This window comes from Oncorhynchus mykiss, chromosome 20 (genome assembly GCF_013265735.2).
Source record: "Oncorhynchus mykiss isolate Arlee chromosome 20, USDA_OmykA_1.1, whole genome shotgun sequence".
Taxonomy (NCBI): domain Eukaryota; kingdom Metazoa; phylum Chordata; class Actinopteri; order Salmoniformes; family Salmonidae; genus Oncorhynchus; species Oncorhynchus mykiss.
The window spans coordinates 35,406,633-35,525,379 of NC_048584.1; the positions used below are offsets into that span (position 1 = coordinate 35,406,633).

Here is a 118,747-nt window from a genome sequence, read left to right on the forward strand (position 1 = left end):
TTCACCCATAAAGAGGTACAAGGATCATCCACAATATGTATGTCATGACTTCCGCCGAAGTCGGTACCTCTCCTTGTTCGGGTGGCGTTCGGCGGTCGACGTCACCGGTCTTCTAGCCATTGCCGATCCACCTTTCATTTTCCATTTGTTTTGTCTTGTTTTCCCACACACCTGGTTTACATTCCCTCATTACTTGTCGTGTATCTGTTCCCCCCATGTCTGTGTGTGGAATTGTTTGTTGTAAAGTGTTTTAAAGTGCACTTCTGACTGGTTCGTGACTGGTTATTTTGTACCCATATTTTGTTGTTCTGGGTGCCGTTGGTTTTGCTCACTAAACTGCTCCGGTTATTACCCAGTTCTGCTCTCCTGCGCTTGACATCCGTGCATCCAGACACGCACCCACACTCCCGGCCTCCTACCTGGTGGCGCCGGTAGTGTGGGAGCTGGACGCGGACATTGAGCAGGCGTTACGAGCAGAGCCCGCTCCCGTCCAGTGTCGCGCTGGGCATCTGTACGTTCCGTCTGCTGTCCGTGACCGGCTGATCTATTGGGCCCACACGTCACCCTCCTCTGGTCATCCAGGCATTGGTCGGACGGTGCGCTGTCTGAGCGGGAAGTACTGGTGGCCCACTTTGGCTAAGGACGTAAGGGTTTATGTTTCCTGCTGCTCGGTGTGCTCCCAGTGCAAGGCTCCTAGGCACCTGCCCAGAGGTAAGCTACACCGCTTACCCGTTCCACAACGACCTTGGTCGCACCTGTCGGTCGATTTCCTTACCGATCTTCCTCCCTCACAGAGTAACACCACGATCCTGGTCATTGTGGACCATTTTTCCAAGTCCTGCCATCTCCTCCCTCTGCCCGGTCTCCCTACGGCCCTACAGACTGTGGAGGCCTTGTTTTCACACGTCTTCCGGCACTACGGGGTGCCTGAGGATATAGTGTCGGATCGGGGTCCCCAGTTCACTTCGAGGGTCTGGAGGGCGTTCATGGAACATCTGGGGGTCTCGATCAGCCTTAACTCGGGTTTTCACTCCGAGAGTAACGGGCAGGTGGAGAGAGTTAACCAGGATGTGGGTAGGTTTCTGAGGTCTTATTGCCAGGACCGGCCCGGGGGAGTGGGCGGTGTTCGTGCCCTGGGCAGAGATGGCCCAGAACTCGCTCCGCCACTCCTCCACTAACCTCTCTCCCTTCCAGTGCATACTGGGGTATCAGCAGGTTTTGGCTCCTTGGCATCAGAGTCAGACCGAGGCTCCTGCGGTGGATGACTGGTTCCGGTGAGCGGAGGAGACATGGGACACCACCTATGCTCACCTTCAGCGTGCCGTGCTGCACCAGAAAGCCAGCACAGACCATCACCGCAGTGAGGCCCCGTTGTTCGCACCGGGGGACCAGGTCTGGCTCTTGACCCGAAACCTGCCCCTCCGCCTGCCCTGCCGGAAGCTGGGTCCGCAGTTTGTGGGGCCGTTTAAAGTCCTGAGGAGACTGAACGAGGTGTGTTACAGATTACAGCTTTCCCCCGATTACCGTATTAACCCCTCGCTCTATGTGTCTCTCTTCAGGCCGGTGGTGGTTGGTCTGCTCCAGGAGTCAGAGGTGCGGGAGGTTCCTCCGCCACCTCTGGACATCGAGGGGGCCCCGGCTTATGCCGTTTGCTCCATACTGGATTCGAGGCGTCGGGTGAGGGGCCTTCAGAACCTCGTGGAGTGGGAGGGGTACGGTCCGGAGAAGAGATGCTGGGTTCCGGTGGAGGATGTGTTGGACGCTTCAAGGGGGGGTTACTGTCACGACTTCCACTTGTTCAGGCGGCGTTCGTCGGTCAACGTCACCGGTCTTCTAGCCATTGCCAATCCACCTTTCATTTTCCATTTGTTTTGTCTTGTTTGCCCACACATCTGGTTTACATTCCCTCATTACTTGTCGTGTATATAACCCTTTGTTCCCCCCAGGTCTGTGTGTGGAATTGTTTGTTGTAAAGTGTTTGTGCACTCTGACTGGTTCGCCACGGGTTATTTTGTACCCATATTTTGTTGTTCTGGGTGCTGTTGGTTTTGCTTATTAAACTGCTCCGGTTATTACCCAGTTCTGCTCTCCTGCGCCTGACTTCCCTGCAGCCAGTCACGCACCTCTTACAACGTATCACTTTAACATCTTTATTGTCTCTCACGGAAATGAATGAAACTAGAAAGTTAACATTTTGAGGTATCTTTTTGCTTACTTTTATGACAGTTCACATCATTTACATACTGTATGTACAAACTTAACCACCTCAAAAATGTACGTCTTCAGTGGGGCAATTTCGTCACCAAGATGAGTTACATAGCAACAATGCTTTCAGATATACTTGATATTCTGATTCTACCATTACAGAACATAAATTAACAGGTTTTCAATGCAAGGTATGATGAAGTATGATGAAGAACCTCATAGATAAATACCCACCACACTCAAACTTAACACCTTGAGATGTGATTTTGCTTTGAGGACCATTTTGAAAATGCTTTTAGATTACAAATGATGAATTCTTTCAAAGACTCAGTATTCAAAGACCCTTCTTTTGTACTACAGTATGTCTACAAAAAATAAGATCCATAAATCTCAAATGGATGAAGACCTTAGTAACTCCAACGGTTTAAGACAGTGTTCAGAGAGTTTATTTCCTTGTTCATGTGTCTAATCAATCTAATCATTAATCAATTGTTCCATTTTTTTCCTCCGAATGTACAGTAGGTAGGACTTTGGATTCATAAGGAAGTGAAAGGGAAGCAGGGAGAAAAATATCCTCCCTTGACAAAATGTTTGCTCAGTATACAGTGACGCACTTCATGACCTTTATACAGTATCACAGATCATTCGTCACTTTGGCATAGAAGCCTAAATGTCCCTCTTGTCCAATCAGCAGAATTAGAAAGGGCATTATTATGTCTGTCATGCCCCACGGCTGATACACCAGGTCTAAATTATACTATTACAGTCAATCACAGCCATCTATTCAACTTGAACTTTGAAATGACACACTATTACATAACCACCGAGACCTCCGAACCCCAAGGTGACACTGCATGCGAATCACCATGTGAATAACCCCAAATAAAAGGTCAAGTGTATTATGTTCCTGTTCAGTGTGAAGAAATAACATTACAAAAGGTTTACTAGTCCAAGCCTATCCTTAGGTTTGTAGGCAATATTGGTCATCTTTTGCCCTATTGGCCATAACTCATATACTCAACTGTTTTAAATGCCATAGATTGGCTAATTAATATAATTTAATTGGATATGTTGGTTGGCGGTTGCATGGTTACCTGATATTTCTGTTTATTCCATAATCAATAAACCTACACAGGCACAGAGTAAACAAACATTTGAGTCAGCTCTTACTGCGTGCATTCATGTGCATGCGTGTGGAGAGAGAAAGAGAGCGAGGGAGAGAGTTTGGGCTAGGTTGGGCGAAGAGAATGATTTCCTCCACAGCTGTGTTGGGGAAGATGGGGGGGGGGGCTGGAAGTGGGCGGGGGGGAATGGTCTCATAACATTTGAGGAATGTTATACATTGCTAAAAAGGCTTGTTTTCGACGACCAGAAACATATAAGTTGGGTTCAGTGATCAGGAAAACCTCAAAGTTAATGTCTGTTGGAAAGTTCAGAACGATTACCTCTTGATTTAGTCAACTGATCAACTCAATAGTTTGGTAAGCTACAATTTTATCTGGATCCTTTTATGTCTCAATTTCTTCCCGTATTCACTAGCTCAGAAAGCATCTCTGCATGGAATATTTTCTGAATCCTGAATGTGTAGGATGTTACACCCAGATATTGCTTCGAACCATTCCTTTATGATCCAGCTCATCTCATTCTCCTCCCTCTTCCTTACGAAACACTTTAGCAGTCTCACCCACAGCCAAATGAAAGTAGACATTGTGTAAAACTTTTTTTCTATCTTCCTCCCACTCCCTCTGCTTTCTGTTAAGCCCCTAATGCATGTCCCATCCCCCAGTACTCTTCTCCATGCTCTCTCTTCTCTCATGTCGGAAAGTAGCTGGGGGTCGCAGAACAAAACCAGCGATGTCCTTTTTCGTAATTCAACTGTCTGACATTCAACATGAATAAACAAAATTAACCTGTAGTGCACGATGGCAACGTCCTAATCTGCTCTGTCTTTTCTTTCTACCTCGCTCAAAAGTGTTCATTTTCTTTAAATGTTTAAATGACAGATTCCATTCTAAGCACGTTTCTGTGGCCCTATCATACTCCCGCCCGCCCAACCATCCCCACACCCACCCGTCTCCCTCATGTAAATATCTCCCTCCAGTTGTGTAATATTAGTTCATCTACGCAGTTCAGGCAAGCCAGGTCTGTAACTATTTCACTACTTTCTATGCTATACATGTACAGTATCTATCTGTTAAATATGCTACAGTTCAATTATTTGTGAATTTGTAACAAACAGGTTAGGCTCTCTTATTAACAAAGCTTAGATTAGAATGTTTACATATGTCACAGACAGTAATCCATTTCAAATTCCATTTGAAAGTGATCATATTATCTATATCATAGGTTCTATGGTTCTCTGTGCAATTTCAGTGATGTTTTTTTGTTGATGTTGAACTGTTTGATGAATATTGCAGTTCCCTTCAGACGAATATAATACATGATATTATCTGACATTAGTTAGTTTTGAGTTATAGGTTCAGACCTAGTATTCAATCTCAACCTTATTAAATGTGTTTTCAAAACACTAAAAGCTTAGGCTATCTTGTTTTGATGAGGCATATAGCATCTGGCTGGCTACACCTTACAATCCGCGTATCAGTTTATGACTTATGATGGTTGTCACATGTAGGCAAGATGAGTTCTGGCGTTGTTTTCAGATGGTTCATTTGTTGCTAAGTTATTTTTGTGTTATGAATATCATGTCATTTTGAACTTTCACCCAGATTACACTCCCTATGATTGGGGCCTGGGCCTTTACAAAAAAAAATTAAATTCTGGTTGCTTTAGGTTTGCTTTGCAACTGTTCTAACACTGTTCTCACATAGTTTATAGAGTAATTAAAACCAAACAGGTTTATGTAAATTTATTTTCATCACAGCTGATCTGCTGTATTTTAAGGCCCTCTCCTGGTTCTCTGTCATGGTATTAACAATGTTGTTATGCCTACAGTTTGTTCACTATCCTTCAACAGATGATCATGGCGGACTGCAATAGCATCAAATAGTCCCCACGATATGCAACTGTTCAGGGAAGTCAGGAACCAATACATGCAGTCAGTCAGGAAAGCAAAGGCTAGCTTTTTCAAGCAGAAATTTGCATCCTAACTCCAAAAAGTTTTGGGACATTGTAAAGTCCTTGAAGAACAAAAGCACCTCCTCCCAGCTGCCCACTACGTTAAGCATTTCTCAACGGCTGGCCATGCCTTCCTCCTGGCTACTCCAACCCCGGCCGAGATCCCTAAAGATTGGAAAGGTGCCGCGGTCATCCCCCTCTTCAAAGGGGGTGACACCCTAGACCCAAACTGTTACAGACCTATATCCATCCTACCCTGCCTATCTAAAGTCGTCAAAAGCTAAGTTAATAAACAGATCACTGACCATTTTGAATCCCACCGTACCTTCTCCGTGACCGGCTTCCGAGCCGGTCACGGGTGCACCTCAGCCACGCTCAAGGTACTAAACGATATCATAACCGCCATCGATAAAAGACAGTACTGTGCAGCCGTCTTCATCGACCTGGCCAAGGCTTTCGACTCTGTCAATCACCGTATTCTTATCGGCAGACTCAATAGCCTTGGTTTTTCTAATGACTGCCTCGCCTGGTTCACCAACTACTTTGCAGACAGAGTTCAGTGTGTCAAATCGGAGGGCATTTTGTCCGGACCTCTGGCAGTCTCTATTGGGGTACCACAGGGTTCAATTCTCGGGCCGACTCTTTTCTCTGTATATACAATGATGTCGCTCTTGCTGCGGACGATTCCCTGATCCACCTCTACGCAGACGACACCATTCTGTATACTTCTGGCCCTTCCTTGGACACTGTGCTAACTAACCTCCAAACGAGCTTCAATGCCATACAACACTCCTTCCGTGGCCTCCAACTGCTCTTAAACGCTAGTAAATGCATGCTTTTCAACCATTCACTGTCCGCACCCACCCGACTAACATCACCACCCTGGACGGTTCCGACCTAGAATATGTGGACAACTATAAATACCTAGATGTCTGGCTAGACTGTAAACTCTCCTTCCAGACTCACATTAAACATCTCCAATCCAAAATCAAATCTAGAATCGTCTTTCTATTTCGCAGCAAAGACTCCTTCACTCACGCCGCTAAACTTACCCTAGTAAAACTGACTATCCTACCGATCCTCGACTTCGGCGATGTCATCTACAAAATAGCTTCCAACACTCTACTCAGCAAACTGGATGCAGTTTATCACAGTGCCATCCGTTTTGTTACCAAATCACCTTATACCACCCACCACTGCGACTTGTATGCTCTAGTCGGCTGGCCCTCGCTACATATTCATCGCCAGACCCACTGGCTTCTGGTCATCTATAGGTCTATGCTAGGTAAAGCTCCGCCTTGTCTCAGTTCACTTTTCACGATAACAACACCCACCCGTAGCACACGTTCCAGCAGGTATATCTCACTGATCATCCCCAAAGCCAACACCTCATTCGGCCGCCTTTCCTTCCAATTCTCTGCTGCCAGTGACTGGAACGAATTGCAAAAATCGCTGAAGTTGGAGACTTTTATTTCCATCACCAACTTTAAACATCAACTATCTGAGCAGCTAACCGATCGCTGCAGCTGTACATAGTCCATCTGTAAATAGCCCACCCAATCTATCTACCTCATCCCCATACTGTTTTTATTTTATTTACTTTTCTGCTCTTTTGCACACCAGTATCTCTACTTGCACATCATCATCTGCTCATTTATCACTCCAGTGTTAATCTGCTAAATTGTAACTATTCGCTCCCATGGCCTATTTATTGCCTACCTCCTCATGCCTTTTGCACACACTGTATATAGACTTTATTTTTTCTACTGTGTCATTGATTTGTTTATTGTGTTAATGGCTTGTTTATTGTTTAATCCATGTGTAACTCTGTGTTGTTGTCTGTGTCACACTGCTTTGCTTTATCTTGGCCAGGTCGCAGTTGCAAATGAGAACTTGTTCTCAACCTGCCTACCTGGTTAAATAAAGGTGACATAAAATAAATAAATGTCGATGAACATGGCGACCGACATCAGTCCAGCAGGGGGAGAAGGAGGGCCATATACCACTATGGTGGGAGGAAGTAAACCACTGCACCGCTTCATCAGAGGCGAGCCAAAGAGTACTGGGGTGAGACTGGAGAACAGAAAACTGATGTATTCATTGTTGCCAAATACTCCAAGGAGTCACTGCGGACAAACGCTGTGAACATTTTATTTTGTGTAAAATGTTTGTATTTATCATTCATTAATTTAGTGTTAGCACTTTACATTACAGCACAAAATAAAGTGGTAATAGCATGGTTATAGGTAACTTATGTCACGACAGTAATCATAATCAAAACATTATTTTACCAGATACCTCTTCATTTTTGTGTAAACATGATTATTTCGGTGTCTTTGTTCTATGTCCCTGGTTGGTTAGACTGCAATGCTGTTCTTTATTCTATGTCCCTGGTTGGTTCGACTGTAATGCTGTTCTTTATTCTATGTCCCTGGTTGGTTAGATTGTAATGATGTTCATGGGATCATCACTCTTCATCTTGGGGATTCCAATGAGGCTGGATACACTGATGTCCTCTGCTGAGACTTTCACCCCTTTTTGGCTAGGAATCCTGGTACGCCCTTCTTGTGTGTGTCTATATAAATCTATGATACTGACAATCCAAATGTCTTAACATGACATCATGCCTTTCAGTCCTAAAAACCCTTATTTCTTAATCTTCCATTCAATGATATCTTTCAGACCTTCTCCCATGACAGTTTGGGCATGTTGTTGAACTTATAAACCCCCTCCCTCTGCTTTGTGACAGTTCATCATCTCTGGGTTGTTATATGTGCTCACAGAGAAGAATCCTTCAAAACAACTGGTGAGTCCCATTAATTGGAATTCTGCGCAAAGGCATTATAAACGATTAGTCATGGCACATTAATGTTCATAACTATGGCAAACGATTTTCATTATATAAAAAATATAGTGTAGAAAACATTAGGAACACCCTCCTAGTATTGAGTTGCAGTCCCTTTTGCCCTCAGAACAGCCTCATTTCACCAGAGCATGGACTCTACAAGGTGTTGAAAGCGTTCCACAGGGATGCTGGCCCATGTTGAATCCAATGCTTCCAACAGTTGTGTCAAGTTGGCTGGATGTCCTTTGGTTGGTAGACCATTCTTGATACACACGGGAAACGGTTGAGCGTAAAAAAAACGAGCAGCTTTGCAGTTCTTGACACACTCAAACTGGTTTGTTCGATACCTACAACCATACCCCGTTCAAAGGCACTTAAATCATTTGCCTTACCCATTCACCCTCTGAATGGCACGTATACACAATCCATGTCTCAATTTTCTCAAGGATTAAAAATCTTTCTTGAACCTCTCTCCTCCCTTTCATCTACACTGATTGAAGTGGAATTAACAGGTCACATCAATAACGGATAATCGCTTTCACCTGGATTCACCTGGTCACCTATGTCATGGAAAGAGCAGGTGTTTGTAATGTTTGTATACTCAAGTGTATAGTGAGCGTTCATGTGTGCATTCCACAGAGAGATCTCTTTTTAGTAACTTTTATCAGATTAAGGAAAAAGGAAACCGCACACTGCTCTTGATAGTATCACTGATCTTTAATAAGCTTTACGTATCGGCCTCACGGCCTTCGTCAGAGCTTTTGTGAGTTTTTTTTTTAATTAGCACCTTTATGTAGACCTAGCCCCGCCCACATCCGCTCCACACATGGAAAGAGGTTGGAGGCGAAGGAAAAACAAATAAGTGCTACCAAATATAACAATATGCATGTCATAAATATTCAAGTAAAGTGTGTAAATAAGACGTATTAATCACGTCTGTAGCATAGCACGTCCTCATTGTGGTTTTACAGACGTGTTAAATACGTCTTATTTACACACTTTATTTGAATATTTATAAAATACATATTGTTATATTTGGTAGCACTTATTTGTTTTTCCTTCGCCTCCAACCCCATTCGATGTGTGGAACGGATGTGGGTGGGGCTAGGTCTACCGAGCAAGTTAATTCATTAATCATTGGGTACATCGTACGAAAAACATCAGAGTAATCTTAAATAGGGGCATAATTCCTGTTCAAATCACCCTCCAGACATTATTTCCTAAACGCCTATGTATGTTATGTTGTGAATTTGAACATGAGCAGTGTGCGGTTTCCTTTGTCCTTCATCTTGTTCAACTGTTACCATGCACCTGCAAAAAAGATTGCTCAGATGTGCGAGTGCCTTTTGAATTTAGTAACTTCTACCAAAGAAAAGTGCAAATGAATGTCAAACCACAGTTCCTCATCCCATTCTGTTTTTCTTATTAGTCATAGTAAAACCCACTGTGCAAAAGGTAAATAGTGTCCATTTTCAAGATGGCCATTCTTTAGGACTGTTCCCAGACCCTGACAACAGTTCATCACAATGTGATTGCCACTCTGTACTTCAGTCTGGAAGTGTCAAGCAAATAAATGCTTATTAAATGTTCTGTTAACCTCATGTTAAAGTGCCTTTAACCTCAGTTCTGTTAACCTCATGTTAAAGTGCCTTTAACCTCAGTTCTGTTAACCTCATGTTAAAGTGCCTTTAACCTCAGTTCTGTTAACCTCATGTTAAAGTGCCTTTAACCTCAGTTCTGTTAACCTCATGTTAAAGTGCCTTTAACCTCAGTTCTGTTAACCTCATGTTAAAGTGCCTTTAACCTCAGTTCTGTTAACCTCATGTTAAAGTGCCTTTAACCTCAGTTCTGTTAACCTCATGTTAAAGTGCCTTTAACCTCAGTTCTGTTAACCTCATGTTAAAGTGCCTTGAACCTCAGTTCTGTTAACCTCATGTTAAAGTGCCTTTAACCTCAGTTCTGTTAACCTCATGTTAAAGTGCCTTGAACCTCAGTTCTGTTAACCTCATGTTAAAGTGCCTTGAACCTCAGTTCTGTTAACCTCATGTTAAAGTGCCTTGAACCTCAGTTCTGTTAACCTCATGTTAAAGTGCCTTGAAAGAGGCTTTGTCACAAAGTGGTTGTAGTTCTTTCACCACTTTATTTGTTCTCACCCTGTAGGTGACAGCAAGCCTGGCCCTTAGTATCATCTCTATGTTGGGGGTCACAGTGGCTTTCTTTGAATTCCTTAAAGGCATCGTGCACATTCGGCAATCATATGACTACTATGATCATTACCACTATGACTACAACGCCACAGAATCTGGCAGAGTTGTAGTCCCCTGGCGTAAACAACATATGGTATGTTTTGTTGCTGTTGTTATTGTTGTGATTCCGGATCACTGTTATCTGGATCAATTATTATTAGAGCTTAGGAATTTGCTTCATCACAATCTCTTTTAAAATGTAATTAAGAAAGGATAAACATCTTATAACACATCTTTAAAACATCTGTAACCTTTCTCATTCTGTCTAAATGAAGATACCTTTCATTCTCTGCTCTCTCTCATCATTACAGCACCAGTTGATCAGCCTTGAGGCTGTATTTATGTACCAGAGCTTAGTAGGTATGGTGGTCCTAATTGTGATGACATCATTTGCCAGGGTTGCCCTGCATTCCAGCAAGACACAGGTAAAGTACTGTGACAGACTTTAAAAACGTAGCTACTATATGTATTGTGACCTGAGGCTTGTAGACTGTGGTCAGTATGCCAGTACAATTAATCAAATACATTTTGGTTTATAAGTGCCCTACAGAACCAGACATAATCTTATCTGCAACTAATGTTATTACAGTGTATGTTTATATACAGTACAGTGTATATAATGCTTTTTTGTGTGTCTATCTCATGCAGGAATGCCTAAGATAAACTCTGTTCTTTCTTCTTTACAGGCAGTTGTGGTAATGCAAGATCTACCATCACCAGACTGAATAAAGAAAACAAGGCTTTTCTGACTGTCTCTGCCGTGATGAATAGATAGAAAATTTGGACTTGCCCATTGATATGAAATAAATGTATTCACAAATATGTAGAACATTTCTTTAAATCCACATATATGGAATTGTCTTTGTATACACTCGTATTTCTATACACTTGTACTTTGTAATAAATATAACATACACCACCAGTCAAAAGTTTAGAACACCTACTCATTCAACGGGTTTTCTTTATTTGTTCTACTTTCTACATTGCAGAATAATAGTGAAAACATCAAAACTATGACATAACACATATGGAATTAGGTAGTAACCAAAAACAGTGTTAAAGAAATCAAAATATTTTAGATTTTAGATTCTTCAAAGTAGCCACCCTTTGACTTCATGACAGCTTTGCACACTTTTGGCATTCTCTCAACCAGCTTCACCTGGAATGCTTTTCCAACAGTCTTGAAGGCGTTCCCACATATGCTGAGCACTTGTTGGCTGCTTTTCCTTCACTCTGTGGTCCAACTCATCCAAAACCATCTCAATTGGGTTGAAGTTGGGTGGTTGTAGAGGCCAGGTCATCTGATGCAGCACTCAATCATTCTCCTTCTTGGTCAAATAGCCCTTACACAGCCTGGAGGTGTGCTGGGCTCCCAAGTGGTGCAGTATTCTAAGGCACTGCATCTCAGTGCTTGAGGCATCACTACAGACCCTGGTTCGATTCCAGGCTGTATCACAACTGGTTGTGACTGGGAGTCCCATAGGGACACAATTGGCACACAATTGGTCCACCGTCGTCCGGGTTAGGGTTTGGACGGGGTAGGTCATCATTGTAAATAAGAATTTGTTCTTAACTAACTTGACTAGTTAAATAAAGGTGTACACAATCCTATTGAAAACAGATGATGGTCCCACTAAGTGCAAACCAGATGAGATGGTGTATCGCTGCAGAATGCTGTGGTGGCCATGCTGGTTAAGTGTGCCTTGAATTCTAAATAAATCACTGACAGTGTCACCAGCAAAGCATCCCGACACCATCACACCTCCTCCTCCATGCTTCATGGTGGGAACCACACATATGGAGATCATCCGTTCACCTACACCACGTCTCACAAAGACACGGCGGTTGGAACCAAAAATCTTAAATTTGGACTCATCAGACCAAAGGACAGATTTCCACCTCTCTAATGTCCATTGCTCGTGTTTCTTGGCCCAATCAAGTATCTTCTTGTTATTGGTGTCCTTTAGTAGTGGTTTCTTTGCAGCAATTAAACCATGAAGGCCCGATTCACACAGTCTCTTCTGAACAGTTGATGTTGAGATGTGTCTGTTACTTGAACTCTGTGAAGCATTTATTTGGGCTGCAATTTCTGAGGCTGGTAACTCTAATGAACGTATCCTCTGCCGCAGGGGTAACTCTGGGTCTTCCTTTCCTGTGGTGGTCCTCATGAGAGCCAGTTTCATCATAGAGCTTCATGGTTTTTGCGACTGCACTTGAAGAAACTTTCAAAGTTCTTGACATTTTCCATATTGACTGACCTTCATGTCTTAAAGTAATGATGGACTGTCGTTTCTCTTTGCTTTTGAGCTGTTCTTGCCATAATATAGACTTTTACCAAATAGGGCTATCTTCTGTATACCACCCCTACCTTGTCATAACACAACTGATTGGCTCATATGCATTAAGAAGGAAAGAAATTCCACAAATGAACTTTTAACAAGGCACACCTGCTAATTGAAATGCATTCCAGGTGACTACCTCATGAAGCTGGTTGAGAGAATGCCAAGAGTGTGCAAAGCTGTCATCAAGGCAAACACTGTCTGTTTTGGTTACTACATGATTCCATATGTGTTATTCCATAGTTTTGATGTCTCCACAATTATTCTACAATGAAGAAAATAGTGTTTTTTTAATATGTAAAAAAACTGGAATGAGTTGGTGTTTCCAAACTTTTGACTGGTACTGTAAATTGCTCAATTAGGGCCTATGTATAAGAAAATATTCAAAAACACATCTTTGTATTTTCAAAATATACTTCACTTTCAAAATTAAACAACATCCATGTAGTGCAATAGAAAATGAACATGATCATTATAGAGGGGTTATTTGTTTAGCAAAAACACAGACGCATGAGCAGCTATGGGGCAAAACAGACGGGGTTGACTTAGATTGTTGACAACATGTAAGCTATATTTTACTCTCCAATGTTTATTGAAAACATAAATACATTTGCACAATGAGCACTTGCTGTCTCTCAAATCATTGTTACAGTTGTTGGTTAGCAAGCTAATGATGTTTAGCCATATTAGCATTGACATGAAATCGATGCCTCTCTTTGTTCAGGCAGTGCTCGGAGGTCGACGTCTCCGGTCTTCTAGCCATCTCCGATCCATTTTTCATTTTCCATTTGTCTTGTCTTGTTTTCCCACACACCTGGTTCTCATTTCCCTCATTATGTGTTGTGTATTTAACCCTCTGTTTACCCCATGTCTTTGTGTGGTATTGTTTATTCTGTTCCATGACTGTTGCGCTGGGTTATGTTAACCCATATTGTTATTTCGTGTTCACTTTGCCGTGTGCTTTTGGTTCACCTAAATAAAAGGCTCCGTTGGCTACCCAATATCTGCTCTCCTGCACCTGACTCCCTTACAGCCATTTACGCATACCTGACAGAATACCACACCCATTATGGAGTCAGCAGAAGCAGGTACCTATGGTAACGGAGTCGAGGAGCGCGTCCAGGAGCACACGGCGTTGATTCACCATCTCGGCACCGCCATGGACCACGTCTGTCAGACGATGGATTGCTGGGAGAGACAGGGAGGTCCTCCAGTACCTCCTCCAACACAACAGGGGTCCTCACTACCCGTCCCTCCTGTACCCGGTTCCAGTGGGATGCGTCTCACTCTTCCTGGAGAGTATGATGGGACGGCGGCACGATGCCAAGGCTTCCTACTACAGCTGGATCTCTAACTGGGCACTGTTTATCCAGCTCCTTCGGGAAGGGACAGGGTGCCCGCCCTCATCTCGTGCCTCGGGGAGAGCTCTGGAGTGGGCCAACGCCATGTGGGGAGAAGGAGATGCGGCGTTGGATGACTTCACGGAATTCACCCAGTCTTCGATCACCCGCCCGAGGGTAGAGCGGCTGTTCCACATGAGGCAGGGGACGAGGAGCGCCCAGGACATCGCACTGGAATTTCGGACCTTGGCCGCCGGAGCGGGATGGAGCGACAGGGCCCTCATCGACCACTACCATTGCAACCTGCGCGAGGATGTCCGTCGGGAGTTGGCCTGCAGGGATACCACTCTTACCTTTGACCAGCTTGTGGACATGTGCATTCGAATGGATAACCTGCTGGTCACCCGCAGACGTCCAGAGAGGGCTCTGTCGATTCCATTTCCCAGCATCGCCGCTCTGGTGCCTATGGAGCAGGGAGGTGCTGCGCACAGGGAGACCGGAGGAGGGGCTATCATGTGTACCATCTGTGGCCGTAGAGGTCACACTGCTGGTCGGTGCCACCTCTGCTGGTCGGTGCCGTGTTGGTTCCTCTAGGGTTCGAGGCAGCAGGCAGGGCACTCTGGCGTCACCCCAGGTGAGAAGGTACCATTCTCACCCAGAGCCCTCTGTTGCACACATGTTATTGTTTGTTACTTTTCCTGAGTTTTCCCCGCATTCCCAGCATAAGGCGCTCGTCGATTCAGGCGCAGCTGGGAATTTCATTGATAGATAATTTGCCCATAGTTTAGGGATCCCCATTGTTCCCGTGGATGTGCCCTTCCCCGTTCACGCCTTAGATAGTCGGCCATTAGGGTCAGGGTTGATTAGGGAGGTCACCGCTCCTTTGGGCATGGTGACATAGGGAGAGAATTAGTCTCTTTATTATTGACTCTCCTGCATTTCCCATGGTGTTTCCCATAACCACACTGTTCTTGGCCACAGAGGACTCTCACGGGGTGGACGCAGGAGTGCTCAGGTTTAGGGGTTTCCGTTGGTACCACTACCGTGGAGAGTCCAGACCAGGTCTCCACCTTGCGCATTCCCCCTGAATATGCCGATTTGGCTCTCGCATTCTCTGAAAAGAAGGTGACTCAATTACCACCTCCTAGCCGGGGCGATTGTGCGATAAATCTCCTGGTAGGCGCTGCACTTCCCAGGAGTCACATGTATCCCCTCTCACAGGCGGAGACGGAGGCTACGGGAACATATGTCTCCGAATCCCTGCGTCAGGGGTACATTCGGTCCTCCACTTCACCCGCCTCCTCGAGTTTAGTTTTTGTGAAGAAGAAGGAGGGAGGTCTGCGCCCTATTGACTCTCGGGGTCTGAATTTGATCACTGTGAGGTATAGTTACCCTCAACCGCTCATAGCCACAGCGATAGAGTCAATGCACTTGGCGCGCTTCTTCAACAAACTAGATCTCAGGAGCGCTTATAACCTGGTGCTTCTCCGGGAGGGAGATGAGTGGAAGACAGCTTTCAGGACCATCTCTGGGCACTATGAGTACCTCGTCATGCCGTACGGGTTGATGAATGCTCCATCAGTCTTCCAAGACTTTGTAGACAAGAATTTCAGGGACCTGCACGGGAAGGGTATAGTGGTATATATAGATGACATTCTGATATACTCCGCTACAAGCACCGAGCATGTGTCCATGGTGCGCAAGGTGCTTGGTCGACTGTTGGAGCATGACCTAGGGTATCGCATTTCCACCTCAGGGGTGACCGCATTGCAGCAGTGTGTAATTGGCCAACTCCCACCACGGTAAAGGAGGTGCAGCGGCTCTTAGGGTTTTCCAACTACTACCGGAGGTTTATCCAAGGTTTTGGTCAGGTAGCGGCTCCCATTACCTCACTGTTGAAGGGGGGCCCAGTGCGCCTGCAGTGGACAGCTGAGGTGGACAGGGCTTTTAGTCACCTGAGGGCTCTGTTTACCTCGGCTACCATGCTGGCTCACCCGGATCCCTCTTTGGCATTCATAGTGAAGATATACGCGTCCGAGGCTGGGATAGGAGCTGTGGTCTCTCAGCGCTCGGGTATGCCACCGAAACTATGACTTGGGGGACCGGGAGTTGTTGGCTGTCGTCAAGGCTTTGAAGGTGTGGAGACATTGGCCCTTTTCTCATCTGGACTGACCACCGCAATCTGGAGTACATCCGTGTGCGGCGAGGAGACTGAACTCTCACCAGGCAAGGTGGGCCATGTTTTTCACCCGTTTTGTTTTCAGCCTTTCTTACAGACCAGGTTCCCAGAACGTGGAGGCAGACGCACTGTCCCGGCTGTATGACACAGAGGAGCGGCCCATGGATCCCACTCTCATACTCCTGGCCTTCAACCTGGTGGCGCCGGTAGTGCGGGAGCTGTACACGGACATTGAGCGGGCGTTGCATACAGCGCCCGCTCCCGTCCAGTGTCGCGCTGGGCATCTGTACGTTCCGTCTGCTGTTCGTGACCGGCTGATCTATTGGGCCCACACGTCGGTTTATGGTAGAGAAATGAACATTCAATTCTCTGGCAACAGCTCTGATGGACATTCCTGCAGTCACCATGGCAATTGTGAGCTCCATCAAAAATGGAGACATCTGTGGCATTGTGTGGCGTGACAAACCTGCACATTTTAGTGGCCTTTTATTGTCCCCAGCACAAGGTGCGCCTGTGTGATCATGCTGTTTAATCAGCTTCTTAATATGCCACACCTGTTAGATGGATGGATTATCTTGGCAAAGGAGAAATGCTCAGGGGATGTAAAGAAATAAATAACATTTCTTTACCTCCGGGTAGCCTCAGAGAATAATGTAGATTTATACACTGATTTATACGCATCCCGTCCCAGTCCGCGTGATCAAAACAATCTTGAAGCGTGGATTCCGATTGGTCAGACCAGAGTTGAATAGTCCTTGTCACGGGTACATCCTGTTTGAGTTTCTGCCTATAGGAAGGGAGGAGCAAAATGGAGTCGTGGTCAGATTTGCCGAAAGGAGGGCGGGGGAGGGCCTTGTATGCATCGCGGAAGTTAGAGTAGCAGTGATGCAGTGTTTTGCCAGCACGGGTACTACAATCAATGTCCTTATAGAATTTAGGTATCCTTGTTCTCAAATTTGCTTTGTTAAAATCCCCAGCTACAATAAATGCAGCCTCAGGATATATGGTTTCCAGTTTGCATAGAGTCCAGTGAAGTTCCTTGAGGGCCGTCGTGCTATCGGCTTGAGGGGGGCTATACACAGCTAGAACAATAACTGATGAGAGTTCTCTCAGGAGATTATATGGTCAGTGTTACGGATACAGGTATCCTGTGTCTGTGTGTGTGTGTATCCTGTGTTCTTTTCTCGCCTTCTCCCCTCACAGGTGAAAATCATCACTCCCCAATCAGTCACCAATCCAATCATCAATCAGAAGACACACCTCCTCCTGTTTCCTACCCTATCACAGTTCCTTTCCCTTGGTTTAAAAACCCCATCAGTTGTTTGCTCTGGAGCTCATTCTCTCTGTAAATGCCATGTCTGTAGATCTCTGTGTTTCACGCTCTCTTTGTGTATTAACCTCTCTTTTGTTTGAGCCCCTCCATAGCACTTTGTCATCACCTGTGAGTATTGTTTTTGGTTATGGTGTTTGTGTTTGATTGCTGGTGGGAAAAGGGGAAACCAAGACAAGTCGCCCATGGGCATACACTACGCGTAGGTAGACTTTGTTAAATACACTAGTTAGAACTGGGCGGACCACCCACTGTATTTTTGGTTAGTTAGCTGTTGTTAAAATAGGCTAGTCTAGCTTAGGGGTGTTTTGGATGCTTATTGTTTCTTTCCTTGGGTCTAGCTCAGCCCCTTTTCCTGCTCCCCCCCCATTACCGTGTGTTTAGTAAGAAACCCTGAGTTTGACGGTAGATTTCAGTTGTCCTGGTTATTTCGTTCACACTTTTACTTTGTCACTATTATAATTTGCCTGAGTTATGTTACGGGTCTCATTACCATCCCCCTAGAATGTCGGGCCAAAAGGGATTCGTAACAGTCAGCATTTGATTGTGAGGAATTCTAGGTCAGGTGAACAAAAGGACTTGAGTTCCTGTATGTTGTTACAATTACACCATGAGTCGTTAATCATGAAACATACACCCTCGCCCTTCTTCTTCCCGGAGAGATGTTTATTTCTGTCGGCGCGGCGCACAAAATAATCCCAGTGTCTGTACCGACTGTGACACAATATATTGTATATATTGCATATTATAACGTTGCATTATGGTAACCAGTGGGCAAAACGGGTTGAAAAGACTTCAATATGATGTATTTTTTTGACGTCTTTTGACGTCTTATTCTGGTTGCAACTGGTTGAAAACGTTTTTTTTTTTTTTTTTTTTTTTTTTTTTTTACTGAATATGTGTCACACCCTGATTATAGAGAGCCCTTGGTTCTCTGTGGTATTGCAGGTCAAGGCGTGACTAGGGGGGTGTTCTAGTTTTTTCTATTTCTATGTTGGTGTGCTTGGTATGGTTCCCAATTAGAGGCAGCTGATTATCATTGTCTCTAATTGGGGGATCATATTTAAGTTCTCTATTGTTCCCACTTGGGTTGTGGGATATTGTTTGCGTTAGTGTGTTTGGGCACTACGACTTCACAGCCTTTGTAAGTGGTGTTGTTTTGTTTCTAGTTTCAATTTGTATTAAAAAGATGTGGAACTCAATGCACGCTGCGCCTTGGTCCGCTCATTTTGAAGAACATGACCATATGAGTTATTTTTCTGACTACCGTACAATCATTTGGTCATAATTGTGACCTCTATTTGACCAGCTGGCCATAATTACGACCACTATATTAAATGTTTTGCTAGATTAGGATTTTACTATTTGAAAATTATATTTGATCGATGTTATGATTGTAAATTGGTGTACAATTCAGTCTATGACTGCGAGTAACCAATAAAACCTACAATTACTACCACATAAATGTTTACGATAGCCAATTTTTACTTTGTGGCTGTGGTAATTAGTGACAACCGGAGAACATTGTTGGCTAGTTTACTCATAACTGAAAAATCACTTGATGCTCAAGACAATTTTTATGAGTAATCCAGTCAGTTCAGTGCATACAAATGTCCACTAGAAAAATGTTTTGATTATCTTGATGGTCTCAAATATCATTACTTTTCACTCATGTCAGGTGTATTCATGGATGCCAAGGGAAACCAGGCTTCCCCAAAAAATGTACCAAGATTTTCATTTATTTTTATAATTTATCTTTTGTCTCTCCTGTGCTTCATCATTTTCGTTCAATTTGCAAGAGGCTGAAGGAACGCATCCGAGCAAGCGAAACAGTGCCCCTCTGTCTCTGTATGTGTAGCCCATCTATCTGATGCCGTCTAGTTGAAAAGAGTGACATTCTTACATAGGTATTCCTCTTGTCCAGATGGGTTAGGGCAGTGTGCAGTGTGATTGTGTCTGTGGACTTATTGTAACGGTAAGCAAATTGGAGTGGGTCTAGGGTGTCAGGTAGGGTGGAGGTGATTTGATCCTTGACTAGTCTCTCAAAGCACTTCATGATGACAGATAGTCATTTAGCTCAGTTACCTTAGCTGTCTTGGGAAAAGGAACAATGGTGGCCCTCTTGAAGCATGTGGGCACAGCAGACTGGGATAAGGATTGATTGAATATGTCCGTAAACACACCAGCCAGCTCGTCTGCATATGTTCCGAGGACGCGGCTAGAGATGCCGTCTGGGCCGGCAGCCTTGTGAGGGTTAACACGTTTAAATGTTTTACTCACGTTGGCCATGGTGAAGGAGAGCACACATGTTTTGGAAGCTGGCCGTGTCAGTGGCACTGTATTGTCCTCAAAGTGAGCAAATAAGTTGTTTAATTTGTCTGGGAGCAGGACGTCTGTGTCCCTGGTTTTCTTTTTGTAATCTGTGATTTACTGTAGACCCTGCCACATACGTCTCGTGTTTGAGCCGTTGAATTGCGACTACTTTGTCTCTATACTGACGCTCAGCTTGTTTGATTGCCTTGGAGGGAATAGCTACATTGTTTGTATTCGGTCATGTTTCCAGTCGGCTTGCCATAATTAAAAGCAGTGGTTTGCACTTTCAGTTTTCCGCAAATACTGCCATCAATTCACGGTTTCTGGTTAGGGAAAGTTTTAATAGTCACCATGAGTACAACATCACCGATTGCTAATAAACTCACTCACTGAGTCAGCGTATACATCAATGTTGTTGTCTGAGGCTATCCGGAACATATCCCAGTCCATGTGATAAAGCAATCTTGAAGCGTGGAATCCAATTGGTCAGGCCAGCGTTGAACAGACCTGAGCACGAGCATTTCCTGTTTTAGTTTCTGTCTATAGGCTGGGATAAAAAAAATGGAGTCGTGGTCAGATTTGCCGAAAAGAGGACGGGGGACGGATTTGTATGCATCGCAGAAGTTAGAGTAGCAATGATCCAGAATGCTGCCAGCTAGAGTCGCGCATTCGATATGCTGATAAAATTTAGGGAGCTGTCACGACTTCCGCCGAAGTCGGTCCCTCTCTTCGTTCGGGCGGCGTTCGGCAGACGACGTCACCGGTCCTCTAGCCATCGCCGATCCACCTTTCATTTTCCAGTTTTGTCTTGTCTTTCCACACACCTGGTTTCAATTCCATCATTACATGTTGTGTATTTAACCCTCTGTTCCCTCCCATGTCCTTGTCCGGAATTGTTTATTGTAGTGCTTGTGCACGTTATGCTGGTGTGTAACGTGTTTTGTTTACCCATTGATTTATTGTTCTGTTTACGGTGCTTTTGTTTATTAAACAGTGCCGTTGTAAATCAGTTTTTGCTATCCTGTGCCTGACTTCTCTGCCGCCAGTACGCACCCCCTACAGGAGCCTTGTTTTCAGATTAGCTTTGATAAAATCCCCAGCTACAATAAATTTAGCCTCAGGATATATGGTTTCCAGTTTACATACTTACATACATACACAGTGAAGTTCTTTCAGGGCCGTCGAGGTGTCTGCTTGGAGTGGTGTATACACGGCTGTGATTATAATCGAAGAGAATTCTCTTGGTAGATAATGGGGTCGGCATTTGATTGTAAGGAATTCTAGGTCGGGTGAGCAAAAGGACTTGAGTTCCTGTATGTTGTTATGATTACACCACAAGTTGGTGATCATAAGGCATACACCCCCGCCCTTCTTCTTAACCGAGAGATGTTTGTTTCTTTCGGCACGATGCGTGAAGAAACCGGGTGGCTGTACCGACTCTGATAACATATCCCAAGTGAGACATGTTTCCGTGAAAAAGAGAATGTTACGATCTCTGATGTCTCTCTGGAAGGCAACCCTTGCTCGAATGTTGTAGTATACTTGGGAGCGGTGAGCGATGTGCCTGTCTACGGAGCCTGACCAGAAGAGCGCTCCGTCTGCCCCTTCTGCGGCGCCGTTGTTTTGGGTCGCCTACTGGGATCGGATCCATTGTCCTGGGTGGTGGTCTGAACAGAGGATCCACTTTGGGAAAGTCATATTCCTGGTCGTAATGTTGGTAAGTTATATCCAATAGTTCTTCCCGGCTGTATGTCATAAGACTTAAGATTTCCTGAGGTAACAATGTAAGAAATACAGTAATACATAAAAAAACAAAATACTGCATAGTTTCCTAAGAACGCGAAGTGAGGCAACCATCTCTGTCGGTGCCATCTTAACAGTGTGTACTGCATGACAGAGTTATAGACCGTTCCATCAACATGAAAGATAGGAGGATAGCATTGGTGTTTCTCTACAAGTAGGGTTAGTTTTCTACCCGCACGAACGCACACACACAGTTTTAAAATCACCATTGGCCTCATGGTGAAATTCCTGAGAGGTTTCCTTCCTCTCCGGTAACTGAGTTGGAAGGATGCCTGTATCTTTGTAGTGACTGGGTGTATTGATACACCATCCAAAGTATAATTAATAACTTCACCATTATCAAAGGGATATTCAATGCCTGCTTTTTTATTTGTACCCATATACCAATAGCTGCCCTTCTTTGCGAGTCTTTGGAAAACCTCCCTGGTCTTTGTGGTTGAATCTGTTTTTGAAATTCACTGCTCAACTGATTGACCTTAAAGATATTTGTATGTGTGAGGTACAGAGATGAGGTAGTCATTCAAAAGTCATGTTAAACAATGTTATTCCACAAAAAGTGAATGCATGTAACTTATTATGTGACTTGTTAAGCAAATGTTTACTCATGAACTTATTTAGGCTTGCCATAACAAAAGAGTTGAATGCTTATTAACTCAAGACATTTCAGCTTTTCATGTTTAATTTTTATAAACTTGAAAAACATCATTCCACTTTGACATTAGTAGGTTTTGTGTGTAGGCCAGTGACAAAAAAATCTAAATTTTATCCATTTTAAAATCAACACAACAAAATTTTGAAAAAGTCAAGGGGTGTGAATACTTTCTGAAGGCACTGTAGCTAGCAATGCTAATGTTAGCTGGCTAGAATGTCAGTGCTCTCCCCTCAATCTTAGCTAGCTACCTAAAGTTATACTGTATCTAAAGTCAATCTGAAGACATCACAATGATGACAAAGGTCTGCCCTGCTAATTATTTGCCTCCTTTTGAAATGTCATGTTTCCAAGCCAATGTAATGCACTTTAGACAAAATCTTTCTCAACACCCATTGAGACTGCATTGAGTAGAATGTTCAGCTGGGCATCTGATCTAAAACTAACGTTCAAAACAATATTGTGACGAAATGTGCAACCCATGAATATAAGGCCACTTGAAATAGGGTATAAGACAAATCCATCTTGATGATTCATTTTCACTTCATCAAATGACAAACTAATGCCAAAAGGTGCTTTCTCAAATTGTTTTTGAAGTGACAGAGAACATCTGAAAGCATTTCCTTTTCATCAAATGGCTGGTAGCACAGACTATCATACCAAAAGCGCTTTCCCAAAGGTTTTTGGATACAGTTCACAAGTGGCTTGAACCCTGATCAACTCTATCTCACAAACTGATCTTGATAGGGTTGAACAAGCCGTAGCCCTGACCTAATTCCAAAGTTGTGTAGGATTTTCAGCTGAAGCTCCATTGCTTTGATTGTTGTTGCCATCAGGTGGGGCCTGTCCTCTGAAGGTCCTCGCAGCCCCGTTGGTGGACACGCATGTGCTCAGTGACCCGGTACTGTCTGGAGAAGGTCATGGGACACTGGGGGCATGAGTAGGGCCTAACTCCCAGGTGGGAGCGCATGTGTCTGTTGAGGGAGCCTCGCTGGCTGAAGGCCCTATCACACATAGTGCACTGGTAAGGCTGGACAGAGGCAGATGCAGGCACACCCACACTCCCATTGGAGTCAGGGTACCCTGCCAAAGGATGTTTGGCTGAAATGTCCAGTAAAACAAAATCTGAGGTGCTGGCTTTGACATTTATGCCAAGGCCTCCTCGGAGGTCAGAGTTAGCCATGGCACTATACAGACCATCGTCGTCCGAGTCACTTGATTGTACAGGGTGATGTTTTTCCCTTGCAAGATAGTGATAGCGAACTTGTCCTTGATATGTTTCCATTTCGTTGGTGTTAGTGTTACTGCCCTTGATATCACATCTGCTCTCGTTTGAGGTTACCTCCTCAGATATTTTGGGGTTTAGTGTAGAGTAGCTCGTTGCCTCAGTCCATAGATTTAATCTAGAAGCACTCTGAAAGCATTTTGTTTCGTCGTCCTGGGGACAATATCCACTGGTGATCATTGAACTCCATAAATCCTTTAATTTACCCTTAGGGGTGTTTTCTATGGCATTATCAGGGATGTACTCATCAGCATCTGAAATATTTTCAAATTGCCGTGTGGGGTGGCATTTAGAACCTTTCTCTTTGTTTGACTCTAACTGATCTATTGTAGTTACCCCTTCGTTATCACTACATTTGGAAGTTGTATCTAAGTGAGGACAACTTTGAATCCTGGAGTAATGACTTGAAGTATTGAAGTGAGATGTAAATTCCTGATTTGTGTTTTTTTCAGTATCATCCTCCTCACCAATTTCTGAACATACAGCAGTATGTGTCAGGATGGCATTCCCAGAACTTTGTAATACAGATTTTTCATCCAACTCCCTTTGATGCCTTCCTGTGTAATATGCTGCATCCTCTGGGGCAGCCATGGGCAGATCCTGGACATTGGAGCATGCACTGCCAGATAAAATCTTGCTTTGTTTTGGTTGTGACTCATATAAAGCTGCCTCATAATTATCATCCGTTTGTAATCCATAGTGCTTTAAATTGTGTCCATGACCAAGTGTCACCTTTCGTTCACTGCCTCCTGCTTCCTTTATGGTCACGTCAGACTCACTGTTCAATTTTCTGCTTTCAGGTCTGGATTCTGACAATAGAGAAGGCTTTCCAGTTGTGCTGACATGGCATATGACGGGGACGACTTCACAACTTAGAGGGGTTGAGCTACACTGCGGTGGAGAATGTTCATTCTTCTTGTTTTGCTGCTGATCTGAGCATTTCCTCTTTAGATTGGGTTTTATATCTGCTGAAAGAATGAATATAGAAATTAGAAAGAATATATGATTTTAGAAATTAGAACACAATGTGATATTATTCTTATACAATTTAAATAATTAATAGATAGATTATTTGACCTGCAACAGTGCAGTCAGACTCAGATGATGTGTTCAGTGTGCTCCTTCTTATTAAAGCCTTCTGTAGTTCATCCATTTTCAGATAAGTAGCAGCAGAGAGAATAGATTCATCCTGATCTGGTGGGGGTAGTGTCCCAGTGTAGATAAATTCCAAAAGAGACCCCAGAATTTCAGTTGAAAGGGATGGAAACTGCAAGTCCAGCAGTGCACCTTTACTGGGGAGAAGGGAAGCCAAGACGGGACTAGAAGCTGACAGGACATTTTTGTGGGCCAGATAGAGTTTCACCGGGTTCAGATGTTGTCGAATCACACAGTCACAAAATTGCCCCTCCATTCTCTGAAAATTTAACTTCCTCAGTAGGGCCACAGCATGGGTGCTGACCCCTAAAGGATATGTTCCCACCTAGGTAACAGATTAGAGCAAGTCATTAAAACAAACTCTTCATGGTGTGGCGTGAGTCTTTTTGTTCAATATGTGTGAAGTTTGCACATACTGTATTGAGCATGTTGAGATCTATAGGCTAACTAGACCATTGCAAAAATTATGGGAATGTTATGACAATTTAAAATAGGCTATTGTTCTATGATTCTAGAGGCCTCCTGTCCCAATTCTATGGTGACAATAAAATACTTTTCAGATTTATAGAACTGTTGTTTCATGCACACAACAGGTTGATTTGGTTTTGCATTTATTACATACAAAATAATCTCACAATAAGAAACCAGACAGAATAACAAGAAAGTTTAGGCCTATCAATAACTTCATTATAGACCTATTATTCCAGCCTATTCTTACAAACTAGGATTTCTGTTGATTCACTCAACAAATCGACCATGAAAATAACAGTAATAGGGTTACTATGATAAAGTTGGCACTAGCTGCAATAAGTATGGAACACTGGATACAATTCTGAAACAATAACATTTTCATTCAGTATAGTTTTATATACTAATAAATTGCTTCTATAAAACAAGACAAAGGTATTGTGTTACTTACATTCATCGTGAACGCACTCTTCTTAAATAAGTGCATAGAATCCTTGCAAAAGTGAAAACTAAAGTATCCGTGTATATACTCCGCTGCCGGTGTCTACGTGCGCTTTCATTCGGAAAAGAATCACACGCTTTTGATACTACGAGGCTGACGACGTGACACTCTTCAACAGCTGCTTTTAGGGAGTCCCTGCCATGACGTCATAGTCTCCATGTCCGGCTATGGTGAGACCCAACCCACATTTCCCCTGCGGTGTCCTCACTTGTTCCACCCAATGATGTATACAAACATCATTGGTTAACAACCCTGCGCAAGCCCTCAGTGATGCTTTGTTGATAACTCCATAAATGCAGTCTCCTCCTGTCCCCTACCCCACGTGCTCGTCACATCCCCACTGTACACTTACTAAGGTTACACATATCATCGTAGTCCCGTGGGTATGTTTCTTGCGCAATGGAAATACCACCACAGATATAGGTTGCCACAGCCTCATTCGGAAACAGGGATGATGGTTAAATGTATTATGAAGTATAGGCACTATTTTAAATATAGTACTTAAATAGAACTTAAATAGAACACAACAACACAATAATATCCCCTGTTAAGAAATTACCAGAAACAATGGAGGCTGGTGTTGAGACTGTCTTTTTGGAGGACCCAGACTGCACACATTAGCAGCGTTTAGACAGGCAGCCCAATTCTGATCTTCTTGTACTAATTGGTCTTTTGACCAATCAGATCAGCTCTGAAAAATATCCGATGTGAAAATATCTGATGTGATTGGTCAAAAGATCAATTAGTGGTAAAAAAAAATATATATCAGAAATTGGCTGCCTGTTTAAACGCATCCATTGTACATAATCGTATTATGTTCCAGTGATATTTCAGCTATTTTATTTAATCTGAAACATGGAATATGCAGGAGGATGATGATGTTAATTATTGAGGATGAGTTTTGTTAATGGTCACAAAACTATGTAATTGTTATCGTTGTCAATATTATGATAGGGACCTTAAGGTCATACTCCAGTCTCCTTTTCACCTCATTTATCATCTGATTTATTTAACAAAAGGCACATCTCAATAGGTGGTCCAGGTGTCCTTATGACATGGACCTTCCTCTTTTGTTCTCTATAGCTCTTCTATTGTTCCCGCAAGCAAGAGAGGAGGATGCCGATGACATCAGAGGACACCACCAGGCCAAATACTTAAATGGTTTTCAGTTGTGTCTGAAAAACACTATTTTGGTCAAAACACATTTCTATACTTATATGTGGGATTTTGTTTTTCAACAGGAAAAGTTCAAAAATAGCTGGAGTGCTTCTTTAAGCAGTGGTGGAAAAAGTACCCAAATGTCATACTGTCGTACTTGAGTAAAAGTAAAGATACCTTAATAGGAAATAACTCAAAAGTAAAAGTAATCCAGTCAAATACTATTTGAGTAAAAGCCTAAAAGTATTTGGTTTTAAACATACTTAAGTATCAAAAGTAAATGTACAGTGCCTTGCGAAAGTATTCGGCCCCCTTGAACTTTGCGACCTTTTGCCACATTTCAGGCTTCAAACATAAAGATATAAAACTGTATTTTTTTGTGAAGAATCAACAACAAGTGGGACACAATCATGAAGTGGAACGACATTTATTGGATATTTCAAACTTTTTTAACAAATCATAAACAGAAAAATTGGGAGTGCAAAATTATTCAGCCCCCTTAAGTTAATACTTTGTAGCGCCACCTTTTGCTGCGATTACAGCTGTAAGTCGCTTGGGGTATGTCTCTATCAGTTTTGCACATCGAGAGACTGACATTTTTCCCATTCCTCCTTGCAAAACAGCTCGAGCTCAGTGAGGTTGGATGGAGAGCATTTGTGAACAGCAGTTTTCAGTTCTTTCCACAGATTCTCGATTGGATTCAGGTCTGGACTTTGACTTGGCCATTCTAACACCTGGATATGTTTATTTTGAACCATTCCATTGTAGATTTTGCTTTATGTTTTGGATCATTGTCTTGTTGGAAGACAAATCTCCGTCCCAGTCTCAGGTCTTTTGCAGACTCCATCAGGTTTTCTTCCAGAATGGTCCTGTATTTGGCTCCATCCATCTTCCCATCAATTTTAACCATCTTCCCTGTCCCTGCTGAAGAAAAGCAGGCCCAAACCATGATGCTGCCACCACCATGTTTGACAGTGGGGATGGTGTGTTCAGAGTGATGAGCTGTGTTGCTTTTACGCCAAACATAACGTTTTGCATTGAAACCAAAATTGAACTTTTTGGCAACATCTGACCAGAGCACCTTCTTCCACATGTTTGGTGTGTCTCCCAGGTGGCTTGTGACAAACTTTAAAATACACTTTTTATGGATATCTTTAAGAAATGGCTTTCTTCTTGCCACTCTTCCATAAAGGCCAGATGTGTGCAATATACGACTGATTGTTGTCCTATGGACAGAGTCTCCCACCTCAGCTGTAGATCTCTGCAGTTCATCCACAGTGATCATGGGCCTCATGGTTGCATCTCTGATCAGTCTTCTCCTTGTATGAGCTGAAAGTTTAGAGGGACGGCCAGGTCTTGGTAGATTTGCAGTGGTCTGATACTCCTTCCATTTCAATATTATCGCTTGCACAGTGCTCCTTGGGATGTTTAAAGCTTGGGAAATCTTTTTGTATCCAAATCCAGCTTTAAACGTCTTCACAACAGTATCTCGGACCTGCCTGGTGTGTTCCTTGTTCTTCATGATGCTCTCTGCGCTTTTAACGGACCTCTGAGACTATCACAGTGCAGGTGCATTTATACGGAGACTTGATTACACACAGGTGGATTGTATTTATCATCATTAGTCATTTAGGTCAACATTGGATCATTCAGAGATCCTCACTGAACTTCTGGAGAAAGTTTGCTGCACTGAAAGTAAAGGGGCATAATAATTTTGCACGCCCAATTTTTCAGTTTTTGAAATTGTTAAAAAAGTTTGAAATATCCAATAAATGTCGTTCCACTTCATGATTGTGTCCCACTTGTTGTTGATTCTTCACAAAAAAATACAGTTTTATATCTTTATGTTTGAAGCCTGAAATGTGGCAAAAGGTCGCAAAGTTCAAGGGGGCCGAATACTTTCGCAAGGCACTGTAATTGCTAAAATATACTTAAGCAAACCAGACGGCACCATTTTCTTGTTTTTTAAATCACGAATAGCCCGGGGTACACTCCAACACTCAGATATAATTTACAAATGAAGCATGTGTGTTTAGTGAGTCCGCCAGATCATAGGCAGCAGGGATAACCAGAGATGATCTCTTGATAAATACATGAATTGGACAATTGTTTTGTTCTGCTAAGCGTTCAAAATGTAACGAGTACTCGTGGGTGCCAGGGAAAATGTATGGAGTAAAAAGTACATTATTTTCTTTAGGAATGCAATGAAGTTAAAGTTGTCAAAACTATAAATAGTAAAGTACAGATACCCCAAAAAAACGACTTAAGTAGTACTTTAAAGTATTTTACTTAACACTACTATCTTTAAGCCAATGCCTCCTGGGTTGAGTCGCTGAACCCGGGCTCGAGTCCTGGTTGGGGCTCCCCCTGAATTTGCTGCTAGATGCAGGCAAGAGTGTGCAAAGCGGTATTGAATGTCACTGTCTTTCACCTCAAATGTGTCTCTCGACCTGTGTGCACCTACGTTGTAAACTCAGAGGATAGGTTGTAGTAACCTCGTGAGGGGTATAGGGTAAATTTGGTATCATGTAGTAGCCTAAACCTATCACTGTTACATTGAACTGGGTGAATGGAATATGAATAAGAGTCATTCAATATGCTGTAATAGAAATAAAGCCATGCTCATCAAAAAAAAATGTCCTCCCTCCTCTTAAACATCACTGACCACCACTGGTAGTGGCAGTAGTAGTAGTAGTAGTGGTAGTAGTAGCAGTAGTAGGTGTTAGTTGTAGCAGTAGTAGGTGGTAGTAGTAGCCGTAGTAGGTGTTAGTTGTAGCAGTAGTAGGTGGTAGTAGTAGCGGTAGTAGGTGTTAGTAGTAGCAGAAGTAAGTGTTAGTTGTAGCAGTAGTAGGTGGTAGTAGTAGCGGTAGTAGGTGTTAGTAGTAGCAGTAGTAAGTGTTAGTAGTAGGTGGTAGTAGTAGCAGTAGTAGGTGGTAGTAGGTGGTAGTAGTAGCGGTAGTAGGTGTTAGTAGTAGCAGAAGTAAGTGTTAGTTGTAGCAGTAGTAGGTGGTAGTAGTAGCGGTAGTAGGTGTTAGTAGTAGCAGTAGTAAGTGTTAGTAGTAGGTGGTAGTAGGTGGTAGTTGTAGCAGTAGTAGGTGGTAGTAGTAGCAGAAGTAAGTGTTAGTTGTAGCAGTAGTAGGTGGTAGTAGTAGCGGTAGTAGGTGTTAGTAGTAGCAGTAGTAAGTGTTAGTAGTAGGTGGTAGTAGGTGGTAGTAGTAGCGGTAGTAGGTCTTAGTAGTAGCGGTAGTAGGTCTTAGTAGTATCAGTAGTAAGTGTTAGTAGTAGCAGTAGTAGGCAGTAGTAGGTGGTGGTAGTAGTAGCAGGTGGTAGTAGTAGCAGTAGTAGGTGGTAGTAGTAGGTGGTAGTAGAGGTGGTAGTAGTAGCAGTAGTAGGTGGTAGTAGAGGTGGTAGTAGTAGCAGTATTAGGTGGTAGTAGTAGCAGTAGTAGGTGGTAGTAGTAGCAGTAGTAGGTGGTAGTAGTAGGTGGTAGTAGTAGCAGTAGTAGGTGGTAGTAGTATGCCTAGAAGGTGGTAGTAGTAGGTGGTGGTAGTAGTAGCAGTAGTAGGTGGTAGTAGTAGGTGGTAGTAGAGGTGGTAGTAGTAGCAGTAGTAGGTGGTAGTAGTAGCAGTAGTAGGTGGTAGTAGTAGGTGGTAGTAGAGGTGGTAGTAGTAGCAGTAGTAGGTGGTAGTAGTAGCAGTAGTAGGTGGTAGTAGTAGGTGGTAGTAGTAGCAGTATTAGGTGGTAGTAGTAGCAGTAGTAGGTGGTAGTAGTAGCAGTAGTAGGTGGTAGTAGTAGGTGGTAGTAGTAGCAGCAGTAGGTGGTAGTAGTAGCAGTAGTAGGTGGTAGTAGTAGGTGGTAGTAGTAGCAGTAGTAGGTGGTAGTAGTAGCAGTAGTAGGTGGTAGTAGTAGCAGTAGTAGGTGGTAGTAGTAGCAGTAGTAGGTGGTAGTAGTAGGTGGTAGTAGTAGCAGTAGTAGGTGGTAGTAGTAGCAGTAGTAGGTGGTAGTAGTAGCAGTAGTAGGTGGTAGTAGTAGGTGGTAGTAGTAGCAGTAGTAGGTGGTAGTAGTATGCCTAGAAGGTGGTAGTAGTCGTAGCATTAGTAGTGTAGGGCTGTATGCCTAATTATTATAATAGAAACTGCCTATTTTATTTGTAGCTTTTAAATAATGTTGCTGAAAATCATCCAAGGCTCAGAAAACCATCTGGATGTATGCCATGCCCATTGAGCTTGGGCTGCCTGCTCTGGCCGGTTATACCACTTTCAGGGGTGACATGGCAGGGGCTACGTGCGTTTCCATTCAATGGGCACTCCACGCCATACCTCACGTACAGATCAGAGGGAGTCCCCTTGTACAGTCTAATTCCAGAATAAACCAGCTGTTCACCTCGTGCCTCGTTGTTCTAAATTTATCCCAGCGCCAAGCAGCAGACACTGGTCAAGGCAATATTACACAACTGCCAAGAGCTATTCTTAATTTTTTTCATGACCTGGCCTATATATGTAGTACAATGTATTATAATATAATGGAAAGTTATGGACTATTTTAATCGCTTATTGTAATATATTTTGTTTCCCTTTTACATAGACAACCACACTGTTAGCCTAATATTATAGGGGAAAACATATTTTAATGTATATTTTTATGGTGTTTTATTATTATTATTATTATTATTATGTCTAATTACCCAGTAAGTATGTGTAACATATTGGAATATAGTTAGAACTCATGGCCCATTTGATGCAGACCTGGGTTCAAATATATGCATATTTTAGTGTTTGTAATACAAATACTTATTTTATATGTATTTGAGTATTTTCAAATAATGTGGCTCAATCCAACTACTTCTATTTGAAGTATTTTAAAATAATCTCCTATAAAAATAGCTACTGTTTGAAACTATTTTCAAACAGCCTACTTGTTTCCAAATACATTTCAAATACCCATAAGGCCAAACAGACCTGGGTACAAATGCATGTTAAAATACTTGTATTTGGGAAAAAAAAGTCTCGTCTTACTTCAAAAAGTAGGCTGTTTGAAATTAATTGAAATACTTAAGTTTTGAACCCAGATCTGATTTGATTAGCCATTTGCAACATATGTTCTCATATTTGACGTTTGCAGTCATTGAGTGCTTTATATCATAAAGAAAATATACATTTGTATTTTTCTGTATTTTTCTTTAGATCGGCTATCATGACCAACTGATTGGAATCGTGTCCATAATATCAGTGTGTTTCTCTGGTGTGGGCCCAGGTAAGCTAGAGAGACGGGCCAGCAGTTGCACGATTGCCAGATAGAATCATCCAACCGTGAGTGAGTGAACGAACTGGCAACTCTCTGTGCTCTGACAATAGTATTTGCGCAAAAAAATCCCAACACTAACCATCGCAACGCCAATCTGTTTTGACTCCTCTGGCTTTCCGTCATATCCCTAGAATTAGAACAAGTAGAATAAATATAGGTATATTGTGTACATAATTTTCATAAAACTATCATATGTCAGCACAGATTAGATGAACATTGTTATGAATGGAGTACAAACGCGCATAAAACAACTAAGAAGAAGACACACATATTTGTAAGCTAAAGAACCAACCTAAAGTTCCACATCACGGCGTCTAAATTGCTCTGTACTGACTTCCAATGAGAGGGCCGTTCTACCTACTCAATTTCTATGCTTGTTAAAGCTCTAGCGCAACACCACACAGTCGTGTCGTTCTTTCTGTACGCGTGCCGGTAGGGTTAGCCTGTGTCCACTCTAAGGGAAAACAACCGGGGAAGATGCCGTCAAAGATTATTTTTGAAACCGAAGACATCGGGATGGAAGGTGAAATGGACATTAGTGCGGGCAGTACGACACCCAAAGTAAGTAAAATGGAACACATAGCTGGTTGTTAACGCTCGCTAAATAGCCGAAACTGTACTATACCCGCTGGCTAGCCCCGCTATACGGCATGCTAGCTAGTTCTACATCCGCGTTGTAGCTAACGTTATATAATGTCGTCACAAATGTCATATTGTTCAAATTGTATTGCCATTATGCTAGAGATACGCTTTACGGGAAAATACAAGTAGAGGTTTAAACAACTGCCAGTCTTTGTAGAAAGTAGCTAGCCATCACCGCATGTTCATTGCTACTAGCGCGCAGCCTCGTGCCCATGACACGTGGTCAGCTGATCCGCAAAACAGAAGGATCAACTTTCCACCATGTACTCTTCTTCGATGAGGTTTAACGGCGGTTGGCATCCAATATGTTGCATTACCGCCACCTAATGCTTGAAAAATATACAAATACTCTACCATCAAACACTACACTCTCAAAATAACAAATGTAATTAAAATAACACCACAGTACTCCATGATTTAAATCTATTTAGTCCTACCTAATGCCAACAACCGAAACTTAACACACCCTGTAACATATATCCTAACATCACTTTGTCGGGCAAAGACTCAGCATCAAAACAAAAAAAAAAACAGACAATGACTCTTCTGTTTCACCACTCTCGCTGCTCTGTCTGCTTCACACTAAACGACAAGCATCACACACACCGGGAATCTTCCCCTTCAGTTGGACAACTTTAACATTTACTGCTACCCCAGTAATCACTCCTTTCAATGTGGCCCCCTCTTGAGAGCGAAACAATTCACATTTCTTGCCCCCATTCGTTTAACACTGAGCGCCTTCTCCCTCAGACCAGCAGAAACAAACAATTATCACAAGACCACTTCTGGTTACCCTCACAATTCCATAGTACCCAACTCTGTTTTCACCTACCCTGAAAGCACAAATGGATCAGCCAAAAGGCAAAGGTCCACTTTTTCAAAACTTCACTCCCACTGTTATACTCATCTTTATCCTGACCCTTGGTGCAAGCCTCTGGCTCTGAGAACTTCACCACACCTACCACCTCCGATACTTCGCCCTCATTCACTTCGTTCTCCTCCTGTCTTCAGCTCCTTCAGCTTTTACTTTCTACCATTCTTCTTTAACAAACCATCTCCCTTTTTTCTACAATTTTTAACTGACTCAAGCTCACCCTCTTCCTCCCTCCCTCTCTCTTTTAGACCTCCCCTGCCTCTCTTTTTCCCTTCATTCCTCCCCTGTATTCCAATTATATGCCTCCTTATGATAATACTGCACTTCTCCTGACATATATCTTGTTCTTGCTTTCTCAAGGGACGCCATATAACAGAATGTCAAAATACCGGATTAGTGATGTTTTCAGAGCTGGTCAAACCCGGCCTCTTGAGCTGCACTGTATTTACTGCAGCCCCTGTAGCCTACTGAGCTACGTTCGCACAGGCAGGAACCCTGACTCTCTGCGAGCCCACCATGTACTCGGGTACAGTCACAGCCTATCAATTTGTGCCACGTACAGCACTTGATGGATGACGTTGCTCGACATGATTCCATTGCTGTTCAGCAACCATTTATCCAATACAATATACATTTTTTAAAACCTTTATTTAACTAGGCAAGTCAGTTAAGAACAACGTCATCGTTTATAATGCCGGCCAAACCCGGACAACGCTGGGCCAATTGTGCGCCGCCCTATAGGACTCTCAATCATGGCTGGTTGTGATACAGCCTGGAATCGAACCAGGGCCTGTAGTGACGCCTCTAGCACTGACCTGCAGTGCCATAGACCGCTGTGCCACTCGGGGGCCAAATGTATCCATCTGTCTTTCTAGTTCACTAGATAACTCTTATAGAAGAAATATAGCTATACATTGATATAACTTGCAACTATTCTGTCCCCTTCAACTTAATGTCTGGTGCCCTGTGTTAATGTCTGGTGCCCTGTGTTAATGTCTGGTGCCCTGTGTTAATGTCTGGTGCCCTGTGTTAATGTCTGGTGCACTATGTTTGGTTGGTAGAAAATAAAGGAGAAGAAGACCAAGGAGGGAAAGAAAATCAAGAAACAGAAAACGGTTGTTGAAGAGGAACCTGACTGTGAACCTCCTGCTCCCAAGAAGAAGAAGAAGAAGAATAAGGAAAAAGAGGACAAAACTAACGGGGGCGCAGAAGTTGATGTTAACAGCAACGCAGAAGAATCGCCTTTGAAGGACAACACATCTCATTCCAATGAGGAGTCTGCAGACAATGACAAAGCAACTGAGGTTACCTATATTATATGTTGTTTTGATTAAACGTGGCTACACTCAGTACTGCATTACAACGGATGGGTATTGATTTGTTTTGACATCTGTTTTTCAAATACACATTGTTTATTTGAGCTAGTCTTCAGATGGGAATTTATATAATAATTTCATAATCAGACCTTTTGAAACTAGCTAGGCCAACAGAATAAATGTTAATCAGTAATCAACACGGCTTTTTACCATGTCCCATTCTGCCATTACCAACAGAAGAAGAAGAAGAAGAAGAAGAAAAAGGAAAAAAAGACAGATGAAAAGATCATCGTCAACGGAGTGTTGCCTGAGACTCCCACGCTGATTGCACAAACTAATGGGCATACCGCGGCGATAACTCCAGCACAATCAAGCGAGGACTCCGACAGTGGAAAAGAAACCGTGAGTCTTTCCAGTGATTTTCTGATTCATCAGTGAAGTGTTTTTTTGGAAAAGTACTTTAAAGGACTTTAAGAACATTGTCAGTCTGTTGATTTCTCTGTTTTCATGCATTTAGGAGACGCCAGAACAGAAAGAGGGAGCCTTCTCTAACTTCCGAATCTCCCCCAACACCATTAAACTACTTCAAGGTATTTTTGTTTGTTATGTCTATTTTCGTTCAACTAAAATGCTTTTTCAGTTGAGTTACCCATTTTTAAATGTGCAGTCTGTTACTTGATATTTGGGTCGCCTACATTTTAATCATCTCTTTTCCCTCTAGCAAGAGGCATATCTTACCTCTTTGACATCCAAACACAAACCTTCAATTCTGTGTACGAGGGAAAGGATGTGATTGGCCAGGCAAGAACAGGCACTGGGAAAACTTTAGCTTTTGCCATTCCGCTGATTGAGAAACTCCAAAATGACCCAGATGACAAGAAGAGGGGCAGAGCCCCAAAGGTAGGTCTGCTGCAGATACTGCCATCAGATATTCAGCATGTGCTGTTAGTGCTAAGATATTGTCAATTAGCTACATAATATAGTCTAAGAGAGCATGTATAATCTTTTGACCGAAATAACTAATTTATTTTCTTCCCATCATTAACCGTGTCCACTTCTATAGATTTTGTGCCTTGCGCCAACCAGAGAATTGGCTATTCAAGTATCCAAGGATTTCAAGGACATGACAAAGAAACTGTCTGTTACTTGTTTCTATGGTGGGAGCTCCTACAACCCCCAGCGTGAGTTTCACTCCCATTTCTTACTTTTTCAATTTAACATCCTCTAGTTGTGCACAATTTGGCTTCATTGCAAAGTGCCTGTTATTTATTTGTGAAAAGTGACGCTGTAGATTCCATATACGGTTAGGTTGATCATATTTGTGGAAAATAATTTTGATCTGTTTTCTCTCAGTTGATGCGATCCGCAGTGGCATCGATATCCTAGTGGGAACTCCAGGTCGTATCAAGGACCATCTACAGAATAACAAACTGGACCTGTCTCAATTGAAGCACGTTGTATTGGATGAAGTGGACCAAATGCTTGATATGGGCTTTGCAGAACAGGTCGAGGAGATACTGTCTGCGTCTTACCAAAAAGGTAATGAGACATTTTCATATGGGATTGATTGATTTAGGCCATAAATTGTAGATTTGCCTTGGGTTGGATGGGAGGCCAAAATAGTGTGTCATAACATTTAGTACGAAATAAATGCACAGAACTGATCCAGGGTTTCTTTGTGGGCAGACTCTGAGACCAACCCCCAGACCCTGCTCTTCTCTGCCACATGCCCATCATGGGTGTATGATGTGGCAAAGAGGTACATGAGACCAACCTATGAGCATGTGGACCTCATTGGCAAAAAGACCCAGAAAGCTGCCACCACAGTAGAGGTAAGAAGGAAAACTATTTTGTTATCCTTTCAGCAAGTGATGGTTCATTTTGTTTGACAAGTCCTCTCTGTCACTTTAGTTTAAAAATAAATAAATAGATGAATTCAGATTACATTTTTCACATTTTAAATGGTACATTTTAGAAACCAAATGTATAATTTATTAATACTTCTGTAGAGGAACATGAAGCCCATCTGGTTGGTATTAATATGTTTTTTCAGGTGACGAAAATGTCATAATAGTTTCATGGTTCTTAAGAAATGCACAACAAGTTTCTTAAACCTAATACTTGCTGAACCAGTTTCTTCTGACTTAAGCTACTTTAGCCTTTAACTCATATTTTTGTATCCCCGGACTCATACTATTGTAGTTTCTACTTGGCTGTAATCCAGCGATAAAGATCAAGTGTGTGTCTTACCTGGAAGCACTCTAGTGATCAAAAACAACAACATTATTTTAGCAACTTCAGCTGCTGACACACAAACCAGTTAACATATAGCATAGCTATTTAGCAGCTTTACCCATATTTAGCCCGCCCCATTTATAATAATTATACACGCCATTTATCAGATGCTTTTATCGAAAGCGACTTACTTATGTGTGCATACATTTTCTGTTCATGTCAAACTGGTAAAAGACCACGCAATACTGATTCTTAGCTGTCATTTCTAAATGTTTCTCATTTTGTAATGTGTGGTTCACTCAGGCCTACTAAACATAGTTGTTTTCACACCGATCAACACTTTTTGTTAAAAGTCCTCTCCGTCTCTTCCTCCCCACCCAGCACCTTGCCATAGCGTGTCACTGGTCCCAGAGGGCTGCAGTCATTGGGGATGTGGTGCAGGTTTACAGCGGGAGCCACGGCCGCACCATCGTCTTCTGTGAGACCAAGAAGGATGCCAACGAGCTGTCAATGAATGCCTCCATAAAACAGGTACCAGAAACCTGCCGTAGCTTTGTTGATTGTTAGTTTTAATTTTGCTACACAGTGCACGCTGAATTAGTGAGGTAGGACATTGATACAAGGATCAACCTGGAAAGTTTGACATGACAGATGTAAATGACATTGAAAGTCAAGTGAAGTAGTTGACTGTATTTCTAATGGGTTCATTGGCTTATTCATTCTCGGGTCTGATTGTGTTCAATGTTGCAGAGTTCCCAGTCACTTCATGGGGACATTCCTCAGAAGCAGAGGGAGATTACACTGAAAGGCTTCAGAAGTGGCACCTTCGAGGTCTTAGTGGCCACCAACGTTGCTGCCCGCGGGTTGGACATCCCAGAGGTAGACCTGGTCGTGCAGTGCTCACCCCCAAAGGTAGATTGTGATGTGATAACACCATGTTAGATTCTCTTTTCAATGTGTAGTAACACTGTAATTGATCTAGCAACAACAACAAGGTATTAACGTGAACGCTTCGTTGCCCCTTTACCAGGATGTAGAGTCCTACATTCACCGGTCAGGTCGAACTGGTCGGGCTGGCAGGACTGGCGTCTGCATCTGTTTCTACCAACGCAAAGAGGAAGACCAGCTCCGATATGTAGAACAGAAAGCAGGCATTACATTTAAGCGAGTTGGAGTGCCCACTGCCAATGACATCATCAAATCCTCCAGTAAAGACGCAGTGAGGTTTTTAGACTCTGTGCCTCCCCAAGCCATTGAGTATTTCCGCGTGTCTGCTACCAAACTGATTGAGGAGCGTGGGGCCGTGGAGGCCCTGTCTGCCGCCCTGGCACACATATCAGGAGCCACTGCCTTGGAGCAGAGGTCCCTCCTCAACTCTGACACGGTGAGTGTTTAGACCCTGCTACCTCAGTCTACATGTAGCAATTGAATAATGAAGGACATGTCAAAATGTGTAAATGCCCATAATGGTTTAAAATGCACCATGAAAGGTTCGAACTTGTATTTAATGTTTGTTATTCAATCCATCCAGGGCTACACCACAATGACAATGAACTGCTCCCAGGAGCTGCAAAACATTGGCTGCGCCTGGCGTGGTCTGAAGGAGCAACTGGGAGAGGAGATTGACAACATGATCCGGGGGATGACCTTCCTCAAGGGCAAAATGGTACATTTGTCATTCATTGTGCCTCCGGTCAGAAGGGGAATGGTGATGTCTCTGTTTTCACCTCATAAAACCACCCTCCTTCACTCTTTGTACTATAATAGCAATACTATTGAGGCTCTGTAATTTACTTGCCTGATGTTAAGCAAAAATGTGATCAGTGGGCTGTTTTTTTTTTTGCTCTGCAGGGAGTCTGTTTTGATGTCCCGGCTGACAAGGTAAAGGAGTACCAGGTAAGTCGAGAGCAGATACTTTCCCACTCAACTGTGACGAATTGGACACATGTAAAAGGCTTGGTTTAATGTTATTCAAAGTTGAGAAGAGCAATTATCCAAGACCATTTCTCAAACTGCATTTTCATTGTGAGGGCATTGTGAGTATTTCCCCAGCCTTACTGTCAAGCTCTGCCAGAGTGATGCTACTGCCTCAAATTTCACAACACACGCAATCCATCATTGCTTTTTTTTTTGTTAAAAACAAAGGCTTCGTTAATTAAGGCCACTGTAGATCATGTGGTTAGTAACAGAGTCCCGATTGTTCTTGCGGTGATCACTCCAATTGTCTTCTCCTCAGGATGCCTGGCAGGATGGTAGACGTTGGCAGCTGTCAATCGCCACAGAGCTTCCTGAGCTGGAGGAGAAACCGCGCATGGGTGGTGACCGTGGATATGGACGTTCCTTCGGAGGACAGGGAGGTGGCCGTGGCTTCAGAAACGGCGGCGGCAACTGGAGAGGTGGAGGCAATCATAAACGCAGCTTCAGCAGTGCGTTTGATTATTAACCGCTGACTTCCCAGTCGCTGGACTGTTGACATAGCTGTCTGTCTGTTTCCTGGTTTTTACTGGTGTTTGGTGGACTGACTGTTACCAGCGCGAAAGGAAATTCCGCAAAATATATGTATGACCTGATTGATTTGCAATTATGCATTCAACTATCTGTACTTGGAATAAGCCCATTCATTAAAGGTTGTCTGAGGAAATCAAATTCTAGGTCTTTTTTCACATACTGTTTTTTTTTATCCCCACCCCCCAATTCTTCCTTGGACAGTACCAGTCAAACATTTGGAAACACCTACTCATTCCAGGGGTTTTCTTTATTTTTACTATTTTCTACATTGTAGAATAATATTGAAGACATCAAAACTATGAAATAACACACATGGAATCATGTAGTAACCAAAAAAAGTGTTAAAACAAATCAGAATATATTTCATATTTGAGATTCTTTAAAGTAGCCACCCTTTGCCTTGACTGCTTTGCACACTATTGGCATTCTCTCAACCAGCTTCACAAGGAATGCTTTTTCAACATTCTTGGGAGTTCCCACATATGCTGAGCACTGTTGATGTTTTTCCTTCACTCTGGTCCAACTCATCCTAAGCCATCTCAATCTTGAAGGGTATTTCCTGAGATGCTATGCTAAAACTCTCAATTTAAGAAATTTAGTTATAACGTAAACCACATGTAGGCCTATTGTGTCAATTTTAAGTTCAATAAAAAGCAAACATTTAAAAGAACTCAGTCATTCTAATCTGAACAAGTAGACTGTCACTGTAATGTGAAGGTGTAGCACTTAATAGTTTTTAATGTACTGTATGTGTGCTCAGACCCTTGGTCGCCGTCTTGCAGTCCATCACAATACAGAATTTTAGAGAGCTTGTGCCAGCATGGCTTGGAATGTGGTATATCCTCCTTTTTCAGGGATTTTAGCTTGGCATTCTGTTGGATGCATGTTGCTCCCACTCGTCTTATAGAAATGGTATTTGCTGTGCACTGTAAGTGTAGCAGTCAGTCTCCATGGGATACCCCAAGTAATCCATGTCCTCACCTGTAGAGTGGAGGATAAACGTATTAAAAAGGATTTATCACCCAAAATGTGAACCATATCTGTGAGGAAATGACTTGAAAGTTGTCCGCTTGGGGAATGAAGAGAAAATAGTCGATTGCCAAATGCCTTACTTACAGTAACTGTCCACCCAGCTTCTGTTGTCATTAGACTGGCTCCAGTGCTCCAAGTGTTTTAGGTGATCAACTATCTGCAGGAGCACATCTCACTGGTTTGAAATTGTAGTTGCATGGAATGTTTATAATGTATGTTCATATTATACATAGTAACGAGTTTACGCAAATCCCCAATGAAATCATAGAACCTGCTAGTTTACCTTGAATACAGCGTCTGCTTGCTCATTAGCATCAGAGTTTTCTGTATAGGTACAAAGGCAAAATGTTATAATTTATAGAAAAAAACTACTTTTGTATGCATATTGACACTAGCTTTATAAAGTACCTTCAGAAACCTAAAGTACCTTATTCATACCCCTTGACTTATTCCACATTTTATGTTGAAGCCTGAATACACATAATACCCCATAATGAGAAAGTTAAAGTTTTTCTAAATGTATTAAATGGAATACAAAAATATCTAATTTAACAAAAGTATTCACACCCATGAGTTAATACATGTTAGAATCCCCTTTGGCAGTGATTACAGCTGTGATTCTTTCTGGGTAAGTCAAAGCTTTGCATACCTGGATTGTACAATATTTGCGCATTCTTTTTTTTAACTATTCAAGCTCTGTCGTATTTATTGTTGATCATTGTTAGACAGCCATTTTCAAGATGATTTTAAGTCAAAACTGTAACTAGGCCACTCTGGAACATTCAATGTCGTTTTGGTAAGCAACTTCAGTGTATATTTGGCCTTGTGTTCTAGGTTGACCTGCTGAAAGTTTAATTTGTCTCCCAGTGTCTGTTGGAAGCAGACGAACCAGGGTTTCCTCTAGGATTTTGCCTCTACTTAGCTCTATTCTGTTTCTTTTTATCCTAAAAAAAACTCCCTAGTCCTTCTCGATGACAAGCATACCCATAACATGATGCAGCCACCACGCTTGAAAATATGAAGAGTGGTACTCAGTGATGTTGTGTTGGATATCCCCCCCAAACCACACTTTGTATTCAGGACATAGTTAATTTCTCTAACTGTTTTAAAGTCACCATTGCCCTTATGTTGAAATACTTGAGCGGTTTCCTTCCTCTCTAACACCTGAGTTAGGAAAGACACCTGTCTATTTCTGGTGACTGGGTGTGTTGATAAACCATCCAAAGTGCAATATGCACCATGCTCCAAAGGGATGTTCAATCTCTGCTTTTATTTTTTACCCATCTACCAACAGGTGCCCTTCTTTGCGTGGCATTGGAATACCTCCCTGGTCTTTGTGAAATGCACTGCTCGTTTGGGCGTCCTTACAGATAATTGTATGCGTGGGGTACTTTTGCGTGAGTCTTTTAAATAAAAAAAAACAAAAACATGTTAAACACTATTGCACACAGTGTAAATATTTAAGCACATATTTACACCTGCCATAACAGGGGGTGAATATATTCACTCAAGACAGCTTTTCATTTTTTATTAATTTGTAAAAATGTGTAAAACATTATGGGGTGTTGTGTGCAGGCCAGTGACATAACATCTCAATATAATCCATTTCAAATTCAGGCTGTAACAACAAAATGTGGAAAAAGTCCAGGGGGATTGTGAATATTTTCTGAAGGTACTGTACATTGCAAGTTGGTGTTTGTCATAAGTCTTGCCCTGTAGGCAGAACTGAGCGATTTCTGCTAGATGGGCCAACTGCAAAGTCAAAATTGACTGTATTGTAAAAATTCATAAAAACAAAAAATGGCTTTTAGGTCTTAATTTAAGATTAGGGTTAGCAGTGTGGTTAGGGTAAAGGGTGTGGTTATGTTTGAAATCAGATCTTATAACTGGCTGTGCCAGCTAGTTCCCACCGTGCGGTACATGAATCATGTCAATAAATGCCAACCTGCATATGCAGCTCTTACTATGTGCTTCAGGTGTGAAGGAAGACTGCTGAGAGTATGGTTGTTCTGGTGATCTTTCCTCGTTGTTGGGAGGGTAGTTGTCCTCGACATGAAACATAGCAGGGTTGTGACTGGTCTGTCCACCTCTATACGTCAGGAAAACCTCTATGAAAACGGGGACGGGCTGATGCTTAAACACTAGTTGACATCAAGAGAACCCCAATGCACTAATCAAGAGAATGCAGGACAGTGACTTTCTGCCAATACTCTATAGTGAGTTGTCCCTACCTGCAAACCCATCCAGTGGAGCACAAGAACGTGCCTCATTTTCTGAGAGGGAGATCGGACTATGTTTTATATCGACGTCTGACTTCTGAGGTCCTAGACAGGAACAAAGACAGGGACAGGAAACAACACATGACTTATTATCAGTGAACTATATTCCATCACTGAGATGTATACTCTTGATCATTTAAATCAACTCAATATGATAAACAGCCCGTGTTGTGGAGCAGTGAACTATATTCCATCACTGAGATGTATACTCTTGATCATTTAAATCAACTCAATATGATAAACAGCCCGTGTTGTGGAGCAGTGAACTATATTCCATCACTGAGATGTATACTCTTGATCATTTAAATCAACTTAATATGATAAACAGCCCGTGTTGTGGAGCAGTGAACTATATTCCGTCACTGAGATGTATACTCTTGATCATTTAAATCAACTCAATATGATAAACAGCCCGTGTTGTGGAGCAGTGAACTATATTCCGTCACTGAGATGTATACTCTTGATCATTTAAATCAACTCAATATGATAAACAGCCCGTGTTGTGGAGCAGTGAACTATATTCCGTCACTGAGATGTATACTCTTGATCATTTAAATCAACTTAATATGATAAACAGCCCGTGTTGTGGAGCAGTGAACTACGTGTAGTTCGGTGGAGGCAGCTGTGGGGAGAATGACTCATTATAATATCTGGAATGGCGCAAATGGCAGTTAATGCATGGAAATCATGTGTTTGGTGTATGTGATACCATTCCACATATTCCGCTCCAGCTATTACCACGAGCCCATCCAAACAAATTAAGTTGCCACCAACCTCCTGTGATGTAGTTTAACTAGTAGTTGAACTACATTTTGCAGTAGCTTGGTGAAAGTTGAACTAAAGTCTAATCTAGGTAGTGTTTTCAGTAGTTAATTACTTGCTTTGGTGATCGTTGGCACCAACGATGTTCGGATGAAACAGTCAGAGGTCACCAAGCGCAACATAGCTTCAGCGTGTAAATCAGCTAGAAAGAGGTGTCGGCATCGAGTAATTGTCTCTGGCCCCTTCCCTGTTAGGGGGAGTGATGAGCTCTTCAGCAGAGTCTCACAACTCAATCGCTGGTTGAAAACTGTTTTCTGCCCCTCCCAAAAGATAGAATTTGTAGATAATTGGCCCTCATTCTGGGACTCACCCACAAACAGGACCAAGCCTGGCCTGTTGAGGAGTGATGGACTCCATCCTAGCTGGAGGGGTGCTCTCATCTTATCTACGAACATAGACATGGCTCTAACTCCACAATGAAATAGGGTGCAGGCCAGGCAGCAGGCTGTTAGCCAGCCAGCCTGCCAGCTTAGTGGAGTCTGCCACTAGCACAGTCAGTGTAGTCAGCTCAGCTATTCCCATTGAGACCGTGTCTGTGCCTCGACCTAGGTTGGGCAAAACTAAACATGGCGCTGTTCGCCTTAGCAATCTCACCAGAATAAAGACCTCCTCCATTCCTGCCATTATTGAAAGAGATCGTGATACCTCACATCTCAAAATAGGGCTACTTAATGTTAGATCCCTCACTTCAAAGGCAGTTATAGTCAATGAACTAATCACTGATCATAATCTTGATGTGATTGGCCTGACTGAAACATGGCTTAAACCTGATGAATTTACTGTATTAAATTAGGCCTCACCTTCTGGTTACACTAGTGACCATAACCCCCGCGCATCCCGCACAGGTGGAGGTGTTGCTAACATTTACGGTAGCAAATTTCAATTTACAAAAAAAACCATGTTTGTCTTTTGAGCTTCTAGTCATGAAATCTATGCAGCCTACTCAATCACTTTTTATAGCTACTGTTTACAGGCCCCCTGGGCCATATACAGCGTTCCTCATTGAGTTCCCTGAATTCCTATCGGACCTTGCAGTCATAGCAGATAATATTCAAATCTTTGGTGACTTTAATATTCACATGGAAAAGTCCACAGACCCACTCCAAAAGGCTTTCGGAGCCATCATCGACTCAGTGGGTTTTGTCCAACATGTTTCCGGACCTACTCACTGTCACAGTCATACTCTGGATCTAGTTTTGTCCCATGGAATAAATGTTGTGGACCTTAATGTTTTTCCTCATAATCCTGGACTATCGGACCACCATTTTATTACGTTTGCAATCGCAACAAATAATCTGCTCAGACACCAACCAAGGAGCATCAAAAGTCGTGCTATAAATTCACAGACAACACAAAGATTCCTTGATGCCCTTCCAGACTCCCTCTGCCTACCCAAGGACGTCAGAGGACAAAAATCAGTTAACCACCTAACTGAGGAACTCAATTTAACTTTCCGCACTACCCTAGATGCAGTTGCACCCCTAAAAACTAAAAACATTTGTCATAAGAAACTAGCTCCCTGGTATACAGAAAATACCGAGCTCTGAAGCAAGCTTCCAGAAAATTGGAAAGGAAATGGCGCCACACCAAACTGGAAGTCTTCCAACTAGCTTGGAAAGACAGTACCATGCTGTATCGAAGAGCCCTTACTGCTGCTCGATCATCCTATTTTTCCAACTTAATTGAGGAAAATAAGATCCTAAAAATGTTTGATACTGTTGCAAAGCTAACTAAAAAGCAGCATTCCCCAAGAGAGGATGGCTTTCACTTCAGCAGTAATAAATTCATGAATTTCGAGGAAAAGATCATGATCATTAGAAAGCAAATTACGGACTTAAATCTGCGTATTCCTCCAAAGCTCAGTTGTCCTGAGTCTGCCAGGACTTAGGATCAAGGGAGGCACTCAAGTGTTTTAGTACTATATCTCGACACAATGATGAAAATAATCATGGCCTCTAAACCTTCAAGCTGCATACTGGATCCTATTCCAACTAAACTACTGAAAGAGCTGCTTCCTGTGCTTGGCCCTCCTATGTTGAACATAATAAACGGCTCTCTATGCACCAAATGTGTACCAAACTCACTAAAAGTGGCAGTAATATAAAGCCTCTTGAAAAAGCCAAACCTTGACCCAGAAAATAAAAAACTAAATCGGCCTATATCGAATCTTCCATTCCTCTCAAAAATGTTAGAAAAAGCTGTTGCGCAGCAACTCACTGCCTTCCTGAATACAAACAATGTATACGAAATGCTTCAGTCTGGTTTTAGACCCCATCATAGCACTGAGACTGCACTTGTGAAGGTGGTAAATTACATTTTAATGGCGTCAGACCGAGGCTCTGCATCTGTCCTTTGAATTTGTTTGGCCCTGTCCGGGGGTATCATTGGATGGGGCCACAGTGTCTCCTGACCCCTCCTGTCTCAGCCTCCAGTATTTATACTGCAGTAGTTTGTATCATGGGGCTAGGGTCAGTCTGTTACATCTGGAGTATTTCTCCTGCCTTATCCGGTGTCTTGTGTGAATTTAAGTACGCTCTCTCTAATTCTCTCTTTCTCTCTCTGAGGACCTGAGCCCTAGGACCATGCCTCAGGACTACCTGGCATGATGACTCCTTGTTGTCCACCTGGCCGTGCTGCTGCTCCAGTTTCAACTGTTCTGGCTGCGGCTATGGAACCCTGACCTGTTCACTGTGATTACTATTATTTGACCATGCTGGTCATTTATGAACAGCTGACCATCTTGGCCATGTTCTGTTATAATCTCCACCCGGCACAGCCAGAAGAGGACTGGCCACCCCTCATAGCCTGGTTCCTCTCTAGGTTTATTCCTAGGTTTTGGCCTTTTAGGGAGTTTTTCCTAGCCACTGTGCTTCTACACCTGCATTGCTTGCTGTTTGGGGTTTTAGGCTGGGTTTCTGTACAGCACTTTGATACAGTGCCGTGCGAAAGTATTCGGCCCCCTTGAACTTTGCGACCTTTTGCCACATTTCAGGCTTCAAACATAAAGATATAAAACTGTATTTTTTTGTGAAGAATCAACAACAAGTGGGACACAATCATGAAGTGGAACGACATTTATTGGATGTTTCAAACTTTTTTAACAAATCAAAAACTGAAAAATTGGGCGTGCAAAATTATTCAGCCCCTTTACTTTCAGTGCAGCAAACTCTCTCCAGAAGTTCAGTGAGGATCTCTGAATGATCCAATGTTGACCTAAATGACTAATGATGATAAATACAATTCACCTGTGTGTAATCAAGTCTCTGTATAAATGCACCTGCACTGTGATAGTCTCAGAGGTCCGTTAAAAGCGCAGAGAGCATCATGAAGAACAAGGAACAAACCAGGCAGGTCCGAGATACTGTTGTGAAGAAGTTTAAAGCCGGATTTGGATACAAAAAGATTTCCCAAGCTTTAAACATCCCAAGGAGCACTGTGCAAGCGATAATATTGAAATGGAAGGAGTATCAGACCACTGCAAATCTACCAAGACCTGGCCGTCCCTCTACACTTTCAACTCATACAAGGAGAAGACTGATCAGAGATGCAGCCAAGAGGCCCATGATCACTCTGGATGAACTGCAGAGATCTACAGCTGAGGTGGGAGACTCTGTCCATAGGACAACAATCAGTCGTATATTGCACAAATCTGGCCTTTATGGAAGAGTGGCAAGAAGAAAGCCATTTCTTAAAGATATCCATAAAAAGTGTTGTTTAAAGTTTGCCACAAGCCACCTGGGAGACACACCAAACATGTGGAAGAAGGTGTTCTGGTCAGATGAAACCAAAATTGAACTTTTGGGCAACAATGCAAAATGTTATGTTTGGCGTAAAAGCAACACAGCTGAACACACCATCCCCACTGTCAAATATGGTGGTGGCAGCATCATGGTTTGGGCCTGCTTTTCTTCAGCAGGGACAGGGAAGATGGTTAAAATTGATGGGAAGATGGATGGAGCCAAATACAGGACCATTCTGGAAGAAAACCTGATGGAGTCTGCAAAAGACCTGAGACTGGGATGGAGATTTGTCTTCCCACAAGACAATGATCCAAAACATAAAGCAAAATCTACAATGGACTGGTTCAAAAATAAACATATCCAGGTGTTAGAATGGCTAAGTCAAAGTCCAGACCTGAATCCAATCGAGAATCTGTGGAAAGAACTGAAAACTGCTGTTCACAAATGCTCTCCATCCAACCTCACTGAGCTCGAGCTGTTTTGCAAGGAGGAATGGGGAAAAATTTCAGTCTCTCGATGTGCAAAACTGATAGAGACATACCCCAAGCGACTTACAGCTGTAATCGCAGCAAAAGGTGGCGCTACAAAGTATTAACTTAAGGGGGCCGAATACTTTCGCAAGGCACTGTATATCAGCTGATGTAAGAAGGGCTATATAAATAAATACATTTTGCCATGTAGCCGTGCAGCTAACTACCGGAACTGCAAACAACTTCATCAGATGAAGAATTTCATCAGACCTGCCTAATTCTCACTTGAAACATTGTTTTTGGGTTAAATAAGCGGAATTAAACATGCTGTTAACCTATGGCCCCAAACTGATATGTTCTTGCAATTTGTATTCTGTGACATATCCGATTTACATATGTAGTTTTTTACGAAGTAGTTTGGATGTAGTGAACTACTTTTTCAAAGTAACTCCAGTAAACTTTTTTAAGGGTAGCTTTAGTGTAGTTTAACTTCTTCCAGTGTGAAGTTATTGGTAGCTTAGTAAACTATATTTTCAGAGTAACTTCCCCAACATGGTAAACAACTTAAAGCATGCATTCTAAAGCTACTCACCTTTTCTTCGTTCGTTACGGTTAACAACAGGCAGCATCATGTAAACCCTGGAGGCATTACTGCCCTTCTTGATGCTCTTGCCCTGTAGCTCTTTCACATCGGGTAGAGTGTTCAGGGCACATCGGAAGTTGGCTTTCCAGGTCTTAGGATCAGGTTCGTCTTTCCCAGGTTTGTATCTGCCTTGAAACGAGGGTCATTTTTACATACAAGCCAGGATGAGGTAGTAGTGTTTTACTTGAGTTTATTTAGTAAATATTTTTGAACTACATTGTTGGTTAAGGGGTTGTAAGTATGCGGTAAGGTGTGTTACTCGTTGTATTCGGCGCATGTGACAAATTACATTTGATTTGATTTGATTCCAAGTACTGACTTTGAAAACGCACGCTCAAATTGGTCAATTTGTTGCCCATGTCTGTACCGGAAAATATAGTAACAATTGATAAAACTATTCATATCCACAACAATTGATTTGCATTTGACCATCCATAGATGTGAACAGTGTTGTTTAGTAGTGAACTACATGTAGTTCAACTAGTAATTGAAGTGCATTTTGCAGTAGCTGGGTGGTAGTTGAACTGAATTCTAACCTATGTAGTATTTTCAGTAGATAGTTATATTCTCACCATGTAGCGGTGTAGCTAACTACTGGAACTACACACTACTTTTTTCTGCGAAAATAAAATATGGGTGAAGTAAGCAAGAATTTCCTTTCTTTTTCAGCATCAGGACTGCCTAATTCTCACTTAAAACATAGTATTTTGTGTTGAATTGGCTAAATTAAACATTCTGTTAACGTATGACCTGAAGTAATTTGCTCTTGCAAATTATAATCTATGACATTTCAGTTTACATATGATAATTTTTCACAAAGGATTTTGGATGTAGTGAACAACTTTTCCTAAGTAACTTCAGTAAACTCTTTTTCTTAAGGCTAGCTTTAGTGTAGCTTAACTTCTTCCAGTGTGAAGTTATTGGTAGGTTGGTAAACTATATTTTCAGAGTAGCGTCACAAAAATGTGGTTTGGCTTGTGTGGCAACGGTGTTTCCAGGCAAATAGCTTATCAGGGCTTCCTAAGAATCTCTGCTTGAATGACGATGCATCAAAACACTGCTGTTTGGAAATGCTCCAGGTGCTGTGGCCATTGAACATGGAAGATGAGAAAAAAGTTAAATTCCACAAGGGTCACGCATAGCCGCAGGAGTGCTGAGGGTGCTGCAGAACCCCCTGAAAATTCATAATAAAAAAATAGAAAGATATTATCTTTTGAAAACAATATTGTTTACCAAAAGTAGTGCACTGTGCCTTTACTAGTGCTGTATTAGTGGACTGATATAGCCATCTGAAGCGTGGGCAAAGAATTATCATTTTGCAACAACACAAACTGCTAAATGTACTGCTGTTATTCTAACTCGCTTTACAGATGGAACATGTGGGACTTGGGAATACAGTTGAAGTCAGAAGTTTACATACACCTTAGCCAAATACATTTAAACTCAGTTTTTCACAATTCCTAAAGTTTTAGGTCAGTTAGGATCACCACTTTATTTTAAGAATGTGAAATGTCAGAATAATAGTAGAGAATTATTTCTTTCATCACATTCCCAGTGAGTCAGAAGTTTACATACACTCAATTATTATTTGGTAACATTGCCTTTAAATTGTTTAACTTGGGTAAAACGTTTCAGGTAGCCTTCCACAAGCTTCCCACAATAAGTTGGGTGAATTTTGGCCCATTCCTCCTGACAGAGCTGGTGTAACTGAGTTAGGTTTGTAGGCCTCCTTGCTCACACACACTTTTTCAGTTCTGCCCACAAATTTTCTATAGGATTGAGGTCAGGGCTTTGTGATGGTCATTCCAATACCTTGACTTTGTTGTCCATAAGCCATTTTGCCACAACTTTGGAAGTATGCTTGGGGTCATTGTCCATTTGGAAGACCCATTTGCTACCAAGCTTTAACTTCCTGACTGATGTCTTGAGATGTTGCTTCAATATATCCACATCATTTTCTTTCCTCATGATGCCATCTATTGTGTGAGATGCACCTGTCCCTCCTGCAGCAAAGCAACCCCCATAACATGATGCTGCCACCCTCATGCTTCACGTTTAGGATGGTGTTCTTCGACTTGCAAGCATCCCCCTTTTCCTCCAAAACATAACAATGGTCATTATGGCCAAACCGTGGCCAAACCACATTTCTTTGGCCCCATGTGCAGTTTCAAACCATAGTCTGGCTTTTTTATGGTGGTTTTGGAGCAGTGGCTCCTTCCTTGCTGAGCGGCCTTTCAGGTTATGTCGATATAGGACTCGTTTTACTGTGGATATAGATACTTTTGTACCTGTTTCCTCCAGCATCTTCACAAGGTCCTTTGCTGTTGTTCTGGGATTGATTTGCACTTTTCGGATCCAAAGTACGTTCATCTCTAGGGGACAAAACGCGTCTCCTTCCTGAGTGGTATGACGGCTGCGTGGTCCCATGGTGTTTATACTTGCGTACTATTGTTTGTACAGATGAACGTGGTACCTTCAGGCATTTGGAATTTGCTCCCAAGGATGAACCAGACTTGTGGAGGTCTACATTTTTTTTCTGAGGTCTTGGCTGATTTCTTTTGATTTTCCCATGATGTCAAACAAAGAGGCACTGAGTTTGAAGTTAGGCCTTGAAATATATCCACAGGTACACCTCCAATTGACTCAAATTATTTCAATTAGCCTATCAGAAGCTTCTAAAGCCATGACATAATTTTCTGGAATTTTCCAAGCTGTTTAAAGGCACAGTCAACTTAGTGTATGTAAACTTCTGACCCACTGGAATTGTGACACAGTGAATTATAGGTGAAATAATCTGTCTGTAAATAATTGTTGGAAAAATGTATTGTGTCATGCACAAAGTAGATCTCCTAACTGACTGTCAAAAACTATAGTTTGTTAACAAGACATTTGTGGAGTGGTTGAAAAACAAATTTTAATGACTCCAACCTAAGTGTATGTAAACTTTTGACTTCAACTGTACATAATACCTTCATGCCTTGATGGAAGATAGCTTTGCATTGTGCAATCAGAGAGCTTTGTACATTGGTGTCTGGACTTGCTTCTTACCTGTGTGCATTGCCCAGTTTCGGAACAAAGTGGCGTCCTTGTCTATATTCCAACCATGTCGAGCCGCATGCTTCCAAGGAATCTGGAAAACTTGAGCTGTCTAAAGTTCAAAGCATAATAGTCAAAATGTTTTACCATTCACCTTTTCCCATCTGAACTGTGACAAAAGCAGTATATTCTCAAAAGAATGATGTGATACCCCCATTAGAGAGTGGACTTAACTTCTAATGGCTATGATCAAAAAGATGTTTCACTTGAGATCTGATATCTGTGACACAGGCTGTTGGTGGCACCTTTATTGGGGAGGAAGGGCTCGTGGTAATGGCTGGAGCGGAATAGGTTGAATGGTATGAAATACCATTTCAATGTAATTGTGTTCAATGTGTTCAATGCCATTCCATTTGCGCCGTTCCAGCAATTATAATGAGCCGTTCTTCCCTCAGCAGCCTCTACTGATCTGTGGGTATGGATTTAAAACTGTTCTGGTGGGAGCAGTCTTACACCATATCTAACATAATTAGATTTTATTGATCAAACTTTAGACCTAAATCCATACAGAGAGTACAATACAGTATGCATACTGACTACAAAATAAATAAGAACAAAAGTATTGACAATCTGGATTATGAAAATATTATTGTAAAATGATTGAAAACATATCTCACCTCATCAAGCCAGGTGACACCTGGGTATTTCCCTGACTGTATCTGCTTCTCAAGCCAGGGTCGCAGTCTTAGACGACCTTGTTGCATCTTCTAATGACCCTAGGGTTGCAGTCTGCCTTAGCTCACACCTGACAAAAGTGCACTGCACAAAATGGATGTGTACCTTGTTCAACTACATCAACGTCTTGTCCCGGGGAGATTCAGAATTCAGAACTGTGCTTGATTAGTGAGTGTGTGTGATTAGAAAATGAGGTGTGAAATGACCCTACATTGTCAGGCGAATGTCAGAAAGATTATAATAAATACAGCAGGACATATTTTCTCAAACGATCCCACTCAACTATTTACACAACTGACTCAATCCCGCAATCACCACACTGTTTCGATTTAGAATATGCCTGAATTAGTCCAACTAGAATGCTTTTCAGACATTAAACAGACCATGCTTAATGAGTGGTGTCTATGTTTTGTGATAGCTGTCATCACATATTTGATTATCATTTATCCCCCTGCTGTTTAGAATAATCTTGATAATAGCTACTTCACTTACCAGTGCATGGAATCCTCAAACCTCTTGTGTGCTCGCACTGACAGGTTTACTTAAACCACAGGTGCCCACATTGACAGGTAACCAGGTTTCCTTAGAAGTGCATAGGAATTTCAAGGGAACTCTACCTTCACTCAGCACCCTTTAAGGCCCCTCCTCCAACTACACAACATACAGAAATGTGACACCCGCACACAAAAAAAAACAAGTTTGTAACGACTTGCAGCATGACACATTTGTCTGAAAGTACTGGTCAGTGGTCAAATACTGGTCAGTGGTCAAATACTGGTCAGTGGTCAAATACTGGTCAGTGGGCAAATACTGGTCAGTGGTCAAATACTGGTCAGTGGTCAAATACTGGTCAGTGGTCAAGTACTGGTCAGTGGTCAAATACTGGTCAGTGGTCAAATACTGGTCAGTGGTCAAATACTGGTCAGTGGTCAAGTACTGGTCAGTGGTCAAATACTGGTCAGTGGTCAAATACTGGTCAGTGGTCAAATACTGGTCAGTGGGCAAGATGTGGACCATCAGACAAGACAACAAGGCTTCATTTGAGCATTTCCTTAAGCTAATGAAGATAGTTTGAGTACCGCCATAGTTACTTTAACTCTGCCTACATGTACACTGCCGGTCAAAAGTTTTAGAACACCTACTCATTCAAGGGTTTTTCTTTATTTTTACTATTTTCTACATTGTATAATTAAAGGTGTTCTGACAAAATGAAATTCTAGGTCTTCTTTTTTCATGTACTCTGTTTTTAATCCCCCAAAAATTCTTCCTTGAACAGTTCCAGTAAAACGTTTGGAAACACCTACTCATTCATGGGTTTTTCTTTATTCCTATTTTCTACATTGTAGAATAATATCGAAGACATCAAAACTATGAAGCAACACATATGGAATCATGTAGTAACCAAAAAAGTATTAAACAAATCAAAATATATTTTATATTTGTGATTCTTCAAATAGCGACCCTTTGACTTGAGGACAGCTTTAAACGAGCTTGGCATTCTCTCAACCAGCAGTCACCTGGAATGCATTTCACTTAACAGGTGTGCCTTCTTAAAAGTGAATTTGTGTAATTTCTTTCCATCTTAATGCATTTGAGCCAATCAGTTGTGTTGTGACAAGTTGGGGGGGGGGGGGGTATACAGAAGATAGCCCTATGTGGTAGAAGACCATGTCCATATTATGGCAAGAACAGCTCAAATAAGCAAAGTGAAACGACAGTCCATCATTACTTTAAGATCGCCATAGGAATGGAAGACCCAGAGTTACCTCTGCTGCAGAGGATACGATCATTAGAGTTACCAGCCTCAGAAATTGCAGCTCACATAAATGCTTCACAGAGTTAAAGTAACAGACACATCTCAACATCAACTGTTCAGAGGAGACTGTGTGAATCGGGCCTTCATGGTCGAATTGCTGCAAAGGGGGAAAATTTGTCCTTTGGTCTTGGTCTGGAACCCAAATTGGAGATTTTTGGTTCCAACCGCTGTGTCTTTGTGCGATGCGGTGTGGGTGAACGGATGATCTCCGCATGCGTATTTCCCACCGTAAATCATGCAGGAGTTGTTATGGTGTTGGGGTGCTTTGCTGGTGGCACTGTGATTTATTTAGAATTTAACACACACTTAACCAGCATGTCTACCACAGCATTCTGCAGCGATACGCCATCCCACCTGGTTTGGGCTTATCATTTGTTTTTCAACAGGACAATGGCCCAACACACCTCCAGGCTGTGTAAGGGCTATTTTACCAAGAAGGGGAGTGATGGAGTGGCCTCCACAGTACCCCGACCTCAACCAAATTGAGGTGGTTTGGGATGAGTGGGACCGCAGAGTGAAGGAAAAGCAAGTGCTCAGCATGTGAAAACTCCTTCAAGATTGTTGGAAAAGCATTCCAGGTGAAGCTGTTTTTTTTTAACCTTTATTTAACTAGGCAAGTCAGTTAAGAACACCTTTTTATTTTCAATGACAGCCTAGGAACAGTGGGTCTGCCTTGTTCAGGGGCAGAACAACAGATTTTTACCTTGTCAGCTCAAGGATTTGATCTTGCAACCTTTTGGTTACTAGTCCAACACTCTAACCACTAGGCTACCTGCTGCCCCAGCCAAGAGTGTGCAAAGCTGTCATCAAAGCAAAGGGTGGCTATTTGAAGAATCTCAAATATAAATTATATTTAGATTTGTTCAACACTTTTTTGGTTACTACATGATTCCATATCTATTATTTCATAGTTTTGATGTCCTCACTATTATTCTACAACGTAGAAAATAGTACAAATAAAGAAAAACCCATGAATGAGTAGGTGTTCTGTAACTTTTGACCGGTAGTGTACATATTACCTCAATTACCTCAACTAACCGATGTCCTCGCACATTGATTCATTATAGGTACCCCCTGTGTATAGCCTCGCTATTGTTATTTTACAGTTGCTCTTTAATTTTTTGTTACTTTATTTTTTATATTTTACCCATCAATTTTTTACTTAACACTTATTTTTCTTAGAATTGCATTGCTGGTTAAGGGCTTGTAAGTAAGCATTTCACTGATGTTTACGGCGCATGTGACAAATACCATTTGATTTTATTTGCATTGAGAAGATTAAAAAAACATTTTGAGATATAATCTCAGTAAATATCTTACATGAATGTTGTGTGATAAATATGAATGGACAGTGTGCTATGATATTGAGTCACACTTTATTTGGATAGACCCATATAGAGGAATTACAGATGGTCATACTATCAACATAATATCTGTTGATAAGCAACTACTTTTAAGCAGAAAGCTTGTATGTATCACAGAATTCCCTTGAAATTCCTACCCAATATGCACTTCTCAGGAAGCCTGGCTACCTGTCAGTGTGGGCACCTGGGGTTTAATGAAACCTGTCAGTGTGAGCACACGGAGGTTTGAGGATTCCATGATGTGTAGGTAAGTGAAGTAGCTATTATGAAGATTATTGTAAACCACTGGGTGATAAGTGATAATCAAATATGTGATGACCAGAGTCACAAAACATAGAAACCACTCATTAGGCATGGTCTGTTTAATGTCTGAAAAACATTCTATACTGAACAAAAATATGAACGCAACATGCAAGGATTTCCAGGATTTTACTGAGTTACAGTTAATTTAAGGAAATCAGTCAATTGAAAGGAATTCATTATGCCCTAATCTATGGATTTCACATGACTAGGAATATCGATACAGTTGAAGTCGGAAGTTTACAAACACTTAGGTGTGAGTCATTAAAACTCGTTTTTCAACCACTCTACAAATTTCTTGTTAACAAACTATAGTTGTTTACAGACAGATTATTTCACTTATAATTCACTGTATTCCAGTGGGTCAGAAGTTTTTATACACTAAGTTGACTAACTTTAAACATGGCTTTAGAAGCTTCTGATAGGCTAATTAACATAATTTGAGTCAATTTGAGGTGTACCTGTGGATGTATTTCAAGGCCTACCTTCAAACTCAGTGCCTCTTTGTTTGACATCATGGGAAAATCAAAAGAAATCAGCCAAGAACTCAGAAAAAAATGGTAGACCTCCGCAAGTCTGGTTCATCCTTGGGAGCAATTTCCAAACGCCTGAAGGTACCACGTTCATCTGTACAAACAATAGTACGCAAGTATAAACACCATTGGACCACGTAGCCGTCATACCGCTCAGGAAGGAGACGTGTTCTGTCTCCGAGAGGATGAATGTACTTTGGTGCGAAAAGTGCAAATCAATCCCAGAACAACAGCAAAGGACCTTGTGAAGATGCTGGAGGAAACAGGTAAAAAAATATCTATATCCACAGTAAAACGAGTCCTATATCGACATAACCTGAAAGGCAGCTCAGCAAGGAAGAAGCCACTACTCCAAAACCACCATAAAAAAGCCAGACTACGGTTTGCAACTGTACTTTTTTAAGAAATGTACTCTGGTCTGATGAAACAAAAATAGAACTGTTTGGCTATCATGACCATCGTTATGTTTGGAGGGAAAAGGGGGAGCATCATGTTGTGGGGGTTGCTTTGCTGCAAGAGGGACTGGTGCTCTTCACAAAATATATGGCATCATGAGGAAAGAAAATGATGTGGATATATTGAAGCAACATCTCAAGACATCAGTCAGGAAGTTAACACTTGGTGGCAAATGGGTCTTCCAAATGGACAATGACCCCAAGCATACTTCCAACGTTATGGCAAAATGACTTAAGGACAACAAAGTCAAGGTATTGGAGTGACCATCACAAAGCCCTGACCTCAATCCTATAGAAAATGTGTGGGCAGTACTGAAAAAGCGTGTGCGAGCAAGGAGCCCTACAAACCTGACTCAGTTACACCAGCTCTGTCAGGAGGAATGGGCCAAAATTCACCCAACTTATTGTGGGAAGCTTGAGGAAGGTTACCCGAAACGTTTGACCCAAGTTAAACAATTTAAAGGCAATGCTACCAAATACTAATTGAGTGTATGTAAACTTCTGACCCACTGGGAATGTAATGAAAGAAATAAAAGCTGAAATAAATAATTCTCTCTACTAATAATCTGACATTTCACATTCTTAAAATAAAGTGGTGATCCTAACTGACCAAATCAGGGAATTTTTACTAGTATTAAATGTCAGGAATTGTGAAACTGAGTTTAAATGTATTTGGCATCTGTTGTTTACAGATTTTTTTTTTCTTTCCGCACTTAAAAAAAAATAGTTAGGCCTTGGATAAAAATATCTGGTGTGACCACCATTTGCCTCATGCCACGTGACACATCTCCTTCGCATTGAGTTAATAAGGCTGTTTGTTGATTGTGGCCTGTGGAATGTTGTCCCACTCCTCTTCAATAGCTGTCGTACATGTCAATCCAGAGCATCCCAAACATGCATGGGGCCATGCATTATCATGCTGAAACAAGAGGTGATGGCGGCGGGTGAATGGCACAACAATGGGCCTCAGGATCTCGTCGCGGTATCTCTGTGAATTCAAATTGCCATGGATGAAATGTAATTGTGTTCATTGTCCGTTGCTTATGCCTGCCCATACAATAACTCCACCATCATAATGGGGCTTTCTGTTCACAACATTGACATCAGCAAACTGCTCGCCCACACGATGCCTTACACGTGGTATGCAGTTGTGAGGCCGGTTGGACGTATTGCCATATTCTTTAAAACGACGTTGGAGGTGGCTTATGGACATTCAATTTTCTGGCAACAGCTTTGGTGGACATTCCTGCTGTCAGCATTGCTCTCTCCCTTAAAATTTGAGACGTCTGTGGCATTGTGTTGTGTAACAAAACTGCACTTTTTTTCACCAGCACAAGGTGCACCTGTTTAATGATTGTGCTGTTTAAGCATCATCTTGATATGCCACACCTGTCAGGTGGATGAATTATCTTGGCAATGGAGAAATGCTCAATAACAGGGATGTAAATTATTTTGTGCACATCATTTGTGAGAAATAAGATTTTTGTGCATATGGAAAATTTTTGGGACCTATTATTTCAGCTCATGAAACATGGGACCAACACTTTACAAGTTGCGTTCATATTTTTGTTCAGTGTAGTTGGACAAAACAGGCATGTTCTAAACCGAAACAGTGTGGTGATTGCATAATTTAGTAAATTGTATAAATAGTTGAGTGGAATCATTTCGGGAAAAAAGATGTCCTGCTCTATTTATTATCTTGGTGTAAACAGCTGTATTAATTCAATTTGTTATAATATTTGAGAGATTAGTCCTAGCTAAATTAGTCCTAGTTAAATTGTCAATTAAAAACAGCTTTTGAAATTCCTTTGTGAATCTCATTATTTCTTTATGCCCCTAGCTTTCTTTATACGTACCGTGTCCTGGGTTCTATTCATTAGGCACTAGACGGACTGAAACAGGGAGGGACTACCTGAACTTGTCCAACACTAAACGCTCGTTTTTGTTTTCTGTTGCAAAACGTTTAGCAACGATATGTCCTAATGGACACGACCCTGAGCACCCCAACTACGGGTCCCCGGTTGAGTCATACTGAAATAACAAACATGGCTTCCACTTACAGTCATGAGTGGAGAGCAGTTTGCGACAAATTTAATAATGCTCAAGATCTATCTGAAGTAGAATCAAGAAAAGACCCAGAAAATGACCCCTTTCGATCGAAGTATAAGGCAAGGGAGCTTTTGAGAGAGATTTACTGCTCTTTGAAGAATTTCGATGTCGGTGAAAACGAGAGCGTCAATGATGAAGCCGACCAGCGCCCGACAGAGCAGCCCGTTGACGGAGGAATGGAGGAGAGCTTTGGGAGAGGCCACTGTGGAGATTCACCAGCCGGATCAAGAGCAGCTAAACTCGGGGCGGTGGAGTATTATCTTGGTGTAAACCACGTGGAAACAGAAGAGCTGTCCGCTGGAGAGGAACATTTGATGAATTGCATGACATTGCTGGAGAAGTGCAGCATATCACCCGAGAACGTGTCTTTGTTCATCCAAGTCAGGGTAATCAAATTAAATTGTATTAATCACATACACAGTTTACAGCCGTTATAAAAGTGCAGCTCCCTCAACAATGCAGTATAGAGCACCTAGCACTCTTTAATTTAGTCCGCAACTAGCAGTCCAGTGCATAATATTTGTATAATTAAATATGCACACACATGGTCTAACTTTAGCTAAAGATAATGAGTTAAGTAGCCAGTAAAATTCTGTAAACTGACTGCCGTTTTTGTCTTTTTTTTACAGAATCAACTGGGCATTCTGTGGGCTGGCAGGGATGAAATTGAGAAAGCCCAAGGATTTTTGGAAACTGCAGAAGCAATGTATATTCGTTACATGAAAGAGGTAGCTAGTCATGACACTGTCTAGATGCATAATTTACCTACTTAGCTAGGTTCATTTTGGGAGAAGAGAAAACGGCAGCATCATCTTTCATCAGGAAGGCCAGCCACAGTGCATTCTAGTTTATTGTCCTGTCAGACTTAATTCTATGGCGGCTGTTTAATAATTGTGACCTTGAAAAGGCTGAAGGAAAAATCTATTGTTTTGTTTTATTCACACCATAGGATGGGCAACCCCCAATGGACCTCACCGAGTTCTTTGTAGCAGAGGAAGAAGCATTACCCCAACAGGAGAGGACCAAGAGGTGTTGTGGAGTCTCAACAATTTCATAAATAAATGACATTGCTCTTTTTTAAACTTTTCCCTCTCTTCAAACAGATTTGAAATGGCTTATACCCACACACTGTACTATCTTGCACAAGTGTACAAGAACTTGGAGCAGTATGAGAAAGCTGGGGGCTACTGCCACAGCACTCTGCAGAGACAGCTGGAATTCAACCAGTTCCTTCCTCTGGAATGGGCCATCAACGCAGCCACGTTATCACAATATTACATCACCAAGGTAAATGATTAACTGTAAAAATGTGTTGTCTTCATCAAGATGAATGACTTGTTATGTATTTACAGTCAGTACATGACTTGATTTCTTTCTAATGATATTTGGTATTTTTAATAGGATCCCCATTTCTATTTATTATGGATCCCATAATAATAATAATAATGGTGTGAAAGCAGCAGCTACTCTTCCAGGGGGTCGACATGACATAATACAGAACATTAACTCTGGATTAATCTCACATATTTTGTTCTTCCTCCCAGACCCTCTACATGGAGGGCAGGCACTGTCTATCTGCTGCCAGTGTCATAGCAGACCTGGCCGGGGAGGTCCCCTCAGAAGCCGCTGCCCAGGAGAGTAAGTTCTCACTCTGAATTCATATACTCAGCCTTGATAGTATATGTTCTTTCTGAAATGTTTGTGAAGTTGTCTTTCATTCAATACTCATTAATACACATCTCAAACCTTTTTCTTTAGGTGAAGCTGAAGCTGAGAAGCGAGACCAACTTCGACAGAAGAGAGCTGAAATAGCCAGGTGTTGGATAAAATACTGTCTTAATTTGTTGCAAGATGCCAAGAAACTTCTCGAGGTAATTTAGATATATTCAGATCAAATGTAATTCTGTAGATGATTAGCCTATAATTGTGAGACAATATCTTATTCTTATGTCTACTGGTCTGAGCAGGACAACATTGGAGAGCTAGATATGGATCGTCAGGCAGAGCTGAGAGCAACACGGCTAAAGGAGGAGGAGGAGAAGGAGAGGGGAAGGAAGAGTGCTGTTCTGTTTGGTTCCAGTGACACCTTTGACTCCATCTGTGGCCTGGAGGAGAAAGTGAGTTGTGTCTTCCCTGTGGACTTTGAGGAAGCCCGCGCCATCTTCCTGGTTGGCCAGACCTACGTAAATCAAGCCAAGGAGTACTTTGAGATGGACGGCCACGTCACAGACCACATCGAGATCCTGCAGGACCACAGCGCTCTCTTCAAGGCCCTGGCCTTCTTCGAGGAGGACCTGGAGCGGCGCTGTAAGATGCACAAGCGGCGTGTGGACATGATGGAGCCCATCTGCAAAGACCTGAACGCCCAGTACTACCTCCTCGTCTGCCGCCAGCTGCAGTTTGAGCTGGCTGAGACCTACTACGAGATGATGGATCTCAAGCTGGCCGTGGCCAACAAGCAGGACGACTTGGATGCGCATACGGTCAAGAAGTTTAACCACCTCTGCTCCTCCTCCACCAAATTCTACCAGATGTTCCTCGACTCCGTCCGCTCACCAGAGGGCAAATGGCCGGAGAAACTGGAGGACGAGGTGCTGAGGCCGGCACTGGTGGCTAAGTTCCGGGTGGCTCGTCTCCACAGCAGGCTGATCTCGTCCAGCAAAACCATTCAGCTGGAGAACCTGAACCGCTCCCTGGAGTGCTACAACTTTGTGGTCCAGTACTGCAAGGACAACCCAGAGGCTAAAAGCGCCATCGAGACAGAGCTGGAGCTGAGCGAAGAGATGGTCAGCCTTCTGCCCCTCAAGATCAACCGACTCCAGGCAAATCTGGCCTCCTCTAACTGACTCTAAATGTGTCCTAAACGCTACACGACAAAGCTTGCTTAAACACCCCTATCATATATTGCATATGTAATTCTCCTCAACCCCCATCTGCATTTCCTGATGTCACTGTGTAAATTGTTACTCTTTGACCAATTAACCACACCTTTAATAGCTTAAAACAATTAGTTATATGCATGATAACACATACATTGCCTAATTTATTTGTTCTAGCTGATTGAAAATAACTTATGGTATGTAGATATGTAGCTAAAAACAATTTAATGGAAATATGAATTAACTGATGTGATATTTGTTTTAAAATGATGTTTTTCGGTTTATTTCCAACTGACAACCCAAAATAAACATAGGTGCAAATCACTTTTACTTGTCTCTCAAATTATAATTGTGTAAGTTAATTTGAACCATTCGGTTGATTATGACGATCTATGTGTTCTTGTCCAGCAAGTGTCAATTGTGTTTTTAATACAGTATCAAATCGTATCTATGTATTTGAGTTCCAAGCAGATTTGTTGCTGCGTCAGAGTAGACAGCGGTGTGGGCTACGTCGGAGTGAGAGTGGGGCTTATAAGGAACCTGAAGAGGGCGCTGTTACTCATCAAATGGCTTCTGACATAGAATTGCATTAAATTCTTTTATCAAAAGCAATTTTATCAGACCTTCAAATACGATGATAGATTCATGCAATGCTTTTATTAATAATATCCACAGGCAGAGGTTACAGTGGAAGTTATTTATCTAGCTACTTTATTCTGTTAGTAGTACTACAAGAACTTTACTTCATTGTCAGTACTATACTAATTTGAAAGGTAAATATACCCATTGCTCTCAGGCTAGTACAAGCATAGATGTCTTACCCTATCATAAACCCAAATCTAAGACACTTCCTCCATTGCTTAGGTTTTTGTAACAATTTTAGTTTGAAAAATAGTGTATATATTAAAGGTATTATGTTGATGTCATGAACTGTCAGTCCTAGTGTCTATAGCTCTGTATATGAATTTTGAATGTTGTTACATTTCCTCAACCCCATCTCTTTGCTTACCAAACAAAGTGGCAGGGCCAGGCTGATGAAATATCAGATTGTGCCTTTAATTGGAAATTACCCTTCTGCTATCTGTATTAGCAGATGTGGCCATGCTTAGTATGAATCACTTAATCTTTTCCTCTGATAAAAAAAAAAAGCATACACACACCCATCCTCATTTATAAATGAATACATCGTTTTTTAGAAAATCTAACCTTCACTCAAATACGAATGTATAAATGTGTTCATAGCTGAATATAAAAACATCCGATAAGCTTAATCTATTACCAAATGATTAGTTCCTCACCGACAAGTTACCAGGAAGAATTTTGTTAATCAGCTTCTATCTATTGAGAAACAGTGTTTTGTATCTCAATCATTGCTCTGCTACAGGATACAGCAGAAACTTAAATTCATCTTAGTTCCCCTTTGAAAGGTTCACAAATGTCTGATGATCATGTCCATGAATACTTTTTTTATTTTTTATAGAGGAAACATTTTATTGTAACATTCATACAAACATGTAATAAATGACTTACAATAGAAAAATATATAATAGCTCTGTGACTTAGATGTACATAATTGTACATTTTAGGAGCTGGGAGGATTTAATTACGGACCTATATTGTTTACATTTTAAGAGGCATGAATGTGTCTCTGTGTCAAGATTTATTGCCACTTCAGCTCTGTAAATATACTTTGAATGCAAAACCATCCGGATGGGGCTTTTGTGTTGTTACCATGTGAATTCTCCTGAGCAAGTTGCCAACGAGGCTGTGGGAGGCATTTAGCTCCACTTGGTGTGACTTGGCTGTAGGATGAAACCTCAACCTGACAATGGCAGTGTAGTCACTCTCTTTAAAAGCCCAATGAAGAGGAATGATCTTTTCTCCATTTGTGCTAAAGAGAGATGACAGGCAAGACAGCTGATGAGCATGCTTGTTATTTTAAAAACATTCAAAATAGTAGCTAATACTTATTTTTTATTAAAGCAAAAAGATGTTTTGTTGGTAAGGTGGAGAATCGTTCTTTTTGTGCTTAAAAAAATGCACATTTGATATAATTTACTCAACAAAAACAGCGTCCGCAAAAATAAAGTAAACATTAGTTCAGTTGAAAAAATCTTTGTCCTTGCTCTAGAAAAATGTATGATTTAGGCATTTCATTTACTAGGTCATCAAACACTTCAGTTTTTGCTCAGCTAGGGCATTTTACTCTGAATGATATTTGAGAAAGAGACAGCCAGCAAAGAATCTAGATGACCTCATTCACGTCTCATCTTTCTACCCTTCTCTAGAAAATCTTCTGTTTACATGCATGAGTGCTCAACATGGAGTGGTTTTCAGTGGACACAGATTGAGCCTAGTCCTAGGCCAAAAATGATTTGATGGATTTTGTCCATTGAGTTTGCTTTTTAGTCCAGGACTAGGCTTAATCTGTGTCTCTCAATGAGCTAAAACAACAGCATGAGTACAAGTAACAAAAACAGACACTTCCCTATCAGTCATAACATGTATAGTGGTATTAGTAAAGTTAGTCCAATAGTTTTTCAGTATAATTTGTTTTCAGGGGATACATGGCTGAAGGGTAGACTGTAATGGAGCCTAAAAGCAAAAAGAGGAGATTCCTCAGAACATCAGGATGGGTCTCCAGTGCAATCTTTTCTGAAAAGGACAGTTTGGCAGAGCCATATGTTTAGACCGATAAGTATGACTGACAGTTGCTCCAACAGGCGACCTAATACAAACAGGTGACTTGCTGCAATGACAGCAACAGGATCAGGACAACTTTAGTAAATTGTGAATAAACTCAAGTTTTTCTTGTATGAATTTATCACTTACACTTTGAACTAAAAACTTCTAACATGTTTAAGCCTTCATACTTTTGAAGCCAGACATGTTATTCTTGAGATCAACACATTTCCCCCTTAAGACAGACTGCATAGGCTATGTATGTTCCCCAGGCCAGGCAACTCTATTGCTGGCTGGCTTCAAAAGTATGAAGGCTTAAACATGTTAGAAGTGTTGATCTCACGAGTAACATGGCTGGCTTCAAAAGTACGAAGCCAGTGAAGAAACTGAAGTGTCATTTCCTGAGAAAAGATTAGAGCACCCGATAAACCCACTTCCTGTTCCATCTCACATCTACGACTACGCATTGGCTGAAAAGAAACATTCATACACATGCACGTCACCTTTTCAAAACAAGATTTTAAAGAGACCAATTAACAAGACAGAGATCAATCATCAGAATCTAGAGTACACTGTAAAAAAAAAAATATACGTGGCCCAACTCAAGATCTTTAAGTAACTAGTTCCACAGACTTTTTGAGTTTACTCAACATTTTGAAGAAGTGGTGGCCCTCTGTAGCTCAGTTGGTAGCGCATGGCACTTGCAACACCAGGATAGTGGGTTCAATTACCAGGACCACCTGTGCAGAAAGAATGCATGCATGATTGTAAGTTGCTTTGGATAACAATGTGTGCTAAAGGGCCTGCTATTAATAAACATCCATATTTTAAGCAAGAAGGACACCATGTCGCTTGCTAATATCGAGATTCAAGATTCAAACCCACAACCTCTGCCTCCCAAACACACATGACCACCCTCCTGAAGCGTGTTACCCAGTCGCACCACTGAAAAGGTAGCTATTAGACAAAGCAAGTGGAGACACTGCAGGTCTCTGACAAGTAAATTAACTACAATATAGTATAATACAACTTGCCGAAAGGCACACTGGGAAATGTGTTAATAAGACATGTATTTTAAGCCAACACAGTATCTTTAGTTGCAAAGCCCAGCAAACAACATTTTTCAAATTTAACTGACATTGAGCAATACTCTTTCATTAATGTACTTATAATTTCTATTAAGTGCTTACATTGCTTGTCAGATCCATCTAATTCTAATATTCTCACTCTTGTGTATTTTGAGTATGGTTCGAAATGCACTTTTCTTCCACGTTGTGTGGTGTTTTCTAGCAGTATTTTGTTTGGTCGATACCGACCACATCCAAGACAGTGACTAACCCCACCTCAACATTTCACCTGTTACCAAAGGCAAGTCAGTCAACACATTCTTATTTACAATGACGGCCTACCGAAAGGCCTCCTGCGGGGACAGGGGCCTGGGATTAAAAAAACAACATAATTACAGCATAAATATAGGACAAAACACACACAACAAGAGAGACAACACAACACTACATAAAGAAAGACCTAAGACAACATAGCAAGGCAGCAACACACGACAACACAGCATGGTAGCAACACAACATCGTAGCAGCACAAAACATGGTACAAACATTATTGGGCAAAGACAACAGCACAAAGGGCAAGAAGGTAGAGACAACAATACATCACACAAAGCAGCCACAACTGTCAGCAAGAGTGTCCATGATTGAGTCTTTGAATGAAGAGATTGAGATAAAACTGTCCAGTTTGGGTGTTTGGCTGCAGCGAACTGAAAAGAGGAGCGACCCAGGGATGTGTGTGCTATGGGGACCTTTAACCGAATGTGACTGTCAGAACGGGTGTTGTATGTGGAGGATGAGGGCTAGAATTTTCATAATATCTTCAGAATTCTTGAGAAATTAGTCAAAGGTAATCAAATGTGAAATACTGCTCATTCATTTGCTGAAAATTCTCTTCAGCAAATTAATGGGGGGGGGGGGGGGGGGGGGGGGGGGGGCGGACGGACTTTGGAGAGATGTTACATGGTAGCATACCATGTAAGTGTTATAGCATACCAACTAAGTGTTTTAAGTTTTAGATCTTATTTGTTCATCTAGGACTTCATCTATTGGATTTAGGCTAATTATTGGGCCAAAGCTTGATTCAAATTAGGCTATGTGTCATTTTCTATCAATATATGATGGTCTATTGCAGTTCTACAGTGTGACTACCAATTTGTATATCCGTAGAATTTCCAGATTAAGCTACTGTGTTTATCTTTTTTTTGTTGTTACAAACTAAACGCGCTGAACGTAGGCATGCTAGATATGGAAGACAAGAACTTTCCATTGCGGATGTTAAACTTGCTAAAACGTCTGGTTTCAGGAAACAATGACGCATAAATGGGCAGGGTTTGGGGGTATTCAACAGTGCGATTAGGTGTACTTTCAGAATATTCACACACAAAGGTTATTCTTAAAAGCATATATTGTCGTCTCCTCATTACAGCATCGAAAATAATGAAAGGACTGAATTCGAAGATCTGTCTGACACTGGCTGTCATCTTCTTTCTCGCAGATAACGGACATGGTAAGTTTTAAAATAAATAGTAGGTTATATCACCTTTTTGCATTAGCCACATGTAGGATACTTGAATATTTAAATATTGGGAAAAGTAATTAGGGATAGTTAAGTATTTTTAATAATAACATTAAAGTTGAGTAATTCGTATTGATACATTTATCCGCGCGTCTGCTATCAAGTTGACGTCTTCTGGCACGCTTGACAAAATAGTCTATGGGTTACTGACTATTTTGTGTGAATTGGTTTGTATTTTCTGACAGGAGGACACGTTTTACCACCAGAATAGAGTACGAGTTAGAAAAAGGTCGAGGCCCCACAGGATAGAACAATGCACATTTTGCTCATAACTTTAAGCTGCCATTTATAAAATGGGTGGTTGCATAAGTGAAAGTGTAATTTGATCATAGTATTGACATAGTCTATTGTAGGCCGACATCATACTGTGAAGACATTTTAAAGCCTTATAATAATAATATAGGCTAAATGTGTAAAAGCAGAGTAGCCACTGTGAGTTTGTGTGAATAAGGTATATCTTTGTTTTCTGTTAAAAAAGCTAAATAAGTAGGCCTATATCCATTCTGCCCAACAAAAACTAAAGCTGTAGGCTACCTATTTTTTTTTTTTTTTTTTTTTCTAAAGTGAAAATATTCTCACAGATTGCAAGAACAAGTTTACTAGCAAGAAATGGGAAAGTGTCTCACAGTTGGAGTGCTGGTCAGCTCCTCTCACAGTTGGAGTGCTGGTCAGCTCCTCTCACAGTTGGAGTGCTGGTCAGCTCCTCTCACAGTTGGAGTGCTGCTCAGATCCTCTCACAGTTGGAGTGCTGCTCAGATCCTCTCACAGTTGGAGTTCTGGTCAGCTCCCCTCAGAGGGGTGGTGCTGATCAGGTCCTCTCTGTCCATTATAATCTTAAAGCCAAAACTGAACCCAAATCAACACTCCTACTCCGAGACGCTTGGTACATACGGACCGAGAATAGTTTAGAGTACATGTTTTTGGAAAGTTGTCAAAATATACCCCCAAAACAAGTTATATAATTTTTGTTGGGCAGGATGAATGGTGGCAAGCACACTTGTTCATATCAAAACTCCCAGACTCCTCTTACAGGCTGACTACACCACTCGCATCGCAAAATCTATTTTATTCAATTATTGCACCCATACTGCTCACGTGCGCCAACGAGCGTCTGTGTTGCCAAGGGCCAAGGGTGTTTTGATATTTTAACCTGCGTGTCGTGATCGCGTTTGGTGTGGGGGGACATAATACATTTATGCACAATGGCGAAGGCGCGCAGCCGGTTTGGGTTCCGTGTTAGGGATGGGGCTACCTTGACTTGTTCCTAAACCATTCCAAGGCCCTTTGAAGTCTTTTCAGGCCTATTGATTATTCCCAGGCATTATAAAATCAGCATCCAGATACAGATAACTGCCAAAATAAAGGAAACACCAATATAAAGTGTGTTAATAGGGCATTGGATCACCACGAGCCAGAACAGATTCAATGTATCTTGGTGTAACAGTATAACTTTAATCCGTCCCCTCGCGTGAACCAGGGACCCTCTGCACACATCAACAACAGTCACCCACGAAGCATTGTTACCCATCGCTGCACAAAAGCCGTGGCCCTTGCAGAGCAAGAGGAACCACTACTTCAAGGTCTCAGAACAAGTGACGTCACCGATTGAAACGCTATTAACGCGCACCACCGCTAACGAGCTAGCCATTTCACATCCGTTACACTCACCCCCCTTTTGATCTCCTCCTTTACCGCAGCAACCAGTGATCTGGGTCACGGCACCAATGTAACAGTATAACTTTAAACCGTCCCCTCGCCGGGCGTGAGCCAGGGACCCTCTGCACACATCAACAACAGTCACCGACAAAGCATCGTTACCCATCGCTGCACAAAAGCCACGGCCCTTGCTGAGCAAGGGGAACCACTACTTCAAGGTCTCAGAACAAGTAACGTCACCGATTGAAACACTATTAGCGCGCCCCACCGCTAACTAGCTAGCCATTTCACATCCGTTACACTGGCATAGATTCTACAATTGTCTGGAACTCTTTTGGTGGGATTTGACAGCATTCTTTTATGAGAAAGTCCATAATTTGATGTTTTGTTAATGGTGGTGGAAAACGCTGTCTCAGGCGCCGTTCCAGAATGTATTAATGTTCTATATTATATCATGTTTAATGTTTTGTGTGGACCCCAGGAAGAGTAGCTGCTGCTTTCGCAACAGCTAACAGGGATCCTAATCAAATTCCAATGTTTAAAAGCATATATTTCATATCTCATATTCAATAGGAATATTGTTGACAAATTATCCTTTGTCACAAATGAGTTATGTTTATATATTGTCATTCCTTTATCAAACACAGGGGCTCCAGCAAAAGGCAGATATATGTGGCTTAAATGCAGTCCAGACGCCAAGAATGCCAACTGTGAGACACAGAGGGGTCCCTGGATGGACTTGCCCGGGCCTCCTGACAGACTCCCTTCAATTGCCGTAAAGGATATGTAAGTATATGTCATCATCACAGATCAATTTGTCAGGAGACCAAGGCTCTATGGGCTAATGAATTTCAGAATTGAACAGACTATGACAGGATTGTTCAAACTTTAACTTCTTTGCACCATTGCTTTTGATGAGTGATGTCCCCATAAAGGATTGCAATAACGGACATTGACAAATTGTGTCACAAGCCCCACTTAAGCATAAACATTTCCAAAATCTTTTTTTTTTTTTTTACTTCACAATTTCCTGTAGGAAATGTTATTAATTACAGAATCGGCCTGGTAGGTGCGTAGTGTGACTTGAATGGCCTCCAATATTCGGTCTTATTCCCGAGAGTGATGAAAGCATACAGAAAGAGAGCACTTTGATGACTTCTTATTAGTATAAACTACACACTGTGAGCCTACTCTTTGGTTCTAGATTATCCTGCTGAAAGATCAGTGTTAAAACTACGACCTATTTTAAATGATCTGATTATATATGTGTGATTTCCGCACTCATTATATTACGACAGACAGAAGATAACAATATGCACTCAGCTCTGTTAAACACTCTGTTCCTCACTGTTGAGGAAGCTAAACATTTGCTATCATATGGTCTAAGACACCACTTCCCCTCTAGTGGTCAAAATCCTAAGCAATACATTGTATCAGTTAGAAAAACACCAAGACCCAAAAAGGTTGAATCTCACAAAACACCTCTTCCTTATACTGTTGTTTGCAGAAAAAAGTTATTATCGTTTTAAATGACCATATTACCATGAAGAAATATAAAAACCTGCCTTTTACGACAATAAGGTACAATGGCAAAAAGTCAGGAATACACTGTTTAATTATGGATTTTGTGTATTACACTTGTTAAAGTACCATGCAAACAGAAGCTTCAGTATTTTAATAAAACCTGTGTAGTAGTGCTGTTATTATGTTAGTAACAACATTGTATTTTATGCAATTACAAAGCATTTCCTAAATAATTACTATGTGACAACATATGAATCCAATATAGTGACTGGAGTAATAAGTGTTTCTTCACGGTATCAGGGCAACTTTGTAAAGTTTTACAAATGATTCATCTACATGTGGTTATTTTCGCATTCACTTAAATGTGCACTATGTAGAAATTGCTCTGCCATTTCCTGGTTGCTAAAATTCTAATAGTTCGCCTCATTTCAGGTGGTGACAAAACAAGCAGGTAGAGTGTAGAGAATCATTGTTCACTCTAAACCGCTGTGAAATATATTTTCCATAACCAGAAAGATTGTATTTTCAGCTGGTGTACAAAACTGAATGTAAAAGACACAAAAATGAAACTTAAGAGCGGGAAGCCTAGAAATAATGCACATGAAACAAATCTACTGCTTCTTAGGCTTGCTTTCAATGAGAATGACAGCTCTATAACACACATTTCTATGTAACTTTGATTGGGTCGCCCAAAAAGTTACATAATGCTGCTTTAAGTTGATAAAATAAAAGATTGGACACTGTTTCAACAATATATTCTCTGGCAAGAATGGTTATAGAGTTATCATACTCTCAGCCTTTCTTGTGACTTCAACTTGTGACGACGCTTTGTGACTTCAACTTAATACGATCCAAGGCTCTCAGACAAACAAAGCAGGGAGGATGGGTGTGTAGAGACTCCCAGGCCTGCTCGGTAGTGAAAAAACACAGGAAGAGCTCAGAGGATGTAGACTGTAATGGCTAACGTTACTGTGCTTCTGTTTTTCTTCCAGAGTGCCAGAAGAGGCTGGCTCAGAGCCGGAGGAGCAGTCAGGCGAGGGTTCTGCCACAGGAATCCTTTTAACTGAGCAGGGCTCTGGCGACCAGTTGGGCAGCACAGATGTGGATGGGATTGACTACCCTGGCTTTGTCTTCCCACCGAAAATGACCATGGATCAGGTTCTGCCTCCTGCTCAGGAATTGAAAGAGGATCACCTGATCCTGTAGCCTGCCAGAATGCTAAATATTGAAATTGTGATGTCAATCCGGTTGTGTAAAATGCATTTTGCAACCTCTCATGATTCCATGAGCACCTTAAAACGGAATTTCCATTTGAATTATTGTATTTTCTGGTCAATGCAATCCGCATCTTATGAAAGTAGTAATACCATGCTATTTGACCCAGGTATTGATGCTTGGCTGTGTAAGATTGCATTTAGGTAACTGAAGAGTGGGAAATGTAAGTGGTTATAGCATCATTTACACAGTTTAGTTATTTCCCATGGAACCAAAGAGATCAAATTAATCGCTTTTTTGTGTGTTTTTATTTTTAATACCTGCCAAGAATGTAATTAATTAGATTTAACCAGTAGCCTTTATTTTTGAGCTCAGCAAATTATATTTTTCATACGGTTTTAAAACGTGTGCTTTTATTGTTTTCTTTTGCAATTAAATTTATAAGATACTATATGATAGTCTTTCCCTCTTCAAATATTGTCAAACATAATACTTTATTCAGAATATCCACAATTGTCACAATTTGATATTATATCATTCCACACTCATATTTTTTGGGAAGATTTAAATAAACGTGTTTTGATAATCCAATGGTATTTGAACCATAAACTATTTAAGGATATGGGATTAGGTTTCTTTAGTGGACATGAGGTGATCAGGTCCCACTGGGCACACACTGGTTGAATCAATGTTGTATCAATGTAATTTGTCAACGTATTGTGACATGAAATCAATGTGGAAAATACAATGGATTTGAAAAAAGTAATCAATCAGTACTGCTTTCATGTCATTTCAACCAGCGTTGTAAATATTGACATAGGGGTAAGACTTCAACTTAAATACATTGACTTAACCTTACTAACAGGTTGTTACATCAATCTACTTTCAACATAATCATCAGAATTATATATACGTTGAAAATTCCACATAGAAACGTTCGTAGCCTAATGCTAAATGACTCCGGAGTGGCGCAGCGTTAAAAGGCACTGCATCTCAGGGCAAGAGGCATCACTACAGTACCTGGTTTGAATCCAGGCTGTATCACATCCGGCTGTGATTGGGAGTCCCATAGGGTGGTGCACAATTGGCCCAGCATTGTCGGGGTTTGGCCAGAGTAGGACGTCATTGTAAATAAGAATGTTTTCTTAACTGACTTGCCTAGTTAAATAAAAGTTAAATGAAAAAAATACTAAAATGTCAAATTCAGTACAAAGGTAACTGCCAAAATAAAGGAAACACTTGAGCAAATTAGTTGGTGGCTTTGTTATTGTGTGGGGTGCATTTTCCTGGCATGGTTTAGGTTCACTTAACCCCTTAGAGGGTGAGGTAAACTCCAATAAATATACAGCCATTGTTTGAGTGATGACCTTGAACCTATGGTGAATCATTTCTATCCTGATGGCCCTATTAAGACACGTTATGTTGATGTTTCCATTATTTTGGCAGTTACCTATGTATTGGGTGGTTGAAATTATGCAGAACTTCCTGTTATTTGACCTTGTTTCAATGTTGATAGCAAAATAGTAAGTTTGAACTGTTTTAGCTATAAACTATTGTAACCCCATTCCTGAAAGCTAAGACTCTCTGGAACATAGATGTGCTTTCAGATCCCCTCTATGATGATCACAGGCTGCGCAGGACCAGTTACATGCTGACCACACTGCCCATGTTGCGTGCGAGATCATTGCAAAATAAATGTACACATACAGTTGAAGTCAGAAGTTTACATACACTTAGGTTGGAGTCATTAAAACTCGTTTTTCAACCACTCCACAAATGTCTTGTTAACAAACTATAGTTTTGGCAAGTTGGTTAGGACATCTACTTTGTGCATGACACAAGTAATTTTCCAACAATTGTTTACAGACAGATTTTTTCACTTATAATTCACTGTATCACAATTCCAGTGGGTCAGAAGTTTACATACACTAAGTTGACTGTGCCTTTAAACAGCTTGGATAATTTCAGAAAATTATGTCATGGCTTTAGAAGCTTCTGATAGGCTAATTGACATCATTTGAGTCAATTGGAGGTGTACCTATGGATGTATTTCAAGGCCTACCTTCAAACTCAGTGCCTCTTTGCTTGACATCATGGGAAACAGGTACAAAAGTATCTATATCCATAGTAAAACGAGTCCTATAGGCCGCTCAGCAAGAAAGAAGCCACTGCTCCAAAACCGCCATAAAAAAAGCCAGACTAAGGTTTGCAACTGCACATGGGGACAACGATCGCCATGTCTTTAACCAAAGACTAAAGGAGAGTGTGTCCACAGGTATGGAGGAAGCTAAAGTCATTTCACTGCCTAAAAATAGTAAAGCAACATTTGCTGGCTCTAACTGCCGCCCAATCAGTTTGCTGCCTGTTCTAAGTAAACTGATGGAGAGAATTGTGTTTGACCAAATACAATGCTATTTTTCAGAGAACAAGTTAACTACTGACTTTCAGCACGCATATAGAGAAAGGCACTCAACTAGTACTGCACTGACTCCGATGACTGATGAATGGTAAAAATAAGTGGATAACAAGATGATAGTTGGAGTTGTATTGTTAGATTTCAGTGCAACCTTTGATGTTAGTGATCATAAATTGTTATTGAAAAAGCTCACTTGCTATAGCTTTGCATCACCCGCCATCACGTTTGGAGAGATATTTATCCAATAGAACCTAGAGAGTGTTCTTCAATGGAATCTTCTTTAACATCACATATGTACAGTGCGGTGTCCTTCAGGGCAGTTGCCTTGGACCGTTACTCTTCTCTATGTTTTACAAATGATTTGCCACTGGTCTTACACGAAGCTAGAATGACTGTATGCGGATGAGTCCACACTCTCCATGTCTTCACCCAAAGCCAGTGAGCTCACTGAAATTCTAAATAAGAAGTTACAGTCAGTATCAGAATGGGTGATTAGTAATACACTGTTGTATTTGGTTCCAAACATCCTCTAAGATCTAAACCTCAACTGGAGTTGTGCATAAAAGGTGTGACAATTGAGTAAGTTGAGGAAGCTAAACTCCTAGGTATGCCACTGGATGGTCAATTATCTGACAAAGTTGTTGTGAAGATGGGGAGGGGTATGTCTGTTATAAAAAAATATGTTCTGCATTGTTTTACACAAATCAACTGTACTAGTTGTTAGGTCTCTGGTCTTGTCCCATCTTGATTACTGTCAGGTAATATGGTCAGGTGCCGCAAAAAAAGACCTAGCTGGTTCAAAACAGTGCAGCACACCTTTCTCTTAACTGCACATACAAAACTAATATCAACAACATGCATGCCAGTCTACTTGAGGGTTGACAAGAGATTAAGTGCTCGTCTAGTTATGAGAAATATACTGTTATGAAAATTTCACATTGTTTGGATAATCAAACAACATAGAGCTCAAACACCCATACATGCCCCACAAGACATCCCACCAGGGGTCTCTTCACAGTCCCCATTCCCCAAAACTAATTCACGGCAACAGACAATATTGTGCAGAGCCATGATCGCATGGTCATCTCCGATTGCTCAAGCAAACAGCAAAATTACTGTCAAAAACATATTAAAACGACATCTCATGGAACAATAGGGACTGTGAAAGGATAAACACATGCACACAGACACACTATCACACACAATCTACAAACACAATATTCCAATAGTGTTTGAGCTGTGACATCCACTCATATTGATCATATCTTCACTATTGCTAGAGCTTTGCTCCAAAGCAATATCAGTTCATATTGGCTATAGTGACCATAAGATTGTGGCAATAACAAGGAAAGCCAAAGTGCCAAAGGTTGGGCCTAAAGTAATTTATAAGAGATCATACAAAATGTTTTCTTTGGACTCTTTTGTTGAAGAGGTAGTACACACACATTATTGTTTGTATATGTTGTATTTTAAATGTGTGTGACTGTTCTTGTATATCAGTGTTTTGGTGTGTTTTTTGTTGTTGTTGTGTTGGCACCAGGAAGAATAGCAGCTGCTTCGGCAAAAGCTAATGGGGATCCGAGTAAACCAGTAAAACCCATTTAATGAAGGTGCAATAGAGGGGGTATGGTGATCCATGCATGTGATGAGAAACCTTGCCTGAGACCTAAAGATGTTTTAGTATGACTGATGGGGTTCTCACCCTGGTCACCTGTGCGCCAGACAATGCAACTTTTCAGGTCTCAGACAAGTTAGTCATCATGCGAGCGTGGTCACCAAACCCCCCTTTGATCTCCTCCTTGAAGAGACCCATCCAAGTCACAGGACCAATGCCTAGGCTTTAGCTCAGCAGGCAAACAGTCTTAACCCAGCCAGTCACATGTTACACATCATGACTACCCTTGCTGGAGACTTGAAATTAACACGTCTAACACAAACTCACACATGTCAAACTAACAGTTCTTTAGGTTTCAGGCAAGGTTCTCATCGCATTAGCATGGCCCACCAAACCACGCTCTTTTGACGAGTAATTTTGCTGGATCTTGAAGACTTGTATTGGTGTGGCAGATGGGGTTCTGTGAAACTCAATACTCAGCCTAAAGTGTTGCCCCTTGCAATTGAAGAAATACCTTTTTAATAGTAAGATGGGTTGGAATGCTTCAGAAAAGGCATTCATGTGTGTTTGAGGCAGAAGTCCTGAGTTCAAGTCTCCATTTGAGCTGAATCAAGGGGTAAACGGTACTAGCTAAGCACGCAGCTAACATCCTCTACAATTGTGCCACTGGACTCCAACCTGCAGTTTGCTGGTTCAACCACAGTGGTCACTGTGAAGTCAGTTTGCTGGTTCAACCACAGTGGTCACTGTGAAGTCAGTTTGGGAGGTGAATGTAGCAGATGGGGTTATGTGAAACTCACTCATCAGTCTGAAGTGTCGTCCTTGTACATTAGAAGAAGGCCTTTTTCAATAGCTTGGTGGGTTGGAATGCTTCAGCAGGGAGGTCATGTGTGTTTGAGGCAGAGGTCCTGAGATTGAGTCTCGGTATGAGCCGAATCAGGTGGAAACATTGGTTCAAACCCAGTCAGTCAATCTCAAAAGCAAGATTAAATGGGCAGTGGAAAGGCTATCCTTAGAATATAATTCTTATTAGGCCAAATTTCATTTTTTGTGACACTCCCTTCTAACGTATCCTGCAATCATCGTAAAGGAAAACAGAAGGCATATCCATGTTCCAGAGAGTCTTAGCTTTCCAAATCCATAGGATATTAATTCAACATGTCACATTCCCTTCACAAACCACTAAAAGCTTCTGTTTACCAGAGATAGAATCAAACTGTAACGGTCTTCTTGTGGTGAAGTAGAGGTGGACCAAAAAGCAGTGTGATTATATTGAGTCATGTTTAATAAAAAAAAAAAAAAAAGGATAAACACAAACACTACAAAACAACAAACGTGGAAACCCAAACAACAGCCCTGTCTGGTGCAAAACACAGAGACAAGAACAATCACCCACAAACACACAGTGAAACCAAGGCTACCTAAATATGGTTCCCAATCAGAGACAATGACTAACACCTGCCTCTGATTGAGAACCATATCAGGCCAGACATAGAAATAGACAAACAAGACATCCAACATAGAATGCCCACTCAGATCACACCCTGACCAACCAAAACATAGAAACATACAAACTGCAAACTATGGTCAGGGTGTGACACAAACGCTATCCGTTCTCCTCTACCTTTCTGTCTGGCAAAATACCAGGATGTTGTCTCTGGTTTTGAATCTGAATTTAGAGAACTGAAATTGAAATCTAAATCCGAATGCATCTGAGAAGTTGAATACACGAAACTTTGATGAACTTAAAATTATAGTTTGTAAACTTGATACTTTGTAAACTTGATACACAGGCAATGAATGCAATATCTACCATATTTAAACTCAATATATAAATACTGAATTTGAATATTCAATTAAATTTAAATTTAATTTGAAAGCTGAATGCAATATTAATTCAATTCAATTTGAAAACCAGTTTAATTTATGAATTCAATGATTCAATTTGTGCATTACAAATTAAAAAATATCAAATTCAATATCCTAATACAAATTCTAAATGACAGAATTCAAATACAATTTCTGTTTGCACTGAAATTGCTCCATACCTGCCTGCAACTTCAGTATCAGTGTCACTATGCTGCTGAGGGAATTTCCTCATGATCTAACAGTTCATATGAGGGTTTAATGGCCAAGACGTTAGTTTCTCCCGTGAGAGACCAGGGTTCAGATCCTCCCGTGACACTTCAACCACACTGTGTCATTTCCTGAACTGGCGAAAGTCCATTATCACACCCTCATGCTGAATATTTCCCTGAGCTTCCTCTGTAAAGTACCTGATGACCTACAAAACCACCAGTTTTGTTATGCTGAGACCAAGATATCTTTTTTAAGATGATCCCTGAATTACTGAAATTACAGAAATACACACATTAAAATACAAATACAAAATGCAAGCAGAAAGAAAACAAAAAAAGTTGAATATATTAACCTGTTGGCTTGTGCACTTGCCTCTCTTTTTCATAACTTTCCAGATGAAAATACAGGACAAAAATAATAGACTGTATTGTTTCTTATTAAACTGGTTGTTTGGATCCTGGATGCTGATTAGACGAGCAGCGTTCCAAGCCGTGCTGTATGTATTGGCCGTCATAGACAGAGAGTGAACCGTGCCCAAACAACTTCAGAGCCAGTCAAAATCGCGCACCAATGTGATTATCATGGACATAACCAAGTAAATGCCAATAGAAAAAAAAGCACAAACAAACGAAGCTAGGATACTGTCATTCCAGGTTCAATGTTTGATGTGACTGAGTTAGCTTAAGTATGCTAGTTCGCTAACAAGTGACATGAACGTTGTCCAGCCTGCATAGCAACCATTTATTTTAGAATGGACGACCAGTCCTTTTGAATAGCAACTATAAATAAATGAATGTGTCGCGTCTATTACGTGATAATGCCCTCGAAGCCGATGTTTTGTCTCCGGACAGCAATCCGTGCCAATATATCCCCCAAACACCGGCTTTGAGGGTATTATCACTTTTATACAAGGGGTTACCAACATATTAAAATAATGATTTACATATTTTGATTAAATTTAATTTTGAGGAATTTGTTCATACTATTCCATTCTTCCACAAGATCTAGTCCCGACACAAATCTAGGGTTGCTAAAGATGCAACCCAGTCTTCAGTATTTTTGTTCTTTATCCATGGACGTGAAGGCCTTAACAATTGTCAAAGACTCCAGCCACCCTAGTCATAGACTGTTCAATCAATCAATTACATTTATTTATAAAGCCCTTTTTACAGCAGCCAATGTCACAGAAACCCAGCCTAACACGCCAAACAGCAAGCAATGCAGATGTAGAAGCAATGCAGACTGTTCTCTCTGCTACCGCATGGCAAGCCGTACCAGAGCGCAAAGTCTAGGTCCAAAAGGCTCCTTAACAGCTTCTACCCCCAAGCCATCAGACTCCTGAACAGCTAAACAAATGGCTACCCAGACTATTTGCATTGTCCCCCCTCTTTTACGCTGCTGCTACTCTGTTTATTATCTATGCACAGTCACTTTAACTCTACCTGCATGTACATATTAATCAAATCAAATGTATTTATATAGCCCTTCATACATCAGCTGATATCTCAAAGTGTTGTACAGAAACCCAGCCTAAAACCCCAAACAGCAAGCAATGCAGGTGTAGAAGCACGGTGGCTAGGAAAAACTCCCTAGAAAGGCCAGAACCTAGGAAGAAACTTAGAGAGGAACCAGGCTATGAGGGTTGGCCAGTCCTCTTCTGGCTGTGCCAGGAGGAGATTATAACAGAACATGGCCAAGATGTTCAAATGTTCAAATGTTCATAAATGACCAGCATGGTCAAATAATAATAATCACAGTAGTTGTCGAGGGTGCAACAAGTCAGCACCTCAGGAGCAAATGTCAGTTGGCTTTTCATAGCCGATCATTGAGAGTATCTCTACCGCTCCTGCTGTCTCTAGAGAGTTGAAAACAGCAGGTCTGGGACCGGTAGCACCGTCCGGTGAACAGGTCAGGGTTCCATAGCCGCAGGAAAAACAGTTGAAACTGGAGCAGCAGCACGGCCAGGTGGACTGGGGACAGCAAGGAGTCATCATGCCAGGTAGTCCTGAGGCATTGTCCTTGGGCTCAGGTCCTCCGAGAGAGAGAGAGAAAGAAAGAGAGAAAGAAAGAGAGAATTAGAGAGAGCATACTTAAATTCACACAGGACACTGGATAAGACAGGAGAATTACTCCAGATATAACAGACTGACCCTAGCCCCCCGACACATAAACTACTGCAGCATAAATACTGGAGGTTGAGACAGGAGGGGTTAGGTGACACTGTGGCCCCATCCGATGATACCCCCGGACAGGCCAAACAGGCAGAATATAACCCCACCCACTTTGCCAAAGCACAGCGCCTACACCACTAGAGGGACATCTTCAACCACCAACTTACCATCCTGAGACAAGGCCGAGTATAGCCCACAAAGATCTCCGCCACGGCACAACCCAAGGGGGGGGGCAACCCAGACAGGAAGATCAAGTCAGTGACTCAACACACTCAAGTGACCCACCCCTCCTAGGGACGGCATGGAAGAGCACCAGTAAGCCAGTGACTCAGCCCCTGTAATAGGGTTAGAGGCATAGAATCCCAGTGGAGAGAGGGGAACTGGCCAGGCAGAGACAGCAAGGGCGGTTCGTTGCTCCAGAGCCTATCCGTTCACCTTCACACTCCTGGGCCAGACTACACTCAATCATATGACCTACTGAAGAGATGAGTCTTCAGTAAAGACTTAAAAGTTGAGACCGAGTCTGCGTCTCTTACATGGGTAGGCAGACCATTCCATAAAAACTGAGCTCTCTAGGAGAAAGCCCTGCCTCCAGCTCTTTGCTTAGAAATTCTAGGGACAATTAGGAGGCCTGCGTCTTGTGACCGTAGCGTGCGTGTAGGTATTTACGGCCGGACAAAATCGGAAACATAGGTAGGAGCAAGCCCATGTAATGCTTTGTAGGTTAGCAGTAAAACCTTGAAATCAGCCCTTTCCTTAACAGGAAGCCAGTGTAGGGAGGCTAGCACTGGAGTAATATGATCAATTTTTGTTGGTTCTAGTCAGGATTCTAGCAGCCGTATTTAGCACTAACTGAAGTTTATTTAGTGCTTTATCCGGGTAGCCGGAAAGTAGAGCATTGCAGTAGTCTAACCTAGAAGTAACAAAGTATGGATTCATTTTTCTGCATCATTTTTGGACAGAAAGTTTCTGATTTTTGCAATTTTACATCGATGGAAAAAAGCTGTCCTTGAAACAGTCTTGATATGTTCGTCAAAAGAGAGATCAGGGTCCAGAGTAACGCCGAGGTCCTTCACAGTTTTATTTGAGACGACTGTACAACCATCAAGATTTATTGTCAGATTCAACAGAAGATCTCTTTGTTTCTTGGGATCTAGAACAAGCATCTCTGTTTTGTCTGAGTTTAAAAGTAGAAAGTTTGCAGCCATCCACTTCCTTATGTCTGAAACACAGGCTTCTAGCGAGGGCAATTTTGGGGCTTCACCATGTTTCATTGAAATGTACAGCTGTGTGTCATCCGCATAGCAGTGAAAGTTAACATTATGTTTTCAAATGACATCCCCAAGAGGTAAAATATATAGTGAAAACAATAGTGGTCCTAAAACGGAACCTTGAGGAACACCAAAGTTTACAGTTGATTTGTCAGAGGACAAACCATCCACAGAGACAAACTGATATCTTTCCGACAGATAAGATCTAAACCAGGCCAGAACTTGTCCATGTAGACCAATTTGGGTTTCCAATCTCTCCAAAAGAATGTGGTGATCGATGGTATCAAAAGCAGCACTAAGGTCTAGGAGCACGAGGACAGATGCAGAGCCTCGGTCTGACGCCATTAAAATGTAATTTACCACCTTCACAAGTGCAGTCTCAGTGCTATGATGGGGTCTAAAACCAGACTGAAGCATTTCGTATACATTGTTAGTCTTCAGGAGGGCAGTGAGTTGCTGCGCAACAGCATTTTCTCAAATTTGAGAGGAATGGAAGATTCGATATAGGCCGATAGTTTTTAAAACTTTTCTGGGTCAAGGTTGGGCTTTTTCAAGAGAGGCTTTATTACTGCCACTTTTAGTGAGTTCGGTACACATTTGGTGGATAGAGAGCCGTTTATTATGTTCAACATAGGAGGGCCAAGCACAGGAAGCAGCTTTTCAGTAGTTTAGTTGGAATAGGATCCAGTATGAAGGTTTAGAGGCCATGATTATTTATATCATTGTGTCAAGAGATATAGTACTAAAACACTTGAGTGTCTCCCTTGATCCTATGTCCTGGCAGAGTTGTGCAGACTCAGGACAACTGAGCTTTGGAGGAATACGCAGATTTAAAGAGGAGTCCGTAATTTGCTTTCTAATGATCATGATCTTTACCTCAATTTCCTCGACTAACCTGTGCCCCCCCCCACACTGACTCTGTACCCCTGTATATATAGCCTCGCTACTGTTATTTTACTGCTGCTCTTTAATTATTTGTTATTTACATTTTTTACTTAACACTTATTGTTCTTAACTGCATTGTTGGTTAAGGGCTTGTAAGTAAGCATTTCACTGTAAGGTTGTATTTGGCGCATGTGACAAATAACATTTTATTTTATTTGTTGAGAGGAGCTAGCCAACAACACAGCTAACACAATCACTTCAAACCGAAGCTGAAAAGACTGAACTAGCTGCACTTCATTTCGTTTTACTTTTTTCAACTGACATTGAGATCCATAAAAATTATGCCAGCTGATACATGATTTCGACTGGCTGAGAAACGCTGTCTGTCTGTCTTGTCCTGACACGTTCATTCCTATGGGACAGCTGGAGATTGAAACAATGTTGTAAATGTCGGGGAGACAGACAGCAAGGTTTATACAAATTTCCGCTGTTGAAAACCAAATGTTAGTCTAAAATAAATGTGAGATAATGTCTAGATGCTTTTTATAATGGCGATCAAGTTTATAAATTGTTTGGCTGGGCTGATGAGACAGTGGATTGCCCAGTCAGATGGAACAGAGTAAATAGGCATTTCAATGGCATAGATTTAGCAGGTGGTAATTTGTGGAATAGACACTGGCTGGAATGCGGTTTTAACCAATCAGAGTTCAGGATTAGGCCCACCCGTTGTATAAAGCAACATGACCAAAATACCTAACGACCAGATTTTTGTCTGGACTAGCTATATCTTCTGGTGGAAGAATTCAGTTGGATGAATTGGCTTGTCAACATAATGTTTTAATGAAAATATGTAAAAACAATTATGAAATAAAGAAATAAGGCTCCTGAGGCAGTGCCATATCATGAATTAAAATAAAAAAAGGATTGTGCAACACTACTCCACCTATTCATATGAGTTTTGGTCACATGATAGATCACGGGATTTTAGAGTGTGATGTTTGCAACAAGATTATTTATATTCCAGATTTTTAGGACAAAATAAAAGTCTACTGAGGGTGTGTTCGTAACTTAACTCTGGAGTGCCAGATTGCACTCTGGGCCTTCGTAAATTCAGAGCGTTTTGCTCTTGGAGCATTCAGAACGCACACGGGATGCTCTGGCCAAGGAGTAGGGTTGATCCGAGCACCCAAGCTAACTGGCTAAAGTTGGCTAGCTTGCGAGCTACTTCCAAACACAAATGAGAGAACACATCTTTTTACTCAGCGTGGCAGAGCTGGTTAGGCTGTTTTCATGTTATCTATCATTGGTGACCAGTGGTGACCTGTCATTCAGGGATAAAATAAATACAATTTGTTGCCTGTTTTGCATGTTATTTTGAGCCTAGTGGTTAGAGCATTGGGCTAGTAACTGAAAGGTTGCTAGATCAAATCCCTGAGCTGACAAGGTAAAAATCTGTCGTTCTGCCCCTGAATAAGGCAGGTAACCCACTCTTCCTAGGCCATCATTGTAAATAAGAATTTGTTCTTAACTGACTTGCCCACTTTAAATAAAGGTTAAATATAATTAAAAAAAAAATATATATATATATATTAATACGTGTAATTTATATTTTTGCAAACAATGTAAAAACAATTATTGAGTTAATAAAGCCTCATACAAACATGGTCTCTTTTGTGCTTTATTGAGTGAGGCAGCTCCAAAATACAGGTGTTTCAGCCTAGATCAGTGCTTTCTGTAGTGGTGAGGCAGCCAGCGGAAAATACAGAGTGTGGGCATTGGTCATCTTCTCTAGTTGCGCTGTGATTGGCTCAGTGTTCTGTCACTCATGGGGACACTTTGTCACTGCAGAATCTATAGGGAGAGCTAGGCAGTTCAAGCCCCCTTGGGTGCTGCCTTAGAGTTTAATTAGAAGTGCCCATCCAAAAAGGCTCAAGGTCATTGGCCACAGATAAAATGACGTCAAATCTACCGTAGCTTTGATTGGACTGCAGCTTTGATTGGATCTTAGTTAGGAAGCTGACAAGCAGTCATTATCATGAATCATGTCGACAATCTACTTGCAAATCCTCTTCAATCCCTGTCGTATGAAGAGAAATTATAGATAAAATGTATCGGTGCTCATCGGCCATTGAACATAAACATTACACAATAAGTTGGAAATCGCAAACACAATGAGTGTTTTGGAAGGAATGAGTGGCTAACTGCAAGCGTTTCAAAGCAATCACTATTTTGCTTCCTCTGCCTGCTGTTTGTGGAGAGGGTGTGTGATCTAAGTCAGGGTTTAAGGGTCTCTTTATCCAAGCTTAAAATGATAAACATTCACACGCAACACCATGGGCCAGAAAAGGTTGAATACATTGGCCATGCTGTCAATCCAGCATGACTTCTGCTGAGTTCAAAACAACTGGAAACTCTGAACTGGGAAATCCCAGACTTCAGTGAGTTCAAGACAACTGGGAAAAAACTAGCTCCGACTGGGAAAATACGTTTTTAACTGTCATCCAACTCAGAATTCCAAGTTGGGAACCTGGGCCTCTTTCTCGAGCTCCGACCTTGAGATCACTGACGTCATGATTCGACCTTGTTTCTTTTACGAGTTCCCAGTTGTCTTGAAAGCACCATAAATCCAGAGAATTCCAGACTTTGATGACAAAGTCTCATGACAATGTTGCTGTATTCTGCTGCATAATTGATGTAATATGCCAGGGAGATATATGTATACTGTAGCTAAGAAAGTAATACTAAGTGTATGTTGTGGAGTAAGCTGTTAGTTGCCCACGTGCCTTCCCCTAATAATTTGGTCCCTTTCCCACTCATAACTTAGCCTACTGTTCTGACTTGGTGGTGCACATGTAGCCTATAGCCTGTTTTAGAGATATGTCATGATCTAATATTGTAAGAACTTACAGTGTCTGCTTTTAGGCCCCCTTTATTTATCCTATAGTTCTGACTTGGTGTACAGGGAGAATACTGTAAAAACAGCCCATGTTCTGAATTCTGTCACTTTACATTTCAAAAGTGCTGAACAAATAGTTAGTGACTACATCCTTATCTCGCTCATTAATTTCTTAATTTAAATTATGGATGGCCTCATCCTCTTTTATGCCATATTTGTACATCTCAATTGTCAGTAGAACCCACATTAGTTTAAGCAATTCAGCAATATCAGCTATTTTTTAAAGAAGGCAGTAAATAAGGCTGAATTAACCGTTTTGCTGCCAGACAAGTCTCTGCTGATAGCCAGGTGTAGCGGGGGTAAGGTTTCACTCCATCATACTGAAAAGAAAGCTCTGCTGTTGGGACAGCTTTATATTGGTCCTAACAGTTTGTGGACACCGTTTGTCAACGTTATTGTGCAATTAATGTATTGTTTAGTGTTGTATTGCGTAGTGGCTTTGCTGGCACTGAGATTTACATGCTTAAAATCGCCACTGTTGGTGACTAACTGTGCTGCTGGCAACAATTTAATTGCGTTTTGTTGCCGAAGTTTACTGACACTGGTCATATTAAAATATTGTTGTGGGTTAGTAAATTCATCAGTTATTCTGCGCTCAGGCACACTCAAACGAGAGTGCTCTGAAATTGGAGTGGATAACCAGTGTGAATTTATAAATGCACCCCAAGTAACGCTGTCTTGATACACAACGTGCTGCTATATCAAAGTCAAAATATATTACCGATAAACTGCCTCTTCTAAAGAAAGTTACTGTAGACAATAGAGATTTTGCCAAAACCTTCAGAAAAGTACTCAATCATCTGCAAACAGTGAATGTGAAAATTTGCAGCAGCAGTGGACTAAAAAAATTACATCGCTAGACGTTGGACTTTTATTTTGAAAGGTATGTGTTGCCATTGCTTCTGTATTCACAGATATACTGCTTCTCTGTTTTGTGTATCGACACAGGAATTAGCAACACGGAGGCTAGCTAGCTGTCACAGCAGTTTAAACAGATGAAATGGTGAGTTCAAATGAAAGAAGTAGCAACACATACATAAAGAGATGTGCTAAAGCTGTCATTCTGACCATTTGTTTCGTTTTTCCCCCTAATTCGTTAGCTAGCTTGGCTAACGGATATCTAGCCTAGCATAACGACGTTAGGTTCGGTATCAACACAGACAGGGGTCGGAGGCCCACTGTGTTCTTCCAGCTGTAGCTAGATAACTAACACGTTTTAGTTGGCGGCAATTTGCTAATGTAGCAGTTATATAATTGATCACTTTGTGGTGATTATCGATGAAAGCTACACAAAGTTGCTGGATGTCACGAGAAATGTTATTTGTCGATGAGGTTTAATTGCGGTTGCATTACCGCCACCAACTAGACTGGAGTATAACTCAATTATACTTTGTAATTCTACACAAGTGGCCCAGTGGCATCCTGACGTAGCTCCATCTCATAATCAGAGTTGGACATGGCTGGTATACAATCGTCAGCCCGGAAAACCGTCAGTTTGCACACAATGCATGAACAATCCTCCATTCATCTTTATCGAGGGTACGCGGAGCGCTCAATCCAGTCAAAACTACTAGAAATGTTGACTGTGTTAACGTCAGTTGTCAGGTTAGCCGATTCTGTGCCTGTGTAACGTTATACGATTGTATGTGCCTTTGAGATGATTGTATACTTATCTTCCTGTGTTTCAGAGTTTCCTGGGTGGTTTATTTGGTCCTGTGTGTGAAATTGATGTCCTACTCAATGATGCAGAGACTAGGAAGACTGCAGAACTCAAAACAGAGGATGGAAAAGTGGAAAAGAACTACCTTTTTTATGATGGAGAATCTGTCTCTGGGAAGGTGAGCGTTGCGCACATACACACACTTGACATGACATTTCTTTATTGCAACAAATCATTTTGAAGGTACCCGGGGCCCGTGACCTCATCGCGCGTAACTCTAAAGTGCCATCCCACATTTAATTCTAAATGCCTACTGCTTTCAAATAAAAATGTTCAACTATAAAAGTAATGTTGTTTTGCAGGACAGTGATTGTCCTGACTTTCAGGAATGACTGAATTGCTTCGCGTTGCTTTTCTGGTTGGTTGGCAAGTTTCACCGTCCAATAATTATTACAGTTGAAGTTTCAACATGGCATGGGCCGTGGTGATATGTTGACACGAGAATTATTAGAATATGGCAAATATTTGTAAATTATTTCATTCTATCCATGCTGGTTTTCCCGGGGCTACTTGAGACATAGAACAGATAGGTGGGAGGACATTGGCTACAGGCTGTCGCCAATTTATTAGGTTATTTGCGTAAATGGCTAATGGAAACACATTTTTATTCAACACTGTAGGTTTTCTTTAGGTGTGATGTCATTACGTCCATGTGTTTTTATCGTCTGGATAGTTAAATGGAAACACACCTTAGCAGGCAATTGTCGCATCTATTTTTTTTTTTATGCGAACTTTCTGAATGTTGACAAGCTAATGGAAACATAGCTACTGTGTCCTATGCCAATACCCCATAACTTGTTTGTGTTTTCTTGTAAAGGTGAATCTCAATGTGAGGCAGACGGGCAAGAGACTTGAACACCAGGGGATTCGAATTGAGTTTGTTGGGCAGATTGGTGAGTTTGTGTAAATTTTATATTTTGACATTGTAACCTTACAGCAGCGCCCACCTCAAACACCAACCATGCATTGTTCATTGGTTCAGAAACCAAGTGTGCTATCAGTCTCATTTATGCTAAACCGCTTAGCAAAGCATGTGCTTGTCATGTGAAAACCGCAGTTGTCCACACTCCACAGCACACACTCTGGCCTGGTGGCAAAGTGTTTCTGTGAGGATTCCTCAACCATTACTAAGTGTTTCAATGTTGTCAAACTGACTGAGGAAGTTTGGGGAAGCCTACAAATACCATATTAATATCTGAATGTCTGATCATAGGACAAAAGTTAAAATCTAATACAGGACAATCTAGGTTAATAGATTTAGGACTCTATTTATACTTTTGTTAAAATAAATGTTTCCCTTGTTACAACGGATGTGCTTATTGGAAATGTTAGGTTCCTGTTTGTGATGATGTGATGAACCTAACAGAGGTGTTTAAACTTGTGGTCTATTTCTTTCAGAGCTCTTCAGTGATAAAAGCAACACACATGAGTTTGTTAACCTGGTGAAGGAGCTTGCCCTGCCAGGGGAGTTGACCCAGAACCGAAGCTACGACTTTGAGTTCACGCAGGTGGAGAAGCCCTATGAATCTTACGTTGGAACCAATGTCCGACTGAGGTTAGCGCACAAGACTCTGTCATAACCAGATATCCTCTGCATCGTCCTTTTCTATTGGCACAGCTTGAGATGATCAGTGAAACTGCATCAGATGGCTTCTTGTTGTTATTGCTGCATCCACCTTATGAATATAAGCAGTGTGTCGGTTTAATGTCATTTGCATTGTTGTAAACCATCCATAACTCTCCTTTTGTTATTTCCTGTAGATATTTCCTCAAAGTGACAGTAATGAGGAGACTGTCTGATCTGGTGAAAGAGTATGAGCTCATTGTCCATCAGCTGGCTACTTACCCTGATGTGAATAATTCCATTAAAATGGAAGTTGGCATTGAAGACTGTCTACACATAGAGTTTGAATACAACAAGTCCAAGTAAGATATATATATATATATATATATATATATATATATATATATATATATATATATATATATATATATATATATATATATATATATATATATATCTATCACTATAAGACATTCATGCATTCAAACCATAGCACAGTAGCAAATACATGTCAAAATCGGTTTCAGATTCAGAAGTTATAAATTAAATAAATGATTAGAATTTATATTTACATTGTTATAAATGTATAACTTGACCTGACCTCAACTGTCTTCTCAGGTACCACTTGAAAGATGTCATTGTGGGTAAAATCTATTTCCTTCTGGTGAGAATCAAAATCCAGCACATGGAACTTCAGTTGATAAAGAAGGAGATGACTGGAATAGGTGAGATGAGGTTTACTTAAAGGGAAAGTTCACTTAAAACGGCATAAGATGTTACTCTTTTAAATAACATTTTTATTTTAAATTATTGAATGTTCCAGATTCTTCAGATTTCAAATTTTGTGAAAACCTAAAACTTCCCTGTAATCTCTGCGTTTGCTTTAAGAACAGTGTGAAATGTATGTATTTGGTCATGTGATATTCCTTCGCAGGGCCTAGCACAACTACAGAGACGGACACTGTTGCCAAGTATGACATAATGGATGGCGCCCCTGTGAAAGGTATGCACAATATGGTGTTGATTTGTCCCAATATTATGATTTTTATTTCATTATCTATTTTATTTTGTTATTCCGCCCCACCAAAGCAGTTTAATGTTTTCAGGACTTGTAGTGTACGTCTGTCTCTTCTTGCCATGGAACTTGTTTCACAATCCTCTTCATGCCTGTTCTTTCACTCTTAGGAGAGTCCATTCCCATCCGTCTGTTTTTGGCTGGCTACGACCTGACAGCCACCATGAGGGATGTCAACAAGAAGTTCTCTGTGCGGTACTTCCTCAACCTAGTGCTCGTGGATGAGGAGGACAGGAGATACTTCAAACAGCAGGTACAGAACATCAAAGCCGACCTCTATTTACCAGTCTGTTGTTATTGTTCCAAGACTGCAGATACACTACATAGAGTAGAGTACCAGACAGAAGTTTGGACACACCTACTCATTCAAGGGTTTTTCTTTATTTGGAGTGGTGTAAAGCTCTCCGCCATGAATCACTCTTTGCCATCTGGTAGTCTGGCAGTCCAACAAACTAATCTGGATTTCGCGGATGCCAGGAGAATGCTACCTGCCCCAATGCATATTGCCAACTGTAAAGTTTGGTGGAGGAGGAATAATGGTTTGGGGTTGTTTTTCATGATTCGGGCCCTTAGTTCCAGTGAATGGAAATGTTAACGCTACAGCATACGATTCTGTGCTTCCAACTTTGTGGCAACAGTTTGGGGAAGGACCTTTCCTGTTTCAGCATGGCAATGTTTAGTGGTTAGTACCGGAGCCACGGTGCACCTAGCGAGGTCCATACAGAAAGGGCTTGTCGAGATTGGCATGAAAGATCTTTACTGGCCTGCACAGAGCCCTGACCTCAACCCCATCAAACACCTTTGGGATGAATTGGAACGCGGACTGTGAGCCAGGCCTAATCGCCTAACATCAGTGCCGACCTCACTAATGTTCTTGTGGCTGAATGTAAGTCCACGCAGCAATCTTTCAACGTCTAGTGGAAAACCTTCCCAGAAGAGTGGAGGCTGTTGTAGCAGCAAAGGGGTACCAACCAAGATGTTCGATGGTGTCCACATACTTTTGGTCATGTAGTGTATATCTGTGGTAGCAAAATATTACAGAAGTTAAATATTACAGTAGTTTGAACTCAAAACGAGGAAGTAGGCCTATAGTATTATTGAAAGCGATCGTCTCATCTCAGTATGCACATTTACAATAACCTATGAGAGGATCACTGTTGATGTAATTCTTCTCTATTACTAGGAGGTCGTTCTCTGGAGGAAAGCTCCTGAGAAAATAAGGAAGCGGAACTTCCAACGCTACGAGTCGCCGGAGCCACGGCCGACGCTTACTGCTGAGCAGCAACCCGAAATGTGAAAGCCAATCGGAGTGAAACGGAAAAATGCTGAGAATGCTTCTGATTATAGCTTAAAGCAAATGAGAAGAGAGAGGAAGTGCAACTTGACACGCAAGGAGAAAATAAAGAGTCAGCCATTTAATAGATCTACCTTCTGCAATGTGACAGTGACCTACTGGTGCATCTGACTGTGCTGGGTCTACTCTGTTTAGCGTACTGTATGGACTCGTCTCTTTGACACACAATAAATAGCACTGGAATGGGAGCTACCATCACATTTTTGGGGGACCTACCCTCTCTGTAAAAGAGGCACTTGGTTTGGCTCAACACTGGCATACAATCATTCACTTCTAGATATTTCAAAGGATGTTCCAGTGCATGTAAGCAGGTCAAATTGAATGTGATGGGTTAGTATCATGTCAATGCTGGCAGTCGGGTCAATTTCTAAGGTCAAGCTGTAAGAAAATAGGCATTATTTGAGCTCAAATAGTACCTTGTTTATAATTCACCTTAAGATGTAAAAGATTTCTAACTCCTAAGTCTTTTAGTGTAGCTATAACCTGTAGTTTGATTCTTTTTTTCACTTCACTTTTTCTTGTAATTTGCGCCTTCAAATATATTATATCAATAAATGCTTTTGCTAGGGGCATTGGATTGAGGTGAGACAAAATGCTGTTTAATGGGTACTTACATTTTTTGGGGGACTAGATTTAGGGAAATATCACTTCACATAATTTCTCTAAGGTTAAATATTTAAACTCAGATGGGGCTGTGCTACATCTGAACACTATACAGGCAATATATTTTTTAAGTGCCTGTAAGGTCATGAAGAAACTGTTATGCCAAATACTGCCCTGACCCACCACTGCATGTTAATTTTTATACTGGGTCCAATGTAACAGACTTGTGTGGACGTTGAACATTTGTATATATCCAACCTGTCTATATCCATCTGTCATCGACTCAAAGGAAATGCGAATTTAGACTTGTATGTATTGGAGTGATGTCTTTAATACGTTTTGATTACTTATGCACTGAATAACAATATAAATGCAACATGTAAAGTGTTGGTTTCATGAGCTGAAATAAAAGATCCCCGAAATTGTCCAATACGTACAAAAAGCTTATTTCTCTCAAATTTTGAGCACAAATTTGTTTACATTCCTGTTAGTGAGCATTTCTCCTTTGACAAGATAATCCATCCACCTGACAAGTGTGGCATATCAAGAAGCTGATTAAATGGCATGATCATTACACAGGTGCACCTTGTGCTGGGGACAAAAAAATGCCACTAAAATGTGCAGTTTTGTCACACAACACAATGCCACAGATGTTTTGAGGTAGGGTGCAATTGGCATGCTGACTGCAGTAATGACCACCAGAGCTGTTGCCGGAAATGGAGTTGTGTTGGCGAGAAGTTTGCTGATTGCAACGTTTGCAACGTTGTGAACATAGTGCCTCATGGGGACAGTGGGGTTATGGTAGGGGCACCTATAAGCTACGGACAACAAACAGAATTGCATTTTATCGATGGCAATTTGAATGTACAGAGATACCGTGACGAGATCCTGAGGCCCATTGTCGTACCATTCATCTGCCGCCATCACCTCATGTTTCAGCATCATAATGCTCAGCCCCATGTCGCAAGGATCTTTACACAGTTCCAGGAAGCTGAAAATATTGGGATGTGACACTTACTCATCAGCCTTAAGTGTCCTGCATGCGTCACCTCATTAGCTAGCTTTTGAGGTTGTGTTCGATTTACCTCTACATTTCAATGGTCAGCATACTCACCAGACATGTCACCCATTGAACATGTATGGGATGCTCTGGATTGACGTGCATGACAGCGTATTCCAGTTCCCGCCAATATCCAGCAATTTCTCACAGCCATTGAAGAGGAGTGGGACAACATTGCACAGGCCACAATCAACAACCTGATCAACTCTAGGTGAAGGAGATGTGCTGTGCTGCAAATGGTCACACCAGATACTGACTGGTTTTCTGATCCACGCCCCTACCTTTTTTAAGTTACCTTTCACAAACAGAACAATATCTATATTTCCAGTAATGTGAAATTCATATATTAGGGCCTAATGAATTTATTTCAATTGACTGGTTTCCTTATATGAACTGAAATTGATGCACGTTGCTTTATATTTATGTTCAGTATATTAGGGTTTTCAAGCCTGGTCCTAGGGACCTACAGGGATTTGCACATTTGGATTTTACCTGGTTATATGCATTCAAATGTTACCTATCACAAGAATATTGTGGTCCATTGATCTCACTCAAATGCTGAGTTATAGTAGGCATTTTAATTTTGTGCATGAAGTTAACGTTTGCATTTGTGTATAACTAGAGCTGCTAACTCTCACGCATTCACCATGAGACACATGCAATTGACATCAAGTAGACAATGGACCTGATCGGACAGCTCAGACCCTCTGCTCTTTTCTGTCCATAAGAAACAATTGGATTGGTGGAAGAGGCAGGGCAGGCCAGGAACAAGGAAGAAGGGTGTGGTCAGCAGGGCATCCCCCGAGGCTGAATGCCCTAAGGTTTTTTATCAGAACGGTTGTAGATTAGTTTCGCCTTTTTGCTTTTCCCGACATGAGTTCGTGGTGTTTTGTTGTAAAAATAGAGGTAAAAAATAAAATAAAAAAAGGGATAAAAGAACGTCATTAAAATTATAGCCCACAGCTGTGCATGGGGAGAGGGGTCGGGGTGCTAAGGAGTATATATATATATATATATATATATCTACACATTTCCACATATCAACACATTTTCATACACACTTTTTGTTGTTGTTGTATTTTGTGTTTTTTTTTTGTATTTTGTATTTTTGTATTTTTTCTTCCTTTCTTCTAGGTCAGCTTCAGCATTATGGACATGGGTGTATCTGTGGTCCATTTGGCCTGTCCCACGGCTTCTTCAATGATGGGTTGTGAGTGGCTCTGTTGATGAACTTCTGGCCAATGATTGACTGTCTAACATCGATCACGCAAACTCACGCTACACCTCTTATATCACGCTGAATCCCAGAAATGTTTTTTTTTGTTGTTGCTTTATTTCCATTAATTGTGTTCAGGTATGAATATGAAGGCAGCACCTCCCCAAACGCGATCATCATTTATAACTAACATTTGTTTTCAGGTTTTTAGCGATGCGCACTTTAACCTTCGATCCGGCTTTGACCTTTTCAAGGACCTTTTGATTTGTGAAATGTAGGCACCACAGACATGCCTGAGTATTATCAGTAGATGTGTGCTCATATAGTACATATATCATTTGAACGTATAATCACGGTATTTTTATAGACACAATTATATGTTTTCTAATTAAATCAACGCATTTCCTGAATTACTATGATATATATTTTTACATATTGCTACAGGCATATTTTTGGACTCCAATGCAAACAAGGGTCCTCCTGCACGTTGTATCACAGAATGAAGCCCATGTAGACAGTCCTCTGCTACAATACTGTGCAAAAACGTACCAGCAAAAGATTATGGCACATAGCATAAAATGGGACATTGAAAAGTGTTAATTGACACACACCAGACAAGGCAACATAATCGCGGACTGTATCTAGCAACCAATGATGTCAGTAAACCGCTGTATGCTGTTGTTCTCAAGAGTACAGCCCAGAATATGCGCCATATCTGTACGAAACAAAAACACTCTGGTGGACAGTCGTTGTGGAAACTTTGGATCGACAACGTTATTGAAAGACCCCTGGTCTGGTCCTCTGACCTCCAGACGAGGTGTTTATTCGAACAGTTCGTCACGATCACCAGACACCTCACTATTTGTGCCTCTCAACATCAAGAGTGATGTCGACGATGGTTGGGCTGTGGGAGCTGAGCTCACGCAACCTTTGGACAAAAGTACTGTATTTTTAACATCTATATTGTTGCGCTATGTTAATGTTGAGTGCCAATTAGACAGATGAGCTGTTAGTATAGCTGAAATTGACATATTTTTGTAATTTAGTGCCAAGATGGCTGCGAGGTGGCTTCAATACAGCACCCCCTGTCTGTCTTCCAGGGTTATACACAATATTGGAAGATCATGTATCATTATGCTTGTTTACAATAAGCTGCACTGAGGTCACAAGGCAATCACGTTTACATGAAGACACCATGGAACTGGCACGAGATATGGGTGGGGAAACGTATCTCAATGCAGAGATGGAATAGGCCATTGTACCTTTATCCACACTATGATCAAGAAGATCGAAATACTGCCAGTTTCCCAGAAACAACCCTTTTTGCCCTCATGCTAGTTAGCAGTAGCCACCGGGGCATTTTGGAATGGCCGTGTCAGCCAACCAACCCATTTGTTCAATGCAACGTGCCATTCCATAATGGCTGCTGCTAACTAGCATGAGGATGAAAAGGGCAGTTGTCCAGGAAAACTAGCAGTACTTCAATCTTCTTGATGGAGCAGTGTGGATAAAGATACAATTTGGAGTTCAGTGGCATATCCCATGCCTGCATTGAGGTACGTTTCCCAACCTATATCTAGCACCGGCTCCACACTCTTAATGAATTCTTTTAAAAAATCTAATAGGGAGGGCCAACTAACCCTCCAAATCGCTCAAGCTAACTGGAGCACTGAACCAGGTGCTCTTAAATATCTTCAGTGCCAGCAAAAGTGAAATGCCTTCTGACTAATGAGGATGACAAGTCAGCACAGGTGTAACACATACTGACTAACAAGGTGGCACCAATCGGTGCACCCAACGTGGTAACGTCCAACCTCGAAATCTAAATGGGAAAACCAAAACCTGTAACAATGTGATATGAAAGTAGAGGGATTTATGTTTCTAGAACCGTGCTGCAATTGAGAATGGTTTCATGTTTGGATGCAATATTTGTGTGGCTTCCAGAGCCAATTCGCCTTTAAGCAGACCATGTAAAGTCCTTTGGCTAAGAGTAACGGTATACTGGGGCAGCCATGGCCGTGAGACATGGGGGCTGTATTCTAACGGTATACTATGGAGTCTTACAGCCATGTCTCAGTAACAGCTTGCTATGAGTCTGAGACTTGTGAACGTTTGGTCACATTCCCTGTCAATATATATTTTTGTGAAAGCTGTTTGCTGGGACTCTCTTCCTATAATTGTTTATAGCTTCAAGAGTAGGCCTGCTACATGGCTGTTTTATCAGTCATTACTATGTGGTTTCTCCTAACAGGTGAACTTCTAAAAATACTGAATAAGTTCTACAAGCGGAATGAGATGCAAAAAATTGCTGCGGATCAAGGTCTCGATGGTGAGAACAACAATCATTTTCAACTAGTTGGCCTACTGGTATGGTACCCTCATCAAATATATGTTTAGTGATCATACTCTTCCAACCAAGCCTCATGGGCATACCAAAACATTCATCTCTGTGTTGTTAGCTCGTCTCTTTCACCAAGCCTTCATCAGCTTTCGGAAGTATGTGCTGGAAATCTCTACACTCAGTGCAGACCTTCATATCATCCTCAATGATATATGCTGTGGAGCAGGTGAGTACAACACTCTTCTTATGACTTAATGAATCAGGTGATTGAAAGCAACTGTGAGTTGGAACTGAATTCCAACCCCATCACACCCTCTCAACTGATGAGTGTGTTTGCTTGTGTTCACCAGGCCACATAGATGACCTCTATCCTTACTTCATGAGACATGCAAAGCAGATTTTCCCCATGCTGGACTGCATGGAGGATCTACGAAAAATCAGTGATCTGCGTGTACCAGCTAATTGGTAAGTATCACCTCATCTTCATGTGATCTCAACATTAAACACATTATACAATAGTTTTTGTGGTTTTATTGTCACATACACAGGGATAGGTGCAGTGAAATGTGTTGTTTTTAAAAGGGTCAGCCATAGTAAGGCGGTGCCCCAAGGGCAAATTAGGATTTAAGTGCCTTGTTCAAGTGCACATCGGCAGATCTTTCACCTTGTCGGCTCATGTATTCGAACCAGCGACCTTTCGGTTACTCGCCCAACGCTCAAGATATTTATACATACAGCGCTGTGTTCACACAATACTCCACACAAGTGTCTTTCAGCCATGCACCTGAACGTTTCCCAGGTACCCAGAGGCTAGAGCCATCCAGAGGAAGGTGATATTCCATGCTGGTCCGACCAACAGTGGAAAGACCCATCATGCAATTCAGAGATACCTGGCTGCCAAGTCTGGTGTCTACTGTGGACCGCTAAAGCTGTTGGCCCACGAGATCTTTGAAAAGAGCAACACTGCTGTTAGTATGACCCCTCGTTCACTAGTAAACCTCCATAGAGAAGACATTAAGAAAGCTTTTTGTGTAGCTAATACCTTGAAACAAAAATGTTTAATTTAATTCGCAGAGCTCTATGTCGAAGGAGGACGTTAAATCAAAGTTTCTTTCTCCCCAGGGCGTGCCATGTGATTTGGTGACAGGAGAAGAGAGAACATTTGTGGATGCGGAGGGGGGACAAGCTGAGCATGTGGCCTGTACTATCGAGATGTGCAGTGTCACAACTCCATGTCAGTGTCTTATCTTACCTCTCAACTTAACCTCATGTACATGAAATATGTTTATTTTATCACTTCCATGTAAGTATTGGGTTTATGTTCTGCAAGAGCTAGATATTTGTTGACATTGGTTATCACCTGCTGTGTTCACTAACATGTGAAACGTGTCGTCCTCTGTGTTCTGTCCAGATGAAGTAGCGGTTATTGATGAGATCCAGATGATTAGGGACATATCGAGGGGATGGGCTTGGACCAGGGCTCTTCTCGGTCAGTAACTTCACTGTATTGTTATTGTATAGAAATTACCAGCTATTTACTAGATCAATAACAATATGGTAAAATTATAATTTCACAGTAATAACTAATGGATTATTTGTTTTTCTCTGTCTGGGAATAGGTTTGTGTGCTGAGGAGATCCATGTGTGCGGAGAGCCTGCTGTGATTAACTTTGTCACAGAGCTCATGTACACAACTGGTGAAGAGGTGGAGGTGAGTCTGGCCAGTCTACTGAACATTAGTGTGTTCGGCTTCTAATGAGACTGTCAGTCATTTGGGGTAGAGGCCTGCTTGTCATTTACATGATTCTGCTGAATATCAATTAAAAACTCGGACTTCTAGTGTTTAGAAAAAAAAGCCAAGTGTCTTACAGTTGACATATTCTACTGGCAGGTTCGTAACTACAAGAGGCTCAGTCCGTGCTCAATTCTGGACCGTGCTGTGGAGTCTCTGGATAACCTGAGACCAGGCGACTGTGTTGTCTGCTTCAGCAAAAACGATATTTACTCCATCAGTAGGCAGATCGAGAGCCGAGGCCTGGAGTGTGCCGTCATCTACGGAAGCCTTCCACCCGGTAAGGCTTTCCTCTGTTCTTATATGTCCACAGTGATTGAGGTGATGGAGATTTAGAATGGAGTGAAAAATGTAAAAATATGGACATTCAACTTGTTCGGGTGCTGGACAGAAAAACAAAATGGCTGATGTACTCCCGCCGTGACATCACTCAATCCTTGAGGTGTAATAGTGTGTATCATTAAAGCACTGTCAATCATCCGCTAAACAGGGACCAAGCTATCTCAAGCAAAGAAGTTCAATGACCCAGAGGACCCATGTAAGATCCTGGTTGCAACAGATGCCATCGGGATGGGACTTAACCTGTGAGTTGAGCGTTGAAGCTGATCTTGTTAGCTTATTGTTTTAATTGACCTCTGACAATCCATATTATGTTTGAAGTACATTGTTCTACACATTGTCATAAAACTACTAAACAGAAAGAAAAAAAAAATTATTGCATGATTAGTTGATTTCAGTTTAGTTTGATTTCAGTCAACGCTGCAGCGTTGTAGTTGTTGCAATGCACAAAATGTACAACTTGTAATTGAAATGTACGACATTTGTCATTTTTACTTTGAATTTTCATTTATTTTTCCTTTACCAAAAAAATCTATCAACCCCTACAAAAATGTCCATTAATTATAGTCCACGTAATAATTCACATTTCCTCTTGCTGCAGGATTATTTTGCTGCTGTAGCACACTGGCTCAAATTTAAGATCCTACAGCTGTATAAGCTCTGTCTACCATGCCCCTCCCACATTAGGAGTATCAAGAGAATCATCTTCAACTCCTTGGTGAAACCCAACATCAATGAGAAGGGTGAGAAGGAGCTAAACACCATCTCCACGTCTCAGGCTCTCCAGATCGCTGGGCGGGCCGGACGCTTCAGCTCCATCTTTAAAGAGGGCGAGGTCACCACCATGCACCGCGATGACCTGCCTATCCTCAAGGAGATACTCAGCAGGACCGTCCACGCCATCGAGGTGAGGAATATGGACCGTGTCTGACCTTTGATCTCCTGTGTGTGGTATATCTGACTATTTAATATCCTTTATTTAATGACAATGAAGTATGACATTATGTTAATTTTCCGAATCCTAGATAGCTGGGCTGCACCCTACAGCAGAGCAGATTGAAATGTTTGCCTACCACTTACCTGATGCCACCTTGTCCAATCTGATAGTAAGTAACTTTACTTCACTACAAATTACTCTGTAATGAAAATTAAGATTTACTGTTAAATTCACAGATTAGTATAGAATTATTTGTGTTAATTTAAAAGTAACCCTTTTTCTTTCTATCCCCAGGATATATTTGTGAGCCTCTCGCAAGTTGATGGTATGTACTTTGTGTGCAACATTGATGACTTCAAGTTCCTGGCTGACATGATCCAGCACATTCCCCTCAACCTGCGCTCTCGATATGTGTTCTGCACTGCGCCCATCAACAAGAAGCAGCCCTTTGTGTGCACCTCCTTCCTGAAGGTAGGAGCAGAGACATCGTTACAGCAGAATCATCCACATTCAATTAGCAACACTGGTTAAAACGTCTGGGCCCGCATTCACAATGTAGGAGTGGTCATATACGGTATCACCTTTTAGGCCATTATCAACCCTTTACACTCGTACCCGTATACAGGTTGAACATGGCAAATTTGGACACTGATAAGTGCCCTAAATTGGAATGCATTGGCTGTACAGTAAGTAACATGCTATTTATAATGGACTTTTTTTGGATTGCTTAAACAACAACAACAGTAATTGTGTAAAGGTGGGGATGCAGGGCTGTTCTCCAAACAACCTACAAATGTGTTTGCTTCAGTTCCTCAATGGCAAAGCTAGGAGGGATCAAAAAAGCACCTTATAGTTGAAGGCTCTTTCCTTGAGCCATAAAAGTACATTTAAATTCCTTATGAACTGTGCCCAGTCTGGAGAGGTGTGTCCACTTGGAGACAACAGTTAGACATCACACTCAAACTCTTGTCATTATTTTGTCTTATGTTGCACCTACCCCAGAATTGTCATGGATATCGTTATTATGTAACTCCATGTCCAGCATATTTTCAGATTTCATTATAAGATGTGGCAAAAAGTACAGTAAATGTAAAATGCGCAAATCAACGTTATAATGTTTGGATTCAATCTTGTCAGGTGAACTGTTGTCCTCAACTTTTAAAATAATTTCCCCATGATCTCTGAACTGTTCATTTTTTATTTCTGCCGTGTATATGCATATTCTTTTCCATATTTATTCTGTAAGAAACATTTCAAATGTAGCCCTACAGGCCAATTCCCAAGAGTGTAAAGAGTTAACAAGATTGTATGGACAGGGGGAACCTGACTCTAGATCAGCGCTCCTCCTCTGAGACGCTTTGTGAATACGGTCTCTAACCTCTGAATGTTCCTGTCATTCAGTGATGGGTCTACCGTTTGGAATATAGAATTTGTCATGGGAAGCACACGTCCTTGCATGAGTCACTCCATATTCTGGCATGATCAGTATGTTGCCAGTTTGCCTCTGATATGAGCTGTCTTCCGGTCGTACAGTAACTATAGCACCATTGATAAGCTTTTGTTAGTTGTGCTTTAAGGAACATGACATCAGTGTTGTTACGGCAGCAGTGTTGATAAGATCTATTGTGGGTTGGGTGAAACATTACGGTGACTACGGTCTAAAGGTAATCCTATGGTAATTGGGTCTGGATGATGAGGCACTGAGTGTCTGAGGTGACGCTCTCTCCGTCTCCAGTTTGCCAGACAGTTCAGCAGAGATGAGCCTCTGACCTTTGACTGGGTGTGTCGGCTCGTCAGCTGGCCCTTGGTCCCACCCAAGAACATCAAGGACCTGGTGCACCTGGAGGCTGTCCATGATGTGCTAGACCTCTACCTCTGGCTCAGGTGATCCCGTCTCTCACCACTCTACCTTACCAAAACCATTCACCAATCGAAATGACCACATGTTCTTGTTGTGCTAAAGGTCATCACCGAATTTAGTAACACAATGTGCCTAATGAGGTCATTGATTGTCTTTATTGCAATTATTCTCAATCAGATGTTAATAACACTCTCTTTTGGACTTTTTGTCTCCAGCTACCGCTTCATGGACATGTTCCCGGATGCCAATCATGTCCGGGAGATCCAGCAGGAGCTGGACAGCATCATTCAGTTGGGCGTGCGCAACATCACACGACTTATCCGAGCAACGGAGACCAGCGCCACCCCTGGGATAGACCCCCTCTCCAGCCAGAGGAGGTCGGGGCCCAGCCCAGTATCCCCAAGGAGGGTTCGAGGAGCTCCCAAGGCCCAGGACAGTGGAGTAGAGGCTGGGCAGCTGGACAAGTCCCTAGGCTCCCGCCTAGTGCAGGAGGGCTTACTGACTCCCGACCTCCTAAAGCAATTGCAGAAGGAGTGGTCCAAGGAGCACCGTCAAGAGGAAGTAGGAGTCAAACTGGTTGCGGAAACTTTGAATAATAAAATTAAAGGGAGGAAGAAAAAGTGACCTGTTTCCTGTTATTTTGACCGGACTTCATTCCAGGCGGTATTATGCAGCTGTTGACCAATTGGACTGTGTGTGTCCCAGCTCCTGTCTATCACTGTTCAAAAACAGTCATCTTGTGAGCCAAAGGGTAAATAAATATGTTATTACAAAGTAATTTTGTAGTCTTATTTTATTTTTATCACTTGAAAAGTAAAATCGTTGACTGCATCACGTAGATAGTCCGTCTCATGCAGCAAGCAATGACTAATTTTTACACTGAGGCATCATTCCTTGAGCAATTTGTGCCCATCCTATGCTTGGGCTAGACTACGGTAACAAACTTAAATGTTATATGAGACATCGTCTCTTGCACTTTACACCACTAATTATATGCTCCTATCTATGTATGATTCGAAACTGACAGTATAAGTGATGTGATTGATAAAATAAAAGTACAATTTCTTTTGACAAGGTCTTTGTATTTATTTTATGTGAGACGTGAGGTGACAAATCTCTATTGATTTATTTTACTCGTAACGACAATGTAAACATGTCCTCAAGCTTTATCACAAATGGTTATAAGATGTCATGTCAGTGATTTTCTTGCCTTATGACACTGATTATAACGTCTTTATAATGAACACTTCATACCACATGATAAAGGTTATGTGACACTTAGACCATGCTAAGACCTTGTGCTGCGTTCTAAGTGTTCTCTCTGAACTGGGATTAGCTTTAGCCAGTTTCAAAACACAACAGCCACAGAGTGGGAATGGAGACAGAATTTCATTATTTCCTAATTTGTTACAAAACAATCACATTTGTGAACTGATTGAAGCTGTTATTTGAGAGAGGGGATATGATGTTTCAACCTTCTGAATTGTTAGAAATTAAAGCAGTGATCACTCTTATACTGTGACGGAGATGACCCTGGATCCTCCAACCAAGGTCCTCCTAGGAAAACCTTGATACCGTATATAGATCTAGGCTTCCATTTCTGTTGTTGAACCCATCCTTTGCTTTTGAATTGGACACAGTAAAAGGTCCCATGGTTCCAAAAGAAAGTGCTCTTTGGAACCCAAGCCAAGGCATTGCTAGGAGTAGTGAGAGAAAGACTAGAGGTAGGCTACTCATTACTGAGCCAATGGAGGGGCCATGGATTAGGAAAACAACTAGTTGAGGAAGAAAAACACTCATACAACACTCACATTGTAGCTGAGGGGACACAGAGCCACAAGCTCAAGGACTGAAACAGTTTCCTCTCGAAGTTTATGAGATTGTTCTGATTAAGGTTGTATTGCTTTGAGTAGACACATTTGTAGTTGCAGGATATCATTTACAGGTACCAGAAGTGAACATGTTTGCTGTGCACTTGCTCTCTTTCCATTCTTCCAAGCCTCAGGAGGACCAAATCAAGAATGTGACACATTTCTGATGTGTGAAGGATTGTATTTGATAAGAAACTTTTTTTGGGGGGGTTATGTGTACATACTGTAAGTAGCCTAGTTGCTATAGAAATACAGATGTTGGCTAATTGATCATTAGAAAATCCTTATGCTATTGTTAGCACAGCTGAAAACTGTTGTTCTAATTAAAGAAACAATAAAACTAGCCTTCTTTAGACTAGTTGAGTATCTGGAGCATCAGCATTTGTATGTTCAATTACAGGCTCAAAATGGTCAGAAACAAAGAACTTTCTTGTGAAACTGTCAGTCTATTCTTGTTCTGAGAAATGAAGGCTATTCCATGTGAGAAACTGAAGATCTCGTACAACGCTCTGTACTACTCCCTTCACAGAACAGCGCAAACTGGCTCTAACTAGAATAGAAAGAGTGGGAGGCCCCGGTGCACAACTGAGCAAGGGGTCAAGTACATTAGAGTGTCTAGTATGAGAAACAGATGCCTTTCAAGTCCTCAACTGGCAGCTTCATTAAATAGTACCTGCAAAACACCAGTCTCAATGTCAACAGTGAAGGGGCGACTCAGGGATGCTGGCCGCCTTCTGGCCATTTTGAGCCTGTAATCGAACCCACAAATGCAGATGCTCCAGATACTCAACTAGTCTAAAGAAGAACAGTTATATTGCTTCTTTAATCATCAACAGTTTTCAGCTGTGCTAACATAATTGCAAAAGGGGTTTCTAATGATCAATTAGCCTTTTAAAATTATAAACTTGGATTAGCTAACACAACGTGCCATTGGAACACAGGAGTGATGGTTGCTGATAATGGGCCTCTGTACGCCTATGTAGATATTCCATTTTAAAAAATCAGACATTTCCAGCTACAATAGTCATTTAAACATTAACAATGTCTACACTATTTCTGATCAATTTGATGTTAATTTAATGGGCAAAAATGTGCTTTTCTTTCAAAAACAAGGACATTTCTAAGTGACCCCAAACTTTTGAACGGTAGTGTATATAAACTACAGTATGTTGTCATTTCAAATAGTCAGCTGTGTGGTTGTCATCAGGGGTTTAATTATTATTTGGTTCTGAAACTATCCCCATAATTGATGACTTTTACATAATTTTCAACATAAATACTGTAGTCAAGAGGACAGTTTTGGGCTTCACCTTCTCTTTCACTTGTGGACAGTCGGAAGTAGCTGAGGTATTTAGTCTGAAGTATTTAGCAATGGAGCCTAGGTTCATGATTCAATCCATGTTTACTCTAGACACCTTAAATGGGAGTCTTTTCTTAATGAGTATTATCATTCCAAAAACATCAGACAGTCTCCAATGAATTATCAATAGAACTAGCTACCTGCAAAGCCACTTACATGTGACTTAACAGTAGGTGTGAACTGCACTGACAAACATGGTCATCGTGTGACTATATATTCAGAGTGTAAGGTTTCTGCTCAGAGTGGCAGTTTTCCTCTTTGCCTGTGAACAATGATAGTTAAATCTCCCTAGTTCTTTCTCTCTTTCTCCCCCCCTCTCTCTCACTCACTCACTCACTCTCTCCGCCATCCTCCCAGGTACCCTTAGAAAGAGGCCTTAGGATTCCCACAGCACGGCCTACGTTAAAATGCTGCTCTCCTTCGTGTACAGGACAACTGATGGGACAGGTGAGAGGACTGGCTACAGATTGAAGGTTTACCTTGTTATTCATAATGTGGAACATGATCATGTTATTACCATGCTAATATCCTTTATCACACTTTATTCTGAACCGTCACTGAAACAGTTTATGAGACGTTGCGGTTTAAAATCATATAATTAGATTCAAGTTGTTTAATTCAAATTCGAGTGATTACACATTTATTATTGCAGAGCAAGGAAAGTACTTGGCTTTGGACCTGGGAGGAACTAACTTCCGGGTACTGGTGGTGAAGATCCGGAGTGGAATAAGCAAGTCTGTCCGCATGTACAACAAGATCTACGCCATCCCTCTGGAGATCATGCAGGGCACAGGAGAGGAGGTGAGGCTGCCACCGCCCCACTGAGGGGTGTACTGGAGGATCAATGAGTTATCCAGCGAACTTTGATAAACGACCAGAAATAACTATTGATTTTCTGCATCATTAAGAAATCAAAACGTAGATATGTGTTTTGATTGAGTCGATCAGCCCATGCCCATTTCAAACTTATCTTTCTAAAAAGTAATGTTATTTCAGAATATTTAGGCAAGTTAGCTGGCTAACTCATTTATCCTGTTTTGCAGGATACCCCTGTGGTGCCTAACCTTAACCTGACCTGATTCTCTGTTTCCAGGTGTTCAACAACAATTTCCAGTGCATCTCAGATTTTCTGGACAACATGGGGGTGAAGAATACTTGCCTCCCGCTTGGTTTCACCTTCTCCTTCCCCTGCAGACAGACAGGAATCGATAAGGTAAAAGTAGAATCGTCATGATAAAGATCAGCAACCTTAATGCCAAAGAATGGCAGTTATTTCAATGTCCTGTCTGCTTAATCAGGGTAAGACATTCCATTATTTTTCGAGTACGTAACCGCTCTCCATTGTAATACTTCCTTCCTTAGGGAAGTTTGGTTAGCTGGACCAAAGGGTTCAAAGCCACAGACTGTGAAGGAAGTGGTGTGGTGGAAATGCTGCGAGAAGCTTATAAGAACAAGGAATGTGAGTGAAATGGAACAAGCCCTACTGTGCTCTGTAATAGCTAGTCTGGATGGAAATAACTATACTATCGCCAATTATAAAAGTATCCATAGGCCAAATGTAATATTTTGTTTCCTGTAGCAATTTGATCTCGATATTCTTGCTGTGGTGAATGACACAGCGTGCACAATGATGTGTTCATATGAAGACCCCAAGTGTGAGATAGGACTCATTGCTGGTATGTAGGTTCTAGCTATTCTCAGCCCTGGTGATTTTATACTGCACTACACCAACAAAACAGTGAGATGTGTATGATCTCAGAGTGAAATGCTGCCCCCTAGGGACGAGGAGTAACGTGTGTTACATGGAGGAAATAAGAAACATGGAGATGGTGGAGTGGGACAAGGGACGGACGTTACAGGGTTTCTAAAACTATTGGTTCAGGACCCAAAGTGGGCCCTGGGCATGTGAGAGGTGGGTCGCGAGTTACTCTTCATTTGGGTTGTTGGAGGACGATTTAGCTCACGGGACGAAGGTAAATTTCTCATTTGGGTCTCGCGCTGAAAAGGTTTAAGAACCCCTGATGTAGAGGACACCCTGGTACCAGATCTGACCGAACACTTCATGCACAAACATAATTTTATAATAATAATTTTATAACAACAATAATAATAATATATCATAACTTACTGTGCTACTAGAGGACACCCTGTTGCCAGGGATTGTCATTCAATTAGTTTCTTATCCATAGTTCAGTCTAAATCTAATACAAATGAATTATTCAACCATGTTAAAGAGAGATACATTATGCTTCATTATGCTTATGGGAATTTTCCCTGACCCATAATCATTTAAAAAGGCTTGATTCAAATTCTGCATGACAATGTCCCCATATTAGTAAATAAAAAGGTCTAGACTATTGCCCTGGCTATACAGTGAAATATCGAACAATTTAAGCTTTTTTTGCATGTTGTCTAATTCATGTCATATCCTGTTCCCCCATGTTTGAGAAGATAACCAGCAGTATGTACTTCAGGGAGATAGTGAGACAGATTCTCATCGACCAACCAGGAGAGGTCTTCTGTTCCGGGGCCACATCACAGCGCCTCTGAAGAGAGACCAAGTAGTACAGCTACTAAGGTCTGTAGTAATAGTAGACAGATCCAACGTAAATCCACATGGGAAATATAAGATTAGTAAAATGAATGTGCTTTTAATGCTGGTTAGGGTTACTTACAGTAAGTGTTTACACTTGCATAAGTGAAGTAGGCTTTCATACCAGGGTTCTCTCCATTGTGATATCATCACTTCCAACTAGAGTTTCTATTGGACAAATTCAGGTAGGCCCCTCCCCGCAGTGTTGCCAACTTAGTGACTTAGTCGCTATATTTAGCGAGTATTCAGACCCCTCTAGCGACTTTTTCTGGTGTTATTGGAGACTTTTGGAGACTCTGACGTGAAAGCACATATCTTTCTTACACGCTGACCAGACCGTCGCAAAATACATTTAGAAATCCATGTTATTCAATTATTGCGCCCACACTTCTCACAAGCATCTGCGATGCCAAGGGCCAAAATAGAAATCCTTTCTATTTCTGACGCAGATCGTGCTGCAAGTCCTGCCTCTCCCATCTCCTCATTGGTTTATAGAAGCAGGTGCCAACGTGCCATCTCCTCATTGGTTATACCCATGTGGGTGATTGAAAGACGAAATGTTTTGCCGGTTGTCGTGGTAATACTATGAAAGTGTAGATACCGATCACCATATAAGTTCAAAGATGAAAAAGCCTGGGAGGAGAGATGACAATAAACGATTCGGTTGGCCTTTTTATGTGTGGATTAATTGTCGGAGTAGAGGACCTTGTGCATTTCAGATAAAATAACAACTCAATGTTTATATCCCATGACAAATTAGCTAGCAACAGCAAGCTAGCTAAATAGGCCAAATTAGCTAGCAAGTGCAAGCTAACTAGCTAAATTGCCATACATGTTTAATGCTTTTCGACCTGTCCCCAAATTAATGTTTGTTTTGAAATTAGAGTTTGTTTTGATATTTTAACCTGCGTGTCGTGATCGCGTTTGGTGAGGGGGGAAGCCGCCGCTGGCTGATCCCGCCCTGGCTTACATTCAGGGTGGGATGTACAGTGCCTTGCGAAAGTATTCGGCCCCCTTGAACTTTGCGACCTTTTGCCACATTTCAGGCTTCAAACATAAAGATATAAAACTGTATTTTTTTGTGAAGAATCAACAACAAGTGGGACACAATCATGAAGTGGAACGACATTTATTGGATATTTCAAACTTTTTTAACAAATCAAAAAACTGAAAAATTGGGCGTGCAAAATTATTCAGCCCCCTTAAGTTAATACTTTGTAGCGCCACCTTTTGCTGCGATTACAGCTGTAAGTCGCTTGGGGTATGTCTCTATCAGTTTTGCACATCGAGAGACTGACATTTTTCCCATTCCTCCTTGCAAAACAGCTCGAGCTCAGTGAGGTTGGATGGAGAGCATTTGTGAACAGCAGTTTTCAGTTCTTTCCACAGATTCTCGATTAGATTCAGGTCTGGACTTTGACTTGGCCATTCTAACACCTGGATATGTTTATTTTTGAACCATTCCATTGTAGATTGTGCTTTATGTTTTGGATCATTGTCTTGTTGGAAGACAAATCTCCGTCCCAGTCTCAGGTCTTTTGCAGACTCCATCAGGTTTTCTTCCAGAATGGTCCTGTATTTGGCTCCATCCATCTTCCCATCAATTTTAACCACCTTCCCTGTCCCTGCTGAAGAAAAGCAGACCCAAACCATGATGCTGCCACCACCATGTTTGACAGTGGGGATGGTGTGTTCAGGGTGATGAGCTGTGTTGCTTTTACGCCAAACACATTGCATTGTTGCCAAAAAGTTCAATTTTGGTTTCATCTGACCAGAGCACCTTCTTCCACATGTTTGGTGTGTCTCCCAGGTGGCTTGTGGCAAACTTTAAACAACACTTTTTATGGATATCTTTAAGAAATGGCTTTCTTCCTGCCACTCTTCCATAAAGGCCAGATTTGTGCAATATACGACTGATTGTTGTCCTATGGACAGAGTCTCCCACCTCAGCTGTAGATCTCTGCAGTTCATCCAGAGTGATCATGGGCCTCTTGTCTGCATCTCTGATCAGTCTTCTCCTTGTATGAGCTGAAAGTTTAGAGGGACGGCCAGGTCTTGGTAGATTTGCAGTGGTCTGATACTCCTTCCATTTCAATATTATCGCTTGCACAGTGCTCCTTGGGATGTTTAAAGCTTGGGAAATCTGTTTGTATCCAAATCCGGCTTTAAACTTCTTCACAACAGTATCTCGGACCTGCCTGGTGTGTTCCTTGTTCTTCATGATGCTCTCTGAGCTTTTAACGGACCTCTGAGACTATCACAGTGCAGGTGCATTTATACGGAGACTTGATTACACACAAGTGGATTGTATTTATCATCATTAGTCATTTAGGTCAACATTGGATCATTCAGAGATCCTCACTGAACTTCTGGAGAGAGTTTGCTGCACTGAAAGTAAAGGGGCTGAATAATTTTGCACGCCCAATTTTTCAGTTTTTGATTTGTTAAAAAAGTTTGAAATATCCAATAAATGTCGTTCCACTTCATGATTGTGTCCCACTTGTTGTTGATTCTTCACAAAAAATACAGTTTTATATATTTATGTTTGAAGCCTGAAATGTGGCAAAAGGTCGCAAAGTTCAAGGGGGCTGAATACTTTCGCAAGGCACTGTAAATGTAAAAAACTAAACTAAAAAACTAAAAAATTTGATAAAATAAAAAACAAAGTAACTCCGCCAGAGTGTCTCTTTTGGGTCACTTTTGCCGGTCCCAAGCCCGGATAAAGGAGGAGGGTTGGAATTGTGACATAAAAAACAAAAACAAGAATCGACAGAAGAAAGTTAATTTGTAGTTCTAAACATATTTAGGGTGTTTTTTACTCACTTTTTGTCTCTCCCACGACATAATTCCTCTCTCCTACAGCATCCATTACAATTACATGCACATGGCCAATTATGCAAATTAGGTGGTGACGTCATTTCGCTACTTCTAGTGACTTTTAGGACAGCCAATAGCTACTTTCCTTACTGAGGAGTTGGCAACACTGCCTCCCCGTTTTGTTCTGTTTGCTGCTTCTGTATGCTTCTGTTTGGTTACTTTGGTTCTGAGTCTTCCAAAAATGTCTAAAAAATCTACCTATTCACAAAGTATCTTGATGAATCCCACAGCACACCCTCACCCCCTGCGTTTCTTTCATTAACATATTTACTAATGACCTGCCACTGGCTCTGAATAAAGCCTGTGGATGACTCAACACTATGCATGTCTGCTACTACAGCAAGTGAAATTAATGCAACACTTAACAAAGAGCTGCAGTCAGTTTCAGAATAGGTTGCAAGAAATAAGTTAGTCCTAAATATTTCCAAAACTAAAAGCATTGTATTTGAGACAAATCATTCACTTAACAATAAACCGCAACTAAAACTTGTAATTAATAATGTGGAAATTTAGCAAGTTGAGGTGACTAAACTGTATTTTCTTACTAGCATAGACTTTGCTGCTTTGTCGAGGAAAGATGACTAACTATGACTGTGATTTGTGGTTTTCCCACCTAGCTATCTTAAAATGAATGCACTAACTGCAAGTCGCTTCGGATAAAAGCATCTGCTGAAGGACTAAAATGTAAAATGTAAAATGTAGTGAATACACCCCAGGCGTACAAGAAAATCAAGTTTGAGACTCCTCTATATTTCCCCCCAGTGACCGCTTGGCGCTACTGCAGGTGCGGTCCATTCTGCTGCAGCTGCGTCTGGACAGCATACGTGATGACAGCGTCATCGTCAACAAATCAACAACAAATCAATACAGGAAGAACATGTGGGAACACAAGTATAAATAAATAATATACAAAGGACAATTGGGCTAGGGGTGTGGGGTGTGGGGCTGGAGGCGGGGCTAGGGGTGTGGGGTGTGGGGCTGGAGGCGGGGCTAGGGGTGTGGGGTGTGGGGCTGGAGGCGGGGCTAGGGGTGTGGGGTGTGGGGCTGGAGGCGGGGCTAGGGGTGTGGGGTGTGGGGCTGGAGGCGGGGCTAGGGTGTACAATATCACATTAAACAAGGACCTTAAGGGACATACATAACACTTATAATTCTAACAGCTTTTTTGTTAGTAGAGTATTTAATTGTCTTAAAATATAGTTCCATTTATTTTGTAAGGTAAAAAATGTGGTGTTTTGTTTGTAAATTTACATTCATGAATATGAAATTTGGCCAAAAGAACAATGAAATGAATTACATAAAATTGTTTCATCTTATTTCTATTGTAGGTAAATAATCCAAGCAGTACATCTCTCCACAATAGTGTAAAATCTTCATAAATGTGTTATAATTATAAATTATAATTATAAATTATACATCTACTGATGTCTTGCCACAGTTTCCTTACATGAAATCAACGGCAAAAAAGATGACACACTGTTTCTGGGTGGTTGATGTTTTCCTTAAACTTCTTCATATAGTGGTTGGCAGGATAATATTTATGAACAATTTTAAAGGAAACTTCCTTAATTTTGTTAACAAGTAGGCATGTGTGTGGCAACATCCAAACTTTTTTTCCAAAAGATATTATCAATAAATCCGTTCCAATAAGGCATGACATAAGGTATATAGATACAACATCCTGCTGAAACAAGGATCGTATTGCTCTGTTGTTGAATGGACCAAAAGAGAAACAAATCTTTCCTACTGATGAGTCAACAGGGTCAACAGAAGGTAGGCTCTGAGGGTCAGGTCTTTCCTACTGATGAGTCAACAGGGTCAATAGAAGGTAGGTTCTGAGGGTCAGGTCTTTCCTACTGATGAGTCAACAGGGTCAATAGAAGGTAGGCTCTGAGGGTCAGGTCTTTCCTACTGATGAGTCAACAGGGTCAATAGAAGGTAGGCTCTGAGGGTCAGGTCTTTCCTACTGATGAGTCAACAGCGTCAACAGAAGGTAGGCTCTGAGGGTCAGGTCTTGACAGGTTCCTGAATAACATAGCAACACCTGAGGGAATGGCATCTAAAACAATTGCAAAATCTTTAGGTGTTACGGGGACCTTGTAAAGTGATAAGAATTCTTTATAACTGAGTAAAAGACCCTCTGCATTTACCAGTTGGCTCACCAATAGGATATTATTTCAGAACCAATATTCTAAAAACAAAGAAGTATTTTTATACAATATATCACGATTATTCCATATATAATATCTGTGTGGAGAAAAATTATGCTTATAAATTAAGGATCATGACAAGAAAACCTACCGATGAAAAGCAGAGTCACTGCAACTTTGTCAATATTAGAATTGCAAACCAACATGAAGTTAAGGCCACCAAAAGTAGACAAGACATGATGAGGAATATAATTCCACATAGAAGTGGGTCTTCTTATGAATTGTTTTATCCAATTGATCTTAAAAGTAGTAAAGGTAGTAATGTCCAGAAAATTCAACCCACCATACTCATAAGTATTCATTACAACAGTTTTCCTAATGTAATGTGTACGGTTTCTCCACAGATAGTTGAAAAGCATCTGGTCTATCGCCTTGCTTAAAGACAGCCTTGTTACCTTCAGCCTTGGTTATTAGGACTCTTCCTTTTAAAGATTAAGTCCTTCTGTAGCCATTGATTTAGTTTATTCTTTTTTTTTTTTTTTTTAATAAGAGGTTTAAAATTGAGCAAGCCTCTCGACTTCTGCTCCTTAATAATGGTTATGCCTAAATATGTACAGTTGAATTCAAAAGTTTACATACACCTTAGCCAAATACATTTAAACAGTTAACAATTCATGACATTTAATCCTTGTAAAAATTCCCTGTCTTAGGTCAGTTAGGATCACCGTTTATTTAAAGGATGTGAAATGTCAGAATAATAGTAGAGAGGGTGATTTATTTCAACTTCTCCATTTCTCCTAACAGAGCTGGTGTAACTGAGTCAGGTTTGTAGGCCTCCTTGCTCGAACACACTTTTTCAGTTCTGCCCAAACATTTTCTATAGGATTGAGGTCAGGGCTTTGTGATGGCCACTCCAATACCTTGACTTTGTTGTCCTTAAGCCATTTTGCCACAACTTTGGAAGTATGCTTGGGGTCATTGTCCATTTTGAAGACCCATTTGCGACCAAGCTTTAACTTCCTGACTGATGTCTTGAGATTTTGCTTCAATATATCCACAAAATGTTCCCCTCCTCATGATGCCATCTATTTTTTGAAGGGCACCAGTCCCTCCAGCATCTTCACAAGGTCATTTGCTGTTGTTCTGGGATTGATTTGCACTTTTTGCACCAAAGTACGTTCATCTCGAGGAGACAAAATGTGTCTCCTTCCTGAGCGGTATGACGGCTGCGTGGTCCCATGGTGTTTATACTTGCGTACTATTGTTTGTACAGATGAACGTGGTACCTTCAGGCGTTTTTAAAATTGCTGCCAAGGATGAACCAGACTTGTGGAGGTCTACCATTTTTTTTCTGAGGTCTTGGCTGATTTCTTTTGATTTTCCATTGTCGTCAAGCAAAGAGACACTGAGTTTGAAGGTAGGCCTTGAAATGCATCCACAGGTACACCTCCAATTGACTCAAATGATGTCAATTAGCCTATCAGAAGCTTCTAAAGCCATGACATCATTTTCTGGAATTTCCCAAGCTGTTTAAAGGCACAGTCAACTTAGTGTATGTAAACTTCTGACCCACTGGAATTGTGATACAGTGAATTATAAATTAAATAATCTGTCTGTAAACAATTGTTGGTAAAATTACTTGTGTCATGCACAAAGTATATGTCCTAACCGACTTGCCAAAACTATAGTTTGTTAACAAGAAATTTGTGGAGTGGTTGAAAAACAACTTTTAATGACTCCAACCTAAGTGTATGTAAACTTCCGACTTCAACTGTAAGTTCTTCTTTCACTGGAATACCATAATATGAAGGTTTCACACAATCTTTGACAGCTATGAGTTCACATTTATTAATGTTAAGATATAGACCAGACACTTTGGAAAAGGATTGTGTCACATTGGTCGATATGGGAATTTGGTTAGCATCTTTCAGAAAAAATGTAGTTTCGTCAGCCAGCTGGCTTATAATTTCTTTACCAGCTATGGAAATACCTTGTACAGGACTATTATTTAAATAATTTGTGAGAAGTTGGGTGATGAATAAAAACAGATACAGAGAGATAGGACAACGAAGCCCAATTCCTCTCTTTAACTCAAATCTCGATGAGGTGCCATATTTCAAGTTGATAGAGCTGTTACCATTTGTATAGAGTATTAATATCCTTACAGAAAAAAATCCCCAAAGCTAAATTTCTTAAGGGAGTGGAAGAGGAACTGATGCTCTACTGTGTCAAATGCTTTATAAAAAAAAGACATAATATGAAGCTATCCTCAGTTATTAGGTCTGAGTAGTCAAGTAGGTCTAATACTAGTCTGATATTGTTAGAAATATGTCTGTTCCTCATGAAGCCAGACTGTGTTTCGTCAATGATTGCATCCAGGACTTCTTTAATTATTTTTGCAAGTAGTAAGGTTAATATCTTATAGTCATTATTAAGAAGACAAATTGGACACCAGTTATCGATAAACAGCACTTTTTTTTTAGGCTTAGGTATCAGTGTTATTAACCCCTGACTCATTATAGAAGGGAGAACATTGTTTTTAATACTCTCTAAAAAGACTTCAAATAGGAAGGGAGCTACTTGTTCAGAATTTTTTTTGTAAAATTCTGAAGTAATTCCATCAACATCTGGTGATTTATTGTTCTTTAGATGTTTGATAGACTCTATAATCTCTTCAACGTTGATGGGTTCATTACTCTGTTTAGATTCTTTATCACTGATAGAGAGAACATTATTTAGTGAATCAAAAAAACATCTGTGGATTCCTGATAGTAAGTAGAGCTATACAATTTCCTGTAAAAATTGCTACAATATTTAGCGATTCATTTTTGGTCATGTGTAATACACCATCAATGTTTAACTTGTGGATAGTGTTACTTGTAGAGTGAAATTGCTCAAGTCTAAAGAAAGGATGAATTCTGTTCTCCCTCCTCAATCCATTTTTTCCTAGATCTAATAATGTCTCCTTCTGCTTTTAATCTCTATATATTATCCAGTTTCTCTATATATTATCAATTTTATTTCATCTATATATATTATCCAGTTTATTTTGCAACTCAATCAGTTTCTTCTTCTCCTCCCAGAGAGGTCGGCTGGGGACCTCTGAGAAACGGAAGTGTGTGTGGTACATTGTCTCCGCCTGGTGGCCACCGTTGTCGACACAATCCGATAGAACCGTGGGCCGAACCACATGGACATCACTGTGGGGGTGAACGGAACGCGCTACAAGCTGTATCCACAGTGTGTAGTCTCCAGGGGCAAGGGAATTTTCGATTTCACAGGATTATAAATTATACTTGTGTCGTTTAATTGGTATAAAGAAAGAAGAGGATATAATATTTCTGGTCAGATGAGACACAGCAAGGAAAGACTAATCAAACCTCTAGGGGCAGCACGTCGTCAGGAGTCAAACTAACACGAAGGTTGCAGTAAAACACTTAAAAAGACACACCCTATCCCCTCAGCCCTCAAATTAAGTGGAGACTTCTGATGACGTATCATGACGTCTGACAAGTATACACTTGCAAGGCAAGAGGCGAGGAAGAATTGATTCGGTCATTATTTTACATTCACGATTGTTACATTGCTAACGTGGCTAGAAGAGCTTAGTGAGATAACCAACAACTCACATTGGAAAAAAATTGTGTTGCAATTCCCGAACAATCATCAACATGCCTAAAAGAAAGAGTGCTACCAAGGGAGATGAGCCTGCAAGACGTTCAGCACGTTTGTCATCTAGACCGTCGCCCAAACTCCAAAAAAAAAGCCGCACCCAAAAAGCCAGTCAAAGGAAAGAAGGCAGCTGAGAACGGTGATGCCAAGGCTGAGGCGAAGGTTGAAGCCGCTGGAGACGCCAAATGAAGAACTGTTTGAAGTTGTGATCATTCTGTGTACTTGGTGACTGTACAGTTTAAAAATAAGTATTTTTTACCAAGTTTTTTTTGTAATATTAAAATATAATTTATAGTTCATTGTGGGCTTACATTTGACGTAAATGAAGCTATTCCAAGGGCTTGCCACGTTCATATCCATTTTATGCCTTGTTTAAATGAATACCGTCCATATCCAGTCAGTTTTAAAAACCAACAAAAAACTTCTAAACCTGTTTTGTTTTTGTTTTTACTGCTGAATGTGTTATTTTCCTACATAAATCCAAACATTAAAGGCAGCTAAAGTGTGTTTCTAAAATGTTTAAGAGGAATCGGGTTTTTGCCACTCCTTTTAGTTTTTTTATTGTACAAGTAATATGAATTAATTACATACCAAATGTTTTGAATCAACATCAGATCTTCTCATTCAGGAGACAAAAGACACCGTTTGAAAGTAATCACTAACTTGTATTAGGTCAACACACAAAATTAAAAATGTGAACTTAATCATTTGTTCTACTGTTTATTTTATTAAATTGTTCTGTAAGAACAGTGGAAAGAGCTATTGTGACGCCTATGAAATTTGAAATGTTCTTGAATAAAATGATAAAAAGGAGAGAGAAAAAAAAGGGGCGAGGAAGGAAATAATGATTTTTAAAAGGTCCACCATTGGCCGGAATTTCGTCACTCGTTCATCCCGCGATGATTGTTTTCAGCCACAGGTAGCGTGTGGATGCTTCATATGCACTACAGTCAATTATGAGTCTACTTATATTACATATATAATTATTAATATACGCCTACTGTATGATAGCTAGCAAATTAATTAACTGACGTTAGCCTGCCTTGCTGGAACTTCTGAAGAAGGAATATGTTTTATTTCTACAATTTCCGAAAGATAACCAAAACATATTTACTTTTTACGAGACGTGTTTGTGCCGTTATGTACACTATTAGCACAATGTCTAATGTATTTGCATTCGTTTTTACTTACACTTGTATGTCGACTTCTCCATTGATGTTGTTTTTAAGTATTCGCAGACTTTTCTTAGCAGATGTACAATCGTCGCCAATTGAATTATGGGGAGTTTCAGGCCCCGGAGTGAAGATGATTGTAAACGATGGCTGAGGGGCTTACGTTTCAAACTTCCCTTGCTTGGCTAATCATTTGGACCGCCCTCCAAGATGACGTGGATCCCACCTAGGGCACAAGGTGAGGGTGTGTCTTTTATGCTTTCATGCTAGTGATGGTGTCATCGCTCTCACACTCCCACACACTGACTGGTCACTGGAAGTTCAACATGGCACCTCATGGCAAATCAAATCAAATTTATTTATATAGCCCTTCATACATCAGCTGATATCTCAAAGTGCTGTACAGAAACCCAGCCTAAAACCCCAAACAGCAAGCAATGCAGGTGTAGAAGCACGGTGGCTTGGAAAAACTCCCTAGAAAGGCCAAAACCTAGGAAGAAACCTAGAGAGGAACCAGGCTATGTGGGGTGGCCAGTCCTCTTCTGGCTGTGCCGGGTGGAGATTATAACAGAACATGGCCAAGGTGTTCAAATGTTCATAAATGACCAGCATGGTCAAATAATAATAATCACAGGCAGAACAGTTGAAACTGGAGCAGCAGCACGGCCAGGTGGACTGGGACAGCAAGGAGTCATCATGTCAGGTAGTCCTGAGGCATGATCCTAGGGCTCAGGTCCTCCGAGAGAAAGAAAGAGAGAATTAGAGAGAGCATACTTAAATTCACACAGGACACTGGATAAGACAGGATAATTACTCCAGATATAACAGACTGACCCTATCCCCCCGACACATAAACTACTGCAGCATAAATACTGGAGGCTGAGACAGGGGTCAGGAGACACTGTGGCCCCATCCGATGACACCCCCGGACAGGGCCAAACAGGAAGGATGTAACCCCACCCACTTTGCCAAAGCACAGCCCCCACACCACTAGAGGGATATCTTCAACCACCAACTTACCATCCTGAGACAAGGCCGAGTATAGCCCACAAAGATCTCCGCCACGGCACAACCCAAGGGGGGGTGCCAACCCAGACAGGAAGGTCACATCAGTGACTCAACCCACTCAAGTGACGCAAAGAACTCTCTGAGGATCTGAAAAAAATAATTGTTGCTTTACATAAAGATGGCCTGGGCTATAAGAAGATTGCCAAGACCCTGAAACTGAGCTGTAGCACGGTGGCCAAGACCATACAGCGGTTTAACTGGACAGGTTCCACTCAGAACAGGCCTCGCCATGGTCGACCAAAGAAGTTGAGTGCACGTGCTCAGCGTCATATCCAGAGGTTGTCTTTGGGAAATAGACGTATGAGTGCTGCCAGCATTGCTGCAGAGGTTGAAGGGGTGGGGGGTCAGCCTGTCAGTGCTCAGACCATATGCCGTACACTGCATCAAATTGGTCTGCATGGCTGTTGTCCCAGAAGGAAGCCTCTTCTAAAGATGATGCACAAGAAAGGCCGCAAACAGTTTGCTGAAGACAAGCAGACTAAGGACATGGATTACTGGAACCATGTCCTGTGGTCTGATGAGACCAAGATAAACTTATTTGGTTCAGATGGTGTCAAGCGTGTGTGGCGGCAACCAGGTGAGGAGTACAAAGACAAGTGTGTCTTGCCTACAGTCAAGCATGGTGGTGGGAGTGTCATGGTCTGGGGCTGCATGACTGCTGCCGGCACTGGGGAGCTACAGTTCATTGAGGGAACCGTGAATGCCAACATGTACTGTGACATACTGAAGCAGAGCCTGATCCCCCCTCCCTTCGGAAACTGGGCCGCAGGGCAGTATTCCAACATGATAACGACCCCAAACACACCTCCAAGACGACCACTGCCTTGCTAAAGAAGCTGAGGGTAAAGGTGATGGATTGGCCAAACATGTCTCCAGACCTAAACCCTATTGAGCATCTGTGGGGCATCCTCAAATGGAAGGTGGAGGAGTGCAAGGTCTCTAAAGTCCACCAGCTCCGTGATGTCATCATGGAGGAGTGGAAGAGGACTCCAGTGGCAACCTGTGAAGTTCTGGTGAACTCCATGCCCAAG

The 118,747-nt window shown here is 41.4% G+C and overlaps 9 protein-coding genes across 15 annotated transcripts; 7 read left to right on the plus strand and 2 right to left on the minus strand.

Annotated features, from left to right (window-relative positions):
• The first annotated feature begins 3,606 nt into the window (after positions 1-3,606).
• LOC110499398 (membrane-spanning 4-domains subfamily A member 15) lies at positions 3,607-11,300 on the plus strand. 2 transcript variants are annotated; one of them, XM_021576521.2, is made up of 7 exons: positions 3,607-3,686; positions 7,153-7,347; positions 7,724-7,834; positions 8,030-8,086; positions 10,286-10,465; positions 10,683-10,796; positions 11,058-11,300. In XM_021576521.2, exons 2-7 carry the CDS (start codon positions 7,225-7,227, stop codon positions 11,094-11,096), a joined length of 624 nt encoding a protein of 207 aa, XP_021432196.2. In that variant the 5' UTR covers positions 3,607-3,686; positions 7,153-7,224; the 3' UTR covers positions 11,097-11,300. The 2 variants fall into 2 exon arrangements, with proteins under 2 accessions (XP_021432196.2, XP_021432195.2); XM_021576520.2 differs by lacking the exon at positions 3,607-3,686 and adding an exon at positions 4,241-4,347 and having other exon boundaries at positions 11,058-11,101.
• An 11,192-nt stretch (positions 11,301-22,492) lies between these two features.
• LOC110499399 (myoneurin) lies at positions 22,493-25,818 on the minus strand. Its single transcript, XM_021576524.2, has 3 exons — positions 25,684-25,818; positions 24,687-25,089; positions 22,493-24,574 (listed from the first exon to the last, which is right to left on the minus strand). Exons 1-3 carry the CDS (start codon positions 25,717-25,719, stop codon positions 23,157-23,159), a joined length of 1,857 nt encoding a protein of 618 aa, XP_021432199.2. The 5' UTR covers positions 25,720-25,818; the 3' UTR covers positions 22,493-23,156.
• Positions 25,819-32,347: 6,529 nt separating this feature from the next.
• On the plus strand, positions 32,348-39,909 carry LOC110499400 (nucleolar RNA helicase 2). Of its 2 annotated transcripts, none has more exons than XM_036956250.1 (14): positions 32,348-32,757; positions 34,774-35,016; positions 35,266-35,430; positions 35,546-35,618; positions 35,750-35,928; positions 36,092-36,209; positions 36,382-36,567; positions 36,715-36,860; positions 37,645-37,794; positions 38,014-38,175; positions 38,294-38,647; positions 38,795-38,929; positions 39,115-39,159; positions 39,500-39,909. In XM_036956250.1, the coding sequence occupies exons 1-14, from the start codon at positions 32,674-32,676 to the stop codon at positions 39,704-39,706; spliced, it is 2,247 nt and encodes a 748-aa protein (XP_036812145.1). In that variant the 5' UTR covers positions 32,348-32,673; the 3' UTR covers positions 39,707-39,909. The 2 variants fall into 2 exon arrangements, with proteins under 2 accessions (XP_036812145.1, XP_021432200.2); XM_021576525.2 differs by having other exon boundaries at positions 35,269-35,430; positions 39,500-39,905.
• A 269-nt stretch (positions 39,910-40,178) lies between these two features.
• Positions 40,179-53,113, minus strand: LOC110499402 (interferon regulatory factor 1). Of its 2 annotated transcripts, none has more exons than XM_021576528.2 (9): positions 53,021-53,113; positions 52,471-52,612; positions 51,806-51,905; positions 48,707-48,886; positions 43,035-43,127; positions 42,768-42,911; positions 41,087-41,127; positions 40,888-40,960; positions 40,179-40,752 (listed from the first exon to the last, which is right to left on the minus strand). In XM_021576528.2, the coding sequence occupies exons 2-9, from the start codon at positions 52,555-52,557 to the stop codon at positions 40,673-40,675; spliced, it is 798 nt and encodes a 265-aa protein (XP_021432203.2). In that variant the 5' UTR covers positions 52,558-52,612; positions 53,021-53,113; the 3' UTR covers positions 40,179-40,672. The 2 variants fall into 2 exon arrangements, with proteins under 2 accessions (XP_021432203.2, XP_021432204.2); XM_021576529.2 differs by having other exon boundaries at positions 52,471-52,569; positions 53,021-53,111.
• A 5,889-nt stretch (positions 53,114-59,002) lies between these two features.
• Positions 59,003-62,308, plus strand: kifbp (kinesin family binding protein). The gene is made up of 7 exons (XM_021576531.2): positions 59,003-59,491; positions 59,735-59,833; positions 60,055-60,134; positions 60,209-60,392; positions 60,650-60,743; positions 60,864-60,976; positions 61,073-62,308. Exons 1-7 carry the CDS (start codon positions 59,042-59,044, stop codon positions 61,949-61,951), a joined length of 1,899 nt encoding a protein of 632 aa, XP_021432206.2. The 5' UTR covers positions 59,003-59,041; the 3' UTR covers positions 61,952-62,308.
• Positions 62,309-66,987: 4,679 nt separating this feature from the next.
• On the plus strand, positions 66,988-72,467 carry LOC110499404 (serglycin). The gene is made up of 3 exons (XM_036956252.1): positions 66,988-67,237; positions 69,610-69,748; positions 71,479-72,467. Exons 1-3 carry the CDS (start codon positions 67,051-67,053, stop codon positions 71,690-71,692), a joined length of 540 nt encoding a protein of 179 aa, XP_036812147.1. The 5' UTR covers positions 66,988-67,050; the 3' UTR covers positions 71,693-72,467.
• A 13,514-nt stretch (positions 72,468-85,981) lies between these two features.
• Positions 85,982-91,842, plus strand: LOC110499405 (vacuolar protein sorting-associated protein 26A). Its single transcript, XM_021576533.2, has 9 exons — positions 85,982-86,097; positions 86,783-86,932; positions 87,632-87,707; positions 88,213-88,369; positions 88,576-88,740; positions 88,997-89,103; positions 89,313-89,381; positions 89,564-89,706; positions 90,637-91,842. Exons 1-9 carry the CDS (start codon positions 86,095-86,097, stop codon positions 90,748-90,750), a joined length of 984 nt encoding a protein of 327 aa, XP_021432208.1. The 5' UTR covers positions 85,982-86,094; the 3' UTR covers positions 90,751-91,842.
• Positions 91,843-94,146: 2,304 nt separating this feature from the next.
• On the plus strand, positions 94,147-102,027 carry LOC110499406 (ATP-dependent RNA helicase SUPV3L1, mitochondrial). Of its 4 annotated transcripts, none has more exons than XM_021576534.2 (15): positions 94,147-94,626; positions 95,938-96,015; positions 96,146-96,253; positions 96,378-96,492; positions 96,827-96,995; positions 97,150-97,261; positions 97,439-97,516; positions 97,647-97,738; positions 97,919-98,099; positions 98,310-98,403; positions 98,846-99,065; positions 99,184-99,264; positions 99,390-99,566; positions 100,831-100,979; positions 101,172-102,027. In XM_021576534.2, the coding sequence occupies exons 1-15, from the start codon at positions 94,338-94,340 to the stop codon at positions 101,578-101,580; spliced, it is 2,352 nt and encodes a 783-aa protein (XP_021432209.1). In that variant the 5' UTR covers positions 94,147-94,337; the 3' UTR covers positions 101,581-102,027. The 4 variants fall into 4 exon arrangements, with proteins under 4 accessions (XP_021432209.1, XP_036812148.1, XP_021432211.1 ...); XM_036956253.1 differs by lacking the exon at positions 94,147-94,626 and adding an exon at positions 94,688-95,242; XM_021576536.2 differs by lacking the exon at positions 94,147-94,626 and adding an exon at positions 95,296-95,488.
• A 2,567-nt stretch (positions 102,028-104,594) lies between these two features.
• Positions 104,595-115,665, plus strand: LOC110499539 (hexokinase HKDC1-like). Its single transcript, XM_021576673.2, has 5 exons — positions 104,595-104,611; positions 104,790-104,988; positions 105,281-105,400; positions 105,550-105,646; positions 115,544-115,665. Exons 1-5 carry the CDS (start codon positions 104,595-104,597, stop codon positions 115,663-115,665), a joined length of 555 nt encoding a protein of 184 aa, XP_021432348.2.
• Positions 115,666-118,747: the final 3,082 nt, after the last annotated feature.

What these genes read in the sequence shown, in the direction of transcription:
- LOC110499402 (XM_021576528.2), bottom strand. Translation starts at nt 52,557, where the DNA reads ATGCAACAAGGTCGTCTAAGACTGCGACCCTGGCTTGAGAAGCAGATA. An exon ending in AAGCAGACGCTGTATTCAAG is followed by an intron (nt 40,961 to 41,086) that starts GTAAACTAGCAG and finishes GTGCTCCTGCAG; the next exon opens with ATAGTTGATCACCTAAAACA. An exon ending in AAGCTGGGTGGACAGTTACT is followed by an intron (nt 40,753 to 40,887) that starts GTAAGTAAGGCA and finishes TCCACTCTACAG; the next exon opens with GTGAGGACATGGATTACTTG.
- LOC110499400 (XM_036956250.1), top strand. Translation starts at nt 32,674, where the DNA reads ATGCCGTCAAAGATTATTTTTGAAACCGAAGACATCGGGATGGAAGGT. An exon ending in CGGGCAGTACGACACCCAAA is followed by an intron (nt 32,758 to 34,773) that starts GTAAGTAAAATG and finishes TTTGGTTGGTAG; the next exon opens with AAAATAAAGGAGAAGAAGAC. An exon ending in CACCATTAAACTACTTCAAG is followed by an intron (nt 35,619 to 35,749) that starts GTATTTTTGTTT and finishes TTTTCCCTCTAG; the next exon opens with CAAGAGGCATATCTTACCTC.
- kifbp (XM_021576531.2), top strand. Translation starts at nt 59,042, where the DNA reads ATGGCTTCCACTTACAGTCATGAGTGGAGAGCAGTTTGCGACAAATTT. An exon ending in AGAAGCCGCTGCCCAGGAGA is followed by an intron (nt 60,744 to 60,863) that starts GTAAGTTCTCAC and finishes CTTTTTCTTTAG; the next exon opens with GTGAAGCTGAAGCTGAGAAG. An exon ending in ATGCCAAGAAACTTCTCGAG is followed by an intron (nt 60,977 to 61,072) that starts GTAATTTAGATA and finishes TGGTCTGAGCAG; the next exon opens with GACAACATTGGAGAGCTAGA.
- LOC110499539 (XM_021576673.2), top strand. An exon ending in TGCAGGGCACAGGAGAGGAG is followed by an intron (nt 104,989 to 105,280) that starts GTGAGGCTGCCA and finishes CTCTGTTTCCAG; the next exon opens with GTGTTCAACAACAATTTCCA. An exon ending in AGCTTATAAGAACAAGGAAT is followed by an intron (nt 105,647 to 115,543) that starts GTGAGTGAAATG and finishes TTTGTCATCTAG; the next exon opens with ACCGTCGCCCAAACTCCAAA.
- LOC110499406 (XM_021576534.2), top strand. Translation starts at nt 94,338, where the DNA reads ATGATGTCAGTAAACCGCTGTATGCTGTTGTTCTCAAGAGTACAGCCC. An exon ending in CACGCAACCTTTGGACAAAA is followed by an intron (nt 94,627 to 95,937) that starts GTACTGTATTTT and finishes TTCTCCTAACAG; the next exon opens with GTGAACTTCTAAAAATACTG. An exon ending in TGCGGATCAAGGTCTCGATG is followed by an intron (nt 96,016 to 96,145) that starts GTGAGAACAACA and finishes CTGTGTTGTTAG; the next exon opens with CTCGTCTCTTTCACCAAGCC.
- LOC110499405 (XM_021576533.2), top strand. An exon ending in TTTGAATACAACAAGTCCAA is followed by an intron (nt 88,741 to 88,996) that starts GTAAGATATATA and finishes CTGTCTTCTCAG; the next exon opens with GTACCACTTGAAAGATGTCA. An exon ending in GGAGATACTTCAAACAGCAG is followed by an intron (nt 89,707 to 90,636) that starts GTACAGAACATC and finishes CTCTATTACTAG; the next exon opens with GAGGTCGTTCTCTGGAGGAA.
- LOC110499404 (XM_036956252.1), top strand. Translation starts at nt 67,051, where the DNA reads ATGGGCAGGGTTTGGGGGTATTCAACAGTGCGATTAGGTGTACTTTCA. An exon ending in TCTCGCAGATAACGGACATG is followed by an intron (nt 67,238 to 69,609) that starts GTAAGTTTTAAA and finishes TATCAAACACAG; the next exon opens with GGGCTCCAGCAAAAGGCAGA. An exon ending in TCAATTGCCGTAAAGGATAT is followed by an intron (nt 69,749 to 71,478) that starts GTAAGTATATGT and finishes TTTTTCTTCCAG; the next exon opens with AGTGCCAGAAGAGGCTGGCT.
- LOC110499399 (XM_021576524.2), bottom strand. Translation starts at nt 25,719, where the DNA reads ATGCACTTATTTAAGAAGAGTGCGTTCACGATGAAT. An exon ending in AGAGTGCGTTCACGATGAAT is followed by an intron (nt 25,090 to 25,683) that starts GTAAGTAACACA and finishes TCTGTTACCTAG; the next exon opens with GTGGGAACATATCCTTTAGG. An exon ending in GTCTGACTGCACTGTTGCAG is followed by an intron (nt 24,575 to 24,686) that starts GTCAAATAATCT and finishes TTCTTTCAGCAG; the next exon opens with ATATAAAACCCAATCTAAAG.
- LOC110499398 (XM_021576521.2), top strand. Translation starts at nt 7,225, where the DNA reads ATGTCGATGAACATGGCGACCGACATCAGTCCAGCAGGGGGAGAAGGA. An exon ending in AGAATCCTTCAAAACAACTG is followed by an intron (nt 8,087 to 10,285) that starts GTGAGTCCCATT and finishes CTCACCCTGTAG; the next exon opens with GTGACAGCAAGCCTGGCCCT. An exon ending in CCTGGCGTAAACAACATATG is followed by an intron (nt 10,466 to 10,682) that starts GTATGTTTTGTT and finishes TCATCATTACAG; the next exon opens with CACCAGTTGATCAGCCTTGA.